Source organism: Ammospiza nelsoni, chromosome 2 (genome assembly GCF_027579445.1).
Source record: "Ammospiza nelsoni isolate bAmmNel1 chromosome 2, bAmmNel1.pri, whole genome shotgun sequence".
In the NCBI taxonomy this organism is placed as follows: domain Eukaryota; kingdom Metazoa; phylum Chordata; class Aves; order Passeriformes; family Passerellidae; genus Ammospiza; species Ammospiza nelsoni.
The window spans coordinates 4890747-5032994 of record NC_080634.1 but is presented as its reverse complement, the minus strand read 5'-3'; the positions used below and the strand labels follow the sequence as shown (position 1 = coordinate 5032994).

Below are 142248 nucleotides of genomic sequence, written 5' to 3'. Positions count from 1 at the left end.
AGGTGCTGCCAGCATTTGTGTTTGGGAAGCAAAATTAAAGGAAACATAATACAAAAAGTAGAGTACTTATATCAAGCACTTACAGAACAGGACATTTCTGGAGAGTTTTTATCACTGCACTCTCTTGACCATATTGTGCTAAGGCTGTGGGGGTTTATGCTTGATTTCTTTGAAAAACTTAAAACTTGACCATATTCCCACTCCAGCCTCAATTTAAGAAAATACACAAGCCTCTGGCTTTGATAGGATTTAGCTGTGTTTACAGCTCAGCATATTGGCTCCTGCTGTCCTGAGGATGACTGCTTAAAAAACAGCACCAATTTTTATAAAATGTTACTCATGAGAAGGGTGAGAAAATTGTAGGAAAACTGCTGAGTATTGGGGGGATTGCTGTTTCTGAGGTATGTGTTTTAGCACAGGACATAGTGGAACAGGCAGCCTGCAGCCTGCTGGCAGCACCCTCTGTGGGATGCCTGCCTCTGCCATGAGTAAGGTGCTGAAAAATGCCCGGCTGCCACTCCTGCAGAAGGTGCAGCACCTTCCCTGTGCTGCCATGTCCCAGGCCCCTCTCCACTGTCACCTCCACCCCCAGCAGCCACACACAAACACCGTGTGCCCCCTGAACAAGGTGTGTCTGACCTCAGACAGGTCTCTGCACTCACCAGGCTTGGCAGGACGGTCACTCTGAGCCTCCAGGTGGTCTCCATTGGGGGGGCTCTTCGTGCCTTCCCCAGACACCACTGACATTGTTAGCCCATCATCCTTCTCCTCCTCTGTGAAAACCAACCAGAGATTTGAAGGAAGAGGCTCCCACAGCCCCAGCAGGGCTGCTGTGAGGCCAGACCCCAGCACGTGTTTGTGTCCCCTCCTGAGGTGATGCTGGCTCTGCTCCCAGAGTGGGCAGATGCTGAGAACAGAGGGTGGTCACTGCCAGCCTGCCAGGGACCAGCCTGGCCAGGCTGCCAGGATCACAGCTTGAGGTGATCTGCACGGGCAGAGTGCTCCCAGGGACAGGGGACTGCCATCAGAAACCATTCTGGGATCACACCTGAATGAGGGTCCATTTTATTGACCATAGGAGAGGTTTTGCTGGGGGCTTTTCTTCTGGCCAGGAGCACAGGGTGAGGGCAATAAAGGGAAAGTGAGGTTTAATTCAAGACCCTGCTAGCCATAGAGGCTGGCTATCAGCAGCAGACTTCTGCTCCAGCAGGTCAAGGGAGGACAGGCTGGATGGAGGACAAGCAGCCACCCAGCTGAGACCAGGTTACTCTAAGGCCACGGCACAAACACAGTCCTCTCCAAAACTCATAACAGGAGGGTCACAGCATTCCCCACTCACCTGAAGGCACTGGGATGAACTTGTGTCTCCTCTTCCTCATGCAGCAACATATGGCTGCAGGCAAAGCCACCAGCAGGATAAGCGCACCCGCTGCACAGCCTGCCAGGATGTAAATGAACCCTGGGTAGCGCAGCAGGTCTGCAGGAAGGACACAGCAGTGTTAGCTACCACGGTGGACAAACTCCTTTCTCCCTGTGGGAGAAACCCCACAGCCAGATTAGAGCTTGTTGGCATCACTGTTGCTTTAGTTTGGATCAGGGCAGCTGGCACTGTGAGCTGTGGCACTTAGTGATTTATGTAACATCGTCTAATTATGGCATGGAATGTTTCTTTAAGAGGAGAGGCCTGTGTGCAATCACTTCTGCCTGCTCTGATCACTGACATCTAAGGTAATCTGTAGGTTTAAATCAAATTTAACAGAGAAGGTGGTGGTTTAAAAGATACTACATTTCAACAAGGGAGGGAGACCCAAGGAAGCACCTCCTTGTGGCCACAGCTCTCTTCACAGAGAGCTGCAGGCACAACTACCCAAGGATTTTTCTCAGGAAGGCAGTGAGAAGTAAAGAGAGAAGAGGAGAAAACAATTCTTATTTCTATTCACTGTTCCTGCTATTGCACACTTGGAATGTGTTATGGAGATTGTTTACCCAACGTGATTTGGTTAATTGGACACCGGTGAAAGTTGTTTTGAGTGATTAGCCAATCACTCAAAGCTGTGTCCTGTACTGTTTTTTGGTAATATAGTATAGTATTCTTTAGTACTCTTTAGCATAGTTAAAATATAGTATTAATGTAATATAATATAGTTTTAATAAAGCAATTTTCAGCCTTCTGAATCACGGAGTCAGAGCGCATTATTCCCTGGCTGGGGCATTGCCTGCTTCCACTACACCTCCTGCTGAAGGAAAAGCTGCAGAGCCTACCCTCAGAGCTGGCATCAGAGAATCTGATGAGGACAGTCATGTAATGCCTGCACCAACCCCAGAGCAAGTCTCATCAGAGCCTGCACTGCCTCAGGCACCGAGACTGTGGCCACTCGAGCCAGAGCTGTGGGGAAAAACCCTTCTCTGGCTCTGCTCTGCTCGGGGAAGGATTCCACCCTGTTCCCCTGCCCAGCCTGAGAGCAGGACACACAGCAGGAGCAAGGGCTGCAGATGGCTGAGCAGAAGGGCAGCACAAGTCACTGGTGATGATTTCCCAGCTCAGCAGCCCTTGCTCAGGGTTGCTGTGATGGGGCAGACCTGCACGTTTGCTGCTGCTGAGCAGGCAGCTGCTGCAGGGCACAGAGACCCATCCAGGCTTGCTCCTTCACTGAGATCATCCTCCTACTTGGGGCAGCCTCTAGGAAAACTCTTCTTGCCATATGCAAAAAAAACCCACACATAAATTCCTTAAAATTCCTTAAGTAAGCCAGTGCCATCCCTTTCTGAACAATTCAACTGCTTTTCAGCAGCACACATGCCTGCACAGCACAGCAGCAACCAACAGGCTCATTTGGAGCTTATTTCAAGCCCTCAAAAGCACTAATTGCTCCATATCTCCAGAGACTAAGAAGAATTTTAAATGTTCCAGGATATACTACATGCCGTCATACTCCACCTACTCACTGGGACAGTAAAAACAACTGCACACAGGTGCTCGTGGTATTTTCAGAGTGCTTGTTCCAGTCTTTTTAAGAACAGTTAGAAAGTTCCAAAAAATCCATATTCAAAATTAAAAACTTTCAGCAACTCAGAAATAATTTCCCTAATTATTTTAGTTGATGAATGCTTAGAGAATATTGTGAAAAATATAAATATAAGTTGGAAATTTTTTCCCTGAATCTTTTTCCTAAAAATTTGCCACTTGTTATTAAGGTCTTTTTGAATAAAATATTGTGTTAAAAATAAGCAATAAACAAGTAATTAATCAATAAAAGTCCTTTATATATGTTGACTTCTTAATTTCTGAACCCTGTGTGTTGAGAGCCCTGTGTTGCCTGCTAAGTTTACAGCATTTCTGCCAAATTGTTTTTTGGTTATTCAAAATTAATTTCATCAGCCCAAATGGATGTTTTTACATATATTATATACCTAAACCAAATTCAGCCCTTTCCCTGGAGCAAATAATAACACACAAAAATAATTCATTAACTTTCAATTAAATTAAATGAACCTATTTCCCTCTTCAATTCATTTTACTGATATCCAGAATTGCTTTAACTCCCTTTTTCCAAATGTGGTTGCATTTGATGACTGCAAAGTGGAATCACCGCCACTTACTTTCTTTCAGATCCTTCCAACTACGTGGAGCTGGAGTGTCCCAGACAATTTCTAAAATGCTACAGTATAGGTTCTCTAGTGGCAAAAGTGATGAAATTAATCACAGCAAAATCTTCAAAAACCTTATAGTTATGTTATGCCATGCCTGCAGCTTTGATAACCATCTTTTCTGCCAGAGAGCAGAAGAATCTTCACTACTGGAGGTGCAAATTAAATGATAGAGAATCTGGATCCTTGGGTGTCTCATTAAACTCTGGCCTGGCTCAAGCAGAATACTCCGCATTTATGAATAGCTTGCAAATGGATAAAGTCTCAGCCTTCTCACAGACTTACATGTCTGAGCAAGGATATGGAGGGGAAAAAACCCCTACATTCCATAAGTAAATGGCATGTGTCTTTATCCATTTCTGAGGGATGGGGCTGATGGAGAGACATTTGTATAGATCAGAAAATCTTTTGCGCTTCTGGCCTAAATAAGAGGAAAAGAGATGAGGCAAAACACCTCAACTGAGTCCAGAAGCAACAGGGCTGAACCAGTCGAAGGGTTTTTATGGAATGCACTCGAAGGCATCTGGGTCATGGATGCATGTCAGAGTAGGAAGCAGCCTGTGTTTCTAAAGCAGCATAGAGGATTGGTGCACAGGAGGTGCAAATCTCCATCACCAAAAAGTAGGAAAAGAGACAGATGGAGATCCATCCTTGCTGCAGAGGTGGGTAAAAGAACCTCCTCAACAAACTCATCCCATCTGTGGTTGTAGGCTGTGTCAGTCCAAAGCACAGGAGGGAGAAGGAAATTAAGGGGTCACTTTCTAAAGGCAGGATTTGGTAACTCTGGAAGGGCAATGCCAGAGGACAGAAGAATTTGATATTTTGAGGACACCAACAACCTCTCAGTTGGCTGCTGCAAGAGACCAAAAGGAAGATTTTCCGGGGATGCCATTACTCACCGTAGCTGCAAGACAGCGAAATGGGCCTGGTCCTTGTGACACTGTTCCCCTTCAAAATCTCACACACAAACTCCCCAGGCTCAGTTTTGCCCAGGTGAACCTTCTTCCCAGCATCCTTAATGCAAGCCCCCTCGGCTTTCAGGTGGGTGCCATTGAGGAGCCACCTGAAGACCAGGATCTCGTTGCTGGCCACGTTGCAGGACAGCTCTGCAGTTCCGTCAGGGAAGCACTGGATACCAATGGTCGGCTCTGCTCACACACAGCATGGGGCACGGGGAGCAGGGAGGAAAGAGAGACGTGAGGAGAGGATCCAGGAGTGAACATTAGCTGAACAGAAGCTTCCCTTCCCAGCAATCCCACTAACACCACATTTACTATGTGAAGGGAGTGCAGAAACAAGTAACCCATCTCTTGAGTGCCTGCATTCTACCCAAAAATGCTTTACAGTGCCTACCCCAACTCTGCTAGCAACTCTTGATCCCTGTTTTGGGGATGCCACCAAAATCTGGCATATTGTCATTTTCCTAACTGACATTAAAAGAAAAAATAAATAAAAGCCCCTGGTCCAAGAAGATGGTGGAAACATCCACAGCACGTGCCAGCCAGAGCCCTCCTCAGTAATCAGCAGATAATCATAGCTTTGGAGGACACTCAGCCCTCCCCTCCACCTGAGGTTTGTACTTTTGCTGTCACTCTGCCCCTTCTTCCATTTTAGAGAGAAACTGGTGCAAATCATGGCCAACATGGACACGAGCACAAGATACCTGCAGTTAGATACAATACCCAGACTAGGACATTTTAAAATAAATAAATTAATCATCGCTCTTACTACATTTCCCTGAATTTCTCTCTTTCAGTCTACTAAAAGGAGGAAACCCATTTCCTATACTTGCCACTTTGCACATACAAACTAGATAGAGAACTGGTATGGTTTTAGGACAGCAGGAGTAACACTGAGAACATGTATCCATGGAAATAAGCTCAGAAATCACTTTCTTGTGCTAGGACATCAGTTAAAATTCTCTGCCTCCAGGAACATGTTGGCAGTGAAAGTTTTTCCCTGCCTTAGGGGTGGCAGCAGAACAGAAGGAGGAGGCAAATGTTCCCAAAGTAAATCCACTGAAATGGAGGTTAAACCCAGGTTGCTTCTGCAGTATTTGACTACTTCCAGTCTAAGCCCCTGTTCCTCACACCAAGGAGTCACATCTTTGACCTAGTGTGCACAGCAGTTCCGCCTGTTTGCACCCAAAAGGTGTAAGGGCTCATTTGTCTTCACTGAGACCAGTTTGCTCAGACATTTTCATTACAGTTTCGTGCGCTTCCATTTATCTTGGAAGCCTGTGCAAGTGAAAGCCCTGCAAAAGGAACAGCAGCGATGAGGAGCAGAGCAAGGCTCTCTGTCTGCCTGGAGCATTGCTCAGCAGCAGGACAAACCCTCCTAAGCCTTCTCCATATTAACCCAAGCAATGAGCTGGATCCTGTACAGAAGTGACTTTGTGTCTGTCTTTGCTGCCTGCAGGTGGATGAGCAAAAGGGAGCAGGAATTCTGAGGATACAGGGGACAAGAGGGAGACTGCCACAGCTCCCACGGGCACCCATAGCTCCTGCAAGCTCAAACAGTTTCTTTGGAAAAATTTCAAGGCATCAGGCTTCCAACAAGTTCAAAAGCTTTTTGTTGCTAAGAAGGCCACTTACCAAACACTTCCAGTGTAAAATTTCTGGCGGTGTTCTGAAAAACAAATCCGTATTTTCCTTCGTCATCTTTCTCCACACTCCTCAGCACCAGGGAGCCATTCTCTAAGTTCAGCCATCTGCTGGCAGAAGTGCCACACTTGGCCAACAAGGTATCATTTAGGACAGTTGTAGAGCATTTCTTGTCCTCCTTGCTCATGCTGGAGAAGTTCTGCAGGCTTTGGATTTCCAAAGAAAATATTGCTGAGTCGCCACTGAGCACGCCAGTCCAGATGGCAGAGCCTAAAAGGAGAGCAAGCTTGCCATGTCCATCCATCCCCTCCTGGCTGCCCCCCAGGAAGAAAAATGCCCAGGTGAGACATAAGAGGGACAGACCCAACCCTAGGGACACTGGATCACCAGTGATTGAAAATCTGAGGAGTGGGATGCCTTCTATAAGGTCCAACTTCCCCCACCTCAACAGCACAGGAATGGTGTGAACACCATGCACAACAGGGAAACAAAAGGCTGAACAGCTGGTCTTTTATCTCCCTGAATTTAAGATGACCATCTACCAGCCCCCATCAGAGATGAGAGACTAAGCAAAGAAAGGTCCTCAGGGCATCAGTGCCATGGACCTTGCACAGAGGGTAGCAGAAACAACAGCTGCAGGTGCCCAGCTGCTTTCACCCAAAGAGTAAGGTCAGAGTTTTAACTCGAACAGTCTTGCACATTATTAAGTTGTTGTGTGTAAATCAGAGGTGGGTAAATGGCAGGAGCTTGGGGACTAATCCAAGGTCACACTGAGTGCTGGGACCTGGACCATGTCGCTCTCCAGCCAGCAGTCTGCATACAAGGACCTTACATTCCCCACTGAAAATTTCTCCAGACCCAGGACACTCAAAAAGTACAATATTGTTAGTTATTGTTACTTTACTCAAAAAATAATCTATCTTACTTTGGTCTGACTTCCCTTTTCATGCATTAGCAGCTATTTGATGTCACCCCAAACCTGGTAGCGTCCCTAAAAGATCTTGGAGCAAAATTAGGGTGTCAGCTCATCTAGGCAAACCTGTGCCAACCCCAACAAAGAAAAATCCTACCTACCTTGAGTAACAGTTATTATCACCAGCAAGCAGAGCAGAGTCAAAGGAGAGCTGAAATCCATCTCAAAGAGCTCCTGGCATCATACGCTGAGGAGACGATCTGGCTACAGAGCTCGGTGAATTTAGTGCTCAGGAAATGATGTCAGAAGCAAGAGTGGGAAAAAAAAAAAAAAAAAAAAGAAAAGAAACTCCATAGTGGACAGATTGAATGATGTTTCAAAATAGACCTGCAAGGTTTTGGGTGACTGAACTCGGGCTGAGCCAATGCAAGCCACAATGTGCTCTGCAAAGTCCTGCAGCTCAAAGGTAGCTGAGAGTGTGAGAGTAAGGCTGAGAGGTGAGGGGACACAAAAATATCTCCTGGTCAGCTCACCCCATTCAGGAAGATGCTAATGGAGCAGGCAAAGGAAGAACACCTATTTCTTTTGTCCTTTACTAGTTTATCAAAGTACAGCATCCCCACCCAGGGAGAAGAAAGTCCAGTGAGATAAAGCACTGCACATGAAAACCAGCTGATTTTCTGCAATACTAAAAATTATCACTCCTTGACACCTCACCAGCAGGAAGGAGGTGTGGGACAAGGCTCTCCCTCTGCTCCCAAAGGCTGTGTTGCCAAAGTCAACTTTGCCAGGCTCTTTTAGTGACTGAGTGGTAGCTGCCATGCAGGAAAGGCTCCATACAGCCACCCCAGGCAGAGTAAAGCTTATGGGAAACTAAATTGCATTGCAAAACTAAACTGAATGTAGCCCAGAAGCCACCCCAGCTCTGCTTGGAGTGCAAATCTCAGAGATGAGACTGAAAAGCCAATCCTGAAGAAACTCTGAGCCAGTTATCTGGAGAGACGGGTAGGGCCAGACACTTGGCACTTTTTGAATGGCTTAAAGTGCACTGGGCATTGCACCGAGTGCCATGATGGGTTGCACAAACAACATGGGGACAGCAGGAACTGTCTTACTCACTGGAGGAAGTACACTGGTATAGCATTAGAGCCAACATCTGGATGCTTTCAGATGCTTAGCAGATGTGCTGAGGAATAATTACAAGAGCTGGGTTCAGGATGCAGCTGGGAACGTTGTATTTTTGTTTCTCTGGACACAGATATAGACACAGCCCCCTAAGGAAGCTCCATGCAGTGGGTTCACATGTACACACACATTTCTGAGAATTGGGTAAAACCCTTGCATTGTGGTCTGCACTATTTCTCAAACAATCTGGCTATGCTTGAAAAATTCCACCTTTTAGCCACTGGTTTGGCCACTCTGACTTCTTCATCAATGATAGCTGCACCTCCTGCTCCCAGTGTCCCAGACTTACAAATTTGGTTCAAGGCTATCACAGCAATAGCCTGTCTTTATCATATGTGCATAGGACAGGCCTAAATTGATCTATGATGAGACAGAAATAGACTTCTCTGAAAAAGCAGTGAAGCGAGTCTTCAGACAGTCACAGCAGCGCCAGAGGAAGGGAGAGAGAAAAAAGTATTTACAGTAAGAAACACTTTCATTTCCTTCTGTGCTGCTGAAATAACATGAAGAAAATCTCTCTCAAATACCACTGCAAGACTGGGGCTAACCATCTGCCTCGGATGTGCACATTCATCTTCATTTCACCTTCATGCTTGAAGGGCAGGCTGGTGGAGCTGGGGGTTGCAGTGCTGTGGTGGAGACACGAGACAGAACAGACAGCACACACAGGGTCACTCCCGAACAGCGCCCCAAAATCTCAGAATCTCAGCAAAACAAGGTGCAAAAGGGGACTAATCCAGCAAAAGTTCACCTTTTCTTCCAGCCAATGAGAGCAGAGCCCGTTTGCAGTAAAATCCAATAAAAATATTGCCCTTCTGGTGCAGCTCTGTTGTCACAGAAGTGACTCTGCACGGCTGTGACATTGCGGTGTCCTGCATTCCGTCTCCCTCTCGGTGACTCCAGGGCAAATGAGCACATTTATGAGTTCAATATTCCTCACTGCAAGTGCCCCATACATCACACAGTATATGAAGTCCCATTAGGCTTCTTCTGTCCCTCACATCCTCACTAGCTACAAAAAACCCCAAAAGGAATCACAGCCGGGATAAAGATGACAGCACACACACAATCTGTGTTGCCATCAATCAGCAACCTCTTCAAGGAGCAACACTCTCAAATTTCACTCATAATGAAACTGTTAGATGAGATCTGGCAATAATTTCTAGCATTGGCTAATGAGTGATCTTGCAGCACCCTTGGCAAGGCAGAGAACTCAGTTCCCCTTTTTATGAAAAGACACAGAGTTTTGTGTGATTACTGCAGACAAAAAACACCTTGTAAGGCTTAACAGAAATCACAAGTAGAAAAAGGGGGGGAGGGAAGGTGGACCAAATAAAAAAACCCAAGAATTTGTAGTTAGAAGGTGAAGTAAAACCTTTTTTACTTGGTGAGCTGCAAGCCCCTTCACACTGAAGGCTTCATGAAAGGGGAATGGAGATTCATTCCATAGATGGCATACGGCCTTGATGGGAAAACCTGAGCTAGCAAATAAAGCAGGAAATAACCTGTGAAATACTATGGAGAAATCTGCCCATATCAACTCTGCACAGGCTGGTAAGCATAGGCAGCACACCTATTTTTACTGTCATTAATGTATGTCAGTGCTCACTGGGGAAACACGCAAGCCCAGATTCACTCAGAGGTACCCAGCAGAGCTAAATGCAGAAGCTCAACACATGCAAACAGAAAACAGGCCTGCAGCTCCAGCCATGCACAGCTGCAGTTGCCCTTCTGTCCATCCATCCATCCATCCAAGGCAGGAATGGGGCACACACCTGAGAAAAGCTGTGTGGGCCAGCAGGACCCCAGAGACTGATAAATATTCTTATGAACTCTTCCTTTGGTACATTAAACTAGTCAGAGAGCTGTGCTTAACCTCAAGATCTTTTTTGATCATAGCAATAGAAATAGCAAGCAAAAACAAAAGCAAATGCTAATGTCAGAGCCTCAAGTACAGATGATATCTCCATGTCAGGGACTTTTAAACCCACAAATTAAGAAAAGGGATGTTGCAGAAACGTGCTGAGATCAGAAAGGCTCCAGACCTAACTATAGACAAGGCGCATGTGGTTTCTCCATCCTGTGGTACCTCTGGGGAAGGCACAGCCCAGCACTTGCAAGAGTCAGGGTCAATAGGAATGCACTCTCTTCTTCAGAGCACCCATGGATATTTTCATCCTTCTCTTGCTAAGATATGGAAGCAATGTCCAACATCCTACTAACACCTACAGCTCCCCTGAAATGGCTCTCCCAGCCTGCCCCACCATGACAAGTGAAAAAGAAGAGCCTGTATATGGAAAAACTGCTGGAAATGACACAATTTATATTTAGCTGTGTGCAGGGTGAAATGCTTTGTGTTTGCATGAAAAGAAAAGAAAGAAAAAAACCCAAATCAAATGGTTGATAATTGCAGAGCTATTCAGACACATGGGTTCAATCCTGTCACTACATGAGCAACACTCAACTGCAGGAGCACGTTCCTCTTCCTCCTTGCTTTGTCTTGCCTCACTCAGACTTCGCTAAACCCCAGCTTGGAAGATGAACTTGGGAAATTTCACTAACGTTGGTACTTTCAAACCAATAACATCAGCATTGTTTACCAAGGCAAAGAGATTTCAGAGGTCAAAATTCTCTGCAGGATTCACTGAACAGTCTGAGCATTACATCTGCTCTGGTTATGAGAAGGTTAATGCCAAGCTTATTTAAAAAAAAAATCTTCAAATACAGTGCAGAATGGGGACAAAAGCCACCAGAACAGCTTTACAACCACAAGACTGCAGGTGGTTGTGACAGGGATTCCCTGTCACACTCTGGCACGTGAATAACCTAAAGTGACAGTCAGAAGACTTGAAAAAGCAGCAAAAACACACTTGGTGCTTTTTCCTGAAGCTTTGCTACCACACACAACAAACTGCAGCCACTGATACCTGCAGCAAATTAAACCATTCAAGAGCTTTAAAAAGTTTCCTTTAAGCAGCAGAGAATATTCTTTGATTACAAAAAAACAACCAAAACCCTCGGGTCATTTAACTTTGTATTACTTACTAGAAGTGCTCAGAAAATGCAGACATTTGGGATAATGGCTGTCTTGACAGCAGACTGAAATTTGTTGTAAAGGCACCAGAACAGCACTGAAAAAAAAAATTTAGGAGAGCCACAAACTCAAAGAGGCTGGAAAATAGTGTTTTATAGGATCAAAGCTGGAAACACAGCTTCAGCATGCCAAGTAGGACTTAAAAGGCAGATTGCAAAGTCCTTGGTCATGACACTCTTTAACAAGGTAGCCTGGCTGGGGCCAAAACAGCAAATACTTGAGGACTTTTATGACTAGATTAAATTTTTGCATACCCTGCTATTGTGAAATGAGTAAGATTTTCTGAAAGTGCAGGCATGGAGGCAGTTACCCAATGAAATGAATGTCTGACCATGGTCTGAGAGCAAGCCCTGGACCCACAGATCCAGCTAACACACTCATCCCTGGTTCTTTCCTCTAGAACCCTTCTGCATAGATATTTCTTTTTATCTCCTTAGAGATAAGGAGATCTGTGTGTATTTATCAAACATTTGGATCTCAGGGTCTCTCCAGTAATACAGGTCATAAAAAAAAGGCAACAAACTGGAACGTTTTTGCAGCCAAGATTGTGTTCATAATATGAATATTCCAGCCGCAGAACACTTGTGCTTGGCCAGTCTCAATTTATTTGGCCTTTACACCTCATGTGCTTTAAAGCAAAAGGAATCCAGGTACAGCATCTGGCCATTTATGTTTCTGCACAAATCTTTGTTGTCTCTAATGCTTCAATTAATTCTTTCTTTTTCTAATGATTGAGAATGGAACAGAGAACACAACTTTTCTCTATTCCTAAGTTGTAGGCTTAGACATAGCTTGGAGAGGTTTTGTTCAGTCATGTGGTACCTCCCTGCCCTCTCCTGACAAAAAACAAATCTCCCAAATACCCTCCCTTTTCTTTACAGAATTGTAATTTGGCTGGGGAGACTTGATAGCTTTTAGCTGTCAAAGCAACTGGCATTACATGTGTATTCCAATTTTCCCTGTTTGCACTTGCCATTAGCACATCATCCCCACACTGTATTAATACAAAGTTATTAGTTAACTCTCCTCTAAATCTGCCTAGGATTTTCAGAAATTAAGTTGACAATCCTGCAAACCCTTGAGGAAATCCAGTCCATATATACTGTTTTCATTCACAGATGTAGACAAAATTAAACTGGATAGACTATTATGCTGGGCACAAATCAATTACTGCAAAATATTTTGCATTAGTCAGTATCATGTTTATAGCTGTTGAAGTATCAGGAACTAGAGTCCTGGACAAATTTATAAACTGATCTTCCATCTGAGCTTAATTTAGATTTTTTTTTTTTTAATCAGCAAGACAGGAGTATTACAGGGAGACTCACAATGGAGAAAATCTTCAATTATTTGTCTTATACCTTCTCTTGCTTCCAGAGATAACAGGTTCTATTTTAAGGAGGGAGATTTGCCTCCCTGCATTTTGAGCTGTACTGGATTAGCTGACCATAAAGACCCACATGACACCTCTGAGTTCCTGGGGTATTTCTTTCCCCCTTCAGTCACATAACCATCATGTTTTGGCACATTACCCACAATATGAACACACAAATTCCTTGTGGCAAGCACTGCAACTGTGCCCAAAATTGTGTCACAAATACCTTCCCACCAAGTCTGCTGGTGCTGATTCCAACAGCAGAAAAAGAATGATTATCAGACTGTGGATATATCTGTGCCATCATGCCCTGGGTACAAAGGTAGCTTTACCTTCTATTCATACAACATTTACTTTACCCTTAATTGTTGATCCTTCCTGGGGGGTTGTTAATATCACATAAACTGTGCTGGAATCTATCAAACATGCCTTAAATTTCATCTCCAATTTTTTAATCTGTAATTGGCTCACCGAAGCCCCCCAAGGTGATTGCTTTTCTATCTCCTTCCACTGCCAGGGCTTGGGGGTCTGCTCTGATCATTGTTCTTTGCTTTCATTCGGGTCCCGATTGATTTGATTTTCGCTTTGTTGCTCTCATCATTCCTGCCTCAGGATCACAGGACATTCTCTTTCCAGTGTCTTGGTTTTATTGCAGTAATCCTTTGGACTTCTCCAATTTAAATTTCCATTTCCCTTATTTCCATTATTACCCTTTTGTCCCATGAAATTCCTGCCTTGCAGAGCAGCTGCTAACAAGCCAGCCTTCTCTTCCTGCTGTTTTCTCTTGTGCCTTATCTTAAACATCCCTTACATTACACACAAATGTTGCAAGAATTAATGTCTCCTCCATGAGCTTCCCATGCCAGCCCAGAAAACACTGGTGAAAATGATTAACATCTGGGATCTACAAATAAGGAGACAAGCAAAGACCCATCCTGCAGGGCTTCTGGGTTCATTCCACCACCGAGTGAATGCCTTGTCAGCATTATTTTCTCTTTGTCTCATTAACCATTTCTTAAATCCTCTTCAGCAAAATCTTAAGGCATCTGATCCTGCCTTGGTCTGGTAATAGGAACTGTCTGGCTCTGCCCACACAGGCCTACCATCCAGCAGACAGTTCTTTATTTTCCTGCATAATCAACACTTTCTCTTTATGGGGTAAACAGTTTCCAGTAACCATCAAACATCTGAACAAAAAGGGTCACATGCAGTAAAAATTCCCCCAATCACTTCCTGAGCCTTTCACTGCAGACTCCTTCCTGGAGCCTGGGCATTTGCTGCTGCCAAACCACCAAACCTGCCAGACCAAACGGCACCATGGCTTCTGCCCCCACTGCTGCAGAACGAATGGGGGCTGGCACAGCTGCTGAAGGGAAAGCAGAAGGTGCAGAAAGAGGAACAGAAGGAGTGATAGAGCAAATAGGAAACAAAGGAAACAGAGACACATCTGCAGCAGCTGTCTGAGCTTGTATGCATAGCAGTGACTAAGGAGATGCCTTGGTTTTGTTCTCCTTCTTGACCTTACCTTGTAAGACTGGCTTGTATAATGGTCAGTACATCCATCAGGTCACCAATTACTCCAAACATGCCAAAAATCAGCCTGAGCTGGGAAATGGTTTTCAATATTAGCATTAAACACATTATGCAGTCACAGATAAAACTGCCCACTGATGGCCCCTTTTGGTCTCTGCTCCCAAATGCAGCCACAGCCAGACAGGTATCTCAACAAATCCAGAGCCCTTTTTCTTGACAGGCCATGGGTACCCCCAATTTTGCTACAATTACTCAAGATTTCTAATAATGAAGTACCTCTCACTAAGCCTTGTCTCCTTTCCAAACTGAATTAATTATATAGAATTACAGAAATTCAACTTGTCACCCCCTCACCTCTTTCTGGTTGGGTCCCAGCACACTCCCTGTGACAGAAGTAGATAAACCCACGTGTCCCACAGATCAGACACACTCCATGATATACCACAGCCAAACAGTGGATGAGGGGGCTCCATCTGGGTTAAAAATTCTGCTGCAAAATGGATTTGAGATGTTTGTCAGCTGAGGAAGAAAGGGACACAAGAACAGAACTACAAAGTGTTTACTTCATTATCATGAGACCCCTCCTTCATCAGAAGGGATTTTTAAGGAATTTATATACAACTAGAAAAGAAAGACTAAGCATGGTCATCTGACAGCATAGACACATTTTGCCCTGTTCCCTCATGCTCAGGACCTTCACAGCATTTTCAGACACACAGTTGTGCACTGCCTTTGGCACCCTGTGGTTAACACAGGCACAGCTCTAGACCTTCCCCTGGGACTGCCCAGCACAAGTTGTTCTTTATTAATCCCTCTCTTTAGAGCAACCTGCCAACATTCCACCTCATGGCTCTCACTGCCTCAAAATTCAGCAAGGATATTGTGGTCAGTTTTGAAAACCAAAAGTTAAGAAATCTCAAAATAACACAGCCACCCTTCAAATCCTCAAATCCTGCAGGGCTGCAGCAACTGAATTCTGCAGGAGAACAGCCATCAAACACCAGCAAGGACAGTCTGTGACCTGTACCTGCAGTTTTAAAGCATTTTCACCCAAACATCATTACAACTCATCCTGCAAAACATTCCATAAGAATCTAACTTGTTTTCCTCGGGTCCTCATGGATCAGTCTGGTGTTGGCAGGAAAATAATCAGTGTGGGGACTCACACCATGGTAGGGAATGGCTACAGGATGCTCCATAAGTAATTATGGAAATCTGAGCTGAGTAACATCCTCCATGAGGAAGTATGTTGTTTAAAACAGAAAGCAAACAAAAATGTCTGTTCACAGCTGAAGCCAAGTTTCTACAGCTACTAGATTTGTCTATTTACTGAAAACTCAGAAAAAGTGTAAATTGAAAGCTCAGCCTTTGCCACGTCTCTCAAGCAGAACATCTGAATTTCACTTGGCTTTACCCACTACCTCCATCAATTCCTAGAACTATAAAACCCAGCAGGAAAGGAGCCCAAGAGGACACATCTGCTCCCTGGACAGCCCAGCTCACACCTGATGCTCTGGTGCTGCAGTGCTCAGCAGTATCCCATGCAGGAATCACTTCTGCCCACACCTCACACAGCCAGCCCAGGGCCAGCTCCCTCTGCTCCCTGCAGATCACATCCTGCTGTTGAAAGGGGAGGCTCTGTCATTTACCTCTGTAGAGCATCTGTCAGTGTCATATTCCTGCATCCTGCCTGCTCTGAGATGGTCTAGAACAGCCTCAGAACTCTTCCCATGTCCCTCGTGGCACCAAAAGCATGAAGCATTTGTCCAAGCCATTTCTGCATTTTCTTTTTTTCCCAGATAACCTGAAAGAAATGTTTCAGCTTTGTCTCTGTTAGATTCAAGAACGTGGATTCACCAATAAGTTCTGTAATTCCTTTAAATGTTTATGCTCCTGAGGGAAGAAAAACATATCTGCTCATTATTGGGATACATTCCACAGAGAGTGACCACATGCAGGATTATTCCTTTTATCTCTTGTTAATTGGAAATGTTCTTCCTTTACTATATTTATTTGAAATACTAGCCTGAAACCAATACAGAGAGATTCACTGAGAGTGCTTTAATACCTTACCTTGTAATAAAATAGCTTTTTTCATTTTAACAGCATTTCTTCCATCTCACATGCTTACACAGATTTTCCTCACCACAACAAGATGTGCAGGAGGGATGGACAAGAGTAAGCAGTAAGCTTAATTAATTAATATTCTATTTATAATTTAATTAAACATATATTTGTTTTCTGAAATCTACTACTACTACCTTAGAAGCAGTGCCACACAGGTTTACAAATGATCAGCTGGGAGCCTGCACACAGCCAGGGCTTGCTGTTGAGAAGGCAGCAGATAACAAATGAGATCCCTGAACAGTTCCCCCACCACGAGAAGGTCCATTTCCTTGTCAGGCTGAGGAAGCATTTTAGTTCTATTTGATTTAGAAAGAGAGAATCCTACTGGGAGGTCACAAGTCATAGCAAGAGTGTGTTTTGAATCAGTGTCCATCAGATATATTAATGCCTAGGGACACATCTAGAATATTGTCTTTGACACTGCAAGAAACTAAACCAGTCATTTTTAACAGCTTCCCTACAAAACTGGATCCTGACATTTGCAACAGCTGCTATGTCAGAAGCAGAAACAAACACTGTCCTTTTGTCACAAGTTGAATTTGGCATGTCTGAGTTATACAATTACTGTAGTCTGAATGAAAATAACTCCCATACAAATGATAATTGCTTGCTTCTAAAAATCTAACTGCTTCTGGGCCAAGATTATTTTGTTCTGACTAGCAAAGACTCTGCCCACATTGAAACCACCTGCCATAAGATATTTGAGTCCTTTAGCTATTTCAAAATAAGATAGGACACATTTCAAACAGCTTTCTATTGGCCTGTTGTGCCTTCTCATCCAAAGTAAATGGAAAAAAAATTCCTTGGTTCCCATCTCCAGGAACCAGAGTAAAGGGCACAAATACCAAGTCACCCCACACAGCAGCATCATCAGAACCCCTTTTCTGCTTCATGTTCTTGTACTGCTCTGGCTTGAGTCAGAGATGGCAAATTCAAGCCACTGAAGCACAAAACATGAGATTTCCTTTGATATCCAGGGCTACAGGAGGGCAGCCAGAGTGCCTGGCTGGGTACTGACAGCAGTGCAAGGAGGAAACTCAGTGCCATCCTCTACTCCAGCTGCAAAATGATGGAACCAGAGGGGAAGACAAGGAGCCATTGGGGACAGAGGCAAGCACTGACTTCTGCGGCTCTCCAGCAGCCTGAACCCACAAACAGAGGGACGGGGGGGTGTTGAGACAGGGAAGCAGGAAGGCAGAACAAGGCATAACACTCAAACTTCTGTGCTAGGTAAAAGACAGTAACATCTCACAGGCCAGGATGTTCAGAATAGGGAGGAGAGTCCTAATCAGTATTTTGTAGGTCCCAATATCTTCACATTATTCCACTGTGGGTCAGACTTTATGAAGGCTAAGGCAGCTTTCAGTAAGCCTTGCTGGCCTGGGTTGACCTCAATATCTATGTTAACACATATTTTTAAAAATTTCTAGCTGGCAAAGTCAAGCACTGTATAAAGACATAAAAACTACAACAAGATGTGATGTGAAAATTTAAAATTAGCACCCAACAACTAAACAAGGAAGCTCAGTAAGAGCTCAGCACATTTAGGAGCTTAAATGGCTGGGTTTAAAAGTCTTAACTGCAACATCTTGTTTTCAGTCTTGTAACAAAAGTGTAAATGCTAATTGCAAGGATAACAAACCTTAAATCAAGAATATAACATGCAGGAGTCTCATTTAAATTATCCTATATGCTCAAAATGAACTGACATGAACTTTTGCCAGGGGAGGTTCACATTAAATATTAAAAAAGAAAAAATTACACTGGAGGGGTGGACAGCATTGGAATAAGCTGCCCAGGGAGGTGATGGAGTTGCCATCTCTGGAAGTCTTAGAGGCATCTAGATGTGGCACTTGGGAATATGGTTTAGGAGTGATTGTGGTTGGTGCTGGGTTGAGAGTTGGACTGGATTATCTCAAAGGTCTCTTCCAACCTCGATGATATTTTGGAGAACAGAGGCAGCAGCTGCCATCTTTAACATATAATCTCTACATCATAACACAAACAAGTGTCTGATCCACACAGCCCAACACAGAAAGACAAGGACTTTAGAGTGAGAATTTCCACCCACCACACACACACACGTGGAGGTCTATTTGGAAGAGACAAAGCTGTGGGAGCTGCTGCACACGTGGCCATGTGCCATCCCCATCCTCCTTCCCAAGCACACGGAGCCCCCATTAGGGAAGAGAGGGATGTGCTGGCCAAGCTCGGTGTTCCTGGGCATCCAGCACTGTGAGCACATAGTTCTTGGTGACAGCTGATCCAAAAATGCTGCTCCAAGGTCAAGGTCTCCATGCTCTCCCATCCATCATGGACACAGCACTGTGAGTTGAAAACACAGCACAAGGAAAACAGTCACTAACCAACAGTTCAACACAATTAGAGGCATCAGGCTGAAACTCTGGTGATGATGGAGGGCTGAGAACATCACCTGGGAGCTGGGATTTAAAAGTGAGGACTGGGATTCACTTCCAAATCCAGCTACTGAAGTGTATGGTCTCTAAGTAAGCACTAAAGCCTGGCTTGTCCATGTATTATGCACAGAAAGCTTTATACCAGTCTTCCTCCTTAGCAGTCTCATAAAGCTGAAATGAGAAATTTCTTTTAACTCCTGCCAAGATTTTTTTATGAAATAAAGTCACAAAAGGCATAAACTGATTTTAAAAAGTATTACTGACAGCTAATAAACCAGCTATTTCTATTCCCTGCAAACACTAAGACACAACTCTCAACTCATACTCAATTAATAGTCTAATAAGCCAACTCTGTCAAATTATATTTGTTTTATTATTATTATCTTGCTAGAGTTTATTACAGTGCTCCTTCAAACATTAAATCTTTAAGAGGAAGCTGTAAGCTTAATTAATTAATATTCTATTTTTAATTGCTTGCCTTTTTCATATTCCAAATATACTGACGTAATTCCATTAGCCGAAGCCTTTTATTTCCCAGTGGAATTCATTTCAAGCAGAAGCTGCTTAACAACAGCAAGTGCAGCATGCTTAAACACTTTAGGAACATCATTTCAAGCCAGCACTAAAATGTTGTTCTGGTCCTGCAGCTAATAAACCCACAAGCATAAACCTCTAAGAACACATCCATGCCAAACTAGGTATTCCAAACCAGATTAGCACAAAAACATGCTGCTAACTAGGGAATTACTAGGAATTACATAAATTTTCTTGCCTTCAAAAATGACAAGTGCACACAAAGCAGCCTGTAATGAATATTTAATATTTTAATAATTAATATAAAATATGAATAATTATTAAATGATTTTTAAATAGGTAACACTTCAAAAGTGACCTTTCTTTGCAATTACGTATACATTTCTTCATGGGCTTGTTCATCAGGTAACCTTCAAATCCCATCAACTTAGATCCAAGTATTCTTGCATGCTAATTATTTCCTTACTATCATCTGAGCCAAGAATTTTTAGATAGAATAGCTGTTTCATTTTAAAAGAAACCCCACACCTGTAGTTTCATCAATTGCCAGCAGTGTCTGCTATGAACTTGTGGGTGAGTTTCCCTTTGTTCCATGCCACAAGCGTGGCACTGGAGATTCACATTGTCAGGCAATTTTTCAGAGGCAAAAGAAACCCAAAGGCATAGCTGCAGGTCAGACAAGGAAGATTAATTGCTAGAGACAGACTTGCATGTCTGGACTAGCAACTGCTCCTCTGGCCCTCAGCAAAAATCCTCAAACACTGCCAAAGCTCCTGTTTGTGTCTGCTCTTCATCATCAAAAATGGAGATGTCTCAGAAAAAACCCTACATTACAGCTCCCTGCAGCATCAGGGCTTCCCCCAAGGAAACAAAATTCATGTAAAAAAGTGTAACCTCACACAGAAACCCAAAGCTTTCTCCTCAGCTTCCAGTTTTGCCTCTGGATGTGACAAGCCATGCGAAGCCACAGCAGACAGTGCAAAGCACTCCCTTGCCAAGGGAGAAATATGTGAAGGAGCCAAAATCCTGCAAGTCTCTGGAGAAGCCCATGGTTCCAACACCTCTCTGCAGTCACCTCAGGAAGTAAATTTATTTCTGGAGTTCACAGAATCGGATTTCCCAGCCTGACAGGCAGCCCGAAACAGAAGTTTCCCTTTGCACTACATGCACTGCACCAAGGCTGCAACTTGAGCAGCAAATTGTGGATTGAACCCGTGTTTGCTGCTTTTCTTTGCATAAACCACTCCCTTCAACAAGGACCAAGGCAAACTGCACACAGGGCAGGGCTGACACTCAGGATGAGCACCAAAACCAGGCAGAACTCCTGAGGAGGAGAACAGGCTGTCTCCCTGCTTGCCAAGCAATGCCTTGACCCCCAATTCAGCAAGTTCATGGTCAGAGAAAAGCACATTTCCAAAAGTTTTCAAATGAAACAAATGTCAGCTGCCTCACAGTGACTATCCAAAAAAACCTGCTTGCTGTTGCTCACAGACTTGCAGAAGTGAGACACAAATCACAAAGGCAACCACCTGAAAGATTTCAGCCTGACTAAAAATATGTGTTGCCATCCAACCAACAAGCCAAGCACTTCTCACATGCTGACTTTACCAGAGCCTCCACAGCTTTCATTGCTACCTCCATGGGATGTGTTTGACCACAGCTTTGTGGGTCTCTTTATTGCCTGATTTCTGCAAACATGGAGACTGCTGTGAAAACCACAGCACTTGGAAAACAAACCACCTATGATTACATATTCATAAGAAAAGTGAGGGAAAAAACCACAAACCAGCTCCTTTCAACTAAAAAGCAACTAAATTAAATATTAAAACAGCAAGAAACAAGCACAAAAAGCCAGCAAATAGAAGAAGTCTAAACCATGTGCAGAGATCTAAATGAGCAGGGCAGCTTAATGAAACCAGATAAAAGCTGGATGCCTGTCAGTGCCTTTGGCAGCAAATGCCATTCAGCTTCCCAAGATCTCTGAAGGAGAGCAGCTACACCAATAATTAACACATTGTGCTGTAACAGGGATGGACAGAGTGCAGCCTCAGAGGCACCTTCCCAGTACCAATCCTTGCACAACAATCTGCACAAAGGCCCATGGAATGACATCCACAAGGAGTGCAGAGGCACCAACCCATTCACCCTCCTGCAGATCTGCTGGCCATGGCACAGCTCCTCTGCCTGCCTGCCACACGAAACTGCGGTGTTCCTCAAGTGGGTAACAAGGCAGAGCATTTATTGGGCAGCCAGTAAGTGGCTGAGCCTTTGCACAGTCCAAATCTGTGGTAGCCACATTTTCTGGAAAATTCCCTTGGCCCAGGATTTTGCTCCTGGGAAACTAAGAAGCCTCAGAGAAAAGTGAAAACAATAATTCTTTTCTCATTTGCTTCTCCCGTGTTTCGCTGCTTTGGAATGTGTTTGGACATTGTTTCCCAACAGCTGATTGTTCATTGGTTTCAGGTGAATTGTTTTGACTTATTGGCCAATCAGTGCCAAGCTGTGTCTGGACTCTGGAAAGAGTCAGCAGTTTTCATTATTATCTTTTTAACATTCTGTACATATCCTTTCTGTATTCTTTAGTATAGTTTAGTATAATATAATATAATATAATATAATATAATATAATACATATAACTGTATATAATAATTGTTTTATTATTATATAATATATTATCTATATAATACATATAATTATATAATATTATAATAATATAATTATATTATTATATTATATAAATATATTATATGTAAATTATATAATTATAAATATATAATATATAAATATCTTATTATATTATATAATATAAATATATCATATAATTATATTATATATAATTATATATATTATATATATTATTACATTATTATATTACATTAAAGAATGCTATACTAAACTATAGCATTCTTAAAAAAGAATATATATAAATAATATAATGGATATAAATAACATAATAAATTACCCCTCTGAGACCATGGAGTCAGATTCATCATTCCTTCCTGCCACAGGGCACCCCACAAATACAACACAAACCACCAGCAAGACCTGCTGAGCAGTGCTAGTTGGGGTTTTGGCCACAGATTTACACCAGGTTCAAAGTGGAAAGATGCTGCTTTGCAGCACCAGTCTTGCTAAAACCATTGTGCCCTTCATTATTCTCCTGCTCTGAAGAGCTGCGTGCCTGTACCTGTGCAGGTGTGCCTGTACCTGTGCAGGTGTTTGCAGGCAGCCATGCCTGAGCTTTTTGTTTTAAGCTTTGTCTTGCTGTTGGATCCTCAGACAGGCATTGTAATCAGAGAAAGCTCAGGAGGAAATCAGCTGAATAACTCCAGCCTCCCCTGGCCGGCCTGCTGAGCAAAACCTTCCCAGAGCAGCATCCTCATAATCACTGTTAATCATTTCTTCTCAGCACCCACGGAGCTCTGGAGCCCAGATAATTTGCCTGAGCCATTACTTTGGGCAGAGAAGGCTGGTGCAGGCATTTTCAGGTGCACAGATGCACCTGGAGCTTGTCAGCCCATGGGCTCCCAGAGAAATGGAGCTGCAGGGGAACTCGAGGCCCCTCCCTTTTCACTTTGCATAATGTGATTACCCTGATGAGGCTGGGAAAATAAATATTTGAACAAATAACTGTGCTAATATAGCTCAGTCCCTAGATCAGCTATAACTTAAAATGAAGTCATTCTACAACACACTGCCTGAGGAAAAAAGTGGGGAAAGACTGACCCCTTCAGTACAAGAATGTCTCATTCCCCAGATATCACACAGCTTTCTTAGCACACTCCAGGAGGTTTATGTAATTTTAAAAATGAACAAAGCAGAGTTGAAGTGATTAAAAACAAGTTTCAAGTTCCCTCTGGTGAAAAACAAGTCAAATACAGATAACAAGCACGTCATTCATGCTTCTCCTTCCAATTCTCCCACAATTGTACACAATATTTCCCTTCACCCATTCTGACTGGCTTCCCAATGCAGTTATCTGCCTGATGTCTTTTTATCCACAGGACTAAATCAGAACTGCTTTGTTACTTCCCCAAAAACTGCTGAAAAAATGCACGCACACTGGTCACTGCCTTCTGCCTAACTTCTGCTGCTCAGCATGATCTTTTTGAATGTTTTCTTCTAAATACCTAATCAATGCTCTGACACAGACTCTGCATCCCCAATGGAACTGATCTCTTAATTCATTTAGCACAAACAGAAAATAATGAGAGAACTGACTCACAAATCACCAAGCACAATATTGAAATATGTCTGGGTACTACAAATACACTGGCAGACAACAGCCAACTTCATCAATGCCACACTCAAGGGACAATTGCAGGCCATGATCTATGATGTTTGCCTTTCACTTGAGGGTGTTTCATCCACATTCCTTGAACAAGCCTTTTTTCCTCCCACAGGCAAGTGTCAGTGAAGTGAGGGAGACCACATTATACTTCAAACAGTCTGAAATGCCTCAGTGAAAAACAAGAGTGACAACCACAGTGTTTCACTGCAAAACTTACACATTTTAAGGGCACTCTACCCTTTATATGCAGAGTTCTCCCTCTAGACCTCTAAGATTACATTTTGAGCTTAATTAAAACTAAGAAATCAGTAGGTAGTATTGTTTGCAGATATGGAAAGCTCAAGAAAGAAGTTGACTAGAATATCACATTCAGATATTTACAAGGAAAACACTATTAAAAACAAATGTGCAAAACTGTGATGTAAATGACAATACAAGTTACAACATAAGAGAGCCCTGCTGCTGCAATCACAGGAACAAAAAGCTGGGGGCACAACCTTTGGGAAAAGCAGTCAGGGCACAGGTAAGCTGGACTTAAAAGGGTCTCACAAAGGAAGCATCACTCAGTAACTCGCCTTTCTTATGGGCAGGCCTTCACCTTCAGGAGAATCTTCAGTGTGACTCAGTATGACAGCCCTTTCTATGCCTAACTGTGCTTTCAGTGAAGAATTTTCTTCTAATATCCAATCTGAGCCTCCCCTGGGGCAACTTGGGCCCATTTAACCAGCCAACTACTTAAACCTTGTCTGTTTTCTAAAGATGCAACAAAACTGAGCACCTATTGAAAAACAGCACAGTATTCCTGGTTGCTTCTCTGGGGTTCCTCCAGCTCTCAGCCCTTGGCTGCTTTTGTAAGGGCTGCTTTTACCAAAAAGCCAGGTAACAGGAAATTGGGCAATTACTGTAATTAGGCAAATTAGGCAAAAACTGACAAACTGACAAGCTTTTCTGGGGATACAAACACAGCCTCCACTGACAAGATGCACCAATGTGCTGGCCAGCTGTCCCAGCAGTCTTGGGAGCTGGCTCTGATAAATTCACACCGGTGTGTTCACTTGTTCTTTGTTCTCTTTAATATTTTTTTCCAGTTACTCAAAGCTGGGAATGCCTGTGCTGCCCCTGGTTGATTCTCCTCCCTTAGATGTTACACTCCTTTATGTCTACAAGGGATTTTTTCCTTGAATTTTCCTTAGGGGGCCTTAAAAATCCCACAATGACAGCTACTGTCTGTTTGGGTGAGGGAAGATTCCCTCTCAGATTCCTTACATTAACCCTCACACATGCCACCTACAGACTGCTGGTACACAATGTGTACCTAAGAAAACCCCCAGCGATAAATCTTCTCAAGTTCATGGCACTTGCCAAAGTGGTGAACCTGGTGCACAAACATAACTTTGATTTTGCATTTCATATGTAATTGGCCAAACACAGAGATCAATTTCTTCATAAAGGGAGCTCACCTCATCATTTGTAAACAAAACAGGGCATTAAAAACAGCAGGTCCAGCATGTGCGCACATTTCCATTATTTTTTATTTGGAAAATCTGCAATTTTTCCAGTCTGGGCAAGCTTGAATCAAACCTAGCAAGAAGTTTGTGGCACCGCTTTGCTGCCCTCACCACACGTCTGTAATCACTTTGATGGCCATTTCAGTCTGTCCTAGGAGTCCTTGGGTGTCCTGACAGAAAGCTCTTCTTTCTGCACCCATTTTTAAGGCTGCTAGTAGATTCACCTCAATGTAAGAAGCTTAAAGCAGCAATTCTTAATCAAACAAAATATGAATACCTTAAGATGGAATTCTCCTGCAGTACCGGCACCTGCTGTGTTGTGAAAAATGTGCATCTCCAACATCATAAACCACTGGGAGAGGGGGAAGATTTAATACTTCACATCCAAACCAAGGGCTGCCATTATCTGCTTGGAAAGCACTTCACTTAACTTTCTGCAGTGTTAACAAGCAATCTTCTCCAGGCTACAAAAACTCCTTGTTTTGATGGGGCTGAAATGCTTGGAATAGAGTTTCCTGTCAAATGGGCTTGAAGAAGAGTAAGGCAGCAAACTGCTCTCCTTGTTTATTTCTCTTTTAGCAGCTCCTCAGAGTGTTGGTGATCTCTGCATATAAGTGATTGATGTATCACCAAAAGTTTTTTCAGTGCAGGTGAAAATGGTAGATCAATACCTAAATTTAAGAAACAATCTTCAGTGGGCAGCCACAATTCTTCAAATGGCTTTATTAAACTTACTCCTTTCTATTTAGATGGCAGTTTTGCTCAGCGTAAATTAATTTCTAAAAAAGTGTGTGTAAATTCATTTCTAAAATGAATTTCTATAAAAGCTGCTGGGTAGGTACAGCGTTCCTTTCAGCACTGCAAAGCCAAGAGAAATGCAAAGGCCAAGACTAGCTGGAGCTTGCTGCAAAATGGAAGAACAGTTCAGTACCTCTCCTTACTCTGTCATTCCCACCAGGGTTTTTTCACTGCTTTTCTCCAATTGAGAAAGTTTGGTCATTTCAATTATTTAAGCATCGTGGACTTTTTAGAGACAAAATACTTTTAACAATAAAAGCATGGGGACTTTTAAAACTGATATATTGGTCTTGTCAAAACAAAACCAAAAATAAAGGAAAGGTGATTGTTAAATCACTAGCCAGCTGAAGTTCAAAGTCATCAAAGGCTGAAATTGCTCTGATGTTGTAAAAAAATGGAGCCAAGGCTTGATATGGTAGTGTTTATGAACTATTACAGATATTCTGAAATGCAAGATGTTTTTTATACCTTCTGTCTACATTCAGGCAGTTTTATTTTAATAGTGATGTAGTAAATGCTGGCTTGTCATTTATATCAACCTGCAGTTACTTTGTTTCTTTCCCTTTTCCTTGAAATACAGTCACATTGACCATTTTCTACATTTCATTGCTTTACACATTTTCAAGACAGACAAATCTTTTTCTGAAGATTTCTCCCAAATTACCAACTTATAATTGTTGAACTGTCTGCAGTATGGAGACAATATGGCATAAAAAGAGTTCTCAGATTTCAAAAAAATCTGTAATAGCTCAGAAACTGCTGAAATAATACACAGAATGCTGATTGGAAGAAACCTTTGGAATCCACCTCCTGCTCAAAGCAGGACTGTCACCAGCACCAGATCAGATTAGGCAGGGCCATGTCACAGTCATATTTTCTGGAAAATCCCTTTGCCCAGGATTTGCTCCTGGGAAGCTAAGAGGCCTCAGAGAAAAAGGAAAACAAATTCTTATCTCATTTGCTTCTCCTGTGTTTTGCTGCTTTGGAATGTGTTTGGAGATTGTTTACCAACAGGTGGTTGTTTCATTGGTTTCATGTGAATTGCTTTGACTCTTTGGCCAATCAGTGCCAAGCTGTGTCAGGACTCTGGAAAGAGTCAGGAGTTTTCTTTATTATCGTTTTAGCCTTCTGTAAGTATCCTTTCTGTATTCTTTAGTATAGTTTAGTATAGCATTCTTTAACATAATATAGTATCAAAAAATAATAAATTAGCCTTCTGAGAACATGGAGTCAGAGTCATCATTCCTTCCTGCCACAGGGCTCCCTGCAAATACAACAGAGCCACACTCCAAAATCCTCCAGTGATGGAGTTCCAGCAACCAGCCAGCTTCCCCTTTTTGTCCTTCTGCATACATTCATGCTTAGCCTGTGAGCACAGTGATCTCCAACCCTGCACACTTCTAAGCAAATGTGCTGCATGGCACAAGCACGAGGAGGATACAGCAATGTGCCTGTCAGCTGTAGTGTTTTGTAAATTGATGGGGTTGTGTTTTCCCTTTCATTCTGCTTCAGTATTCCCATCTTATTTTGTTGACGACTGTTTCTCCATCTGTACACAGCCACGGAGCCTAATGAGCCTGTATCAGTCATCACTTCTCCAACAGAAAAGGTCTTTAATGCAAATTGGTATTTTAACTTTAACAAACAAAGCCTCAGCAGGACAGCACTGAACCCTGTTCATGTCTCACTGCAGTTCCCATACAATTCGGGCACACTGTGACTAAGGTTGCTGACTAATTCCCATTGTTTCTGCCCTGCTAACAATAGCTTGAAGTGAAAAAGGAATCTGGAGGCTTTTACAGTATTTTTCTCTTCGTTACCAGGAAAGATTTTCACATTCCTGAAAAAACACTCCTTTCTTTGCCATCCTGTGGGTCCTTAACTCATGGCCAGCCTGTTTTGTACCACTGCTAAGCACAAACTAGGCACTTGGATGTTTTAGCTCCTAGAAAGGCTGGGTAATTTTCTGTATTGTAAGCTGCGAGCAAAACCATCACCCATAAATGCAGTGTATTCATCAGTTGGGATACCAGGGCCAAGGTGAAAAACAACTTGGTTTTTTTACAGCTTCAGGAAATCCAACTGCTGTCTCATGCCTGTGGCCACAGGGTGGCTTCCTCTGTCTGCAAACCTGCTCACAGTGCTCTGGTAAGGTGGCAGGGAAACCCAAGTGTTACTGTGCCTAAGCAAATCCTTTCCCATGTCACCTCCTGTGTAGGGAGAACTTCTCCAGCATCAGCGTGGGAGGAACTCAAGAAAACACACCCAAGCTCTCACATCTTCCCCCACATTTCATGGAAACATGCAGAGTCAAATTATTTCTTCCCTCCAGGTATGTGTTATCTGGAGAAATTAAGAGCCGGCAGCACAGTGTAAAAACATGTGTACATTTCATTCCACTGGGGAAGCTACACATAAAGGCAAATAATTCCAGAACAGTGACTTTCCATTTCTTGTCCCATCTTGCACAGCACAGTGCCCTCACAAGGAACTCCTGTGTGTCCTGTTTTCCAACACTGATTAAGTGCTATACCCCCCCAGATCAGCTGCTTTCCTGTCTGCCCTGAAGCTAAGCCTGGCAGTGAGATGTCACAGCTCCTGCTTGCTCCGTGCTGTAAGCCCAGCTGGAAATGAAGCACCACAGAACCTCTTGTTCCACCTCCCTCTCTCCATTTCAGCCTGGTGGAGTGGGGAGCAGAATCAGAAGTAAAACTTTTAGGTTGAGATAAGAACAGTTTCATGACTGAAAACTAAGTAAAATGTAATTATAATGGTAAATAATAATATAAAGGGAACGGGGAAACAAACAAACAAACAAAACAAAAGAGTGAGCACAACGCAATTGTTCACCATCCCCTTCCTGAACCCAGATTGGTCCCACTCCCAAGTAACCCCCAGTTTATACACTGGGCATGAGTTCTGTGGTGTGGAATATCCCTCCAGCCACTTCCAGTCACGCATCCCAGCTGTGCTCCCTCCCAGTTTTCTTTCATGTAGCTGGCAGAGCATCACACACACACATATTATCATATTATCTAATCACATATTTTCATTATTGTCTTTTCAGTATTCTGTAAGTATCCTTTCTGTATTCTTTAGTTAGTTAGTACAGTATTCTTTAATATAATATAGTATCATAAAATAATAAATTAGCCTTCTGAGAACATGGAGTCAGATTCATCATTCCTTCCTGACATGGGGATTGTGGCAAATGCAATCAGTGTGGAGCTCTGCACTGGGATGAGTCCCATGACCTCCACACCTCACTCCAGCCATGGCAGGAATACAGGGCTGAGTGGTCAGAACAGAAATTGAGTAGCCAAGGTAAAGAGCATCCATTGTAGGACCCAGATGCAAAAATAGGCTATGACAACAATAAAGCCAAAGCCCTGGGAACAGTATGATGTGTTTGCAAAGCCTCAGTGGAGGTCCAGATTGAGTACCCTCCATGCCTTGTCTTAGTAAAGCTGTGGGCATTGCCTACAGGAACCTCACACACACAGATCTCCCTGTTTTGGTTTTCACATTCAAGCACTAACTCAATACACCCAAGGCTATGCTTCTGCTAGTGCTAACAGGCTAACAGATGAAATCCCTGCAGGAGTGTCCCCTCTGTTGGTGCAGTTTGTGCCCTCCTTTCATGGAGACATGACTGTGATACTGGGAAAAGGAGGAAGTTCTCTCTTCCTCCTGACTATCTTGTTCTATAGAAGTTACCTGCTTCCTGCACAGCCAATCTGAGCATAGCAGCAGTGTGCCAGTGGCAGCCTGAACTAGGAATTTTTGCAGGGTCAGAAGGGAACTCTTCCTTCTACCCTGCCTCTCTGCTGAGATGCTCCCCAGGGCAGCGGTTGCTGGGCATTTGTCAGGTGCTGGTATCACCTCTGAAATGCTGATGGATTTGCTCTCCAAAGTTTCTGTTTGCTAACAGCTTTCAGAGCAAAACCCTCCTGTTTGTGGTGAGCTGCCCAGGGGAAAATATCTGTGTGTGGACAGGGTTCTGACTGCAGCTCTGGAGAAGGGGCTGCCCATCTGGTGCACCTTGCAGCATGGAAATAGCTTGGAGAGGCAAAATCCTGAGAGCTGCAGGGCTGCAGAAAGCAACCTCCCTTTATATATCAGCTTGGAGCTGCTGGAAACAATCCATCTGCACAGGTGGCCCACTTCAGCATTCAGCAAATATTTGAAGTAGGGACTCAGATTAAGGTGGTTTTTTTAATTATTTTTGCTAAAACTTCCATTTTGCTTGTCTGTTTATGTTTTCCTTCATGATTCTGCAGCTCACAATTGCAGCCTTTCTCTTTTGCTTGCTCACTTTCCTTCTGTCCAGCTTTGCCACGGAGAATAAAAGATTTCAAAACTGGTGACTTGGCAATCCCTGGCATCTGAGGTACAAAACTGTCCTGTTCACCTGAGCTGTCTCCTTGGTTCTGACACTATCCAATCCCTTATTCCCACAGTCAAATAGCTGGTGGTGGATGGAGGGGTCTGGGCACCCATCAGTTTGCAGTGTTTTGCCCACCAGTCCAGTAAGTCAGCTCCATCTGGAGCTTGAGTGGTTCTGCAGCATCTTTGAAGTGATGAAAACATGTAACTCTAAAACTACTAATGTCTTAAAAGCTTTAAAAATATTCCCATGAGTGATCTCAGCTTTAGCTGTGGTACACACCACTCCCTGCTCCTAGATTTATCCCCCCAGCATCTCTTTCCTGCTATCTTTGATTCTTACATTTTAAAATAAAATGGGATCTTTCTTACCATTATATTTTCCCTGTTCTTCTGCTTTTTTTTTCCTGCAGCAGCTGCTAATGCCAGCCCTCTTGATTCTAACTGCTGTTGCTTACAGTTTGGCTGGTTTTGGCCTCAAAATAGTAAATACTGACAGAAAAATTCTTGTCTTGGGTGTTGATGGCATTTGCAAGGGCAGCCTGCCCAGCAGTTGCATTCATGGTGGCTGTTGGAGCTCAGCAGGGATGCCAGGCTGGGAAGTGACAGAATCCAGCAAGAGCAGACAAGACATCAAATTGGGGGGGTTTTTTGGGCTTTTCTGCCTCAAGACTGAGAGTCTTGGAGGAGAAAGAAGAGATAGCAAATACAAAAATCAGGTTTTGGTGTCTAAGAAGTAAACTTCTACTTAAAATACTTTTAGGAGAGTAATAAGACTTTTGGCTGTCATTATTGAAGAAGTAAGTGTGACTGGGTTTTGCTCTTTTCTGACACCTGTATCTATGATTACTGTCAACCAATTCTGAGCCCAGCACATCTGGGGCATGTTCTGACATGCTTCAGTAGTACACAAGATGTCCATAAATGTTTGTTGCTCAGTTGACTCCATTCTTTTAAGTAACCACTCTGTTTGTTCCCAATATTCAGCAGGGGCAGTAGATTTTAAGACCTCTTAAATATTCAACTAAGATTGCTTTTGTTTGCTCCTGCAGGAAGGGTTCCTGGTTGCTGAACCTGATGGAACTGCACAGATGGACCAAGGAGAAGAGCAAGAATACAAAGCCTTGGAGGAGACACACGTGGGTGAGGAACAAGTGATGTAAGTTTACAAACACACAGCAAGCAAAATGCTCTCTGGGCTGCCTCAGTGCTATTTGAGCTGCTCTGTTTTATGCAGGTCACATGGAGATTTTGCTCTTTCCCCCTCAGGGAAGGCAGCCTGCTTGCTTTGTCAGCTTGCAGGTAAGGGTGTGCAGGAAAAGGGAATATCAGGAATGTGGGAAGGTTTTTTGGGGATAGGGAGACACGTGTAGCACTGCCCTTGGCTCTGCTGTTCATGGTACCTTCAAGGACAGAAAGAACCTAGAGATGTTATGAGGATCAGTGTCTTTTTCTGTTATTTCTAGAGATGAGTGATTTTTATCCCAGTAAAAACCAGCTAAAAATTGTACCTGTTTCCTGTACCAGCTGCCTGTGTTTTCCCTCACAGTAAGGTCACAGCCTGGGATGATTGCTTCCAGTAGAATCCACATCTCCCACATGCCAGTACATGGTATTTTTGGGGTTTCTAGGATGAAGGAGGAATTGAGAATTTGATTCTATGTTTTTAGAAAGTTAATTTATTATTTTATGTACTTATATTAAAGAAATGTTATACTAAAACTATATTAAAGATTATAGAAAGGATACTTACAGAAGGCTTAACAAGATACTAATTAAAAACTCGTGACCTCTTCCAGAGTCCTGACACAGCTGGATTGTGATTGGTCAATAAGTTAAATCAATTCACATGTTGGATAAACAATTTCTAAACAACATTCCAAAGCAGCAAACACAGGAGAAGCAATCAGATAATTATTGTTTTCATTTTTCTCTGAGGCTTCTCAGCTTCCTGGGAGAAGAAATCTTGGCGAAGGAATTGTTCCAGAAAATATGATTATGACACCGGTAGTCTTGGTTTTAGATGATGTTTGCATCTATTTATTTCAAACCCCCACAATGCTGTGCTGGGTGCCTCTGTGTGCATATTGTGGATCCAGCTGATGCTGTTCTGGGGCCATGTCTGTGGAACAGTGTGTTTGCTGGGTTGTTTCATTGTTAAATGGACAATTCCACAAATCATGCTACTGTCTGACAGCTTAGTCCTAAGCAGCAGTTAACTAAACTAAAATCCTAATAGGTGTTTCTCTCAGAGTTTTGTTTAGGTGTTTTTGTGGCTGGCACTTTATGAATGTTTTTGTAAGTCTTTAAAAAGTATTTAGGATGACTTTTTCAATTCTAATCTTTAAATTGTCTGATGAACTGAAAATGAACAGGAAAATGATGAACAGAAGAATGATGGCACTTCAAAAATAAGCTGTGTCAAACTGATTTTCTATTAAATGTTCAACATTTTCTCTTGGATAAAACTTTTGAATTCAAATACCATGGTTTTGCATTGTTAATGACTACAAAGAGGTAATTACGATTTCTTGACTGACTCCGAGCATTTCTGTGATGTTTCTGTGAGTGGTTTTGACAGTTTTAATAATTACTTTCTAAGGAACATGAAGGATGCAGGATTCTGAGAAAGCAGAAGGATCTGGCCTCTGAAGTGATCTTCTTCACTTTGAGGAGGAGAATACTACTACTGGAAGTGTGTCCTCAACAGGAATTCTAGCTCAGGCAACCGCTTGGTACGGGGGAGGAGGAGGGAACTGGCAGTAATAACAAAGATGTTAATATCTCTAGCATGGAAGAACTCCCTGTAATGAGTGTGGCAGTATAGACTGAAATGCCTGTTCCACCCACGAAGACAAACAAGGGAAGAAATCACAGTGTGCTTCAGGCAAGAGAGTGAAGCCATCAAATCTGTTGTGCTGCAGAATTTTTATTTTCAGCACCACACACAGGCCTGGTACAAACAGCGATCTTTCACACAGGGGTGAGCTCCCAAACAGGGGAGATCATTCCTCAGCATGAGGAGCACAGGATCCCTAGGAAGCAAGGAGGCTGTGACCAGAATATGACTGGAATATCAGTCTGAGTAATGTGGATACATCCATGCCTCCCTTAGCCACCAACTGCTGCCACAAAGGGCACAACTTCTTGCTCCACTGGCAGCAGATCTAGTTTAAGTCATTTGGTCTCTACTCCCACCTTCTCCCTGAGAGCCTGAATAATGCAGTTGTGCTGAGTAAGCGTTCACATGGCTGTGCTCTTAAGACCCATGAGATGATCCATGCTTTTCAAATGACAGACTTCTCAGAGTTCATTCCAAACTCATTTAGTCCAATCTAGACCACAGGCTCATCAGGAGCAGGGTATGTACCACTGAGAGGTTTGGAGTCAGAGAAAAGACTGGCCAAAAAAAAAAGAAATAAATAATGTGGCCAGTATTGCTGTTAGTTCCCAAAAAGTACATATTTTAAGAGGTTTGTTGCTTTTCTTCCTCTTTTTTTTTATATTTCCAAGAAGGGCTAGACCTGAAAAATCCGGTCACATTGTCGTTGTTTCTGCTTTCCCAGACCCATCAGGAAGTCCACTGCCACCAGAAGATGGAAACTACAATTCATTTTGGTGCTGTCCTTGCTGCACAAGCTGTTACCAAACCATTTATTTATTCTGAATGGTAATTCTGCCCCCATGAAGCAGCTGAAAAGATGTCTCTTGCCTCAGAGCTGGAGTTGCAGCCAATTGTGTACATTTGTGGAAGGGACAAAGCAAGGCCAGGGGGGTGACACAGAGTAAAAGGTGCCAGGGGCACAGAAGCCAAGCAGTATTAACCCAGGTGAACTCTTCTGCTATAAAATTGTTTCTGTTTAATTTTCAAATGAGCCCACAGCATCCAATTCAGCTTCATTGCATGTTTAATTCAGGTTCCCTTAGCTGGGAGCCAGGCAGAGTGGGAGAGCTATGAACAGCTGAGGACATTTTCTGTGCCACACTTTTCATGTTCTCTCTTAGTCATTCATTGAGGTACAGGAAGAACAGGCAGAGGGCCATTTTGGGATCAGCCTCTTTCTAGAGATGATGGCAAACAAAACTCTGTGAGGACTTGCCTGACTGCATGACTTCTCAGAGAGATGGCTGTCATGTTCTAAAAATGCCAGGTTGCCACCTAACTGGTTGTGGCCAGGACCACATGTTGGCTTTGGTGCACCTTGTGCCCCCATGGACAGCCTGGCAATGAGAGTGACTGAATGTGGGCTGTGGCAAATAATTTTACTCCAGAATATACCATACATAGAGAATATAGTACACTGATACTTCATGCAGAGCAGATGGGCAGGGACAGCACCCAGGTTCACTCCCTGGAGTTGTATTGCACAGGGTGAAACAACAAGAGTCCTGATCAGCTGAGTGAGGTGATCAATGCTCATGCAGCATTTTTGTGTTGCCACTCGATGTCTGAAGCACCCCAACGTGTTACCTTTCCCTTTGCTTGAATTTAGTGCTCATCTGCAGGCAGCTGTTTTCCTTTTCCAGACTCTCCTAGCTGCTTCACAAACACCAGTGTTTTCTCTCACTCCCCTAAACTGTTCTTTCTGTATTTTGACCATGACTTTTTTTTGTTTTCCCATTAATCTGAATGAGTTTAATCACGAAATCAAGTGTAATTGAGATGCTCAAACAGGAAATCAGTTAAGCTTAGCTGCAAGGGCAGCTTTTCAATTGATTTTCTTGCAAGTAAGGTTGAGCTTTTCACAGAAGTGTGTGGATCTCAGATGTTCCCACCAATACTTGGGATGCTATCCACACTCTGCCTTTCAAAGATCTGTGAAGCAGTACAAACTAGGCTTCTGCTCTTCAAAAACATTTTGAAATGTGTTCTCTGCATGCTGCACATGCTTCAGTGTTGAACTTGCAGACTTATAACTCTCTTGAAATCCTCTAAAGCCCCTTGTTGTTGGGAGCTCTGTAACTCCAGGCTCATTGATATGATGAGGGAAGTTGGGACACAGGAATGTTTCCCCTACAATGCAGCATCTTCTCTTAATTAAGAAGTGTCTCTCATCAGGATGACAGTCTGTCCATGGAGACCTCTTGATTACAGAGTTCTGCTACAGCAACTTTCCTTTTACAGCTATTCACAAGAACCAGCCTGGGTTGCATTTTACTGAAACTGGGGAGAGAGATTTTTCATGCAGGCACATTACTGGCCTGAACAGAAGGCAGCCTCAGATCTCTCTTCTGAGGAGCGAAGACAAAAAATTTTATATAGATAAATATGTATTTCTATTTAAAGAGGAAAAAGAAAGGAAGAAAAAAAACCCAAACACACACAGACTGGTCCTTAAGAAGGACACAGCAGTGGGCAGTGTATCTTTACACCTTTTACACACTTTACATATCTCTTACACACTTCACACAAGGTAAACCTTTTAACTTTTTGTGCTGCTGCTTTACCTGATCTCCACCCTACTGGATGTTAAAACTCCTTGCCAAAACTTAAATTCCAAGGTGAGCAGGCCTGAGGCCTGTAGAAACACACATTCTGGTTTTGCCAGGAAGCAAAGAACTTTCAAAGACTAAATTAATTAATGATTTAGAAAGCTCTTGACTGTGAAATGCAACCAGTTGGAGCCCTGCCTCTCACTGCCCTGGAGTACCTATTCAGAGACAAGTGCACTGAGTGATTTGTTGCTCCAAGAGAAGATCTGATAACTGGGACATGAAAATCACTCCCACCTGCTCTGGAGAGGCTGATGGAAACAACATGACATGTAAGCAGAAAGGATTTCTGTCACATAGCAAGGACTAAATGAAAACACTACACCTACTGTAATAGGTTGTCCTGTGCCATTTGAGGCAATTTTTTCAGACTCCTTTCTCTAATTCAGAAATGGCCCTGAATCACAAATACAGCCATGTGCTTATGGATATGTGTACAAGTTGCAACCAGGAATTGCAGTGGGAGCTGCAGGGCACCTCTCCTTGGCTGGCACAGACACTTTCCCATCCAAGGTGATTTCCTGCAGAGCTCTGAGCTGGGTGAAGCTCTGAAGCTCTGTTGTCAGGTCTTCCTCACCCTCATCAGTCTTTAATGTATGGACACCTTTCCTGCTCCATGTTGGCTTGGAGACTTCTGCAGAGGGGGAGCATTGAGGGATGGACAGAGGAGTGATAAAGAAGCCCAAAGAAACACTGAGCACTTTCACAGGTGGTAAAATAGAGGATGAGTGACAATTTTCAGAGCCAAGGGATGGTCTGCCTTGCAGAGGGAAATACAGGGCAGAGCTGGGAGCTGCTGCTCCTGCACCTGACTGCTGATAACGCCTATCAGACACGATCTAAACGTGTAAATGCTGTTTAGGTTACACCTACAAACGATGTGAGTCTTAATCCATTATTTACAACACTGAGACAGGATCCAAATGAAGTTGATTGTTTGTGACACAAAAATAATCAGTCCAGAGTATTGCAGATCTTAGGACAAAGAGACCACAAGAATATATTTGTACTAAAAAGATAAAAGTTTTCTGAATAAAAGTTTTACATCTCCAAGAGCAGGGGAGAATTTATCCTTTCTCTGAAGGAGTGTGGCTCCATAGAGTACCTGCATGGATTTTTTATATAAAAATACTGGGCAGAATGGTTTTTTGTATGTTATCCTGTGAATGGTATGAGATTTATAGAGGGTCTACTGCTCCACTGGAAAATATTTGGTTTATTGCCCAGTAATCAAAAAAATGGATTGAAAACTACTCATATAAACTGCTCATATCTTAGAAAAAATTGGGCAAATTATTTGCCTGCAGGATAATAAAAAGGCAGATTGGTGGGAGCTTTTCCTGCTTTTATTCTCCATGGTGACAACTCAAAGGCAACGACTCGATGCTGTATGAATGGCAAATGTATAATGCCTGGTAATTGGGGATGTGGATGTCTCCCAAAAAGCTATAAAAGTGTTACATTTTCATTATAGAGTATTGTTACGTCCTTCTCCCCCTCGTATTGAAGAAGTTCATTACAGGGGAGGACAATCTAAGTAAAATGACAGCAGCAAAGAAAGCCACTCACTCCCTGTGTAATGGCTGTGGTAGGCAGCAACAGAGGCAGGGAAAAAGCCCAGGCATTTGTAAACAGCAAGAGAATTGTACCCCTGGGCCAGGGCTCAAGCTTCCCTGGACTGAATTTTGCTTTTAGGCCAAGCCTGTCAACTTCTAGTTCACACTTCTAACTCACCTGCAAGTAACAGCACCCTGGAACTCCATTTGCTTTCTGAGTCATTAAATGCTGCTCCTTTTTGCCACTGCTCTCACCAAGGACAATGAAACCTGAATGCATTTGCTCCTGCTCTTTGCACTCCACACCTCTGACTGCAGCTGCCCTGGGGATGGAAACAATACGGACCTGTTTTGAAATTATGTTCAGCTTTCGTTTTTAAAATGTTTCCAGTAACACCACTGCTTAGGCTTGAGAGAATATCTGGAGGACTTGGGGTTTTGTTGTGGGCATTCTGTAATTTTTGTTTTTATAGGGGGTAAAAGTGCCTTTTTACAAATTGCCACTCATTCTACATCCAAACATCTCCATTGGAATCCCTAGGCACCACACTGAAGGCTGACTGGAAAGAGCCAAAGGAAAGCAGAGGGGTCAGAGAGGCACTACAAGCGTGACAAAAAATGACAGGCAAAAGGGAGAGGAGGTGATGGCCTGCCCTGGCAAGGCCCCAGCGCAGGCAGGGGTGAACGTCAGAAAGAATTATAAAGGTCACAAGAGAATTCATGTGGGAATCACAGCAGGTTCCTTCCTTTGGTATTAGCTAACTTTATTCTTTAGATTTCTGCTCTTTCTAATGCTGGTAAATCCAGCTGGCATTTCTGAGATCACATCAAAATGATTGCTGTTTCTTCAGATTATGCAGTAGATACATTCTGTGATCTTCCAGGAAATGAGAAAGGGACTTTATGAGCCCCAGGTGACATGAGGGTGGTTTCAGCATCACAGCTGTCGTAGAAAGCATGTACAGCCAGCACAACCTGATGCAGATGCTACACCACAGAGGTTTCTGGAATTATAGAGGCAAATCTGCAGCACCTGGTAGATGCCAAAGGCATCTTTGCTCCTGGATTCTACTTTGCTCCAGTAAAAAATGGGCTAAAGCCCCTTTAGCTTTTATTGCCACGTGCCAAACCCAGTAACTGGTGACCAAGAACAGATCCTCATGCACATCTTGTGAAAGCTACCTGGAGAAACAGCTCCGTGCAGTTTCTCAACTATCTCCACACCATTAAAGCTATTTTCAGAATAGCCCAGGCATGACAAACACTGTAGTGCTGCATTTATGTACCTGGAACAGTTTGTGGCAAGGTTCAACTGCTGCAGTATTTTGTGATTGCTCCTTCTCAGGGATTTCTCCCAGCAGCTGTCCTTTATCTCTGAGGGATGCAGCAGCTCTGGGGAGCACTGCTGATGGCCACCCCTGACCCAGCTCCAGTAACAAAGGTGGGGATGTCACAGCTCCAGTCCCCTGTACCATGTGCCAGCACAAAGACCTGAGCAATTCTGGCTGCCTCTTTCAGCTCATAAATGTTAAGGGTTTCTCAAAAATTTAAAGTATTCAGAGCGCTAATTTTGTTAATTTTCCATTTCAGTGGTAATGGAGTGTTCTGAGGATCTTCACACTGAAGCCACCCATTGGAACTTTTACAATGTACTTTGAAGGAATAATGGGATTGATGAAAAGTCATTACCATTGATATTTATTTGCCCATTCCATTATATAAAAACCTTTTTTTCCTCCAGTAGCAAAGATTACCTTTTTTGACAGTACAGCCAAATCTACTGCTAAAGCTTGATCCTGCTTTTGCTCTAGGGGCTCTTTTAAATTTTTACAGGATTCTTTCTCAGTATCTGTTTTCTTAGCAAATCACTGTTGTGATGCTGTCATTTGAAGACCACAAAACTCTCCATGTCCTTGACATAACCCAGACATCCATATCCAGTAAGAAAAGGATTTTAATTTTATGCCAGCAATAAAAATTCATCACTGGAAAACTTATAACTTAAGACCCCATATTAACCAGGCTCATTATTTCCCAGCACCAGCATTCTGCGGGTGTTCTGAAAGATGGCATAGACACAAACCATTACTCCTCTCCTGAAAAATGAGATGTCTGTCTGTCTCTGGCCCCCTGCTCCCCTGCTGCAGGAGTCACAGGTCATTAGGGTTGTGTAGCTGTGCAGTCACCCCTCACTTCTTGATTTGGTCCATTTGCTGCTGCAGACACATTTCTAATGGGAAAAATAAAGGTGGCCTGAGGACAGACATGATCAGTAACTGAAAATTCCTGCAGATTTGTACAGAGAGATAGGGAATTCAAAATTGTAGAGCAAGGTTGCTGCTGCTCAGATCTGACTTCAGGAAATTAAGACCTCCTTTTTTTTTCTTCAGCTGAATCTTTTATCATCTGGTTCAAACTCACAGAATCACTAGTCATAAAATCTTCAGTACTTTTCCAGGTACTTCGATTCAAGAGATGCTTTCAAATTCTCACAAACAGTTGTTTGTACAATTAAAACAGTTTTCTTAAAAGAATTGGCTTGCAACTACTATTGGCTTGCAACTATTTATAAGCTAGATACACAAATGGCAACTTCTTACACACAGTGTACAGATGCCCTAAAGTACCAGCACTGAACAAACAAAACTGACTCAAACAAATGAAGATTTGTATTTTTAATACACACAGCTCATTCCTGAGGGCTTGATCAAATAAACTACAGTGACTGAGATAAGGGACAGAACATAACTGAAATGAAGAGATTGTAATGGTCAGGCTTTCAGTATGAGCTTAAAATATAGAGGTATTCAGAGACTGTAAAACCACTGGTTTGACCCCTTTTTGGGATAGTCAGATGCATTTTAAAATTTCTGTCAACTGTTTCCTGGGTCTGATGGAAACGATAGCAGGGCTAAGCTGCCTTGAAATTCATGGCACAGGAGTTGCCAAGATTAAAACTTTAAATCTTTAAATCTTGGAAGGCTACCTCTGCACAAACAATTCTGCAATTCCACAACTGTATGTTCCTGCTGGCTATTCCCTCTCTGGCCAGGAAGACCCAGGACAGAGATTTCCAAAACTACAGCCATCACTAGAGGAGTGTGAGAGAAGAACATCATCCTTTCATCAACTCACCTTCTCACATGAAAACTGGCATCAAATCAATGGAGATTATTTCTGTGGAGAAACATCAAATCTATGGAGATTATTCTTCCTCTCCCCTGACAATTCCTGGTGGATAAACTATCTGGCAAAGGAGTAACACAGAAATTAATCTATCATTTTTATGGAGAACTGCAGTGATGTTAATATACCTTGCGTTCCAAACAGTAGTGCCAGTATGAGCATCTGAGGCCAGACAGCTTCCCAAGTTCCCAGAGGAGCAACAAAGATGTCATTTCAGAGGGTGATAAAAAAAAATGTCCATAACACAATAGGGCATTATGTTGTTTCTAGGTGTAATAGGGATCAAGATACTGGACCTTAAAATGTTCTCATCATCTTCCCTCACATGGTGATTTTAGCAGCTAAATAAATGACTGTATAATACTCTATGAAAACCAGAATGTCAGGCTTCCACATGGTGTGAAGCACTCACTTCTAAATAAAGCTATTCCTGAGACAACAGCCACTAAAACCACCTCCCAACCAAAGTGAATGGAATGGTTTTAAGTGAAAAGGGTGACTTTCAAAGCTTGTAGCAATCCACAGTGCTTGTTCTTTTCCCACTGCTGTTACTGCTCTCTTCAGTAGTAGCTTCTTCTGGGAAACTATTCCCAGAAAGGAGTGATACCAGTGGCACAGGATGAAGGTCTGCAGCTGCCCTCTCACTGAGACTGTCCCCTTTTTGCTTCCTTGGAACAAAAAGGCCACTCACTAGAGTGGCAGAAGTGTCTGGTGGTGCTGGAAGCAGAGCACTAGGAAGGCCAGAGCACTGCTTTTAAAACAGTGGAGCAGGTGCTCCTGCTTGAAGCTCTACAGGCTCACAGCTGAGCTGCAAGGAAATGCAACAGCATCAAAACAAAACACAGTTGGGGGGGGCAGGGGGGAAACAAATCATGCTCTCATCACAATAAAAGCTACTTTGACCCACTTTCAGAACAATACATCAATCTCACCTGCAACTCCCATTACACAACGAACAGAACTAAATATATTGAACAAACCAGCTCATAATTGTCTCTTTCCCCATTCAGCCCTTATCAAGGTAACATCTCATCAGTCATTTTCTTACAGTGTCTGAAGGGATGTGGATTTTCTTTCGGGATTTAGGGCCTGATCAGCTGGAGGCAGTCTGCAGTTGTAAGAACAAGGCCTCCTCCCAGCACAGGGGTGATACAGAAAAGGCTTTAGGTATGGAGACAATTTTGATCCAAAAAGAGAACCGAGGAGACAGAGAGAGCAAGAGGCCTCCCTCTGCACATGGGACAGGGCAAGAGGCACAAAGGCAGCCTCACTTGTAGTTCAGGGCTGCAGGGAGGGCTGCAGAGGCAGTAGGGACATGGCTGCCATCCAGAGCAGAATGGAGGGCACTGGAAAACAGGGCACCAAAGAGAGCCCCAGCCTCATTTTCCTGGCAGACTCCCAGAGCCTCTGAGAGCAAGTGCTGTCCATGGGAGTCTGTCTCTTACAAAAGCCTCAGCTCCCCTGGATGGAACAAAAAGTTGAAACAGTCCATGGCTGATGGCTGCAAAGGTTCACAGAGGCATGTCTTGCTTGTTGCTCTGCATCTTCTCCCCTGCAGTCACCTCATGATATCCAGCCCATCAACATGACAGGTCCACAACAACTTCAAACCACAAGGGACATCCTTGTTGGGAAATCATTCTGAGAGGAAAGAGAGAAGATTCAATGTCAACAGGAAATCTCCCATTGGTACAGACAAAGGGACAGACAAAGCTTTGACAGAGACAAAACTAAACAGCAATAGCTTTGCCCACTCACAATCCAGTCCTCTCTCCCACAGCCAAGTTATTCTAATGATAAGGTTTCCCTCGTGGTGCAGATTTCCCCAGCTGGGTTAGATGGGGAAGATCCCCTTCCCCAGCAACTATGACCTTATCAGTCCTCACCAGCTTAGGCTGTGGCAGGATGTTTTGCACTTGCTGGTATCCTGGGTGAGGAATGCCTTTGGCATGAATGGCCCCCATGGGAGTCTGTGATCTCACCCATTTCAGAAAGATGCCCTTACATCATCCCCTGCTAGCAGCCCTGTTCCAGTCCAGAAAAACAAGAGCCTTTCAACCCTTCTTCAACAAGAATCAAAGCCAAAGCAAAGCCCTGTAATTTCTGTAAGGCCTGGGTAACTTCCCTACCCCATTCCTCCTGAACTCTAGATAAACTCCCTCCGCCTTGGATTACCACGCCACAGATGCCAAAGACATCCCCTACCTCCCCAGTCCCAGGCACATCTGGCTTTCCCCTCCATCATGGGCTCCTGTGCAGGAGCTATTACCCTTTCTGGCTGCCTATCCCCCCAATTCCTTCCCCCCTTCCCACAGCGAGTGACACCCAGATGTCACAGACATCTTTTATGAAAAATCCTTTCCTTAGGATTTTTCCTCCTGAGAATCCGGAGGCCTCAGGAACAAAATGTAAACAATGGTTAACTGCTGCTGTGGAATGCAATAGGTGCATCTGTGATTGGCCCATGTTGGTTGTTTCTAATTAATGGATAATCACAGTCAGCTGGCTCGGACAGAGAGTGCGAGACACAAGCCTTTGTTATCATTCCTTCTTATTCTGTTCTTAGCTGGCCTTCTTATTAAATCCTTTCTTCTATTCTTTTAGTATAGTTTTAATGTAATATATATCATAAAATAATAAATCAAGCCTTCTGAACCATGGAGTCAAATCCTCGTCTCTTCCCTCAACCTGAGACCCCTGTGAACACCGTCATACCCAGACTCCAGGTGTCACCCTCCTGGAAAACCCCCTTCCCCATCAGCTCTGGTTGGTAACCCCTGCCTGGTGGCTCTCCACTCAGCCTATTTGGACCAGGACCACCAGACATGGCCTCACTGTTTTCTTGGGGTCCTTTTTCCTCTTCTTGTCAGAGGCATTGAGGTAGGCCTGTTCCCTGGCCCTGTAGGAAGGGCCTCGGCTCAGCTCCCTCTCGCTGTAGGGAGGCAGGCTGTCCTCCTCCTCCTCGTCCTGCTCGGGGGACGACGACTGCGGCGGCGGCGGCTGCGACTTCTCGCCTTTGTAGGTGGAGGGCGGCGACCAGGCGTAGTAGGTGCTGCCTCCCCTCTGGCTGGGCTGCGAGCTCAGCTTCGAGGGGGTGGCACAGTGGTCACCGCTCTCGTCGTAGCTCCGCGATTTCCTGTCCAGGACGCTGCTGAGGTAGGAGTGATCGTATTTCTGGCTCCCTCCGGGCGTGCGGCTCACCAGCCGGGGAAGGTGCTTCTCCTCGTGGGCGCGCCGGCGGGGCGGGCTGTAGGACCAGCCCCGCTCCGAGTCCGTCAGCGGCTCGCGGCTGGCCCTGCAGCGCTTGCTGTAGTATTCCTCCAGGGAGCTGTCCTGGCGGGGCAGGGCCCCGCCGCGCCCGCCGTGCGACTCGGAGCGCTCGAAGCGCCGCAGCTCCTGGCTGTCCGCCCGCCGCGGCCGCTGCTGCTGCTGCCCGTAGGACTCGGCAAAGGCCGCCAGCTCATCCATGGACACGGCCGGCACGCCCACCGAGAAGCTCTTACGGGACAGCATCTCCGACTTGGATCTCTGCTGGCTGGAACAGGGAGGAGGTAGAGTTAGATCCAGCTGCACTCTTCCCCACCCCGGCTGCCTGCACAGACAAGGGAGGGAAACACGCCCTCCTGGGGGCATGTATCATCTGAGCTGTTTTCATCGTCTTCCATAGGAAGAGAATCTATCACATCCTTGAAACCTCAGGTTCTCTCTGCTGAGTGTAAAGGCAGCTTAGTGCACATAGCTCAGGTTCTTTGTGTCTAATGTTACCTGAGGTTATCCCCAGGGTGCATCTGCCCTGTCCTCCAACATGCAGGGCTGGACCTGCTTCTCCTTCATCCCAGAGCTTGTAGGTGTATATCCTGCTGAAAAAACCCAAGAGCCCAGCCATAGAAGCTCACAGCAGGGCAGTTTTGAAGCAGGTTTAAAGACAGTGAGCTGGTACAATAACCCAGTACCGAAGGAAGAAAATCCCTGCCATTGCTTTTGGAATACTGGGCTGCTTGAGGGAAGGTTGGGCTGTCTCTCTTTAGGCACCAGAGTGCAAGTCCTTCAGCCTGGAGCACTAGTCTAGCTGCACCAAAGCAGGAGGGTGTGACTCCTATATAATAAAGCACACCAGCATTGGGAAGTGCTGCATGCATCAGGTACAAAGCTCAAGAGAGAGATTTGCACTTTCCCACCATGGGAAGAGTGGCTTAGTTCCCTATTGATCTCACTTTTACATCCCACTGGGACTGGGGTTTGTACCTGTCTTCACCCAGCTAGGGAATCTTCAGCAGGCTCATTGTTCCTTAATGGATATGGCTTTGCAATACTCAGAAGGGGCAGAAATAAGAATAAATATCTACTTCAGGAAGAAAGAAGTATTATGACTCTTAATATCAGCAGGAATAGATGATTTTTACAGATCTTCTTGCCAGTGCACAAGTGCAGCTCTTGTTACATGTCAAGAGTTGCAATCAGCTTCATTCTGACCTCATCTAATAATCTGTCCAGATTTCCTATTTCTCCCTAGTCCCTCTCTCCCACTAAGCAGAGCAAAGGCAGCAGGAAACAGGGGAGAGCTACCAGTCCATCTGTCCCTTCTGCTTTCTTCAGCCCTTTGCCAGACAGAGCTGTCCCCTGCCGCGGTGTCCCTCACCTGTGCCAGTAGCTGTCCCGCTCGTCCCTGTAGTCAGACACAGCCTGGGAGCGGGAGGTGCTGCCCACCATTCCCGCCCAGTACTCGGCGTCGCCGTCCGCGTCCCCCGCGGGGGGCAGGGGCTTCCTGCGCGCCTGCCGGTAGGGCTGGCGGAAATTCAGGTCCTCCTCGTGCAGGGAGCTCAGCTCAGACACGGTGTTGTTATCTGCAGGGGAGAAACGAGATGGGCATGGCCTGATGGCAGCCAGGCGGGGATTCTGAGGGTATCACAAACAGCGGGAGATGCCTGCGTTCCACATAACTGACCTCACCCTCTGGGAAAAGCTTTCCACCTGTGAGCTCTCTGTCCTTGCAAGGTGGTCACCGAGCTTGGTGGGACACCACTACAGCACAGAAGTTGTGCCCCCTCCCCTTTTCCTGGCTGCCTCTGGATTTGGCCTGACTTGCCCAGCTGAAACAAAAGCAACCCCCTCAAAAAAAGATTAAGGAAAAAGTAAAAGTCTGTCTGAATCACTGTCAGTCTCTACCCCATCAAGCACACTGACATCTGTAGGCCTGACATACCAATCTGCAGAGGTCTTTTTATAGTAAATCTTGTGGGTGGAGAAGACAGTGTGCTCAGCAATGACTGTTTTAGAAGTATATATAATTTGTTCGTTATGCCTAATCTGTACAGAGCTTTGATGTAGTGTCATTCCTTAAAGCCCTTCCCTTCAATGATTTTCAGGATCCCACACGTCTGTTTCAAGTGAGCCTCTAGCAGTGCCTAACATGGGTTAGCTCTGTGTGCTGCCCACAGGAACTGAGCCCCCAGCCTGCGCTGTCCTCGGCACACAGCAGCCACAGGACAAGGAGCAGCAGCACTGCAAGCCCTTCCCACACTCCTTGCTCCATTCTGCACCTCTGCCTCCTAATGTGGAAAGATCCTCCCTTGGGTTTGTATTCTGACACACATTAAGTGCAGCCTCGGCCTTTATTTAAGGAAATAAAGCTTACCAGAGGCTATGGGAAGTTCCACAGAGAAGCTCAGTTCTCAGTTTGCACCATGTCCCTATTCACCACCCTGCACCTTCTGCAGGGCAACAGCCACTCCAAACGAACGTCCTGCTTCCTTCAAGCCACACTGTGGTCACTGAGCCCCCAAAAGACACTTTCAATAAAATCATCCCTCTTCTATTTTGCTATGCTGGGAATATACAGACACCACACTCACAAGAAATTGTGAAAACAATATCCCAGCTATTATCACACCACAGGCTGTAGAAGGTATGAGTAGGATTTGGCTTTTCAGATGCTGACGATCCCAAAGTTTAATTATACAAGTGGACAATTTTAATGAGCTTTTCAGTATCCCTCATTTTGCTGTAAGAATGATTAGGTAAGCACCAGACTTTTAAAATCAGAACATACCTGTAGATACCTACAACGTAGACTTTATCTGTCTCAACTAGCTTATCCTGGATATCATATCCTAGGGGCTGACTCTGAGACAAACCAAGTAAACTTTTAACTATGAATTTTCCAGTCTTCCTTAGGTCAGTGGGGAAAAAAAAATCAAACCATGCTTGTTTCTCACATCGTTCTCGCATCCTCCTAGCCGGGTCAAACTGAGCCAATTCCTTCTCCACATAGTACAGCACCTTCATGGAGTCCCTGTCCTTGTCAGCCTGGATCCTGTACCCTTTGCGCACTGCTAGGGAGACAAAAAGAAAACATTAGAGGAAAACCCATGTAAGAACAAGGAGCCCTTCCCACAACACTGCTAATTCTATAGCTGAGCTCACGTCTGCAGGCAGGTAGGCTGCGTCAAAACACACTGAGTCAGCCGCTGCTTCACAAGAAATTCGTCTACAGTGTGGGTTGTGAAGTTGTAAGAACTTGCATCATTTTAGAAGTTTGCAGGAACAGCAAAAACAGTTTGGAAATGCCCAGTTTGTACAACCCAGTGCATCCAGTGATGGACACTGAGCATGGTGGGACATCCTCACAGCACCTCACCCTCCCTCCTTTGAGACAGGCTCGCTCTGGAGTTGGTCTGCTTTGCCCAGCTAAAACAAAAGCAACCCCCTCATTGCCACAGAGTGATTCCAACTTTCAACTCCCACAGATGATGGCAGAGAGAAAAGCAGAACTCTTTTCTCCTTCCTCAGCACTACTGAAAGGATTCGTCATGGTATGGGAGAAGCAGTCTCAGAAGATCAGGCTTCCTCTACGCTCTGAGTCTGCAGGAGAAGCAGGTGGCTGAGCATTTGGGAGCTGTCACTGTGCAAGACCACTCCACCCTCCCACCCCCAAGAATTCTCCTCACACAGGTTGAAGAGCATGTGGCAGAAGCTCCAGTGAATATAGAAGGAAACACCAAGTCCCACAAAGCACACCACAGTGCTTTGAGATTTATACTGACTCCAGGGATGAGGCCAGCCAGGTCACTGGTAGCTGTGAAACTGTCTGCTCTGGGATTTTTTACAAGCTTTACTTTACAGAAAGGTATATATCTTAGACATGCATGAAATGCTTAACTTCTGGGAAGTCTGGACAGCTTTTTGACTTGTCCATATACCTGTGTGTAAAAAAGAAGACCCTGTACACCTGGAGCCAAAGCAGATTTAACTCTGGCAGGTTAGCTCCATGCACACCTTACCTACTAATAATAGCTACAAACAGCCTGACTACCTTAAGGCAGGTCTATGATCAGCAAGCAGAGAACTCCACCTTTCCACTCTTTCTTTGAAGAAAATAAGGGTTTTACAGCAGATTATTTAAGAAAGGTGTCAGCGTGGAGCTATTTCAGGATCGACAGAAATTCAGGTCTAGGTACAAGAGAGGACTGCAACCCTCAAATTCAGCCTTATTAGAGAACCATCTTAAGGACAATTCACTGAACACTACAAAATGGAACCTGCCTGCCTTGCATGGGGTTAACAAGTTCCCTTGTAGGAATACTGCAGTGTTGCATGAATGCTCCTGCTGGGGAACAACTTAAACACTTGCACAGTGGTTCTGAGCCAACCTGTTCCTTCTGTTTTATCCCTCACCACTGCAACACATCGAGCTATTACCATATGGGTTGGGTAGTACGTCGCATAGTATGTGCTGTGTGGGCTGAGCAAGGACTTGGCAGAGGTATTCTTAGGCACCTCCTGCCCTAAACTGCTGTGCATGTGTCTCTGTGCACTAGGAAATAACCATGCTGTGCTTCAGGAATGGCTGTGCCATGGGCAGACTTCAGAAGCAAAGTGCTTCACTGTGGGTTTGACTGTGTAAGATAAGTGATTACATCTTGAGATATTACCTTGTGTGTCTGCACTTGGGAATGGTATAGGATGTAAAAATATAGTAGAGGTCTATCAGGGTCCTTCTTTTAATGTGCCTCCAGACAGCTGAGCTGACAACAGTGTGTGCTTTATTATCCCAGTGAGTGAGTGAGTGAGTGCACAGTGCTGGAAATGCAGACAGTGGTTTACAAAACACAAGGAATCCTGCCTCTGCCTCTGCCTCCCAAAGTGGAAGCACAGCAGGCCTCCTCAAGTGAGGCTGCACTGGCTGGCCTCAGAAGTGACAGCTCTGGCTGTACTGCATGAGCAGCAAGGGCAGTTCTCCACCTCACCATCATGGCTGGTACCTCACTTCTGTCTGGTACTGTGCCAGCAAAGGCCTCTCTCTATTCCTTCTTCTAATGTGTGGGCTAGGAGCTCAGCTAAGCTGCCACCTCATTTATACACAGCCAGCAAACCACTCTGACCTGCTCATAACCTCTGGGGAACTTGAACAGGCAGCTCCCCGACTCTGTCTCCCCAGAGCCACTGCTCACACTGAGGCTGTGCCAAACACTATTTGGGCAACCTCTACAGCTCCTGGAACTGATGGAGAATTAGCCAGGCTTCATGCTAGCTTCATACTAAGCTTGCTACTACAGCTGTGTATCAAAAAGTAAATTTCTTGGTTAATTCTGCAAGAATCTAGAAATCAATTTTGGATTTAAATCTGCAAAGATGACTGTGAACAGCTCATAAAAAGTATTTTCCACTACAGAGGAAGCAGTTTTGTCTCTATGTTTGTTTATCAAATATTTCTCATAATGATACTAAATGTACAACTTATTAAATCTCTTCATTATTCCTTCAGCTGAGAACCAAAGATATTATTGTTTCTTCCTCACACTCGTCATCTGTAAATTGCCACAATCCTTTAATCAGGTCTGAAGCATTTTAAGCTCATTTTAATTATAAAGAAATAAAGATGCAGAGATGTTGACCACATGTCCAGAACCACTTGCTGAAGTGAAAGGGAAAGGAACATTCTTCCCATATTTTCTCCTCTTGAACAGTTAATAAATTTCTAATGTTTAATTTGTATTTAAGTGGACACTATTTTTATTCTTCTGTGGGTGGAACCAACTCAGCCAAAACTCTAAGCTGTCTCCCTCCCCAGAAAGGGCAGCACTACTATTTTTTTTCAGACAAGTATGTTTAGGAAGTAAATGATGTCTCATCCTTATACCCTTTTCATGTTAAAGATCTAGGACCAAAAGCTTCCCTGTGTGCAGAGTTTAAAGGATCTATGCAAGAGCCTTTAGGTAACCACTGCACTTAAAACAGTGCATAAATTTTAACTTATGTGGTGTCAACACTTCTAAATGAGAGAGCTAAATATTTTGGGAGTTTTTTTTTCTTCATTCAGCCCTAAGTTTAGAATAGAGTTCCTAGGCTTAATCTGAGCTTTGCCACATGGCATTTATGTAACGCCAGAAAATTTTCTAAATATCCTCAGGCCTGAGTTTTCCCATTAGATCCCCTCAGAGGGGTCATTTATAAGCATGGAATCTATCTAGGGCAAAATGTAAGCCAGAATTACACAATCTTCCAATCTCTGTCCCCCAGCACTTCTGATCCCATTTTTTAAATGGACTTGACAGAAAGGTGGAAGTCCCAAAGATACACAGCTTCAGACCAGACCTACACCAGCTGTGTGGAGGACACAGAGGGTTTTTATTCTCCTTCTGAGAAAGGCTTTTATTATAAACTCAACCATTACCTGTTTTGTTTAGCTTGCTGCCTGGCCAACAAGCAAATAAGTAGCTTGGAAAAGCCACACAATGTTTTCTCTTCTATAACCTGTCATTAGGGGATATTCTGGCATTGTGGAGAACCTTAAAAGAACAGAGTACAGGCTATAACTCTCCTTTAGCTTCATAGCTCAAGCACCTTGAACAACAGATCCATGATCCAGACTAAGGGTTTGTCCACATTATTGCAAAAAACATTAACTAATTTTTTTAAAAGCTTAAGAATCTCTGTTGTCTTGCTAGAAAGGTTAAAGCTCTGTGATATATATACTACTTCCTGTCAAGTGCTGAGGTGAGGGATTGAGTCCAGACACCTGATTTGGCTGCATCATCTATTAAATGCATCCTTCTGTGTAAGGATCATAGGATCCTAAGAACCATTCCATTTGGCTACCAAACATATCCACTGTTTTTTATTCTGAACTTGTGCTCTGCTAGCAGAGACAAGACTGGGAGCTGTGATCTGACTCTTAAAAATCCCTGGAGTTCCCACAACCAACACCACACTCTATATGCAATGACATTTTTCACAGGAGAAAAAAATTGAAGCACTGGGGTGTCATTCATCATTTTCTGACAAAGGTTTTTGAATTGGATACCTTCTGCGTTGGATCAGTGATTGATTTATTTCCTATTTCAAAATAGGAAATTTCTCCATTCCAGAGCTCTGTTTTGATTTCAGTGACCAAAAAAAAAGTATGATTGTAGAAAGAAAATACTTTTTGTAATTCCAGAAAGATTAATATACTGACTGGGGCAGCAGAAGCATGCATAGGGTTGCTCCAGAAGCTTAATTAATTATGCTACCAAATCTTGTCTTTTCAGATGTGTTTTATCAACACACTGTCGTGAGTTAATTTAACAACTGATAGTTAGTGTGGTGCTTTGAAATCAGCCATGTAGCTTGGTCAGTGATGACTCTGCATTGGTGAGAGTCGTTTCTGCTGCAGAATGTTTGAATTTAGACAGCCACTCTGATCCTGAAATGCATGTGGTTAAATAGCTGCCCTCTTTTCTCCTTGATGGCAGCTTCCTTTGCGGCAGCAGAAATGACCCTCCCCGAGACAAGAGGCATCACACTGAGATTCTAGGTCTGCTACTGCTCCACAACTCCTTTCTAGTCAGAAGCCTTTCATCATTCACATTTCACAAATGCAAAGGCTGAACAAAAAAAGTGACCTACTGACTTCTGTAAAGTAGAGGACAGAGTCCAGCCCCAAAAGATCTTGGGCAGAAATACCAAGGGAATGGGTTACTTTGCCCAAAATGCCACAGGGACAGTAAAACATGCTGCAGCAAAAACTGCTGCCAGAGTCCAAGCAGTGCCCTACAGAGGGTTGGAAGGACAGTTTACAAAGAGAAAGCAGCTTGCAAGGCATTAGCTCTAAGAGGAAAATGACTCCTGCCTCTGCTCTCCTGAAATCACCTTCATCCTTTTGTCCCCTGCAAGCGAACATTTGCAGCAGTAATGAGAGGGGTCCTGTACACGAACTTGGCTTCCCATTCCCTGCTGACCTAATTAAGCACCCACAAACTGACTCTGTGTTGATGGCCCTAGAAAAGTTAGGCCATGTGCCCTAATGCAAACGTCATTGTCAGAGACAGGATTAAAATGCAGTTTCCCTGTGTTTCTTCTCTTCACACCACTCGACCAGTGACAACCGTTCCTCCCCTTCCCAGCCCGGCTCCCAGTAAGAGGACTGAATGTTGTGCCTGGCACTGCAAATTACCATTTTGGCTTCCTGCACTGGCCTCACTTGGGGCTAAGGGAGGGGGGTGTGACTTGTCCATCAGCACAGCAGGAGATGGGACACCAGCTACAGGAACACTGGGGATGTAGTATGGACCTGGCATGGCAGAGACTGCAGGAGGGTACCCAGCTTTTGCTGCTTTGCCTGCTACATACACTGAAAAAGAAAAAGAACAAGAATCAGCATCACGCACCAGCCCCTCCAGACCCACTGGACACATGGACAAAACCTGCACCACCAACCCCACAGGAGACAATCAGACAAACGAATTAAAAGGACCACCCTGAATTTCTCTAAGCCTCAAAGGGTACTGAGGGGAGTCTAAAATATGTGCTGCATATAATAATAGTGCATATAGTAATAATGGCACTGAGAGATGCCCAGCATTACCGCTGCCATGATTTAGTGGCAGTTCAGCTTTAAAAATAACTGATGACTCAAGCAGCAGGATGAGGCTCAGGGAATCCGACAGATCTGACTGAGCCTGACCAGGAACCATGCTGGGTTGCAAGGATTTTGCACTGTTGTGGAGGACAGCTGATTTGCATTGCCAGGAAGAAACCTCCCAGGATGCTCTTAGCTCTGACCCACAACATTCACTGACACAACAACAACAACTTTGGAATGGGAGCACGACACTTTGGAAAAGCAGGCACAGCTGCCAAGGCAGGGAGGGCTTGGGGAATTACATTTGTAATTAACTTTGAGCATTCAACCATTGAGTAATAGGTCAGATGCTTCACTCCCTAAGAACCAGTTCTTTAGCCAAGCAAAGTGCTCAGGGCAAAGGAAACAGTATTAGCAGATTCTCCTCCTGTTCTGCCAGGGAGCAGAAGTAGCAGGGCAGATTTGCAGCAGGGTCACTCACGTGCCCGGGGACAGCAGCAGGACTCAGGACAGCAGGGGCAGCGGACGTAACAGCAGCAGCTGTGTGGGCAGCACTGGCACCAGCAGATCCCCACCAGGAGGAAGAACAGGAACGCCCCCAGGATCACCAGGCCCACAAAGACCCACTCTGGAAAACAAGGGGAGAAAGGGAGATAGTTACAGGACTGCACGTTGCTGTGGAAGAGAACATCAGCAACATCCTCCCAGCGGAGAGCATGGGGACAAAACACACAGGTGAATAACAGAAATGGACCGGCTCTCTGTGGGTCTAGGACTGGGTCTACTCCTCCTCTTGTGTCAGAGCAGAAATGGCACATAACAGTGAGAAATGAGCTACCAAAATGTGGTCCCTTCCAGCAGCACAGAGGCAGGAGCCCTGGCTCCCCGGCCAGAAACCCTTCGCCCCACAGCAGACCTGCGCCAATGCCGCAGGACGTGCTCCATTAGCACTTGGCCCTCATCAAAGACTCATTCTTCTTGGCCATGTTCATGCCCTGCTTATGTGTTTGTTCCCTAGCCACATTCTGGTTTTAATGGGACAAACCATGGTGAAAAGCAGGCTATAAATAGCCCAGCAAACGAGCCAGGCCTGCCCCTTCGCAGCGAGGCCTACGCGCGCAATTATTCTTTTGAATGCGCCGAGCGAGCATCCTATTCAGGCGCCACCGCCAGCCAGGAAACCTAACAACCACTTTTTTCTTCCCCCATTGAAGCCTCAGATGATGTGTGCCAGGCCCCAAAAGGGAGCAGCTGAAAAACCCTACAAGTGAAAGCACGCAAGAGCTGGCCCACAAAAACCAGGATGGGGCTTAAAGGGGAAAGGGAGGGAGAAAACGTTTCTCAGACTTTGCTGCTGGAAAATGTGGTGGGAGCAGGGCTCAGCTTGTGCCAGGGCAGCACCTACTGCCACACAGGAGTTCCACAGACTAAGGGAATGATCAGTGAACACATCTGGATCAAGAAATTACAAGACTCCAAACATACAGGAGGCCTGGAGTTGGTTTTAAGTCAGAGAAATGCACCAACCTATCTCAAAGCAAGAGACAAGAGATAGCAAGAGATTCTCCCCATTGCTGGTGGGGAAAAGACTTCAGGTGTACCCAGGTGGTTATTCAGCCACCTAGGAAACATGGCACAAAGCAAATAAAGACATGGTGGGGCTGCAGAGGGAAAGGATGTATCCCCACTTCAGTTTAAAAAAAGCAGCAGACCATTATTTCCAAGCAGAAGTCCAGCATTCACTAGAGTCTCCTGGTATGGTATTATTTGAGATAAAGAAGTATTGACACAAGGATTGCAATGTGCATGAAGAATCACACTGGAAAAACAGTGCACCCCTCACCTGTGTTGCTAAGCTAAAAAGTCAAGTAAAAATGTTTCACTTTGACCATTCAAAATAGAATTTTTCCTAGTTCTTAATACAATACAAAAAGAAGTGTCATTTTTGATCCATTCACAGCATTCTGTTTGAACAAAAGTATGATTCTTTACTTTGTTGAAGTTTTCCTTAACTCTTTTACAAACAATTCCCTTTTTTAAAAAATGCCATTTTAAATCTAGAATTTTAAATTTCCTTTGAAAAATGTCAGTCAAAGATCTGGCATCTACAAATCAACACTTCAGAAGTGTGAAGTGAAATTTTTTTAGTCCTTTAGTTCTTTTTTGGCTGACACACATGAATTTCATTTAAATTTGCATTTAATTTTGGTTCCTGTGGAATAATATGTTGGGGTTGAACTTATTATATGCTGACAAAAATTCAGCTAACAAGTAAGGAAAGGGCAGAAGGGAAGCATTCATGAATGGGAAAGCAAGAGCTGAGAGATTACTGACCCAGCCCCTCAAGTTCTGCTTCTAGCAGCTGTTTTGCTTAATATTTTCATAAATTACCTTGACATAGAAAATAAGAATGTGCTAAAATATCATGATAGTAAGCAGTAGGGATGCACTAAAGGCTGGGACATGTTATACAAAGGGCCAGTTGTCCTTGGGTCTAAAATAGGAAATATGAAAAGCAGTATTATCCTGAATTTCAAAGTATGCAGTGTCACAGGTTCAAAGATAAGTACAATTTCTGTTCTGAACAGGACTTCACTGGTTGAGAAAAACTGAACAAGACAAATGATCCAGTATACATAGCTTACTGTCACCACTCATGCAATACAGCCACAAAAAAATGGCAAATGTAATCCTAGGCCACATAAGGGAAGAATTTCCAGCAGTATTAAGAAAATATCTGTGCCATCACACAATGCCTCCTCTGCACTTAACTTCATCTGGAGTTACTGATGTTATACAGCTCTGGTCATCTTTGCAGCAGAAAAGATGAATTTAGGCCAAAGCCAATGGAGAGCTGGGATTTTTTTGAGGGATGAAGGGACTCTGGAGCCTGCCTGGCAGCAGGGGAGCTGAAGCCTGCTGAGTTACTCTATTAAACAGAAGGCTGAGGGAAGATGTAGCTCCTGCCTGTAAATATGGTAGGAGGATAAATGCAGCAGGAAAAGCAGGTATTATAGTTAAAGATCTTACATAAATGGACAGAAATAGATGAGCAGTGATGTAGAGAGAAGCTAAAAGAAGCCCATCAAAGAAAGTGGGCCAATGGGAAAGAGAAAGGCCAAACCTTAGGCCACTCCTAAGCTTGCTGATCTTACAGAAAGATGAAATTACATGGTGCTGGGGAGAGAATGCAAGATAGTGAGCCAGACTATCCTTTCCAGTCCTGTACTTCCTAATCTATGCCAATCTAAGCAACATCTTAGTGGCTTTTTCTTTGTTCTGCTCTCATCTTGTTTTCTGCAACCACCATGGACACAGAGAAAGAGGTGAAATGATCCTGCTTGACACAAGTGGCCAGCTACAGCTATCCAGTGAAACTCAGATGTCAGATCTCCAGAGCTATTAGTGAACAGTTCACAACCACTCCATAAAGGACAAAAGCCTGGTAGAGGAAAAAACAGACAGCAAGTCCATTAGAAGTGTATCTGTGGTCTCCCTGAAAGCATCCTAGGAGTACAAAAGGGGGTCAGATTAGTGTGTACATTGCACATTGCAGGATACTCACTCAGCATATAAAGTGGATGTTTGAAATCAGTGTCCCAGCCACAGGGACCTGTGAGTCAGGATTTTACTTCACAGGAAGTTAGACCATTTCCTTTTCTGATGAGGTTAAGAAAACAGCAAAAAGAGCCTGCTGGCTCTTCCTTTAAAACAAAATAAAACTGGGATTCAACCAGTTCCCACTACAACTGTATAATGCTGAGATTAAAATGACTACCAAGCCGACATGCTCTGTGTCCCCCTATCTGGAAACTACTGGTTTGTGCTCACAGAAGTATCTGCTTTTCTTTATTCAGGCAACACTAACAGCTGAAATGTGGTTTGCTGCTGCATCTTACAGTTTCTTGTTGTCTACTCATGCAGTGAGGGTACCAGAAAGATATCTGGCCTACACACCATATTTTTATACCCATTCAATAAAATTCTAAATAATGGGGGGGAAAAGTGTTAGGCAATAGAGAACCAACTGTTATCTATCTGTGCTGAAAAGACCAATCCCTCTCCTGCCATGCAGGAATTCTAGGGAGCTTTGGTTTACACTGGAGGTGGGTGAGTGTCTGCCTTCTCTCTATTTGCATCTCTGGGACAGGCTCTAAAACAGCTTCACACATTTATGTGGAGTTGCATTTTTGCACAAACGCGTGAAAGAAATGCTCCTCGGGCACCACCAGGGAATGATCAGATGACTCGAGGGCTAAATATTCTCACAGCTTTTCCCTTTCAAGAACAATCTGTTGCACAGCCTCTGTCTCCTGTGGAAGCAGTGCCAGAACTGGTGGCTCCAGTTTTGGCTAGCAAGGGAGCTCTCACGTCGGGCCCAGCCACCTGGTGCCACCAAGAACATGGCCTGGCCGTGCAGCACGAGAGGGGCTGTGCCACTGATGGGGTGCTAGCCAATGCTCCATTCCCAGCACCTGCTGTGCTACCATCTGTGCTGATGCTGGAGCAGAGCACAGGCCAGCTCAGGGGAGCTGAGTGACTGCACAGCTGACACACAGAGCCAGCAGGGCTGAAGGGTCTCCCAGGCTGAAGCACACTTTCCTCTGTGCTAGCAGGGGGAGAGCAGAGAGCTTGAGAGGAAACATCCCCAGAACAGCTCTGGCATTTCTGCTCTCGCAGTGATGCATGCTGGCATGACATCACCCATCTCTGTATGTGGCTCCCAGCATCAGCTCTCTGGGATCCAAACCCAGCACTTTCCCAGTAACTGAAAGGCTTTTCTCTTTAAATCCCCAGGTAAAACACACACACAAGTGAAACATACACCACATAAAGATGCTGCAGAAGGATAAACAGACAAGATGACAGAGGAATGGATGATTAAGGGTGAAATGACTGAATACCTGGCATAATCTCCACAGCAAAACTGGGCAAGAGATCAGCAAGCAGCCCTGTCCTGCCTAGAAAAGACAGAAGGAGGAGAAGAAGGAGAGAGGTTACTGCAAGAAAAACACACTCCCCAGCCCCTGCCTTAGCCTCCAGCTCCCTTCCTCATCAGCCCACTTGCACTCTGTGTTATGTGAATTCCTATCAACCACAGATGTCATCCTGCTCGATGCCTCTGCACTTCTGCCATTTCTGTGTCCTTGCATTTTATCAGCAGAGCTGGGGGGAAAGAATCTGGAACAGAGCTTCTCCAATCTAGGCACAAAATGACAAGAAAAAGGAGTCCCTTTAGCATGGTTACACATGGTAACATCTTCCTGGAGTTATGCTCTACACATGCAAAAGCTCCTGAAAATGCACAACAGTCCTTAAACAAAAGGACACAGTTTATTTTTGAAACATACTGATGTAGTTTCTACAGATATGAAACATCTTTAACTTAACCCAAGGCTATTGATAAATCAGCCACGTGCTTCCAAAACCCATGGATGCTGCTCTCCATGTGGGGCTCTGTGAGTGCACTGACAACTCCAGGAAAGGAGCCTTGGAGGAATGCTGTGCATATCTGCTAATTATTTGGAGATGCACGAGAATTATTTGGTGAGACTGTGTGACAAAGCCAACACTCAAGGGAAACAAACCAGCCAGGGAAGGATTCGTGTAGAAATTTTGGGATCACTTTGCAAAAGAAAAAGGAAACAAACAAAAAACAAAAAAAAAAAAAAAAACAAAAAAAAAAACAAAAACAAAAAAAAAAGGCAAGTCAACTTCAAATTTATAATTTACAACCAAATACAAACAAACAAACTCCAAGCACAAAGGCAGCTTGGTGCCTGTTTGTTTTGGCACAGAATGCCTGAGATATTTCCAGTACACAGCAAACATCCTGCACAGTGCTCAGCTGTAATTTACTCACACCTGTGCATTGGCAGAACAGCCCAAAGTGCAGCTGTGCTGTGAACTCTCCCATAGAGCCCCAGGATCATGCTGGGATTTTAAAAGACATGCATACGGTAGGAGAGCTCCACTCCGAAGAGACACACATTGTGTGCATTACAAAGGAGCAGCTAAGGGTAAGCCAATGCAAAAGTGGTATAAAGCTACCTTTAACCTCCCCACATGCCCTTCAGGTCCTGCACTAGCAGCACTCAGACACAGTGATGATGAACTGGATCCCAAGCTCCTCGGCCTCTAGTCTGTCCTTGAAGGATTTTACAATCAAATTCCCACCAGCCGCTTTTTCTCAGTGCTTCAGCAGGGGCTCTGCAGAGATCAAAAATCCACAAGGAAGCCTGCTGGAGCCATAATGAGTGTACCATGACTACAGGCAGTGCTTTGCAACTCATCAGAGCTCACTAGTACTCACAGGAACGCCCGTCCTGATGAAGTGGTCCAGAATCCTTAGCAAAAGGTAGCATGGTGATGCTTCACATAACTGCTCCCCATCTACCACTTTGAGGGAGGACTCCTGTCACCAGTCTGCTGCAACATTCTCATCTACATTTACGGAGAGTTTCATGACATTCTTTGCAGTCCATTTCCTGGAAGGATCAATTGTCCAAGCCACTCACAACTAACTTGTTATGTTCCACGTGCATATTAATTATATTCCTTACTTTGATAAATCAATATGCAATTCTTTTGCAGGCCTTTTGTGCATATGTGAACACCACCCACATGAACCACATGCATGCAGAATATGGGCAGACATGAGCATGTAGCTCACCTCCCATGTGTTATTACCTCTGCACAAGCTCACATGCAGCCCTGGTGTGAGAGCAGATGCCACTGGACTGGATGCTGGAGCTACACAGCTAATTTAGGGTGTCTATTTGCAGTAAAAAAGGCAAGGAAGTGACACCTTTAAACAGCAGAAACTCCTTCCCAAATGGTCATTAATAAATGGGCGCCTGCTTTATTTGGAACCTACCTGGAGAGCCTCGAACCCTGCTAGTGCTGGGTACCTACTATGTCCAAAAGGAATCACATCATCAACAGGGAAAAAGCATCCTTTAATACAACAGTACCTGAGAACTCGGTTAACAAACAAACACAACCAAAGCAGCTCCTCTGTGCTACCCACGAGCAGCCAGTCTTCCTGCTTGTGCAGCCTCACTTGGCTTGTCAGAGTATGTGCCTGGGGAATTTGCATCCCTGCCTTGCCAAGGGGACTCACACAGCCCTGGGGGCCCCAGAGCCCCCAGCAGGGATGCACAAAGCCTGGGAGGAGCCGAGGCAGCAGCAAATCCCACCACAGCTCAGCCTGAACTCTGCCTGCCTCGCCCGGCCCAGCTGAGCACAATGCTCACCCCTGGACTGCCTGCCCCAGCAGCTTCCACAGCTCAGCCCCCTCCCTGCCCCAGGCTGGACAAATCCCCTGATTAACCCTTCCCCACACCATTCCTTCAGGGAAGCCAGCAGGCTGAGGCTGCCTGTGGTTGCCCAAGCAACGGGAGGCTCCCTCCACTGTCCCCATTGAAGGCGGCTTCCCTCCCTCTGCTGCTGCTGCTGCCAGCAACAAGTGGAGCAAAAATCCCTCTGTCCTGCCAACCAATGGACACAGGGACAGCACTGCCACTGGCTCTCACCTCCTGCCCTCTGCAAGCCTGGCCCACCACACAGGCACAGCCCAGAGCCTGTGGTGGCCACAGAGGGGATGCCAGGGCAGCATCCTGGTGGGTCACACACTGCCCAAAACAGAGAGCAGGGCATCCTTTTGGATCCACAGCTGTAAGAGGAGGCAGGAGGCAGTCAGAGCATCCACCCATCTCTCCATGCCTAGGATGCTCCTTCCATGGGCTTTAAGCTCGCCTCCTTCTCTCGTTTCTTTCAAGGAAGTTTTTAAGTGGATGCTAGGGGTAGGTAGCAATTGGTGGGGAAGAAACAATTCAGTAAAACATGCTGCCAAGAGACCATCTGGCCACACCACCTCTACACAAAGCCCTGCCCACCTCAGAAAGGGCTGCAGGCACTCCAAGCCATGGCTGGGCACCACTGCTGGGTCACAGATCTGTGCCCCCACCCAACACAAGCTTTGTGTCCTCTGTGCAAGCTCCCACCACCGAGGGGACAGAGGGAACAGACAGTGGCCCCGTTTTCCAGGGTTGTCCCGGGTGACTGTGTCAGAGCTAGGAGCTTGTCCTCATTCTGCAAGGATCTGGGACACGTAGCATCTCTATTCCCACCGTGCTGCTGAAGGGTTTTACCTGCCCACAGTGGCCTCTCAGCAGGCACCTCACACGCCCCAGGCCCCTGCCAGCCTTGAAATGCAACGGAGCTTGCAAGCACCCCATCTGCACTGGCAGAGCACAGGAGGAGGGATGGGAGAGGAAAAGCTGAGGGGATGCAGAGCAGCTCCAAGAGGTGCAGACACACAGCAGAGGCCAGCGAGGACAGGAGTTAATACACAGCAGGCAGGCAGGCAGGCGACAGAGCAGTGAGCAAATAGCAGCGGAGCAGGGAAGACCTGGAGTCAAGCACACAATTAGCAGAGAGTCTGCAGAGAAGAGACACAAAAATAATTAGGGTAAGTGGTGCTGCTGAAAAGAAATGATGGCATGAATAAAGTAGGCGCAGGTGCAGTCAGAAACATGGCAATTGGGTAAATATGGGAACATGGCAAATACTGGCAGTTGCATAAATGTGATAAATATTGGGTAACTATGGCAGGAACTGCTGAACTGTTTTCCTGTTTGAAGGCTGCTTCCACAGCCCAACCTGCTGCAGCGTGATCACAGGACACAGCAACTACAGAGGGAATTATTTCCTTCTCAGTGGTGGAAGACTTTGCCAAGCCATGTCACAGCAAGAGGCCCCTGGCAAGGGACACTAGCCTGAGGAGAGGCTGGAAAGCACAGGAGAGGAAGTGTGGCCCTTGTAAATCAGACACTTTTCCAAGGCAGCTGCTGTGAGATTTACTGGGGGAGCACGGCTCTGCAAAGCGTCCCTCTGTGCTCCCTCTGCTTGGAGTAAACTTTATCCTTTCTTCCCATCCTTCCCTTCAATTGGAGGGAGAAACAGCAGCAGCCCCTTTTGGAGATCAAAGTTTTAGCAGGCAACAAAGACCTCCAAGGAGGCTGTTGCCATGGCTGCCTTGGTAACCGCGGTCTTTTAATCACACCGGTCTGCTTTGTGAGCAGCAGCGTGTGGCTGTCGCTGGCAAATAAGGAGGAAAACAGGGGTAAAAAACCTTGGCAACAAGTAGCACTTCTAATGGGTGTGAAATAAATAATCAGGAGTAGGCTGGGCTAGGATGAGGGGAACTGGAAGCTGGTTACAAAGGAGGCAGCACAGTGGTCTGGGGCAGTGCATCCACACTTTTCCAGGTTTTTTAAGAGGAAGTTTGCAATCACTTCCTTCCCCTGCTGGCACCACCCACCTCTGGTCACAGCTCAGGGCTGGTGAGCCCTCTCCATGGAGCTGCTCACAGACATTTTCCCAGCTGAGATGTGGGCCAACACATCCCCAACACAAGGCCACCAGCACAGCTCTGCCAGCTCCTGTGACCGAGCACTGGCTCGGATGCTACTGGCAGCTCTTCAGCAAATCACAGCAAAATCCTAAAACCAACATCATGTAAGGGAAAATTCTGCCAAGAACTTTTCAATCTCCGAAATCATGTCAAATTTCATTATACAGTCTCTCCTGGCATAGAAGAGACTCCAAACCTGGCTATATTTATACCAGCTATTGAGTCACTTTGCTGAGTAAGAACTGCCTTATTAGCATTGCACACCATACACACGTGTCCCAGTGGAGATTTATCCTCACTGAAAGTCAACACATGTCTCTATTAGCACATTAATTACTGTACAATATGCTGTGTGGATATGTATCTACATTCTTTACTTTACATTCTTTACTACTATTACTATGGGTGTGAGACTTTTTAAATTTTGGGTTTAGCCTACATGGATACTGGCTGGTTATATAAACAGCAGAAGATGTCAGCTTACCAATATTATTTGCCAGCTGTCTCCAGAAATTAACACAAACCTCAAGTGCTAATTGGTGTTATTTAAAGCATAACAATGGGAGAAGCTTCAGCTTCTTACTTGGGGAATTTCAGGTCTGTCAGACTGACCTTGGTGCTTGGGAAGGTTATGGAATAAAACACGGCACATACAGGATAACCAGAGGATCAGAAGGATCCAGCAAGGGTTTAGGAAAGGCAAGTCCTCCTTGACCAAGCTGATCTCCTTTTATGACCAAGTGACCCACCCAGAGGATGAGAGAAAGACTCTAGATGTGTCTTCCTGGACTTAATAAAGCCTTTGGGAGTGTCTCCCACAGCATTTTCCAGCCACAGGCTGGGGAAGAGTGGCTGGAAAACTGCAATGAAAGAGGACTTGGAGTGCTGGTCAACAGCAGCTGAACATCAGCCAGAGTATGCCCAGGTGGGCAAGGAGGCCAGTGGCGTCCTGGTTTGGATCAGGAACAGTGTGGCCAGCAGGAGCAGGGCAGTGATTGTCCTCTGCTCAGCACTGGTGAGGCCTCTCAAGTCTGGTGTTTATGTCTGGGCCCCTCACTCTGAGAAAGGCATTGAGGGGCTGGAGTGAGTCCAGAGAAGGGAACGGAGCTGGAGAAGGGTCTGGAGCACAAACCTGATGAGGAGTGGCTGAGGATGTTTAACCTGGAAAGAAAAGGAGGCTCAGGGGGGACCTTACCACTCTCTAAAACTGCCTGAAAGGAGGGTGTGGAAAGATGGGTCAAACTCCACTCCCAGGGAAGAAGTGACAAAATGAGAAGAAATGGCCTCAAGCTGTGCCAGGACAGCTTCAGGTTGGACATCAGAAGAATTTTGTCACTGAAAGGGTGGTTAAGCACTGGAATGGGCTGCCCAGGGAAGTGGTGGAGTCATCATCCCTGGAAGTGTTCAAGAAACAACAGGATGTGGCACTTAGTGCTACGGTTTAGTTGAGGTGGTAGTCATCAATCAAAGGTTGAACTCGGTGACACTGAAGGTCTTCTCTGACCATAATGATTCTATGATTCACCATAAAATAATATTTCACTGATACACAGTATATGTAAAATTAGCTGCTGAATTGGATGGAAAAGAAAGCTGGCAATATCTGTCTAGCAAAGTGCACAGATCACTAAGCAAAGCATCAAACCAACAAGTGGAATTAGTGGAGTACTTTTTGGCCTCTTCCAGAACTCCCAGGGAATGGAGTCACTGTTTTGTGAAGCATGTCTAAGCTATGTAAAATCTCAGAATGCAAACATCACCGAGCTTGCACAGACCTATGAGTTCCAGGGTGCCCAGCTGTGCTGAGCTGTACGTTCAGGCACTGCTCTTTAGCTCTTCCAGCTTGGGAAGGGAGCAGTGTAGCAGCTTCCACAGGTCCCTGCACCTGGTTAGTGAATTCTGGCTCTTGGGAAGGCTTATTGGGCTGTATGCAAGGCCATGCAATGAAGCTGGACTGCCTCCTGATGTGAGCTGGTGACACGAAGCCAGGATGACACTGCCACTGCCCCATGGCTCTGGTTTGAAGGTTACTCCAGGCACGCTGCATCCCTGCACTGGTACACGCGCAGCTCCCTTCAGAAAGGCTGCAATGAATTATTTCACTGAAGCCCATTGACATTCTCATATAAAAAAGCAATACACAGGGGCTACAAATAACAATATGATTAATAGCACTGTCTGTGTTTCAAGAAGCAGGACATCAGCTGCCAGCTACTACAACAGAAATGTAGACTTTGTTCAATTTAGGATTGAGCATTTTAGATTCAATCACATTAAAAAGTTTAAAAATTAAAATGTATAAAGTTTCAAAGGGATTCATTAACACAGCTGTAATGTCAGCAAAGGTTCTCCTTTTCTAATAAAACACATGAGTGCAGGGAGATTCACTTGATTCCTGCTGTGGAATTGCTAAGTTCTGGACTAGTCTGTAGCAGAAGCAGAGTTCATACAGCTTCCAGCACACTACATCCTGTTTGGAGATTCCAAATGCCATCAAAATGCACATATATCAGAGAATCAGAGAGTCTTGTAGGTTGGAAAAGACCTCTGAGATCTTTGAGCCCAACCTGTGCTCAAACACCACCAGACCATGGAACTGAGTGCCACATCCAGTCTTTCCTTAACCACCTCAGAGACAGTGACTTCAACACCTCCCTGGGCAGCCCATTCCCATGTTTAACCGACCTTTATGTGACAAAATTCCTTCTGATGTCCAACCTGAAACCCCTCCCAATACAGCTTGAGGATGAACCCCCTCCTTGCTATAACCTCCTTTCAGACAGTTGCAAAGAATAATAAGGTCTCAAGTACATTTTTAAAATATAATAAATATGTACTTTTTATTTAAATTCCCTCCTTACTCTAGAGGAGGTTCACCACCAGAAGCAGTGTTTCTGAGACAGAGATTGCCACTCCTTTTCCCTCACCTGCATTGATTCCCTTAGAGAGGGTTAAGGTCCCTGATACTGAATGGTCTTTTCAGCAAAGTACATAATAAACACATGCCTAACATCAGGTATGCTTTACAAATCCTATCAGCTTTGCTGAGCACAAATGGATATAAATAAATGCTTGTATGCTTTTCTGAAATAAGTGTGACATGAGGACAGCACATGGGATTCTCTGATGCCGACCAGCAGCTCTGAGTGTCAACATGACACATCCAGGTAACAAAACCCAACTTGCAATCCCATCATGACCCAGGCTCCCTGGCTACTCAAGAGGCCACTGAAGGTCTCTGTGATCGCTTTCCTAGGAAAAAAGGAAATGCTGTAATTTGCCCAGGTTTTAGATTTTGCTCTAAGTCATGATAAAGTGCCTTTTGATCAATTTTTCATGGTATGATTCACTGTATAATAGCAGGCCCCTGCACTTCTAGCTAAACAAACTTCCATTAATTTACTGATGCTATTAGTATGATATCTACCATTTTTGCTTCTCAGTCCTTTCATGGTTTCAACATGGTATTAAACTGCCCTTTTATCCTGCCATTAATATGAAACCACTTGAAGGGATATTTTCCTATTTCCTTTTCCATTCTGATTTTTCTGTCACCCCAAGGATAACATGAGTGGATAGAACCTCTGCTCTATTCAAAATTCTAATTTATGCTGAAATCATGCAGCAACCCCAAAATAAGCAATGTAAATTGTATCTGAGAGACCACTGTCAGCAGGGAGCAAACAGCAATGTGCTCTGGGAATCATGGCATCTCTCACACACTATCCCTCTGCTGCTCCAAACTCTCTAACAGGGAATCTGGGTTCCACCCAAAGGGCAGCAGAACAGCAAACAAAACCCTTTTATCACATGTCCTCTAGGACTGTAAAATTGCTGCAACCTACATCTGTATTCAGTGTCTCCCTCCAAGCAATGGGAACAAAAAATATCCCAGAATATGCAGAATATTAAGGAAGAGTATTTTCATCACTGGCTGCTTCATCTTTTAGCCATCAATAGGGAGAGATAAAGGAAAACAAAGAAAAAAGTAACAGCAAAGGCAGAAGGAAAAGAAAAGGGTGGGAAGGGGAAGAGGGGGAAGGAGGAAAACAGGCAGGTAATCCTGGATTGCACCAAAAGCTGGAATGTTGCCTCTACCCAGGAAAAGCAATATACAGAAGCTGCCTAACAGCATGAGGCAGAAGGAAGCCCACGACAAGTCTGCTCTCATGCTGCTGCCAAACTTGGCAGAGAGCTGCATGGAGTGCAAGGTCAGCCCCAGAGGTGGAAAAGGAAAGCACATGTGGTCAAGGGTGATGCAGCCTAAGCCACATGTGTCCCCCAACATAACCACAATGAACTGGGGGCAGAGACATCAAGCCAGCTCCAAAGGAAGGGATTTCTGTGTTTTCTCCCCACAGCCCTCTGCACACACTGAAAAACCAATTTTTCCTGTTACCATGGTACTGTTTCACCACTGGTGTCTGAGCACAGTTGTAGATATACAAGAGGAAGACACCAAATCCCAGACAGGAAGGTGAAAAAGGGACAAAAACTCAGCAGCTCATCACTGCAGAGACACAGGACCTCAGGAGAGGATTTTAACAGCTACCACTGCCACCTGGCAGAGATAACCTCACCTGAACTCACACAGGCTGGTCCTGGGCCTGTCGCTAAGTGGCAGATGATACACAGATGTCACACTGTGGATTTACACAGGCATGTGACACTGTTCTCTGGAGTGACCAGATTGACCTTCCACTCCAACTGTCCATTGTTTGGCTGACATTAAAGGAGTGAGAAGAGGCAATGGCACTGTGACAGCCACTCACCTATTCAGTCTGGTTTACCTGGTGATGATAACTACAGCTCCAAATATAAACACCAATTAAACTCTGACCTTTGGTAGGAGATCAAGGGAATGCTTGGCATGTTCTACTGTACACCTCCACAGATCACCTACACACTATCAACCCCAGCTTTTTAATATTTCCATCACAGGATGCAAAATCTGTACACAGAAGAGCCATGGTGAGGTCTTAAGGTAAGTTGGGAAAAACTCAGCTTGCTCTCCTGAGGCATCTAGAGTTGAAGTACTACAGCTGGCTCCAGGCATGTCAACAAAAGTCCCTGAAATGCCCATTGCACTCTGCTTTTCTCCTCTAGCTGGAATGGCTGCTTTTCTGGCCTTTACAGTGAGCTGTATCATGGAAGCCACCACTGAAAGCAAACCCTGCAAACAGGGAAGAAACTGATCCTGCTCAGCACCCTGCTCAAGGCAATTTAACAGAAGCAGAGCCAAGCACACACACCACAGAGAGGGCAGGTCCTGTTAGTGGCAGCACCAGGTCAGACCAGGTTAGGATGACTGTGAAACTGCACCTCTAACTGGACAAGTGTTATCAGGCACACAAAAAATCTCCCAAACGGACATGTTCAATACAGTGCTTCTTGACAGCCTCAGAGGTCAGAGGAGTGGGATGAGGACTGCAAAAATCACAGGATCTGATGTCTTATGGGTGTCTGCTGATAAAAGACTCCATCTCAAGTGTTCATTTTGCTGCAAGTTATTTGTTTTATCCCTTAAAAACAAGGGTTCTGCCTTTCCATAGCCCCGCACTCTCTGCAGTCATTGACGCCTGTGTAACGTGTGAGCAGTGTGGGTGTAAACATTACTATTCTGGTTTGGTAGCATTTGCCACCCACTTTGCCTAGGTGTGAATGACTGCACAAGGTGCAAGGCAATGGTGACAGCACTGCAGGGACTGTTTTACATAGCTCTTACACCCATAGTAATACAGTGCATGGGGATGGAGAGACAGCAAGAGAGCAGGAGGAAAGATGCATCAGGTATCTGCTGGAAAAGCAGCCCGACAAGAGGCCTCACCAAGCACAAGCAGCTCCACTGATTCTTCATTCTTGCCCTCCACATCATCTGGTGTGATAATAAGGCAGTAATAGAGGCCACTGTCTCCCCACATCAACTTCCCAATTTGCAGGTCTGCATCTGGAAGGCAAAAAAGAAAAGTCAGGTTTTCCCTCCAACACTTACAGGAAGAATGCACTGGATCCATCTCTGTGCCCCAAATCCATTTCATTTCCTTTCTAAGAAGAAGGTTTAACCTCATCCAGAATATCACAGTATTCAGGAAAAAACAACAGGTCAGGACTTCTGGCTGTAGGTGTGAAAACAGACAATGCTGCAGAGGCAGCTCACCCTGCAAGTGCCAAGAGCACAAGGGGTCACTAAAGTCTCTCTGTCCTTCCTGTCACCTAGGGCATGGGTCCCAACACTATTCCTGTCACGAAAGAAGGGCTTAGACAGTGTCTCCTTACAGCACCTCAGTCATTTGTGAACAGGTTACACAGAGACAAAGGAAAACACTCCCTCTTGCGAGGCTGATCACATTCCCTCCACACCAACGAGTCTCCACTTGTGGCTAGGTGGTCTCCCCGGTCAATCAGACACTTTGTACTTTGGAGGGACAAGGTCTCTCACACAGCCTTCCAGACAAAAATGTTTAAGGACCCTACCATCCCTCATCTCCACCCAACCTGACTTCACCCCACAGAATCTCTTCATTCCACTCTGCCCAAGGCTGTGTGAGTTCAGGTTCATGACAGGGTAAGTCTGTGGCTGAGCAAACATGAGGTGTAGGATAAGCTTGGTATTTCAGAACTAAGAAAACAGCAGTGGCATTTGCAAGGAAGAAAAACCTATCCTGCAGAGACTGAATTTGTATCTCTTGCTGCCCCCCCTTTGCTAAGGAAAATCTATATACACAGCAATATGCAGAAGTCAGGAATAAAAAGCTTCCACTTCATGGAAGGGGAAAAAGGATACTGTTTTTGAAGACCTACAGTTAATTTAAGGGAAGTGCCAAAGGAAATTATCTTTGGATCTAGGACTGGTTGGCTGAATCCTAAATGCCTGACATCCCGACATCTCTTCCCACAGCCTTTTCTGAGGGAGTCAAGTGAACAATTTCTGCCAGACTCCAGTGTCCCAAAGTGCTGAGAGTCCATTCCAGCCCCCACCAAGCATCCCTGGGGTAGAGTTACCATGGACAATGCTGACATCTCTTTCCTTGTAGAAGTCTCCTATGGTGATGGCAGATCCCTGCTTGGAGGCCACGACACGGACTGTCCTCCTGCTGTCCACACAGTCCAGGTAGGGATCCCAGTCCAGGTTCCTCTTGCTCATTGTTTGCAAACCAGAAGTCACCATTCCTAGAGCTTCTCCCATCCTGTCCTGGCAGTAGGATTTGTACCTCCACTGTACCACGGCTGGCTGGGTGGAAGAAGTAGAGAAATGGCAGCGAAGCAGAGCAGGCTGGAATAACATGGCCACCTTCTTCTTCTCAGGCACAGTGACCTGCAACCCTTCCACCTCAGCTAGAAGACAAAAACATGAGTATCATATGCCTTGGCACTGCTTCAAGAGGGAGCTACTGCATTTTATCCCAGCACTATTCTCCACACATACAGAAAATTGTCCATCTGTTTCAGGTGCTAGGGAGCAACACTCCCCAACGTATGTAAGCACGGATGCTGGCAGCAGAAATAAGTTTGCTTTTTCATAGCTTACAGTCACAAAGGAAAACACAGCATGATGGGGCTGAAGGCTCAAATGTAGCATCCTTAAGCTATGGAAGCCCTAACACAATGGTGTGATGATTCACAGCTTCTGGGGCAAGTTCAAACATAAGGAAGAGGTATTTTAGGGATGGCCATGCTCCACTTGTACAGCAGGTCAGCCAAGGGGCCAGATCCTGAATCCATGACAATCCCACTGCACAATAAGTCACCTCCCTCCCCATTTCAGTGGCACCACACCTCCTCTTTACACGTCAGGCAACAAACAGTGCCTGGACCAGCACATTCTGCACTGGTGCCCAGCTAGTGCTGCCTGCTCTGCCAAACTCCAAAGATGCACAAAGGAGCGGATCCAAATCACACAGCTCTTCCCAGGGCTGGCAAGAACCACTGAGACAAACTGCTCCATGTGGGACGTGTGGAGAAAAAGGGCCCAAACCCTCAAGTTTTCCCAGGGAGGAGAGGGATCTCAACATGTAATGTTTATCTAGCAGCTGACAAGGGAGCTGCAGCCTGGACCTGATGCATCAAGGCCCCAGAGAAGATGCAGGGGACTGCTGTTACACCCTTGTGTAGCTGAGGGAGAGTCAGTGAGCAATGTCAGCCTTCTAGAGAGTGAGGCACTCCATCCACCCACAGGGATATGGCCAAAACTCCCCCATGAGCCCTTCGTTGCTTCCCTCCTTGTGCTGCAGGCAGTGATGTCTGGGAGTACTCACACAACACCAGAAAAAGGGAATCAGGTTCAGTATGGAAAATGCTACCACACCCCTCACCCAGAGCAGGTGGAAAAGAAGGAATACACAGGGAAACAGGGAAAAATAAGAAAAACAAGGAAACATTCAAGACAACAAAGCAGAAGAGAAAGTCCACACAACATCTGCAGAAGGGACTGGTGGACCTGAGAGAGCTTAGTGAGGAATGAAAAGACTGAGGACAAAGAAAGACTTCCTGATATCAAGAAGCAGTATAAGAGAAGGGAAAATGCAAGAAAGAAGAAAAAAGAGTAAAGATAAAGCATCAGAGCAAATATAAGAAGCAGAATGATGAGCAAGATGACAATCAGGAAGCTCATATTCAGTTGGAAGAAGCTGGAGAAGGTGCCTCAGCCCAGGTCAAAATAAGTACAAAGGGCTGCAGTCAGGTTGCAGGAGATTCAGAAATGATGTAGAGAAGAGAGGAAATGGAGTCAGCAAAAATAACCCACCCACTCCAGAAAGCAGAGATGAAAAGGAGATGGAAATTGGCAAAAGAAAGTGAAATGACAGGAGATATCTTTAGAATGGGGAGGGGGGGGAAGGCACAGACTAAAGCACTGGAGCTTGGAGCAGACAGAGAGCAATAAATGCATCAACTGTATAACAGCAGGCATGAAGAGACAAGGTCAAGCTGGAGACAGCTGCAGACCTGAAAAGCAAGAGTGAGCAGAGACTGCATGATCAGGATTCAGAACCAAAGGGAAGTGAAGAGGCTGATAAACCAGTGAATATTAAATTCAACAAGTTATCACTGTCTGCAGTGATACACTGTCTGCAGTGAACTGCAGAGCACAATGAAGTCTATAAATCCCAGCTGGAAATGGAAAACACAGCGTGGACAGAACCCAGGGGAAAGCTAATTGCAGAGAGGCAAGGTGGTCATTGCTACCAACAGAGTTACTAATCTAGACAGGGTTTGACCTTTGGGACTTCTATGTGAAGGCTTGAGGAGCACAGGGATGCTCTGGCACTGCACAGAAATGCTGTGCTATGCACATAATGAATGCAGGACACCATGCACATTGTGCTTGTGCCATGTGGAAGTTGCACAGCAGGTTATCAGTTTTGCCAGAAGTGCCTGGACCCAAATCCAAACACTGATGTGGCTGCTCTCCAGAGTACCACCAAGCACAGCTGAGGTCTCCCACAGGACAGGCAGAGAATGAGGCAGCTCCTGCACTTTCCTGAGACACAGGCAGAGAGATTATTCAGGAAGGGGCAGCTGGGACATTTCTGCCAGGCTTCCTTTACCCAGGGACCATGTGGCACCAAGGGAACGCCAGCAGTTGCTTCTCAAGGTGAACCAAGTGGTGATGCCTAATCCTCTCCAGAGATTCATACATTCTGGGCTCCATGTGAGTGCAAGAAACATGAAGAACACCTTGAAAGCCCAATGGGTCCATGTCAGGCCAGTGTCTGGCAGCTCCAGGACCCTCAGAGTGTGAGGCCACAGCCAGGATGTGGCATGAGCTGATCAAGTGACTCATCACGTTACCTCAGCTTCAGGGATAAAACAGCGACACACTGAATATTTAAATCTTTCCCTTGTGAACCAAGCACACTGCTTGGAAAACACAGTGCTCTCAGCTGGCCATGCACCACAGCCCTCCTTCCCTGTTAATGAGATTAATGAGTTTGGCAAGCCAGGGACTGCTTTAATAAATGATTAGCTGAGCTTTAGCAAATTCTCATCTGACTAACTTTCCCCACCCTACCCCCATGTGAATGTCTATATCAAAAAAGAAAAGCAACTTTTGGGAAAATACAGGAATTCTTTTTCTACCAAAAAGCATTTTGGAGATGCGCATAAAATTATCTGGCACGTTCTACATCCTATCCCAAGCTCTTTATTAACTTCTTAAGTATTATTTTCAGATTCCTTCCAGGAATAGCATTTAAGAGCAACAGAGTGCCTCAGATTGGGAGAGTGGAGCAGAGGAAACTTTAGATCTATTTAAGTCAAATTATATATAATTATATATGGCTGAATTGGGAAATTATGCACCTGTTATTTCCACTGCCAAAAAAGAATTACTGGAATTGATTCATGCAGTATGTCACTGTAAGAGTGTCCACCAAAAAGGCCACCAGGATGTCTGACTGCCTGAAGACAAGATGGTGGATTAACTGATCAGTTATGTCCAGGCATGGGAATTATAGGACTTCCTCACCTCCAAGAAGAAACTGCTGACCTCAAAATGCAGTGTAGCCAAGACAAGAAAAGCCTCAGATGTATCAGAGGGAAGAATTCAGAATTGTTAACAGAGCAGAGAATAAAAAAACTCAAATATGTGAAAAATTATGAGAAGCTTAGTGACAGCACCATGGTAGCTCTGTCTAGTTTAATACAACTAGGACTAAAAAGAAACTGAATTGTGTTGTGCTATGTTTTGACTGATGCAGACAGAGCAAAATTAGCCTTTACTTCAAAGTCATGACGGAAATGCAATTCCTGCACTCTAGAGAAGGAACCTGTTCATTGTGAATTTCACAATGTTTCAAGTTCAACAAGAATAAAATCCAGCTCCTGGGAATCTCATGACTACATGACTGTTCTCTTTCCTCTCTTCTTGCTCTCCTAAACCCAAAGAAAAAGGTCTGAAAATATTAATCAATTGCAATTTATAAACACAGTTATCCTTTCTCTTAGAAAATAAAAAGAATCCATGATTTTGTGTGTCTGTACAAATATATATACACACACAGACTCCCGGAGAAAGAGCTTAAAAATAATCACACTTCCGAAATATAATTGTATGGGGTTTGTCTGTTTCAATTGGCAATGTGCATTTGTCTCCTTGCTCTGATTCCTTTCCTGAACTATCCTCAGATTATGCATTCAAACTATGCAATCAACACTCCACACAAGCTACCACTAATACATTTCACTGGTGATTAAAGAAAATTCCAGGAAGCGATTACAGAGGGGATATTTGTAAGGGCGGGTTTGAGCCTGGTGAGCCTGATCTTCCTAAGCCCCTTCCCCGAGCAAGAGAGAAAGCAATTGAGAGGTGATAACTGAGGCTTTTGCTTTGCCATTGACCTCCAGAGAAGCCTATGCCTCCCTGAGATGAAATGAGCCCCAGGAAGATTTAACTTCACTACACAGCCCCTAGGAACAGCATCACAGAATGGTTTGGGTTGCAGGAGACCTTAAATATCATGTGGTTAGAATAAAATTGATCTGAAGCACCAAACCCTGGAAGTAATGGCAAAGCCCAGTGCTGTAGTTCAATGGAACATGTCTCAGGCTGCATCCTTCTGGAGCACACAAGACTGGAGTCCAAGAGAAGGAAGGCAGCACACATTATTCTTCAGGTCACATGAGTCTCCCTATATGTTCATCATATCATATCATGCATCTCATCTCTTTCTTTGCAATTATTTGGCTCATGCTACTGCTTGTCTGAGGTAGTACAGCTGATTCTACGAAACTACAAAAATTTCAAATTTTCACGTTCCTTTATTGATAGGAGTGGCAGCTGTGCACACAGCAGAATGGAAATCACTGGGTCCTGAACCAGGCACCTCAGGAAAGCTACTCCTAGACTTCACCTCAGGGCTTTGGCAGAAAAGCATCCATTGCCTGGTAAGAGACAGTGCCCTTAGGGTAGCTTATACCCCTTCCCAAATAACATTAACTGTTGGGCAAAAGTATCGTCGGTTTTGGCACCTTGGATACTCTGCATCATTTTAAAGTGTTGTCTCCCCCACTGCTGAATACTGGCATACCATTTATACTTTCATATGTGGATCAAGCTTGAATCAGGAAGGGCAAGATCTGGGCTTTGAGACCAGAAAGTCAGAAATTATAAAGAGATGTGTAAACAGATGAATGGACAGTGGGATCACTGAGATTGTATTGTACAGGTTCTCGCCTACTCATGTTGGACTAAGTCCAATTCATGCAATTTATCAGCAAAAGCCATCACCATCAGACTGTGTCCAGTGCTTATGGGAAATTAATTGGATGTCTTGGTCTGGTTCCTATCAGACTTGTATTCTTAGCAAAGTGACCACTAATTGTCAGCTTTTTTTGGAAGCAAGAAACCAATGCCTGAACAAGTCAGCTGCAGCTGAGGTGAAAGCATGGCTCTGTTTTCAACAGCTCCACAGCAAACCAAGAATTTCAGCTCTCCAGCTACTTAACCTGGAAAGGGGAAAACCCAAAGCAGCTGCAGAAGAGCGTGGCCTGCACAGGCAGCACTCACAGCACAGAGCTTTAACACAAAAGCACTCCATGCAGGACAGCCCAGGCTGTGCAGAATGACTGCAGCAGGCACTGGACTATTCCTTGCTTTTCCCCATTCTCTGTGGTGCTCTCCCCAGGCACTCCCAGCTCCTCACTTCACTCTCTTCATCAGCTTCCCTGTGCTCCTTACACTCCCTTTCCACAGCCCCTTTCAAACACTCACGAAAGTCACCCTGGACGCTTTCAGGTGAATTATCTCTGCCCACCAGATCAAACCCACCCTGTCTTACTGCTGTCTGAAACCTGTTACAGTTGTCAGATGCCTCCTGATCTAGACTTGGTTCAGCATCCCGGAAGTCATTCCCAGAATTATCACTCATCAGAAGCCTGAGAGCAAAGCAAAAGAAATGTGAAGAATCCCTCCAAGCCTTGTAACACCAAGCCATAATATCCTGGGGATGGCGTTGGGATTTCCACTGCTGCCAGTCTCACTCAAGGTGACCTCACAGGAATATAAAGTAAGAAAAACATGAGATTTCTTCCCAGTTATGCTACACTTGCTATGCTCTGTGAAGCTAGGCAAGGGAAGTCAGATGAACACTTTAAATCAGGACCAGTAAAAGAGTCCAACCATTTCCCTGCCTTCCCAAGAAGTGTGGTCAGCTGGCCAGAAACAGCAAAGACACAACTGTGCTCCAGCATGCCCCCTCTGCCTGCCCTCCTGAACTGTGGCTGGGAAAGAACAAGTACAGCAACAGTATACAGGGACTGAGTGCTGAATTACTGGTGGAAAAGCACTTATCAGAGAGAAAAGATCTCATTTTAACATGGACAGTCTTCTAATTGTAATTTTTCCAAACTTGGTCCAAGTTGTGAGGCAGGAAAAATTTGATCTGCTTGTTCTGTACTAAAACTGAAGTTCAGTAGCCAGCACAGCACTATGCTCTTGTTTCAAATGCATTAGAAATTACAGCATTAATAAGAAAATGGTAAACACAAGGGGAGGATTCATTCCAGAATCAAGCTGCACTTGGTAATTTACAAGAACAGGCTTTACACAGGGACTGAGGATACTTGGCAAATTGCGTCTTCTTTTTATAGAATGAGAGCACAGTTCCACACATATCTTAACCCGTGTGACCTCACAGGAAGGAATAAAGAACGACCTGCTCTTCATCCATTTGCTGTTGTTATTAAAACACTCGCTTCAGGCACGTGGGAGAGCAGGACAGGAGGGGGAGAAGCCAAACCAAATCCATTGTGCCTCACACAGGATTTTCTGAAATTGCCCTAAGAACTCACAATGCGCAAAACCAAACAAAAGATAAACGCAAGAGCCAAAAATTAAAGACAAACAAAGGACAGAGAGGAATTGCTGCTGGGAGGAAAGGGACTGAAAGTGCTGATTAGAAATTTCTCAGCCCACCTCGAGGAGGGAGGAGGGGAGGGAAGGGAACGAGAGCCTTCTCTTTCGTGCTCCCTTTTGTCTCCCTGCTTCTTCCCCATCCTGCACTCTGTCCCTCCACCTCCCAACCCCCACTCCTGTTCCCCAGAGTGGAGTGTACCACGCTGGCTGCATTAGGGCTCCTTACCTCGGTGCAGACCTTTCATTCCTTTGCACAGCCACTGGGGAGAGGAAAATCTCGAATCCATGTTTGCTAGCTAGCCCCCTCCTCCTTTTCTGTGCACACACACGCACACACTCACACACCTTTGCTTATTTGCCTTCTGCCGGCTGTGCAAAAGGACAGCAGCACCTGATTTATGGCTGGGCAGCAGCGGCAGGAGGCTGGAGGGGAGCAGGGAGCACGGAGTGCCTCCATCCCTCAGCACACAGCTATGGATAACCTGTTGCCTGCCGGAAGCCTGTGCCTGCCAGCTCTCCACAGCACCAGCTGCACGCAGCCCTGTCTCCAAACCACAGGGCTGGAGGAAACTGGAAGGTCTTCCCACTGCAGCGGTACCTCTCTCTCTCCCCCTCTCTGCATTGACCCTGCATGCTCCAAACACTGCTCGCTGCCAGGAATCGTGAACTGCCCTCAGTGGAAGGAGAAAAGTGTCAACAGCCCGGTCTTTTAGCTTGATAAAAAAAGTCCTGATTAGCCTGACATGTGCAGATAAAGAAGCTCTTTAGAAAGAGGGAGGAATGTAATGTCATGGGTGCTTGGATGCTATTTATCAGCACACCACTGTGGCTAGTTGGAAAGGAGGGGCACTGTGGGTGTGCTGCCACTCCGGACCAACTCACTGAAGCGGGATACATTTGGAAGCAGCCAAATGGCAGGGAAGGACGAAGGGAGAGAAGGGAGGGAGAATGAGCTGGAAGCTGCTGAAGCCCCAGATGAGGCCGTGAAACCCTGGAAGGGAGCAGTAGGCAGGCACCGGTGTTGAGGATGACTCAGAGTGAAAATGCAAGGAAAGGGGTGGGTGGCTGGTGGGAGAGAGGTGTTATGACTAAAAGCCGAATTTACTGCTTGTGAATCCTAAATCTGAATAGGAAGAGGGAAAAGGCGGAGGTCTTTTTTGTGGGATACATAGGTGACAGTGGGAAATATATGCCACTTAACCCAAGTGTGGCTGTTTTTCTTCTTTCAGTCGGCCTGGCTAAGTCATCCTACTGCAGCTTTTCCTATATCCTGCTGCTCCTGCCTGTGCCTGGCTGCTGCACCGGCTCACCGGAGGCAGATCTTGCTCCTGACCTGACACGGCTTTCTCTCTCTCCCCGGCTGCCCCGCCGCTCTCACCCTGCCGTAATCCCTTCCCTCTTCTCGCTGCCCAGCTCTCAGACCCAGCCCCTTTTCAGCTCGCCCCCCCTGCCCTCTCCCCATCACTGAGCCCTCTCTGCTCGCCTCTCCGGCTCCCTCCCCCTGCCCTGGGGGGTACTTGCCCGACCTTTATGGGAGGCGAGCGGCGGGCTGGGCTGGGGGGCAACCGGGCTGACAAAGGCCTGGGTGAAGCTGCACCGTCACGGGGAAGGCCCCCCTGGAATTCTGCCCCTCTGGAAGCAGAGGCAGAGCAGCCCCCTCCTCTCACACCTCTGTTGGACGGCGTGTGCGGTCAGGACACGGGGTGAAGGAGAAGTTCCTGCAATTGTTCCCAGCCGGGGGTTCGTCGCCATCCCTCTCGCCAAGGACACTCCGACATCCCCGGGCCGGCCGCCCCTAACCCCGGGACGGGCGCGCTCCCTCCGAGCGCCGCCGGGCCGCTAAGGGAAGGGAAGCGCCGAGGGCCGCCCGGAGCTGCCCCGAGCCCCGGCAGGCACCGGCTGCCCCCCGTTCCCAACCCTCTCCGCCAAGTCCCCGCAAACTGCACCGCGGGACGCCCCCGAGCAGCTCCCGGCCTCACGCCGGCTCCCTCAGGAGCATCTCCCCAACGCTCCCCACAGTTTTCCCCCTCAGGAAAGCCGCGGAGCCCGGCGGGCTGAGCACGGCGCAGGGACGTCGGGGCCAGCCGCGCCTCTGCCCGCGGCCCTACCTGCGATCCACAGGAGGACGATCCATCCCAGGACGTGCCCATCCATGTTCCCAGTGGTCCTGGCGGCGGCAGGAGAGGCGCGGGGGCGGCCCCGCTCGGGCAGCGCCTCCCCGCAGAGCCGGCGGGGCTGGCGGGGCGGGCGCGCCGTGCGGCTCCGCTCCGCTCCGCTCGGCTCCGCTCCTCCCCCGGGCCGGCTCCCCGGGGCCGCCCCCGCCGCTGTCCGGGCTCAGAGGGGAGGGGGACGCGGCTGCCCGAAACTGCCTCTCTTCCCGCCCTCCCTCCCTCCCTCCGGCAAAGGCGCCTTTCGGTTGCCTGGTGCCGCTCCTCAGCCTACGGGCACGTCCCTCTGCAAGTCCTGCAGCCCTCCGGCATCCCCGCTGCTCTTACAACTTCTCCAGTGAGCGCTGGAAAATGTCCCCCCGCCCATCATCTGTCCTCCCCAAATTAGCCAAGTGTATACCTGGGGAAATGAGCGTAGACGGTTCCTGTTCTAAATTTCCCTGGGGTTTCCGTTTCCAGCATGGGCACGGCAGCTAATTATCGTAATTTTAGATAAAGGAGTATCATTATAGATGAGGAGGTGTTCTGTCTGTTAACAATGGGCAGGCAAGTTGCGGGGTGTTAAGTTTTCCTGGTAACATGATACTGAAAGATTATGAGAATTTTTTGTTTGGTTTTGGTTTGTTGTGGGGGTTTTTGTGAGAAAGGGGTCACAAACAGCCTTAAATTACATTTTAGAATATGGATGTTGCTTAGAAATTAAATGGTCCTGGCCGCAGCAAACCCACGTGGATACACATTAACTGTACTTAAAACTTTTAAAGTTTCTGTGAAAACTTAATAAGTCAGTGGAATTATTCATGGGCCTAAATAGCTGGCTAAAATAGCATCACGCTTTCTTTTGTGGCTCAGCACCGGCGAGAAACACAGAGTGCAAAATGGCACTCCCCATTCACAGCGGCCAGCACGGCTTCCCTTTGAGTGTTGTTCACCCTCAGGCACTTTTCTTACGGGGTTTGGCTGGTGTTTGAACCAAAGCTGGGATGCTGAAGGCATCAGTGATCCGCATGAGAGATGGGACTAGTCTCCAACTTCATCTCACCTGGAATCTGCCAATAAAACAGAAACTATTCTGACATTTCTAAAGCAAAGCGCTCGGTGTGTCCTGCTGCTGAAGGCTCAAGGACGCCTGCAGTAAATCTGCACAAGCTGTTTACATTCTAGCAGGTGTTCTCCGGTTGCTTGTAGATTTCTCATCATTTCGCCTTTCAGACTGAACTTCTCTGCAGGCAAAATAAGCTCTTCTTTAAAAGTGCAAATAAAAAAAAGATCAATAATTTCTGAAGGAAAACCAAACTAGCATGTTTGCTGTGATAAAAAAAACGTGTTGAAACATCTTTGGTTGTTTTCAGACCGGAGTAGTCCCTCTGTTAGTACAGTTAAAATGGAATTGAACAAGGAGACAATCCTTAGGCAGTTGCTCTGGTTTTAAGTGTTTTATTTGGAGCTATTCAATGCTATTTAAAAATATTTTTCACATGGAAGTTTATTTTTATTCAGCATTGCTTAAAAAAAAATACACACCCACCCCAGTCAGTGTCCTAATGTTCCTCTGACCTAATATATTACGAATTTAACTGTTTTGCAGTACTAGCTAAAAGTTACTATTAAGAAGTTCCTGTTACACTAAATAATGTATATATGTGCAGCAGTGCTGTTCTCCTTCAGCACACTGATCTGACACTCCACTGCCTTCCTGCATACTTGCAGGTGGAAGACAAAGTACAAACTCTCAATACGGGCACAAATTCAGCCTCCAGCAACGTGTGGCTGCAGAAAATTCTGATGGAACTTTGCATCACCACTGTTACCTATCTAGAGGATATAATCCATGAAAGTTTGTATGGGTTGAAATAAGACGCCTAAAAGCTAAACGCAAAGCTATTTTTCTCTCATTCCCCCAACTGTTTTTCCTGATAACCCTCCAAAATTTTAAGTGAAATCCCGGTTCCTTGCCTTTTTGTAACTTAGCTGGCCAGGATTCTGATCCAGAGTTTCCTGAGACAATGCTGATGTTGATATTATCTCATCTGTTTAACACTGGGAGTAGTACAATCCCTTATGCGTCACTATTGTTAGCTACCAGTGGGGTTTTTTGTTAGTTGTTATTTTTTAATCTACTCCAGCTTTTGCTAATAAATTTGGCATGCATCACTTCAGCTAAACTTTTGACTCACGACAAAGGAAGGAAAGATTTTCAATAGAAGGAAGCACCATTGTTTCACATGTAACGTTGGATTTATATCTGCTTTGAAATTCTCATAAACTTACTGTATGGTCCTTTCTCACTTAATTTTAGCTGTCATTTGTATACATCCACCTAAGATGGATGCCCAGGCCCTGAATTGATGTTCCAGATCTCTGTAGACCTTTGATCTCCTGATTGCAACATCCGAGCTGGCTTAATAGTTAATGTTGGGATGTTGCCTTTCCTTTTAGCCCAAGACAGAAAGCTGCATGACTGCAGTTAGCCCCACTTCAGCTTCACACGGTGGGGAAATTCCTGTGCAATTAGCCAGATGGCTCCAAGCCACAGCCCAGCAGGGATTCTGTCCTTTAAAAAACAACACACTGGACTTAAACCTTCATCTCCCTCAGTCACTAGATAACTTTATGAGCAAATTCCCGCTGTTTGCCCTGCGTAATTTAGTCCCAGGCAGAATCGGAAGAATACCACACTGCAACCCTGTTTGATTTCGCTGCTGATATCCGCGACTCCACTGAGGGAGTTCTCTAAGCCGTGGGATCATGAACAAATTCAGCCGAACAATGGGGAAACAAACAAACTAATTTTTACTCATGCTGTAGCAGCTGCTGGCTCTTTTCTCTCCGTGCCAAGTACTTAATTCCTCCCTCCCTCCTCTCATCTTCCAGTACCAATCTTTTGTGGTCGCTTCCTCTGCTGATAAGCACAGTCAGCTTTTTAAGTTACCACCACCACGTGGAGCGATTTACACCAGCACCTCAGTCAGCAAGACCCATCTCGGCAGCATCCCTGCATGAAGATTTTCATGCCGTTCAGCCCCCTGGATTTCCCTGGCAGAAATTTCCATAGAAACAGTGATTCCAACAGCTTTTCTGGGATGCCATGCTAGACTCAGCCATTAGACACTGCTCTCTTGATTTAGTACTGGGATCAGCACGTCGCAGAACTGACTGGGTGACACACCATCAGTTCATAGCGTTTAGTGACTCTCTTCAGATAGCTACCAAGTAAAACTTTTCCTCGTTTGCTGCACTGGAATCTCCTATTAATCCTTGATAGCTTCACAGCAAGACACTGTGGAAATATATTCACTCTCTGTGTTGGTTTTTATCCAAGCTGCCTGGTTGCATTTGATAGCACAATAATACAGAGCTTTTACATCCCATTAACATCAGGAGTGAGTGATATGTATATATAAACTGCTACTGTTTCTTAATCATGATGTTTGTACCAAGAAATGCTTCGAATATTTAATGGAGAAATTCGGCTTTCTCACTACAATGAACCTTCAAGTCTGTAATATAAATTCAGCATTAAGAAGAGCCCAAGAGAACAGCATTCTCCTATAGTATTTACTCCTCTGGATTAATTTCCTATGCTACTCCTGACTCATTTTTAGACAGCATGCCTTTGCTACACTTACTGACTGAACCTGAAATTTTCATTTAAAACACCAATGGCATGTCAGCAATAATGTTTTGTGAAGTTATCTCACAGGTAAATGATCACAAGTGAATCATCCCAGCTTGCCATCTTCTGTGTGTCATTACGGGCAAAAATACACAATGGGACAAACTTTGCTTGCATATCTACAGATAACCTAGGAGGTAACAAGCTGCTAAATCCTCTGCGGTTTTGGCTGTAGAGGAACTGTGGGCAGCACAAATACCTCCAAGGACTTGGAGTTCACAGCCTGGACTTTTGTGATTGCCCACTTCAGCTCTCCCAATAAAATAAGCCACATCACTTCGCCACACTACATCGATTAGTTTGAACTACAACCTGTATGTTACAAAAACGAATCACAGATTACTTTGGGTAGGAAGGGACCTCACCCTGCCCCTAATTTAATCTAACTTCACTTTCTAGTACTGCCAAGTCAGAGGGCAAGGCATCCTTAAGGCACTTCTGAAGAGGTAATGGCAGGCTGTGATCAAAGCACCCTTAACATCCTCTCTGGAAGTTCAACAGACTGTTAGTTTGTTTTATTCCTGAGCTAACACCAGAATTGGAGAGCGCATCCCAGGCCCGGTTGCTAAAAGCATGAAAGCAAAAGTATTACAGCATCATCATCCCTGGTCAATATTTGTTTATCCATCCAGGGATGATGCTGTTACTCCTTTTGATGTAGCATCACTTAAAAAGCTCCTCTTTGGTCAACATCCCACTCTATCACCTACCTTATTAAGTATTCCTTCAATCTTTGTATTTTTTGCAAGTAACTGTGATGACTACGTTTTGTTGAGAGCTACCAACAAGTATTTAGTAGTATGCAGCCAAGAAACAACCTAAGAAAGATCTTAATAAAAAGTGTGATTACAATTCCTCATTTAAAATTACATTTTGAGACACCTTAAGCTAATGCTTTAACCAGGGACTGGATGGTCTTTGTATCATAAATCTGTATCCCTAATTCAGTGTTGTGTGGTCGAGTCACATGCTTCACATGTCTGAATGCATTACCTTTAGTAATCACACTTAATATCTTTTTGATGCAATTACAAACCAATGTGACAGAATGTATTTGCTGCTAACCCATGTTGATTGGCATTAATTACATTACTTTTCCTTAATTCATTATTGAAGCAAATCCTGTATCAGTGATTCTATTCTTTTGCCTGGGATCTCTGTCAGTCTAACAGGTCTGTAATTACTCAGGTCATCCTACTTAGAGCCAGATCCAAAACAAGACTTTGGAAAATTTTTGGTACCTAACATTTAGAACTTAAATCTAAAAAAAAAAACCTAATTCAGCAGCAGATTGAGACTGAAAGCACACATGTCCTGTCAAAGTTGCCTAAAGGCTTACAGTTTTCCTTCTCTGCACACCCAGATAGTCCTGAGCACAGAGATGTCTAACAAGCACCTAAGGCAAGGCTTTCACACATGTGGCGTGTCACAGCCAGGTCCTTCATTCCTACCTAAAAACCTGGTCTGATCTGATGCTAAGGATTTCCCAGACTTTGTCCAGGGTGCTTGGGACGATGTGGTGGTTTCACTGGAGCCCTGGCATGAACAGTGTCTGAAACTGATGGCACAGAGGGGCTGCAGCTGTAGCACACCTGGGCTGCTGGCTGCCATGCACCAGCTTTAGTGCTCCTGGTCAGCAGGGTTACAGCACTTGCCCAGCACGTCCTGTGCATTCACAATTCCATGACTGCTGCACTGGAACCCCAACACAAATGCTACCATTTCTGGAGAGAAGACAGAGGCATTATCAGCTGTCATTTGAGTTTCCTGAGAAACCTGGAAGAAAGGTGCTGATACCATCCATGAGGCCTGGTCCAGGACATTCTCAACAGGTCCAACACTCAGCAAAGCCCTGCATGGGAACAGGACAAGGGGAGTTGTTGTAGAAAGGCCTCCTGACTCCTAGGTGTACCAAATTACATCCTTGGTCACATAGGTGAGGTGTCAGGCACCCTGCACTCTTGCAGTCGTGGCGCTGTTCAAAAAGAAACTCGGGATTCACTCAGTCAAAAGGTCAAAAAAGAAAGCTGACTGGTTAAATCATTCACCTGGGGAAGGGAGGCCTGCAGGCTCTCATCCCTGAGATGTTTATGTATGCATGTGAAACAATAATAATTACTGGTCTATACTTTGTATCACTCTCCAGAGAATCTGTATGTTTTTTAATTTCCATAACCAGGCTGGGAAAGAAATCAGCCGTGAGATTATCTGACAAAAGCTTGTCTCCAAAGCACACAAAGGACTGCAGAGGGACAATGGCACTTCAATGGTTGGCAGCCCAACTAACAGCCTGCCCTGGCTCGTCCCACACCCACCACAAAAGCTCATCAATGTCCCATTTTCACAAGTCCAGAGAAGCATGGGGACACAATGGCAGATGAGAACCCTCAGATAGGAACTCAGAATAAAGGAAAACCATTCCAGGCTGTCCCAGGAAAGTATCAGCTCCAGGATAGACTCCAGGATACAGACTGGAGCCTGTCATGATGAGCCAACACCACAGCAACTTTAGCACTGAGGGGACTGTATCCTACAGATTTAGGACTCATTAGGGGATGCAAGGGAAGAGTGTCGCTCGAGGACACGAAATAAAACAATGCAGACACTGGACTCTCCAAGGTAAAAAAGAGGCAAAGTTTAATTCTGACTCCAACGTTTATAGATTTCCAAAAGTGACAGTGGATTGCAGGGTGACAGTGCCACCTCTCCAATGACACTGGACAAACCAACAGTCCATCAAATTTCTCCTCCTCCATAAAAATGCAAAACAATACGTTATTTACAGAAAGCGTCTGAGAAAGTTTGTTACAAGAATGTAAACATTAGAAGGCTTAAAAACTTAAAAGAACTTAAAAAACAGGGTGCCAGAAGAGCATCTCAGGATTGCATAGCACTCCTCATGGAATGCTTAGGGAAAGAATCAAAGGCAAAGAAAGGGAGAGATCTAGGTGATTTAGGAAGGAATAGGTAAGATAAATAGATGGATAAGGGGATAGAAAGAACCAGTTGGTGTGAGGGAGTGACCAGGTTTACTGTCCCCTAGAGCAGACCAGCAGCCCTCATGTCAGCGGTGCCAGGAGGGAAGGGACAGTGACAGTGTTAGTTACAATCCAGCTGGACTTCTCTGTGGGAAGGTGGTGTGCCCTGAGAGCCAGGGAGGGGGAGAGATGGCCCATCCCTACTGGGAAAACCACAGCAGGAGCTGGGTTAGGCTGGGAATGCATACTTGACCTCCCTTCACTTGGATCTGGGAGTGTGGAGTTGCATCAGCCTCGCCTCTCCTGGGCTGATGGATCTGGCCTGATTCCTCCAACATAAACACCAAATATTTCCCTTTGTGAGGGAGTGCTGTAGCCCCAGAGCAGCAGGTAAGTGGGGAACAGCAGATGCAGTCACTGCCATGCTTTGTAGAATAACTTTGCTCATTCTTTCTGACAAAAAAAAAAAAAAAACAAAAAAACCAAAAAAACCTTCAAAGAAACATTATAGCCTTGAATCCTGAATTTATGAGAATACATTACTGGCAGAAAAGTTCCAGATAGTTTTTCTGTCCATATAGTACCAGGGTACATAGTCCCTATTTTGAGATGCTGGCAAACTCCATGCATTGATGGAAAAGCAAAGGCTGGCAGAGGAGTTCTCTGGACCATTTATACTGGTTTTGTAAATTCTGGAGCTGGGTTTCCAAAGCCAGGTACAGAGGATTTTAAGTGTTGGCATATCAATTAACTAAATTAAGTGCTTAAATGAAACAACAACAAAAAAAAAAAAAAAAAACCCAAGTAATATATAAATACTGGCACAAGACTTCTTGTTGTCTGCTGGAAGGGCTCCAGTGGTACAAATGTTATTTTCAAATCAGTGTAAATGGTCCAGAAAAGTCATTTGCCTGCTAAGTTAAACAGCAGGAAAATAAAGATTTAAAACATGAGCTCTTCAGAGGCACTGGGCTCTCCTCAGGGCCCAGGGGAAGAATATTGATGGTGTGATGCTCTGAAGATGTTCTGTTCCCTGTTTTCTTAATCTGACACCCACCCCACAGAGGAAAACCCTTTTTCTCTCTAATGCTTATGAATTTTATTTTCCAACCACACCTCTAGCCCTAGGAGAGCTATCACTAGAGCCTTGTGTTTTTCAAACAGTTGATGCACACATTATCTGAATTTCTTTAGAAGGAAGGGCTGCTGAAGGGTGGGTCCCAAAGCTGCACATGAGAGAAAAGAATATGATGTGAAGAAAAATAAAACACAAGTGCACAGATGCACTCCTAGCAACGACTCTTACAGTAATATAACAGTAAACACTTGCCTTTCTGCCTGAAAGAACTAGGCTCTGTGCAGATGTTTATATTTACAAGATACAAGTCATTTCTTGCAGTCTTTCCTCAGAGACTTAGCGTTAATGTATCTGGCACTAGACTGGAATATAAATTATTTTCCACAGCAGTAAAAGTGACTTTAGAAATGCTTACCTTGAGGTTACATCATGATTTTCTACATTTTTAGCAATGTGATTGACTCCACCTGTATGTTTAACTGCAGATTTCCTAAGTGGAACACAAACCAAACTGTTTCACAAGATTTGAGCACGACAGAACCGCCTCCAGAATGAGCCAGCATTTTTTAACCCTCAGAGAAACCAGTCACCAGGGAGATGCAAGAGCAATCTGGTCTGAGCTTACCTGACAACAGTTCCAGCATTGACATACATAATCAGCTAAGTCAAAGGTTTAAGCCTGAACCTCCTTGGGAGCTGAGCAGATTTACCCAAAGATGAAAAAAAATGGCTAGATTGAGGAAAAGAGGCAGATTTTCCCAGTGATTTGGAAATGCATGGATGTGTTTCATCGCTGTTTTTATCCTCATGTCTAAGTTTATACCAAATTCAAGAAGATTCTGGGATGGAGAATTGCCAAGACTCTTCCAAGTCAGTGCTGCACCATTTATTTTCATGGAGACTGGATGGCTCCACTGAAGATGGCTGCATGAGAAACAGATGGATACTGAAGGAGATTCCCCTAAAGGCAGGGGAACAGCAAGGAATGTGGGAGACATCATATGCCCTGGCCAAGGAAAATCAGGCCAGAAGTTAATCAGGGCCTATGCCAATATTGCCACTTCAGTAACCCTGTCTCATGTCAAATGTAGGGTCCTCTGGTCCAAGCAACCAGATTTCTGCAAACTGATTAAACTTTGTTTTAAAGCCAATTGTGATGATTGACCTGCTGTGATTATTGCCCTGCTAGCTTCTCTTTATTTATTTATTTTTTTTTTTTTACTATGGCCAGTGAAGATCATTTGATGTTTGAGAGATCAATAGAAAGCTTAAGGCAGGAACCAACTCTTGTGCCACTTATCAAGGTGATGCAGATCAGATTATTTCCAGCTTTTATTTTACCTGAACTGTGGTTCCCTATGCAATTTCAGTGAAGGAAGTGTCAGTTATGTCAATGAGACAGATGAAGGGAAAAAACCCCAACAACCACAAAAAGCAAGCCAAAACCACAAAAAGAGAGTCTGAACAGCAGCCTCAGTTTTGTCTAACATGAGCTTCCAAATAATTTTTAATAAATTAGTTTGCTTTTCCAAGTGCACACATGCCCACTCACCTCCTCCACTTTCCTGCCATATATCTCAAAAGAAAACCCAGGGCTGTCACCTGCTCCCATGGGATATTTATTATCCTTCAGCACCAAAGAACATTTAAAAAAATAACTTAAGGAAAGCAGCCATGCCACACTCTCATCAGGACCTGCTGTGAGGTTCTTGTCCACAAAATCATCTATGTTGTCCACAAAATTCCTCTACGTGGTGTGCAACAGGCCAATAATTACACACTTGAGAGAGACTTTGATTATTTACTTATTCTGGAGCTGCACAAGCCTGGGTGCCTGGTGGTATTTCACAAATCAGGCAGAGCCCACTGGGCTTTCCATGCCATTACTTACACACAAAAGTGTTGTGTTAGTAGCCTCCCAAGTATGATTGGTAATAATTACCATAAAATTACATAGTTCCACCAGACTCCTATGCATGTTCAGGGGAAGGATCTTCACCTACACAGGGATCTTTTTGACCTGGAGGTGTGATTTTTAATATTGTAATGAAGGTAGTTCACCTATACCCAGGTATGTTTAAGAGGCACCTGGATCTGACCCTGGATGATGTGGTTTTGTGATTTAGGGGTTACAGTGATAGTGCTGAGTTAGACTGGTTCATCTTAAGGGTCTCTCCCAACCCTGATTTTAGGATTACACAGGATGCAGGGGCTTTAAACCTTTTGCCAAGTTGGCAATATATGCATCAACACCTTGATTTACTTCATCCATAGAGCTTGTTTGCTACAGAACATCCTTGACTAAGGCATGCTAACCACTTACCTGGTTCTACTGACATACAGCATCTCGTTTTATTTTATGAAAGACAGGAAACCTAGGTGGATATTAGAAAGGAATTCCCTTCTCTGAGGATGGTGAGGCACGGGAACAGGTTGCCCAGGGAAGTTGCCCATCCCTGGGAAGCGCTCAAGGCCACGTTGGACGGAGCTCTGAGCAACCTGCTCTGGTGGAAGGCATCCCTGGAACTATATAATCTCTAAGGGCCACTCCAACCCCTTCACATTCCATGGTTCTGTTCACATTGCATGGTTCTGTTTGCATTCCATGGTTCCTTGGGGCTTGTTGGCCGCTACCGGTCCCACTGATAATTCTTCTTTATTGCTGATAAGGAGCAGGCTATGAAAAATGCTAATCACTTGTTTTTAAAATTTTAAAAGTTTAATAGTAATAAAATGGTTATAAAAATAGCAATATAATTAGAGTAATAAAGAATTTGGACAATTTGAATTAGAAACAATAGAAACAAAGAGTTATGGACATCCGGGTACCTTTTTCTGGGCAGCATAAGCCCGAAAAAGGGTACACGTTAACAGAGGATTAACCCTTAAAAACAACAGCCTGTTGCATATTCATACACCTCATACATGATACATAAATTCCATTCAAACACAGGATTCTGTCTGGTGTCAATTTCTTCCTCATAATCCTAATGGCGTTGTCCTGCCTGAGCGAGGCAGGAACAAGTTAGTTTCTCCTGATAATGGGGCAAAAAACTCTCTTCTTCTGAAAGATTTGGGTGTCCTGTGACTGCTATCTCGCTGTGAGTCCTTTCTTTAGAAAAAAAAAAGTATCCTACCTAGCGCAGTTTCTATTTTAACATTTTGTTATCACCTAAAACTACATTTAACACGCTACTTAAGAGACTTAATACACCATCACTTTCTAACGCAACACATATAATATTCATTTTAACATTTGCGAAAAGCCAAATCATAAAATACGCATTTTTTCACACTGGTGAGGAGCAGGCGAAGCTCAAGCAGGCCCGGCGGGGCTGGAAGGGGCCGCCATGGCCGCCCCGCCCCGGGCACCGCGCCGGCGCCGCCCCGCCCGCCCTCATGAGGGGCCGCGACGCTGCCGCGTCCGGGCAGCGCTCTTCGGCGAGGCCATGGCGAGGCGCGGTGGTCACCGCTCCGCCTTCCTGTGGTTCGTGCACGACCAGCTGCCCGGGCTGGAGCGCCGCGGGCTGTCCGTGGCCTGTGTGGGGGACGCCGTTCCCTACTGCTCCCAGGCATGGGAGGTGAGGGTGGGATGCCGGCAGGGCCTTTCCCGGAGGGTGGGCTCGGCGCCATTTCACGTGGCTGTGCCGCCCTCCCCTCAGGGAACTCCGGTTCGTGTGCCGTGGGTGGGGTGGTGGCGGCGGCATCCCCGGCTGGCAAGAATGGTTCCAGGAGGTCTCTTCGTTGTGGCTTGCCCTCACTCGGAGGTTCTTCGCCTTGTTGTGTGTTTCTAATCAAGGCTTACGGCGTTTTTAGGAAAAAAGCGCCTGGGAGTGTTTTAGTTGTCTTGGCGGCCATCAATAATGTCCTTTGGAAGGGCAGGAGTGATTTCTTGCACACGGAGTTGGTTGGTTTGTGGGACTGCTACTTTGGAAGTGCAGGAGTGACTTCTTACACACGAAGTTGGTTGGTTTGTGGGACTACTAGAAGGAAGCAGAGAAAAAGGTAGAAACCTTTGTGTAACAGCTAATTTTTCTTCAAGTCCCTGACAGAGGAAGAGAAAACGATGTATGCAGAGAAGGCTCGTACATGGAATAGCAAGAAACGCTCTCAGAAGACAGTGAAGGAGGTAAATACTGGCAATGGATGGCCCTCAGTTAGGAGTAGAGGGTATTGGGCTCTGTGTGCTCAGTTCCATAGCATGCTGTGCAAGTTCCACCTGCTCGCCACATCCTCCAGCCTCTGGAGGGTATGGCTGCATTAGCAGTACTTATCATTATACGGATTATGCAGGTAATGGTTTTGGCTTGAATTGAAGGTGGAAATACTTGATACCTCTTTAAACCATCACAGCTTGTTCCTTGGGGCTCTTTTACCAAGTAAAATGTAGTTCTCTAACACACTAGCTTTATTTTTAACAGTATTCTGCAGTGCTTGACTTAATTAATTTCTTTTTTCTAGTTTATGCTGAAATTGGCATTACTTCTTGTCATAGGTTCATGTTGCTTTTGCTTTTTGGGTGTCATTGGTTCAGGTAATTCTTGTCTGATGGCCTGAAAGCACATCTTAGAGGCAACTGATTTGTTGCTCTGGAGGGGTTGTGTCAACCAGGTCAATGAAGTGTTGTGGCCTATGCACAAATAGAATAATTATACCCTGCCATTATCTTTAGGTTGGTTGGATGTGGGAGAGAGTAGTAACAGTGTTGTGGAGAACAATACAGAAGTAGGCAGTTGGTTGAGTGTGTATGGTTGTGTCTGAAATGGTGCTAAACAGATAATTTCTGCTATTTACTGCCTTGAATAGGTGTTTGTCCCTTTTGTTTGCTTCTGTCTCTTTTCCTCTCCCAGCACTTCTCTGAAGCAGAGTTACTTAAGAGTTTGAATTATGTGAGGTGTCAGCTTATTTTATTTAATTTCAGTGTTTGTTGGTAGTGTAAAAAACGGTGTGTCCAAGGAAAGAAAGTCACATTTACTGTCTGAGCAAATGGATAATACTGCGTTTACTTCTTAGTGCTCTATTACAAAGTAATGACTGTGAACTATGAATTAATGGTGAGGATAAATTCCAGGATTTACATGGTGATAGAGGGCATGACAGGATGAGTGTAGTTTGCTGTAACTAGTAAAAATGGATTAGTTAAATTAGTCTAGACTAGAAGGGAGGTGTTAGGCAATGTTTTCTGGTTTTGAGGGCCTGCATGTCTGGGAAAAAGCTGTTTAAAATGTGATCATCCTTGTGTCGTGTAGCAGGCTGAGTGTGTGAAGAACTCAGAACTCCATTTTTATGTCAGAGAGAACTAAGTGAAATGGCAGGTAACTCACACATGGAGGCTTCTCTGTTTCCTTCCGCAAGTTGTAGCATTTTAGAAGATTGTAATCAGGGAGAGATATGAATAATTGCTTTACCAGAGTAAATAACACCATCCTTACTGTATCAGTGGAAATAGGCAAATATGGATATATGAGATCATGTGCTCTTGTTTTATTAATCCCAGCCCTGTACATAGACAACCATGGTCACTTTGTGTAGTGAAAGTCCACCTCCATGTTCCTCTTTTGAGGTGGCCAAAGATGGGAATAATTCATTATTTTGTTCTATATAGTTCAAACTGATAATTAACTTTGGCTGAGATGGTCATCTGCAATCAGTGTACCTGGGTGTGGATGTTATTCCCAATCTGGGTTTGAGTGATCAGATCTGTAAGGCTGCCAGGTTTTTTTTCCCTTCCTATTAAAAGAGTATTGTTCGTGAATGGATTTTCAGAGCAATCCAATGACTTCCTTAAGGCTTTATCAGCTTTTCATGAACCTGTTTCCTAGTCAAAGACAACTCACACATGTGCCTGGTGCTTTTTTCATAAAACTTAGGGAGAAAAGTTATAGATTCCAGTTTGAAGAGTTCCTTGCCTGTGGCAAGAGGTTGAATTTAAGAAAATACTTCTTTTTTTCTTTGTATTACATTTTGTAAGTTTAGCTGTAGTTCTTCAAAGCAGTAATGGGTTGACAGAGGTACTGAAGAGAAATCTTGCTTTCCTGGCCTGTAAGGATAAAGGCACTTTAATATGTTAAACTTTTCCACCTAACCACAGCTATTAGTGGATATTGCATTTTCCTCTGATATAAGGAGCTGAAGGACTTTATTTGGAGCAAGAAGACTTTTGTTGTTGTGTTTGTTTTTTTTTTTTTTTAACTTTCTCATCTTTTCCAGACTCGTAGTGTGCCTGATCCAGTTCCTGCTCCTCTGACCACAAAGATGCCCTGTGTTACTCCTTTGCCAGATGCCTCTGCTCTCTGTTGGAAGAATGATCAGGGTATGGTGATTTTAGAGCAGTTGATCATGGTAGATGATAGCTTGCCCTTTGAGGGTATTCTCAGTGGTACCTGTACAAAGACTGTTTACATTTTGCTAAAAGCCATCTGTGTCAGTTATTTTACACTACTGGGCTACTGCTGTAAAAGGTAGAAGGACATAAAAGAAAATACTGTTCCCCCCTCCAACCTCCAAGAGTTGTATCCTCTGTTTTTTAGCTCAATGAGAGTATAGCCACTAACAGTTTCTTAACAGTTACTTCAAGGCTTTAAAGAAAAAGATGTTTTTTCAAGTCCTATATTTATGATTTGACAAGGTTAATCCAAGTTCAGCATAAAAGAATACTTGTATTGATTTCAAAGGGTTAAGAATTGCTAGACATCAATGTTCAAAATTGGTATGAGAGAGGTATTAAATAAAACAGGGGCCCGGCCTCATTGGGAAAATAAAAGAGATAATATGCACTTTATAACATCCTGACATGCTTCCTTATTGAAAGAACTCTCAAAAACTAAACCTTTCTAACCTGTGCCTGGCTTCAGATGGTTGTAGTGAACACATTTGTCATCTTCTACCCAATGAATATTACGTTATCCTGAAAAATGATAAAAGGTAGTGCTTACAAGGTAAGTCAAGAAGCCAGTTCATATAAGCTGTGTCTGCTGTGTGGTTAAGTCTCAGCTCCAGCTTTTTACCTCAGTCTCTTGAACTGTTTTCATGTTGTCATGGTTATGGGGGAGCAAGAAACAGTAGCTCCATAAAAAGTGAAATGCTTATTAGTGCCCTCTGTGCCAGGGGTCATGCTCTCCTATCATTGTGATGCAGATTTGATTGGGCTGATCATGCTGGCTGCCTTGAGTTGGCACAATTCATCTTTTAGCTGAATGAAAAGCATTATGATAAAGGATAATTGAGATACATTTCATGATGCTGCTCTTAATATTTCCCAGTTGAAGTTCTGTATGGTTCCCTGGAGCTGTATCCATTTTTTCATAAGGTAGGAGAGGTGTTTTTCCTATGATCCCTGGGCTTGTACAGTTTAAAACCCACATAAGAGGGAGCATGACCATTCAGGCTTAGGGCAGCTGGTGTTAAATGTCCTAAAGTCTGGCATATAAAATTATTTATGTGTGAGTTACACATCTCTAGTAGAGCAAGTGGGGCTTTTTTGATTAGGGGCAGTAGAGTAAGGTTTAAATAGCTGTGTTAAACTTCACTGACAACACTGTGACAATCATGAAGAGAAGGATTAAGGTGTATTGTAAAATATTTGTCATAGTTGGATACTTTTTAATTAGTAAATGATAAATCTGTTCCTTAACATTTGTGTTGGGTATTCTTGCCACTTTCTTTGGGAGCTCATTTGGTGGAGAAACAATCCTTTTAATTAGCAGACTTCTCATCTTCTTGCCCCACAGGATTACTACCAGCTCGTTTAAGTGGTGTAAGCTGCCAAATTTAGCTTGTGAGGCTGTTTTGCAGCTACTGATTTGGTTTTTCCCTAACCTTATTTTATGAAAGAGCAAAGAGATCTATCCTTAAAAAGAATTATGGTTCCTGTTGGATTGCGGGCCTCTTAACATCATGTGGGTTTAGTTGCTTGTACTTGTTGGGTTTTTTGCCCCATCTCTACACACAGCAGGATCTCTGGAAGGTGTCCAGTGTGCCTGAGTTCTGCATGAGTGTTGTTATCTTGGACACAGAGGAAGAGCTGTGTGTTTTGCATGGTTGTTACTCTTCACTCAGTCATAGGAGAAATTTCACCAAAGCTTTCCCTGGGTGAGGGGAGACCAGCGTGGCTTCTGTAACCTCTGAAGATGGGTTTGTTCTTTTTCTTCCAGATATGGTTGCAGACATCTTCTACTTCCTGGACATTTACAGCTACGGGAGGCTGCCCCCCCACTGCGAGCAGCGCTTCCTTCCCTGTGAGATTGGGTGTGTCAGGTACTCCCTGCAGGATGGCATCCTGGCTGATTTCCACCACTTCATAGATCCAGGTGACTTCCAGCAAAGTCAGAAGTACTGGGGTGAGAGGGAGGCTTTCTGGGCTCACTGCTGCCCAGCTTACACTTCTGGTATTCAGACAAGTTTATTTCTTTGATTGTAAATGGTCAGACTTCTTCAAGTACCAGAGCAGTGCTGTGCTTGTTTCTGAAGAGAATTACTGTCAGAACTTCATGTAACTCCCAAGAGGGTAGGCTAAACCCAGGAGGATCTGCATGTATTTGTGCTTTATATTTCATGTCAATGAATGTTTTTTAGTTGGACCTAAACCCACTCTACAATGCACTTTGTTTTTTAAAATGCATGGAACTGAAAATAAGTTTTCCAAAAACAGTTGTGGCACGTTCACAAGGCCACAAGGGAAGATGAAGCTGTTCCTTTCTGTATGTGAAGCTGTGGTGTATAGTGGGGAGTTAAGGATCTGTCCTTGGTGGTGCTGGATGCTGATTGTGCTTTCTCCTCTTGTTTGCAGAAGTACCACCACGTGGTTTTCGGTACCACTGCCAGGCTGCTAGTGAGTATTAATGGAGAAAAAGGATGGTGTGCAAAGGTGTGCAGTTTTAGTCTCAGCTTATCTGACCTCTGTCCAAATGTTTTGTAAGTCTTGATAGTCCTTGTGTGTATCTTCAGCATGAAGTGCTGATTATCATCAGGGTAACTCAAAGGTACTACTTTATATTTAAAATTTCTGTTTAGCAGCCTGGCATATATTAGGAAAATTAAAATATCTGCACCATTGTTGTGTCTGGCTTGGCCTGCCTGTTTCCTTTGTGACTCTCAGTAATGTTTATAGACTCCAGTTTGTTTCTATTAGGACACTTCCTCTCCTTGTGTACAGAGGGAACAACTTGGCCTGTGTACATCTAATACTTGGATAATGGCCTTTTAGAAGTGGCAGGAGTGTGAGTGTTTGCTCACAGCCCAGAGCTGCTGACAGAAGGAAGATTTTGGTAGCTTAAACACAGACCCTGTCTGTGGAGAGGAGTGTGTGTGTGTGTGTTTGTGTGCATATATATATATATACAGAAAGATAAAAAGGAAGAGGGAACTGTATCTCTTTAGGAAACTGGACTTCTCACAATTTTGTGGTTTTTTTGTTGTTGTTTGTTTTTCCCTGTCTCCCTTGCCCCTCCATAGGTGATGAAACCCACAAGATCCCCATATCTGGATTTCACCATCCTCGTGCTTGTTACGCAGTTGTCCTGCGGGAACTCGTTGAGTTTGCCCAGCCAGCCAGGGGTGCTCGGCCTCGCTTCTTCTGCAGGGTATGGCCAAGGGCAAAGCTCTCAATCTCCCCTTCTGCTTTCACTCCTGCTGCATGGCTAAGGAGAGAGTTTACTCTAAAACCTAATCAGTGTGCATGTAAGTGAGCAAAGACACTTTTCCCAGTGTCCCAGTTCCATGCAGGAAGAAATGGCCTCTGGAAGCCAACCTTTTTATAAAGCAGAGACCTAATTTTCTGCCTTTTTATTTTCAGCCTGCACTTCCAGCTCTAATCTACTGATGAACAGGGTCTTTTGTTCTCTGACATTGTTATGACTTTGGTTAGGGGCTCCTAAGATTTGACTTAAATTGGATGTGCTCAATAATAGTCAGAAATCCTGCTTTTTTGAAAGGATATTTTTACGTTTTTGTGACTCCTTTCCCCATGAGAATTACATGTGTCTTAAATTTTTGCTCAAGTTTCATTTTTCCAGGCAACAGAACAAAATGTTAGGATTCAGGGATGTTTAAGTTTCATAACAGGTCTATTATGCTTCAGTTCAATTCAAATCTAGTCTTAATCCTTAAAAAGTAGGGAGGAACAACATACTGGGTTCCATCCATAAATACAGGGCTTTGAAGAAGTATGCATGAAAGTTGGATCTTCTTCAAGATAGTCATCAGGGAGATTGCATTCAGTGCCACAAACAATTTTGGTTTGGAGGTGGCTTTTCCAGACCTGGATAGAAGTCATGGAAGTGTCAGAATTCTGTACTGTACTCCTTTGAGGTGACAGAAATTATTTTTCCTGCAGTCTAATGACAGATTCCGAATTAACTGGTGTCTTGGTCGAATGGCCAGCATAACAGGTAGGGAATGGATCATTTTTGTCCGTCCTTTTCCCCTCCTACCCCCAGAAATAAGGGCTGTGTAGTCATGGACATCTGTATTTGTTCGAAAAGCATGTCTCAAAGTTTTCATAAAACCTGGTTCTGATAGCTAGAACTCCTTTGCATGCTCTTTCCTCTTCCTTTCTCCCACCACTTTCCAGGAAGCCAGGTTTTATTAAATCCACTGGTGGACTATCTTTGAGCTTTGATGCTGTGATTAGAGGCTGGGCCGTGAACAGGGACTGAGGGAGAAATGAGCTGAGCAGGATATCCAGTGACTCCTGTTCTCCTGGCCTGGATTTTCACTTCACTGTAGGCATTGAGAGCCGCTGGGAGCTTTTTGCAGTAGAAGACCTGATAATGAAACTGTACCAGAAGAAATACCAAAAGGAGCCATCCAACGTCTGGGTGTATAGAAAACTGGATGTGTGCCTGTGGGATTTCTCCAGTAATACCAGGTGTGTTGGGTGGTTCTTGGTGTAGATGTGCCTGCTTTCAGATTCTTCTGTGTTGGTACAAAAAGTGATATTTGCTTGCAGTGCTGCAGGAGAATATTGGGTGATTATGCAGTTAGTTTAGAAATAGACTCTAGTGCTTCCTCTGCTACTAATTTAAGAAAAGAACCGGTAATATGATCTTAAATTTCAGTAGATTTTAAAAAAACTATGTAAATTATTCTTGGAAGTTTGCTTGGAATATGGATTTTAAGATCCATTTGGGTTATGGTTGTCTTTTTATAGTTGGGCAGTTTTGTATTCCCATGAGTGTCTTCACCCTAGAGGGGAACCTTAAGGAGGAAGGAAGAATGTACTTTAAAAGACATGTTTGGAGAGGAAGGTGAGGGTGTTTATGCTAGGAGGAACTATTTCACATTAATGGGAAGCTTGAAATGGTTCAAATAGTTTAAATTCCATTTGTGTCTTAGGGGTCTCTTTTCTCCCTGCCCCCATCTCAGCATGAAGCAGATTTCCTGATAAGCAGAGCTTTAAGCTCTGCATAAACTACTTAGGGCAAAGCTATTGAAATTTTGTCAACTTCTGTGAAATTTTAAAGGTACTGCAACAAAAAGATGCCATTTTTAATATTTGTTCCTGTTCATCTGGCCAGACCAACTGTTGTTATTGATTAACAATGTAGGTGCTTCTGAAATAAGCCTGAGCTTCATTTCATGTAGGTGCAAGTGGCATGAGGAGAATGATATAATCTGCTGTGCTCTGGCATCCTGTAAGAAAATGGGGTGAGTATTGCTTGAGGAGTTGACTCCAGAATGATGGCTTTTATTTTGTTAGCATTGCAGTGCTGAGAAAAGTGTTAATTACATTAGAATTCATTGTTTGACTTCAGAGGTATTCTCATTATGCTCTGGCATATCTCTACCTTGGAAACTTCTATACTGCCTGACTTATAGTGTAGATACACAAGGTTTTGTAACCTTTTTTGGGGGAGAAAAGAAAAGTAAATAGTTTGGAAATGAGGAAATGCCATTTATGATCTCTCTTGGTAGCAGTGGTAGCACTTAGAGAGGCAATAATAAATAGTTTTCATTCAAAAAATTCATCATGGAGTGCTATGCCCTGGAAAAAAAAAAAGTTGCTTTTCACACTTCTAAGTGCTGCATTTGATAATGTGGGGAAGCGGTTTGTTTTTATTTTATGTGTAGTTGTACCACACACTGGTGGTCTTGGAAGAATGCAGGGATGCTGGCAGAAAGTCCTTCTGCCCTCTGCTATCTGTTCTGTGCATCTCAGGCTTTGGCTGCTTGTGTTTGCCAGCTGAAGAACATAAAATGCTGTGCTTCCACACATGAGCATTCAAACCCTTAGCCAGACCTTTCTTGTTTTCCTTTTTTTCTTGGTCAAGTTACTGCATCAGTAAATCCTTTGCTGGTGTGTATGGAGTCCCACTAACAGCAGCTCACCTCCCTCTGCAAGACTCTGATTGTGATCAAGGCACAAATACCAGGATTGTAAAACTGGATGCTGGACATAACCAGGTCAGATTTTTTCAATTGATACCCTGATTTATTTCCAGTTGCCAATTTCACATGAGGTGTTTTGTCTTTGGATGCTGTCCTTTGTGACATATGTTGGGCAGCCTGATGAACTTGCAGGGTTTTGACCATGATCCATAGCTTTGATGGATAGTGCTGTATATTTCATGTTAGCAGATACATGTACCTTATTTTGAATATTTATATTTTCATACAGAAAATGAAAGCTGAGAGTCCTGGATGCAACAAACCTTTGGGCTCTCCAAGACAGGATCAAGAGTTTGTTCCTTCTAATTGTGAGTTTGAAGCTTCCACATTTTTTTAGTGGAAACTTAATGCAGTTGTTACTTTGTCAAATTTGTGGGCTTAGATGTTGCCTGAAAGTGGTGCACAGCTCACGCACTGGAGATTCAAGCAGGAAGAGCTGGCCTTTTCTTACTGGACTGAATCTTAGGGTCAAAAACATCTCTTAATTTTGAGTTTTTCTTAGAAATGTTGCTCTCTGATTTATGCTCTTGTGTTACCTGAAGCCATTCCCATGCCCAAGTACTTTGAGGCAGGGTCATGTTTAAAATATTCTCCATGTTCATAAATCATTGTATGTACTGACTGAGCTGGTCCTTGTTCCAAGTGTTCTGTCACAACTCAGTTAAAAGACTTCTCTTTTAAGGTTTATATTTGCAGAAAGGATGTTTTTACTAGAAGGCCTCTGAGCTCAGTTAATTTGGGTATTTCATGGCTAACCTTCAGAGGAGCAGGTCTGCAAAATAAATAAGAATTGAGAGTTTGCAGCTTGATATCTTATGCATAAGATCCATGCTGAGTTCAGCTCTGTTCCACATGGAAATCATGATCTTATGGTCTTGGTGTTTGTGGAGGACACAACCTGCCTGACATTTTGTATCAGAGCTGTTGAATAGGTTCATCTCCACGGCATGAAATGCAATTCCATTACTTTATGCAAGCTTTAAAGGCTGATTTGATGTGCAAACTGTATTTAATTTATTAGGTGATTCTCCATGTGGTGTGAAGACCTCCCCTTGTGGAACAAGTGTTGTACAAGGAAGAGGAGTTATTCGATTGCTGAGAAGTGCATCTGATCTATCCAAGTCTTTCAGTAATTGAAAATCTTTCACATCCAGGACAGCTGTAAATTACAGTTTTCTTTATTTCCCTAAGATAACTAGTAGTTTCTCCAGACTGCAGTTTTTCATCTTCTGTGCAAACCTTGACAGTTGAAGTTCTTGTTAGAATGATGAAGCTATTGAGTGGATTTAAAGAATCTTGTTCATTATGTACAGGAAGACTTACTTTGAAGGGACCTAACAGTCACATCTTTAAAACTGCATGCTGTACTAGTTATATTTCTTAATGAATAGAGTGCAAATTCAAGATTGATTAATCAATATAATTGAATTAAAAGAATTCTTTAGTGACCAGTGTGTAAACAACTTAACTTTTTGCTTTATTTCTTTTTTTAATAGCCTTCCCATCTCCTGCATGTGGAAGATGGACTGTGTGTAGCAGTCCTGCTTCAAAAACTGATGCAGGGGAGAAAGTATTGAAGGTGTGAGGGGCTGCCCTAGGGGAATTAATTAAAAGTCAGTAGTCCCAAAAGTTTGCTGTAGTATATCAGTTATAGCCATGAAAAATTTGAGTGGTCTTTCAAGGCAAAAATACAGATTTTATGTAAAATGTCTTGAAAGAAATACTGTGTCAAATTTATCTATCTGTTCATGTTCTTAGAGGCACAGGCTGTATTATGTACATCAGGGACAAGTACTGCATAGATTTTGTTTTTTGCTTGCATCAGTTTTCTTTTTAAGAAATGCATGTCCCTCAAACTTTAGAGACTGAAGAGAAGTGTAGGTGTTATGGGGTTGGTTTGTTTTTGGTTTTCTGATAGTTTTTTTTGGAAAGAGTATCAGATTCAGACTGATATATTTCACAAGAGTTTTGTCAGGCTGGGTAGATACCAGTCATCATTATTTGGGGGCACATAAGAAGTGCCTTGACATTTTCTAGGGAAGTTAGGTGTTCCTTTTTATGGAGGTAGTGCTGGGACTACTCCCCAGAAAGTTGTCTGTCTGAGCCTTGTGCTTAGTCCATGTGTCTCCTAAGCAAGTGATTCTGAGAAATAAGAGCTTATTTTGTTAAGTTGTTCCTAGATTTTGTAGCAACAGATGTCCAGTTTTGAAATACTATTTCCATAGCAACTAACTATGTGAAGATTTCATTCCTTGGTAGGTACTGAAACTCAAGATGAGGTGGTTCATTCCCTTGAATAAGGAAAAAACCCAACAAAACAAATGCAAGCACAACCCAAAATGCAGCCAAAATAAGAGGTTTATTTGAGCATGCTGATCAGTGTGTCAGAAAAGGCCAAGTGCTGGTTTAGTTGGAAACCTGTTAGAGTTGCTGTAAGGCCAGTTGAACCCTTTCTTCCAGTGTTCTAGGATCACTGAAGCATTTTTATTCTTATCCAGCTGTTCACCTCTATCACTGAATTTCCTCAATTGATTCTGTGTTTCCTTCCTTGGAGGCTGCTGTCCTACCTGCTGATTTTCACCAAATAAGGGCCATTGAAGCTGTAAGGCTGAAATTTACCAATGAAGCACCTGGGAATGTGTTAAGTGACTGACAGTGTCTATCGAGTAGTGCTAAAGGCTTTTCTGCATTTGTATAGACTTGTCCAACTTCTTTAACTGCTGCATTGGTATTTCATAATGTACGGAACTATTGTTTTTGAAGTATTTTCAGAGTTCACTGTTGCAATAAAAGTTTGTTTCAGTTCTTATGTAGGAGAGAATTTATTAAAAATTGTTGTTAAAACACTCAGTATGAAGTACATAAACCTAAGAACATTTTTTACTAAGCTTAATGTCTTACATATCAAGAGTGAGGTAAAGAATGTGAGCAGAAGTGGGAAAATGCCATTAGGATTCTATGGCATATCTGTACCTTAGCACCTGTAAATTAAAATAGCACATAAGATGTAGAAGATCTAATTATATGCTGTAGGCAGTGGGTTGTTAACTAGGGCAGTGACTGTCTTAGTGTAATAACCAACAGCTCTAGAGGGGGTTTTTTGTAGTGAAAATTGAAATACCTGTGCCATTAGAATGAGTACACTAAGTTCAAGTAGCCCATTTCATAGTGTTACTCTGCATTTATTGAGGGGGAGCCCTAACAGCTGCTGTAGGATGATAGAAAATTCTTTCATTTTGGAGCTCTGCTTCCTTGACTGTTCTGCATTTTGCAGCTCTTGATTTCTGGAAGAAAAAATTCTGAAAAATGAGTTTAATGAAGTAATGCTTCTCTCCTTTAAGTAAAGATGAGGGTTTGCAGCCTTAGCCCACATTCTAAGTGCAAGGAGTAGTTCTGGTAAGGCACAAACTGTGTCAAAATCAGGCCAAAATTCTCACCACTTGAATGATAGAATTCTCAAGGGGGCACAAAACCAGGACAGGGCAGAATGGCTCTTGAGCAGAGTTTGAGTGGTGCAGCCTGGGAGCTCTAAACATGCACCTTCCACAGGATAAAACCTAATGGTGACAGCACTCTGCATGTGGTGTTTGGTGGCACATCTGGTGGACTGGCTAAAGAGCTGGTTTTGTAGCTAATAGATTCTATCAGACCTTTCTGCCCTCCTGTTAGAGCAGCTGACTCTCTGCTGTGACAGGAATGAGTAAAAAGTCATCCTGGTTTAGCACACACATGGCAGAATTATTAGGTATTTTTGCTCATTATAATAGCAGTAGACAAGTGGTTAATTGCACTTTGCTGCTCTGAAGGTTTTGGCCAGAATAGTTGTCTGAGGATCATGGAAACAATGACTGCAGTGACAGCTCTGCTGATGTGGTCTGCATCAGTACATTGACCTGTCATGTTCTTTTACATTCTGTTCAGAGGATGTTAACATGGAGTAAGCAGCAGTTGCTGCTGCTTCTGTTACTTATGCATTGCTGGCTTGTCCACCTTCTCCTTCCAGTAAACTGCAGGAACCAGGGATGTGGCAGAAGTTCCAGCATTCTCTCAGAAGCACACATACATACTGTAGATACAACAAAACCAGGTTTTGACATCTTTAACTTGAATTTTGCTTTGGAAGGCTGATCTTACCATTAAATCTCAAGGTGAATGTGGCTTTAGCCTTGTCCTTCATGGCCAGCTGCCCATTCCCACTCAGCTGCACCACAGCAATCCTTTTTTTTGCCCTCCATGTGCTTCACCAGATGCAGCTTTGGGTGTGCTTTGGCTTTCCTGTCCCCATACCTGCACACACACAGCACTCTGTGTTTCTCCCAGGCACTTGTCTCCTGTGTGTTCCTTTTCAGGGGTGAGTTCTGTCAGGAGGTCTGTGGTCAGCCCCTGCTTGCTTTGCTGTTTGTCTTGGAGGAGGTGATACTTGAAAAATCACCAGGCTCACCTGGACCTCTTTCCAGCACTGTGTGCCACAGGAGTCTTCCAGGCAGATCTCTGAACAAGGCCAAGGGCTGCTCTCCTGACCTCCAGGGCTGTGATGCTGCTTTTTGCTGTTTTCCTCCCTCTTTGGAGGTTGGTGGTTACTGAAGCTAAATTTGCCCCCTGGCCTTCACATCCCTGAGCAGTTATTTCTTGTCCATAAGGATGAGATCCAGCAGGGACCACCTTGGCTCCTTGGTCACTTCTGAGTGTCAGGCTCCTCACAGGTGTCTGAAGAAGTCCTTGAGAGCTCCCCTCTGGCAGGGCTGTCTGCAGCAGACATCCCCTGTTGGCCTGTCCTCTGTGTCCAACACAAGAGCTTCAGCTGGCTCATTGTCTGTTCCCAGGTGGAGCTCTGCATTCCAGCTGCTCTCTCACCTGCCAAGGGTGAGAGAAGAAGCTGGCAGTGTGTGATATGTGGGAAGGGATGTCATACCACCTCCTGATGTCTGCCAGTTCTGGGGTCTGCATTATAACTCTGATGTTATCAGAGAGTGTGTGCCGTGTAAGATAAGTCTTTATTGCATCCTTGGCAATGTGTCACTCATCCAGATCCTAAAAGATAGAAACAAGGCAGCAGTTTGGTGGGGATTTTCTGTGTGGAGGATCTGTCAGGTGTCAGGCTGGGCTGGAGGAAGCAGTGCTGTGATCCTGGGTAACAGCAACAGCTGATATTGGTTCCACGGGGTGTGTCCTGTGCCAGCTGCCTGGAGTGAGGTCCATGCTGAGTCATTCCCCATTAGCAAACTTGCTGCCATTTCAGGGATTCTGGCCCTTGAGCTGTTACAGTCAAGTGGTGATGTGCTGAAGGTCAGAATCTTCTGAATAAGTACTTGTCTGGGGTGAATGAAAATGTCTATTCTAGGAAACCCTGTTTCAGTTTTTTTGTAAAATAGTTGTATTTTTCTTTCTTGATAAGTTTAAAAGAAAACCTGCATAATTGTCATAGAGGGGCTGTGCTTTTGGACCTGTTAGTTGAATTAAAAATTCTAACCCTTTCTGCTAGCAAGGATTTCAGACTTTGCCCAAAAGTGAAGTCACTCAAGCGTATGTGTGAAACTGAGTTTATTTTCTGGCTGATAGATAGAAGTAGCTGCAGCTGACTGCAAAGACTTTAACAACATCATTCCTTTTGGCAGAGTAAATGTACTGTGGTGGAGCAGGAGAAAAACAAGTTTGTTATCTAGTTTCTGCCCTCCTGATGACTTCTGCAGGATTATCATCTCTCACTGTCACCCCAGAATGGCCAGCCAATCAATTTTATTGCAGTGATTTAGTAAAATGAAGAAATTGGCAAACACTTCTATTAATCTAACCCTGAATTATCTCTATTCCCTCACTTTTCTATGGTTCTGTCTTAGAGGTTCCCATTAAACTTCTCTGCCACTTTCAGATAATTCCTTCAATCCCTAGTGAACAGGTGAAGTGCAGCAGAAGTTACAAATTCCCTTCTGTTGGGCTGCAATAATTTTAGTAGAGCTCTAACACATCCAGAATTAATCTTGGAGGTTTGATCATTGTATTGTGAACTTGATCAGGCAGAACATTGCCTCGGTGTCTTTCCTGGAACAGTTGGTACAAATAAACAGAAAAGGAGTGCAGTTGCTCTAGCAACAGGGATGCTGGGATAATTAACTCCTGTCTTCCTGACAAGTTGTGAATTGTGCACTGTACTGAATCTGGAAGTGGGCTGTGGCAGCACCAGCTTTTGTGTGTTTGTAATACTGGAAACACTTCCCAAGACCCTGAGAAGAGTGGGGAAGGCAGTGAGAGCAGATCTTGGTGGTTGTGTGGGAAATGGGGAGGGGTGGAATCCCTGGTGCCAGCTCTGTGTGCATTAAGGCTGGCAGTTCATTGGGGACAGTGTCTCCCAAACACAAGAGCAGTCCAGGAATGCAGGGAGATTGATTGGGAAGACTCTCTTGTCTTCACAGGGATCTTGTGGCTGCATCCTGGTGCATTGTAAAGCAGGAAGAAGCAGGTGTGGGCTACAAGGGAAGAATCCCTAAACGCTGGCCAGGGCTGTAGGGGTGTTGTTGGGAAAGCAGATCTGTTCTCAGGAAGGGTTCACGGATGAGAGCAGCAGCACTGGGAGTTGCAGACCCATGCAGTCCCTCCAGCCAGGTGTGCTGCATCCCAGGATGCTGGGGAAGCTGACTGACACCTTTTCCAGGCTGTTCTCTCACCTTTGAAAGTCACAGAGAGCACAGGAAATGCACAGCAATGGGAGGCAAATGCTGCACCCATCTGTCAAAAGGATGATCCAGGAAAGCCTGGGCTGCTCAGTTCCACTGCACTCCTTGGAAAAATCATGTAGCAAGCCTTCTTGGGATGTGTTTGGGTACATGAAGGAGAAGTGGGGGACTGGAAAGAGTCAGCATGGATTTGCCAATGCTAAATCATGCCTGACAAGCCCATTTGCTTTCTGTGATAAGTTTGTGAATAGAGTTGAACATAACTAAACAGTAGTTTACTGATTGCTATGTAAAGAATAAAGTAGAAATTTACTTTTCTACCTGGTTATACATTTTCTCCCTCCTTCCTGTCTTCTGAGGGAAGTGGTTATTGAAGTTCAGTATAGATACATTAAATCTTTGGAATTAGTTAAGTATCACTAGCTTAATATATCTTCCCTTCAAACTCATTATTGCTGGTTTAATTCTGCATAAGGTTGTGGCTATACTAGAGGTAGCTCTTGGAGTTATTCCTTTTTCAAAAGACATACAAGACAGGCAGGACATTAATTCAGTCACAGGAAAACCCTGGAATAAGGCATGAGTTTGAATATGTGTGTTTGTGTATTTCTGGCTGACAGAGTAGAACGAATTGGTTGAGGAAAAATGCATAAAGCATTCTAATAAATGCACTACTTCCAAGGTATTTTAAAAAAGGTAAAAAATGATGCAGCACTGAATTATCTCAGCCATAGCTCCACGTGCTTAGTTGATTTCTCAGTGCAGAAGTGAGCTTAGCATTGCAGAACTTGAAGCAGTTCTGTTTTAAATGTTGTCAAGTTGGATTCTTGCTTTTCCTCTGCTAGCTGTTATGGAATCTGCTTGCAGAGAATTAAATACATGGGTTTGGGAGTAATTTGGTAAACTCCTCTGTATTCTGTGGCTGGTTTCTTTAGACAACTTAGTGCAGTTGCTTACTGCTAATCTGTATTTTCTTCATGCCTAAAATGACCACTGTGCAAGTGTTACTGAAGACTTCTGAAGCTGATAAACAGCAATTAAACTTCACCTATCCCAAAAGTGAAGTGTGGGACAGGTAGCAGAGTGTTACAATGGTTTAGTGGCCACTGCCAGTTTCTGGCTATATTCTGGCATTATTCTGCTGATAATTTTCAAGTCCTTTCTCTGGACTTTCCAGCTGGGATCTTTGAGAATCCACACTGTTATCCCTCACTGTTATTCCTGGTGGAGGAAGCAGGTTGTGCTGACTAATGTCTGTAACATTTGTAAAAGAAATAGCTTTTGTTTCACAGGAGAAATGTGTTACAGTGGTAATTAGATAATTCACACTAGCCTTGCTTGTTACAGTGAGACTGGAATACATACCAGCTCTGAGCTATGCACCAAATTTATCTGCCTTCAGCTTCTCTGTGAAATGTTCTTTTTTAGCCATCCATTTTTGCAAAGTTTTCTCATGCATCATGAGAAAAGGTACTCAGAATATCTTGCATTTCAGATTATCCATTGCCAGAGAGATTTGGATTTGTGTGTTCTTTGTAAAGAACTCCTGTGGTTGGTCTTTGCAGTTGTTATTACTACAAATGAGTAATTGTATTTTAAGTATTATGTAAAACAAAGGTAGTCAGAAAGCAAGCCAGAATTACAGTTCTGGTAGGGTGGTTTTCATAGTTTGAAATCTAGAAAATACTGGTCCTGAGTGGGAGGATGGCTGGTCCTTCTTTGAAGTTAAATTTTAGATTTTTATTACAGTAACTGTTTGGGGGTAAAGGGTATGTGGGAGGCATTGCTGAACCTCCCAAAGTTGGAGATGCAGTAAGGAGTTTTGAAAGGAGAAATATTTTACTGCAAAAGTATCTTAAAAAACCCCCGACTTTTAATTGGCTTTAATAGCCGTTGATAGTCCTTGGGGATGGACAGTCCATTCTCTTCCAAAGATACCAGTGGTAGGATTTCCCTCCACATTTGCACATAAAATGCAGTGCTTCTGATTAAATTGTTACAGTTTTGAACAAAAAGTTATTTTTCCTTTTTCCTTCCACTCCCTCCCCCTTTTTGTTTTAATTAAGGATGTTCTTGCCATGTACATGCTCTCACATTGTCATTTTTTCAGAAGCAGCAGGAGCAGTGGACTATTTCTGACTTGCCCATGCAACAATCAGCAGGAAAAAGTAATGTAATGAAAATTAGGAGCTCTGGGAGCTAGAACTCAGAAATTCAGGAGTCAGATAGTAAATGGGCTACTAGAGTGTTTCTAGTTCTTAGCAGCTGCCCATCTAAGTTCTTACCTTATCTGTGACATTATTATGTATTAGTAGTCCCAAATAGGGGACTCACTGTTGGTTTTTTTAATATTTATTTATATGTGTATAATACATACAAAATACACATTTAACAAAATGTCTTTAAAATCATCTTGCTTCAACCTCCATAAAAACAGTTCCTGTGTTGAACAGTGGTGAAAGCTGTGACATTTGCGTGACTCAGTAAACAAGACCACCTTTCCTTGATGAAATGCAGTTGGTGACCTTCAAACCTTTTGTGGATCTGGGGATACATGAGCAGCTCTGTTCCTCTGTTCTCCAAATAGACCTGATAGTTTCTTTTTTCAGAAAGTTGGAAGGCTGGAAGACTGGTTATTTTTGGGTGACTAGGTGCAGCAGTGCTCCATGTGCATCTTTCTGCTGTGAGAGTGTGTGTTATTGCTCACTGTACATCAGTTCTTATTTCCAGGGAAGCAAGAATGTTCTCTCCCAAAACTTGAAGGCAGAGCCTTTGGCTTTCATTTTATAATTCAACTTGTTGCAGTAAGAAAGAGGGATTGATTTCTTTTATACAGTGATGTCTGTGCCTCAGCAGATCCTGGAGATGGCAGTGGTTTCTTCATTCATTCTCCTCATTCTCCACATACTCCCCTTCGTTCTCATGCCTTGGTGGCATCTGCCTGGAGGGTTCATTTCTGTCTTCTTGTACCCTAAAATATTGTTTGGGAGTAGAGATTTTAAAACCAGCCAGAAACCTTGCTGAAGAGATTTTGTGTTAGAATACTTTTAAACTGCTCTAAGCTGATCTAGAACTGCACCCAGCTGAAGTCCACAACTTCAGTCTTGCTGGTGATGCAAGAGGTGCAGGAGCTACTTGTTTATTTTTCATAGCATGTGTGCTAATTCACGTCCAGGGTTTGAATTTGTGCTAATTCACATCCAGGGTTTGAATTTGTGCTAATTCACATCCAAGGTTTGAATTTGTGCTAATTCACATCCAGGGTTTGAATGTGTGCTAATTCACATCCAAGGTTTGGATAATTTGGTTCTGCCCAGAGACACAAAGGTGTCTGGGATTCCTGGGCATCTCCCATGAGGAGGGATGGGAGCCACTGGGGTGGACACTGAAAGGAGAAGGCAGTGCATGCTTTCCCAGATTTTTCTTCCCAGTTTTCCACTCCATCTGTTGGTGCTGGAGGGAGAAGGAGAACCCTTGATCTGTTCCATTCAGGGCTGCAGGGAGAGGTACTCACGTCATCTCGTAGTCAGTGTCCTTGCTTTCCCGGCAGCAGCAGCAGTAGGCAATGATCCCAATCACCACAATGGCAGCCACAACTCCCCCAATGATGCCAGCATACAGAGCTATGTTCATGGATGCTGTGTGGGAAGGGAGGAGTTAGCAGGGGCAGTGATGTCAGAGGGGATCAGCACAATCACTGCACTTCAAACCCCCCCACCAAACAAATGTGGAAGCCACATCTGTTTGACTACAGCAACTGGAAACAATTCTGTACTGGGTAGTACAGGAGCAGTTAGCTACTGACAGGGAGGAGCCCCTGGATCTGAACACCTGCTCTTCTTTGTCTCAGACATTTTAAATTCAGTGCTGACTCTGCACAGCTTTCATCACTTTTTGAACTAATCCAGTGCATTGGTGAGTGCTCTACTAGCATGTAAACCACTGGAGAGGGTCTCTCTTAAAGGTGTTCAGAAACCAGATGGTAACATTCCTCTCCTTTAATGCTTTGGCTCTGAGCTGAGATGTTCTCTCTGGTACTTCTCTTCCCCAAGGCAGCCCCATCTCTTACGTGGCACAACGCTGACTGTCATGTTGCAAAACTCCGTTCCCACTATGTTGGTTGAAGTGCAGATGTAAAAGCCAGAGGTGTCTGCTGAGATGTTCTTCAGAGTTATTTGTTGCCCTGTTGTGAAACACAAATCAGGCCAAAAAAGCTAAGAATAAAAGCAGGGGAGGAAGTGGCAACAGTGGCGCTCCAGTTCCAGCCCAGGGTGGCTGGACTGATGAGAGGTTATTAAAGCTGATGGATTGCTCTGTCTTGCTCAGGAGCTGCCATGCTCATCCCTAGGTTTTAGAGTGATTTGTGGGAGGATAAACAGAGTGTGCTGTTTTGATTACAGGGAACATGGTATTTGAACATTCCTTTTAGAAAGAAAACTGTAGGTGGAGGGTAGAGAAGTGTCTGTGCTTAGAGAAAGCTTTTTTTTTTTTTTTGCTGTTGTTTTGGCATTGGATTTTGAGAAATGTCAGATGCCCAAGTCAGGACCTGGCTCTGAGAACTGGCCATCTTGATAAATTAACTTGTTCAACAAGAGAAAGCTCTTCGGTCCTGCATCTCTTAGGATTTCAGATATGAGTTATTTAGCAGTGGGGGGAAATGTTTTCTAGTCTGGGAGAAGCCACATAGGCTGTGTAGATAAACAAGAAGAGCTCTAGTGACAGGATTGCAGTGATGCTGATGCTTTCTGTCCAGCCTCACACGGCTCAGAACCACGGGCTGAAGCTCAGCTCTGTCTGCTCAGGCAGTCAGTTTGTTTGTTACATCTCCAGCTGATATGGGATGTGTAGTCCATGCTTTTGGTTTGTGGGAGAGGTCCAGATCCCTGCTCTGAAAGCAAAAGATCGAATACTTCTTAATGACTTTCCTGTTTCCCTGGGATCTCACTTTTTTACATTTAGGATTTGCTGGCACCTAGTGCCAGATAGTAGAAGAGCATGCAAACTGAGAAATGACAGGTCATATGCTTGCTTGATTGATTTTTTATTTTTATATTTTTTTTTAGTCTCTACATACTCCTTGTGTTTACTTGTCGCCCTCCTGGTGGTGGTTTTTTTTTTTTTTTGTTTGTTTGTTTTTTGTGTGGGTTTTTTTTTGTTTTTTTTTTTGCTGGCTTTGTTGGGTTTTTTTTTTGGGGGGGGTATGCGTGATGTTTGTAGCTCTTAAAGTCTCAGTCTAGAAGTGGAATTTAAATGCTCCTAATAAATCAAAAGTGATTGAGTGAAATGGGGGAAATGTGGGTCAGGTGCTGTGAGCTCTGAAGTTTCTCCTGAGGGGGTTCTGCAGGCTTTGCAGCAGTGGGGCTTGTTTAGCACAGAAGCCATTGCTTGTGGTGACAGCAGGGCAGCCAGCCAGCCTGGGGCACCTGGGGACAGTCACACAGGGCTTGGCCACGGGTGCTCCGATGAGAGCACAAATGAGGTGGGAATGGGCCAGCAGAGATTGCTGTTCCAGGGAAGAACAGGGCGGCAGCAGAAGCTGCTGCTGTGACAATCTGCTGTGCCCAGGGCTGTGTGTGATGCGCTGGCACCACTTAGTGGCCACTGAAATGAATGAAGTTCCTGCCCCTGCTGATACATATTTCATGCAAGAATGAGCTCCGAGTGTGGATATCCTGTGGAGTCTCATCATCTTTAGTGTACTTCCCTTAAACCAGGAAGGGTAGGTACAAACACTTAGTCTTCCTGAAGCTGGACAGGCCACAAAAAGCAAAGTTGTTTAATGAAATAAATCTGAGTCCTCTGTCACTGTTACACTTGAAAGAGTATTAAACCCTCCTTCCTGTATAAATAGTTCTGTCAAAGTTCTGTTGTGGAAAGTCAGCTCCTTTTTCCTTCCAGAATCTGACTTTTAAAATGAAAGCAAATACAGTGTTAGGGCCTGTGTGTCAGTCCTAAAGAACCAGAAGCCTTTTTCATGCTCAAAGTGCAATGGTGTAACTTTCTCATACCCCCTTCCTCTAAGTGAGGGGTCGTCTCTGGAAGAAAGCTTCCAGAGCCAGCTTGTGTTTCCTTCAATTTATAAAGAGATCTGCTCACGGTCAAGTAAGCTGGGATGTAAAGACACTTAGAAAACTCAGTGTTGTTCCTCATGTTATGCCTTACTCCCAGCAACTGAGAAATAATTATTTCTGACTGCTTCCAGAGCCATCCATCTTTCTCCCTAGGGGAGAGATGAAGTTAAAGCCTTTCTGACCATTCTTATTTCAGGTGAGAGTCCTTTCTGCTAAGTTACTCCTGAGCATGTCTTGTATCAAAAGGACAGCTTTTCAAACTCCTGTTCAGAGAACATCCTAGAATAAGCCTGAAGAGTGTTTTTGTATTTGCATTTTAGAATCTTCCCAGCCCTCATCTGCAGAGACCTCAATGCTTTGATGTGTTTCAGTTTCTCATACCTTCTGTGTATGCTAGCGGACGGGGCTCATTTTGCACACTGAAGCTTTTCCAGGTGTATTTGGGTGCTGGGGAGCCCTCCTGAGAAGCACAGGTCAGGTTGATTGTCTGTCCATATTCTGGTGTCCCCAGAATCTTGCATTCAGGCTTGGATGGTGCAACTGAAGGAAGGAAAAAGGAATTGTATTAATCAGAAGCAGTTTCTTGTTTCAGCCCATTTGCATCTCTGGTTTTTATTCTTGCAAGAAGAGGCTGGTCTTGCACCTGCCACCTTCTTCTTAAAGGAACTTGAAGTGAATTTGGATCTAATTTGTTCCTCCCTTTTTGGGAGAAACAAGGAAAGCCAAAAAGGAATTGCAAGATGCTTTTTGGGATCTGCCTGATAGTGTTAGGTGACCCATCCTTTGGTAAGTGGAGTATGACAGGCCATAGGGGGAATGAGGGAAGCCCTGTAATGATGCTTGGGTTATGAGGAGGGCGAGCTGTACACACAGCCAGTGTGTACAGTGTCTGAGGGAGCTGCCTGCTCTACGCATCCCAGCGTCCTTCCACAGGGAGTAGGAAAAGACCAAAGGTGGAATTGGCTATGATATTTTTTGCTATTAGAAGATCTGTTTAAGCCGATGTGGACGTCAGAGGAAGGGCAGGTGTGTGTGTCAGGGGTGTGGCACTCCGGTGTCACCGCACCCAGGACGAAGAGGTCCACGAGCGCGGCCTGGCGCGGCGGGTCGTGCCGGAGGCGGACGCTGCAGACGTAGGTGCCGTTGTCCTCCATGGTCACGGCGCCCATGGTGACGCTGATGTCCCCGCCGTCCACGTCGCCGTTGAACTGGAGGCGGTGGTCGTAGCCCTCCCCGTACTGCACCAGCCCGTCGAAGTAGCGCGTCACGGCGTCAACCTGGCGCGTGGGCGGGGCACAGCGTCAGTCCCTGCTTCTGCTGTGTCATCTGCCATCTAACTTGGTCCATCAGCCCACTCCTAAGGAGCAGCTTGGAAAAGAGAACCTTAAACTGCAGCAGTTTGGGAAAAAACCAAGAAAAACCTAGAAATTCATCTCTGTTTCCATCTGGAATCCCTTTCTCACACCTTATCTGATTTCTTTTGCTGCGGCTTATTCACCTTTCCTCACCATGAGGAGAGGACAGCCCAAGACTTGGCTGAGACCTGTGTCAGTCAGATTGCCCTATGGGTGCACGAACTGCCAGCAAGGATCTCCAGAGAAGAAACCTCTGGCAGTTCTTGCAAGGAGATCTCCAAAAGCTGCTCCCCCTCTCACTAATTCCCAAGCATCAAGAAGAACTTTAAAAGTTTCTTAATTTTCCAATACTTCAAATGGATGTAGGAGACCTCAAGAATCTCTCCATGTACTGTTATCATCAACTTAACACTTTTTATATAGTATCAAAGATATGGGTACAACATATACATTTTATATATATATATATATATATATATATATATTTAGAAATTGTGTGTTTCACATATTTTAATAGATGTAAATCCCACAGTACATACAGTGATGTATCCTCAGTAAACAGCTGTAAGACCAATAGGGGTGGGAGCTTTCCTGGTGTTGTGCGATAGATTTGGGATAAATTGCATCTAGTCTGAGCATTTCTGTTTGCACAGTTCTGGGATTAAAAAAAAATCTGGAAGAAGTCTTTTTCTTCCAGCATCCATTCCCACTAAGATTCCCTCTCCTGCCCCTTCTTGGTTGCCCTCTCATCTGTTTCCTTATGCAGCTCAGTTTACCTTGCTATCGATTTTCTTCCAGACAACCAGGTCTCCTCTGTCAACAGCTGAGTTTGTTCTAAAATTACAGCGCAGGGTAGCATTTCTTCCTCTTGCCACTTGGATTTGCCTCTCAGGTGCTTCCACAGTGAGGGCATGAGCAGACACGAGAACTAGGAAGAGAATAAATGCTGCACTCAGCAAAAATAACAATATCTGGATTCCATGGTAGTGTCTTTGGCCTCCTTAGATGCCACAATAACCCCTAATTCCCTGTCATCCAGGACATTGCCCACTGAGCAAGATGTGATGTGTGCTGCAGCTGATTGGCTCTGGGAAGCTGCTGCACACGATGGCTTAGAGCTAAACTCTGCTCTCTGTTCCTTGCTTCCCTCTTCTTCACCTGTTCCTGTATTGCCATGGAGTTTAGAAAGATGCTGTACTTTTTTCTCTGAGCCCTCCTTCAGCGTGACTGACACCCTTTGACAGCTCAGAATGTACAGAGGGAGACAGATAAACAGATACTACAAGTGCATCAGCAGTCTTAAGGATTCAGGCTAAACTAACAAACTGATATTGTCAAATTTCAAGGATCAGGAAAACTGTCAAATAACTTGCCTCGATCCAAATCCATAGAAAAGTGACATTTTGTGCTAGGGAATCAAAACCTGTTCATGTTTTTCATCCCTGAAAATAGAAAAACCTAGAGAAGCAAAGAGTGGTTGAAAGAAACAAGGGAAGAAAAGCTCTTAGTTTTGTCTAAAAATGAGTAAGGTAGTAGTCACCTTTGTTCAAAAACTCGAGCTCCTGCCTCTGGAGCACAGGAATAGCTGAGAGCTGAATAAAACAGAAATCCCTCTGTGCCCTGGGGAAGCACGCAGGGCACAGGGCAGGTGGTTTTTTACACTGAATTCCCTCTGACTTGCACTTAATTCATCATGTCTGATCATTGCCTGGTGGGCAGGTCTTTGTTATTCTCAGAACTGAGCTGGACATTTATGTCTGCCCTGCCATAGGTGACCTTCATGCCTGCAGGAGTCCATGGTTAAAAACACCTGCTTTCTCCTCACAGTTTGTGTGGGTTCTGTGTTTGGGTTTGCTGCTTTGAGGTTTTGGTTTTGTTTCTTTTTTAATGGCACTGTCATTTGTGGAAGATATTTGGGAAAACTGTAAATGGCAAGGAAGGAAGTGCTGCTCAGAGGTGCTCCCATGGCAAAGAGGAATGTGGTGCAGTAAGGAGCAAAGAGGAGGAAGGCTTCCACCCATGCTGGGGATGCTGCATGTGGTGACGAAGGTTTGCTTCTGAAAGCTGAATCACTGTTCCCTGGAGAAGATTGATCTGAAAAGTTGCCACCTAGCAAACTTTGGGTCCTTATTCTGCCATATCTTTGTCCAGGTTAGATCTATAAGGAAGTGTAATGTATAAGGGAGAGAGCAAAGCATTTCTAGATTGCGCCCTGCTTGCAAACTGGTTGTGAATAGCCACTTTGTTAGACAGGAAGAGCACACAGCCCCCTGCTCTGGGTCAGTAAGTGAATGCTGTTGGCAAGCTGAGCACTGCCACATCCTTGACTAGCAGTGAACAAGAGTCCTTAGAAAATAACAGTGTGGGGACCCAGAAGGTTGTGTGGTCACTGCACTAAGAACCTGGGGTGACAGTTCAGGTAATTACACAGGTGCCATGGGCACAGGGATTTGCTTTTAGCCTAAATTCCATCTTTGCTGCATACTCCCAACAGCTGAGTCGTTCTGTATGCTCCCACAGAACAATGAACAGCTCAATGACTGAAATGTTGGGCTCTCACAGCTCAGAGCAAGGTGGTTTTCACCTCTTCCTCTGTGATGTGGCAGGAGTGGCTTCTGTTCTCTTGGGGATTATTTCATTTACAATGCTGATAGTCATGAGAAGGAAAGCGGGGCAAAGTATTGCTAGCATGCTTTTATTGCAGCCACTCCCAGATCTTTCCCTGCCCTGTAGCACCCAGGGCAAGGCCCATGTTTGCACAGCCCCTGGGCTCTTTCTGACTGCTGTTTTCATGTGCCCTCCCTATGAGAGACACCTGGGAAAGCTTTCTCCTTGCTTGTTGTGACTGGATAGAGATGCTTTCCTGCATTTAAGTGAAAAGCACCACTGTCTGTACTAGGAAATGGAGCAAAACCCATTTCCTGATCTTTTTGTCACTCAGAAACTGGTTCCACTGGGCTGGGGTTCACTGACAGGTCATAAACGCAGCCCTGAGGCAAAGAAACCACCCAAACCTCAGACTTCTTTTCCTTCTTCCAATTGGATGAGTCAAATCCTACAATAAATGAGATCTTTCTTTTATTCCAGACCTGTTTGGTGCAGAGTTGGGGAGCAGCTGAACCCAACACTGCATGTGAGGCACAGCCTGTAACACATTTATTCATCTGTTGCTGTCACTCTCGTGTCCCACTGCTTCTGGTGCTCTTCATTTGTCACCCACGTCTCTCTCTACATCCCAGAAGGAGCTTCCCTCTCTCAGGGAAGCAACAGTTTCATCCTGGGATGTCACTGACTCAGTGACATCCTTCCCATTTCTCACCACATTTCACTTCACAGTCAGTACATTTAAGAGTTGTGGTTTATTCTTCAAAGGTTGGGGATTTTTGTCTGAGCAGAAACAGAATCTATTCAAAATATGGCTGAAGGCAAGGGAAGTAAATTTTGAAAGAACTCCAAAAAAGGAGAGGACAAATAGCTTACATACTACTAGAGAGACAATGTCACCTAGATTTAAGCCTTGGAGTTACTTTTTTGCGTGTTATCACTTTGTGTGTTTATAGCATTTTAAAAAATGTGAGAGACATTTTGTATGTTTATAACTTGTTAAAAAATACGAATGGTTTTCTCCCCCTCTGCTTAGAGATTTGTACTTGTACAAAGGAAGAAGAAAACGAAAGTGACATTTCTGCTTTCACATTCCTTACTGAATAGTTGTTAACAGACTGAAGGGCAATTAATACAATTACAGGAATATTTTGTTTGCTGAAATAAATTGAGATTCTGATCAAGCAAAAAAAGGAGCATAATTTGCATAGCATGAAAGGTGAGAATGTTGAAAGAGTGAATATCAGTGGCTTTGCAGTAGTTACATAATGATCATCAAACCATGACCCAAGTGACATTTGTTGCATGTGGAGCCCATCCACTTTTTCTGATTACTTTAAACTTTGTGAATTTCCTTTTTGTGGGTCTTACTGTTGAAGTGAGGTTTTCAGGATTTTTAGTTCAAAAACCCCAAGCAATTCCCATGTGCGTAGCTTGGTCTGAAGCTTGGAATGAGGTTGTAGGAACATTGATATAAGAATATGAGACAGATAAAAGTCAGTGGAGCTGAGACTTCCAGAGGAGGAGATTCCTTCTTCAGAGATAAATATTGTATTAACAGAAACCAAGAAAATTGTTTATGAAAAATACTTTCAGTTTCATGAAGAACAGCATTTTTTCCTATTCCTAACAGTTTTGGGAGATGTGTGTGGATGTTCAGCACAGAGATGGTACACACACTTGTCTGGCCATAAGCACAAAAGAACCTTCACTAAACAAAAGAGAGACATACAAAGTGCACTGGAGTCCTTGTACTTTGTAGTGCTGGTTCCTGCCACCCAACCCTTGAGGACATAACCAAATTAGTACTCACTTGCACTGAAAATGAGGAGCCCAAGTCCTTTCGTCGCCGTCCCCCTCATCCCTCCTTTGTTTCACCTCAAGGTGCTCTTCCTTGTAATCTCCAGGAGGCTGGGTAGGTGATTGGCTTTCCCTGAAGGGCTGCTTTGCAGTGGCATTGCAGGTTCACTTCCTCAGTCTCTTAAAAGTGCTTCTGCCCCAGCCTGCCCCTCCCTCCTGGCCACAATGACAAGCCACATCACCAGTAGGCTTTGACATCACCTGCTGCTCTCTATAAACTTGGGAGCTCCTTGGCCACTTGTGAACTTTCTCCCACAGTTAAACGGCCTTTCCCCGTTTCTCCCAACACGCAGGTGCATGGAGCAAGGGAAGGGTGTGGTGGGGCTGGAGTGTGCAGTGCAGCTGAAATCATGCATGTGATGGCAGGCACCTAGGGGAGGATAAACCTCATTTTTCTTAAGGAACAGAGTTGAAAAGGTATTAAAGTGTTTCACAATGCAGGCAGCAGCCCACATCCAGGCTTTAAGGACCTGAGGGCCTAACTCCATTTACTCTAAGTACTCATACAAATACATACTCTATGGCAGTTGGATGACTAATGGGTTATGTAAATATAAGTTATGTAAATATAACCTCAGCCAGGTTCTTACTCTCTGATGCTCACTGTTCCACTGCCCAGTGTGTGGCTTGCACAACAGGCACAGGTACCAAAGGTGTTGCTCCCTGTCTGTGCAGAAGGCTGCACAGATCACCCAGCCCATGCCTTGCAGCACTCTGGTGATGGGTCTGTCGAGGCATGGGCACTGAACAGCCAGCACTGCTCTCATGCTCTGGAAGGGCACTTGGGAGTCACAAATAACCACTGCTATCATTGACTGAAGAGTAAAAGGGGGACTCATGGCAGCTGGGGCAAATATCTGACATTATGTTTAACTGACGGCAGTGTGTCTTCTAAACATTTCACTGCCACTAGGCAGTGAGGGATGTGTCCATGTGGGATAATCATCTATGCTCTGTTTCTAGCCATTTGAGGGACAAAGTGACTTCTAGGGTGTGAGTGACCATTTCAGGCATCTAGATGGGACATCATGTTCTTAGATATCATTTTGAGATGAAATTAGTTGAATAATGCAGTATATTATCGATGAACTTTGTTGAGGATTATGAAGGAGGCTTCCTCAAAACACCGCATAGCTGTGTTTAGTGTAGTAAAGCACATCTGTATCTTGCTGTTGTGCTGACCTCAGGCTTGTGTGGCAAATCTGCCAGAAGCCATGCTGAAGATTTGCCTTTTGGTCTATAGTTGTTCAAAATACCTCTCTGTCTGTGTCATTATTAAAGATACTGAGCAGTACTGGTCCCAGTGCAGGATCATGAGGGACACGACTTGTTCACAATCCCTGTTGGGATGCTGAGCCATTGACTGTATTTGGATCCCATCCAGCCACTTCTTTATCCATCAAATAGTCCATCAATCAAATCCACCTCTCTCCAAATGAGAGGTAAGGATGTTGTGTGGGACCATGCCAAAGTCAATACAGAAGTCCAGGTAGCTGACAGGTAGCTTACTTTCCCTTAGGTTGGAGTGGTTTCAGCCTGCACTGCATTTCCCAAGGATATCAGAGGTCGTACCTGCATTTCAGTTTGTGCCTGCTGGGATCCCCCTTGCCTGGAGGCTCTCTGCAGGCAGAGGTCCAGCCTCACTGCCTCTGGACTCTTTTTCTGCAACTGAGAAACCATCCAGCCCACAGCAGGGAAGGAGTTAAGTGCTTACCAGCTGCTGTCTGTGAGGCACTGAATTCCTTCCCATGCAATCCAGCAGCCAGTGTCAGGACAGCTATATTTAGAAGGCTGATAAAGGTTTGGTGCCAACAGTTGTCCTGCCCCTCGATGAAGAAGCAGTAGAGAGAGTGAGAGGGGGGCAGCTGGTTGCTTTCCCCCCCAGTAGCTCTCCTTGCTGTCTTCAGTGGCCTCCTCTGCCGTGCTGCCAGCAGGGACCCGCAGTGGAGCCATCAGGCACAGGGTAAGTTCCCTTTCCTTGCTCACCCTTCTCCCTGCTCGCTGCCTGTGGGTGACCACGCGGCCGCCATCCCCCGGCCTGAGCCCGGCTGCCGCTGCCTCTTGTGGCACTGAGGCACTGAGGCAAGGGTCCCTCTGCCTGGGCCAGGGCAGGTGTTGCCTGCTGTGTTTCAGTGTTCCTCACTGAGCTGTCGTGCCCTTGCTCTCCCACACCCAGGGTGAGAACAGCAGCCTCCACACAAAGGATTACAAGGACAAAGTCCCCAAGCCTTCAAGCTCCTTTGGCTTTAAGCTTTAGGGGCGTTTCATTTTGGGGACACGAGGTCTCATGTTTCTTGCCCCTGACCCTGTTTCCAGCCCAGCTCTGGCTGTGTACAGCTCCTTCCAGCCACCTCGTGCGGTCGGTCAGGCGAGTATAGAGTTTCTGCCCTGCCACCCCTTCCTTCCTGGCCTTCCAGCACCCTTACTCACAGGCAAAGAGCATTGGTGCTCGCTGGGCAGCAGCCAGGGAGCTGCATGAGGCCCTGGGAATGGCAGGTGCCCTGGAAAAGGAGCCAGCACAGCCCTTGTGGAAAGGGCTCCTCACAGGAGCAGTGTGGGAGCTCTTCTGCTGTACCCCTGCCACTTGTGCCCCAGAGCCAGGGACTGGCCTTCTGTGCAGCCCTGTGTAATGGCTGTCCCTGCTCCCTGCAGCGGGTCCGCAGCAGCCGCCATGGCCAGCGGCAGAGACTCGGACAGCGAGGAGCCGCCGGTGCCCCAGGAGGAAGAGGAGGAGGAGGAGGCGGGCCCGGACGTGAAGGCCGTGCAGGCCCATTACCTGCGCAGCCCCTCGCCCAGCCGGTGAGTCCCCAGGCACCAACACGGCTCCTGGCAGCACGTGGGAGTGCTGCCCTTCCCTGCTTCCCTTCCTCCTCTCCTCCACCCTGGCGCCTGGGCCAAGCTGAGCCCGGGGATTCCCTGCCCTCCCCGAGGTGGGGTCAGTGTGCCACTCACACAGGGCCCGCAGAGACAGGACTCCTGCACTAATGAATCCACCCTGCTGGGAGACTGCAGCAGGGATAAACTGCAGGAAGGAGTACTATGGGCTGCTGGTGTCTCTCTTCCCTGTCTCACCCTCTCATACTCCTATGCTGAAACTTCTGATCCAATTTCAACTCTTCACAAATTCAGCTTCATCTTTATGTCCATTATAAGGATTTGTGGATTTATTGAATGTTGATATTAGGCTTTGCCAGCCCTAGAAAGACCAAAGATCTTGGGATTTGGGTTTGATTCAGAACCAGCTTTAGCTACAGGCTTCAGGCACTGAACAGGAGGCTGTCACAGCACAAGCAGAAATTGAGTTACCTCAAGCAAAACAAGCATGATTAGATGTGTTTTCTCCTAACACAAGGAAAAATACACCCCTCTGTTCTCTTTTCCTAAAGCAAAATGCTCTGCAGGGCTTTCTGTAACCTTTGAGATGCTTTAGCTGAAAGCAAGAAGTAGGGATAGAGTTTAAAAGGAACCTTCCCCAGTGTCCCTTGACAAGTAGGAGGTTATGAAATGTTTCCTGCTAACTGTGGGACACTGCAGAAAAATTGAGTACTTATTTCATTTAACCACATGAAATCAAAATTGTTTAGGAAGATCACTGAGTTCACATAAAGTAAAATTATGTATTGAGCTCTCTCCTACTGCTCATCAGTCACTCAAAATGAACAGAAACATCTCTCCAAATTATTCCTTTCCTTTTCCTTTTTCCTTTTTCTCCCTTTTTTTCATGCTGTCAGTGGCAAAACACAGTGATGAAAATGGCAAGACCATTCCCAGCCAGAAGGGGGTCCTTGAAAGATCCAGGCTTGGGCAGATTCTGTGTTTCACAGAGGCTCAGGGCAGCTACAGGTAAAACATGTTGAGCTTGTGGTGGCAGATTATTGCCAACTGCTACCTTTTTATTGAGCTTGGGGGCAGCCTTTACAGCAGAAGGAATCGAAGGCAGGGCATAGCTGCAAATTTGTGTCAGCTCCTGTAAATGAGACTGAGACTCCCCTTGCTCATCTCGTAAACTGCTTTGAAGAACTAGAAGAGGATTACTTGCAGTCACGGTTGACAAGTGCTGGAACTCAGCTAAATGACCTGGATGAGCCTGTTAAGTGGTTTCCGATGGCTGTGCCCTCTGTTTTGATTCTGGAGCCTGAAAGCAGTTCAGCTCTCCAGACACTGCTGCACCCTGACTGCATATTAATCACCCTCCCTCTCCTGCTTTAATTAAACAAAAACAAACAGTCTGCAGGCCTTGCATTGCCAGAGAGCTTCTGTGATGGCAGCACACTTGTCCTGGTGATTTGTACCATCTATTTGGAAGGCAGTGTAGAGGGTGTAGATCAGGGAAAAAGCCCTGTAAAATATTTTGTTAAGATGGCCTAACTGAATCTTCTTGGACTGTATAGGTGGATCCAGAGAGAAATGTATTTGTTTTTAAGGTTGTGGCCTTTTTTGCTTAACAAAAACTTGCTACACTATGTCAAATAACACTTCAAAGGTGTTTGTGGGTGTCGTAGTGGTTTCTGACCCACAGTGACACAACACTGAGTGAGTGGAGAGACTGATCACAGGTTCATGCTCTGAAGTGCCCAAGGTACAAAGTACTGAGGGAGAGATTCATAGGCTTCAATCTCAGTGCTTGCACTGAAGCTTGTGGTAGCTCAAAGGATGCTTGCAGGCAATTAACTAGCAGAAAGAAAACCCAACAGTTTTCTAGCACAATCTGTTTTGAATTACTCAATAAATTCTAGTTAGAGCCATGTTTATATCTGTCTGTCTAAGTGGGAGTTATTTGTGAGACTTTTTCTTGTGATCCATCCCCTCCCAGTCTCAAACCAGACACTGATGTTCTCTGCCCATAAACTCCTCCACCAGGCAATCTGATCACACTCCCAGCCCCCTGCAGCTTCTCCTCATGGGACCTGTCTGCATCCTGCAAACACTGGATACCGAGACATCTTTGAAGCCTGTAGTGCCATGCTAGAGATTGGGGTGGGAATGAGATGTGGGAGAAGAGCTGGGACTTCCCTTCTACAATCAAAGAATCCTCCCTGCTCTAGTTCCTTGTTATTCCACTCTGGAATGGGTGAAGAGGGCTGAAGTCCTGGGGATGGGATCCCAGTGGATCCCAGCATTTGCCTAACAGGCAGTGTGGTTGGTTGGCAGGTATTCAGTGATATCAGACACTGACACAGAGAGCATCTTCATGGAGCCAATCCATCTGTCATCTGCTGTGGCTGCCAAACAAATCATCAGTGAAGGTAAGAGACTATGCAAGTTACAGAGACCTGAAGTTGCACTTGCTTTGCCTTTCTCATCTACAGATCCTAAATGATAAAAAAGCCCTTATGAGAAAACTCCATCTGAAGTAGAGAAAGAAAGATCAACTTACAGAAAGGTTTGGTGACCTCCTTTGAAGCTGTGCAATGAATCTGTGGCAGAATTGTGTACTGCAGGGGTAAAAGTTTGAGTGCTGGTTGCTTGCTGCAACAAGCTAAATCAGACTAGAATGGAATAGAATAAAATAAAATGGAGTATTTCAGTTTGAAGGACATAGGTGATGATCTAAGTCCAACTATCAGGGCTGACCAAAAGTTAAATCATGTTATTAAAGCACTGTCCAACATCTCTTAAACACTGTCAAGGATGGGGCATTAACCACCTCCCTAGGAAGCCTGTTCCAGTGTTTGACCACGCTCTCAGAGAAAAAGTGGTTCTCTATGTCCAGTCTGAATCTCCCCATCTCAGCTTTGAACCATTCCCACATGTTTGACCACTGGATACAAGGGAGAAGAGCCCAACAGCTCCCTCTCCACTTCCCCACTCTGGGCCTGGAATAAGGGTGCCCTTAACTCCCAGGCCTTGGGCCAGTGTGGGGCTGAGTGCAAGGTGCCCTTCTCATTGCTGATTGCCCTGAGGCAGCTCCTAGGAACACGTACCTGCCCACACTGCAGACAGAGCAGGGTGGTATTTCTGGGGAAGAAAAGCCACAAGGCTTGTCCAGGCACAAGTAATGATAGCTCATCCATTTGCATTGTTTTTGTGTGCTTTTGGTTACAATGTCAGTTTATTCCAGAGCTGAAGACAAAGGATGTCAGGGTGGACTCGGTGTGTCCCAGGATGCTGGAGTCTGCGCAGCAGCTGATGGTGGAAGACCTGTACAACCGAGTTAAGGAGAAGATTGATGACACCAGCTTGTTTAACACGCCGTGTGTGATGGACTTGCAGAGGGCACTCATGAAGGACAGGCTGGAGACCCCCAGGGATGCTGTGGATGAAGTCTGGCCTAATGTCTTCATAGCAGAAAAGTGAGTGTCAGCTTCTGTCATCAAGCTGCACGAGATTCCCAGTAAAGGGTCAGATGGAACCATTGAAGGCATAACATGTATTACATGCATCTAATACCTTTCATCCCTAGAGAGCCCTAAAGTGTTTTTCAGACTGTGCTCACAGAAATCTCTATGCACTGGAAAGTAAATACTTCTGGAATAGAATCAGCAGCTTTCCTATTCTGTTTAGATGCCTCAACAGTTTAAGAGAGGAAAAGACAAATTAGCCCAAATTCCACTGTTCTGACTGGAATTTGGCCCTAAAATTGGAACTAAAGTCTTTGGTATGTAGAAGGGAGTTTAAAAGGTAATGCCAAAGCAAATGTCAAGTAAACATTATTAGGTATCCTGTGCCGTGGTTCAGCTATATGTGTAAGTGAGCAGACAGAATTAGAAGGGGATATAGAGTAAAGCATCAATTATGGAGTGGTAAAAATTGATAAATAAGTACATGGTCTGATCCTAGGATGGCAGTATGAGTTTCAAACCAAGCTGGAGTGGAAACAGAGCATGTGGCTCTACAGGCTTCTTGTTTTCTTCTCAGAGTGAGTATTGGAAAGGGATACCTGTAGAACTCTCAAAGGACATTAAGACCTGAGTGGTGCCTCATGCTGAATGAGTTGCATGGACTGGGAGTTATGTAGACTTTGTAGCATGCAGCTCTTTTCCCACCTAAAATAGGGGCACTGATATCTAACACGTTTTTCCCTTTTTTGCAGAAGCGTTGCAGTGAACAAAAGCCGTTTGAAGAGACTGGGGATCACCCATGTCCTGAATGCAGCTCATGGCACAGGTGTCTACACAGGAGCAAGTTTCTACAATGGTCTCAATATCCAGTACCTGGGCATTGAAGTGGATGATTTTCCAGATGCAGATATCTCCAAACACTTCCGCCCAGCTGCAGAGTTCCTTGACGAAGCCCTGCTGACTTACAGAGGTAAGAGGAGGTTGAAGTGGTTCCAGGTTGCTTGGGAATTAACAGGAGGAAACCTTACTCTGATAAACAGCTGATATGCCACACTTGTAATGGGGTAGAAGGCAGAGCCTTTGCCCTCTGCATGACAGCGAGCACCTCCTGCCTGTTTCTGCCCAGTCTCATTCAGAACAGGAGGGAGCAAACTGGAAAGGGGAGGCAGCCCAGCAGCCCCATGGCTTCAGGTTCAAAGTAGGCTGCAAGTCAGCTCCTGCAGCTGATTTGAAAGAACCTGACTGTAGCAAAGAGTAGAATCCCTGCTCTAATATTTTTTTTTTAAATATTGATAGTCTATAATACTATATAAATAGAGAGATAGGTATATTCCTGTACCATGCACTTTCCAGTTTTGCCATGATGCCATAAACCAGGCTGATTTACCAGAACAACCCAAGTGGGTGAGTTGAACCTCTGGGTGTCTACACCCAGGCTGCTGTCAGATTTGCTGGACTTCAATTCCATGGCAACTGTTACTCTGTGGACCTCCAGTGCACTCTAGTCATTTTATTGCACATTCAGTGGACAGTTAGAAATATCTTTTTGCAGTTCAGTATTGAAAGAAGCACCGGGGTCTGTGATATCACTGATATTCCTCATATAAATTGTCAATTAATCTCATTTCTGTGGAGAGGCAACAGAAAGCACTAGTGACAGTAAGAAAAGTGTAAAGTTTTGTTTGTATGCAAGGAATGTTGAGCCAGTTTTCATAGCTGAACAACACAAGGAGGATGCACCAAGGCAGATGAACCTTGGAAGAAATGAAAGGAAGGAGATCTCCCCCTCTTGGTGAGCTGTTAGATTGGTTTAGCTGGCTGGTAAAACACTTGGAAGGCAACCAAGACTTTTGATGCTAAGGTATTAAAGAGATTTCAGGATTGGAGGAAGAGGTTCATTAGGTAAACCTCTTGTGGTAACATATCAGCAGTTAGAAAGATGATGCTTAAATTGGCTTCATTAAGTTTCAGTGCAAACAGATTGATTGAACTGGAGTCTATCACACATTTAGAAGCAGTAATTTCAGTTGTTTGCAAGCTAGCAAAGCCTCATTTACACTCTCTCCGTATTTACAAGCTTTCCTTTAGCTGTAATTTGCCATACAAGTAACTTAAACCCCAAACAATTTGTCTGTGCCAAAGTTTGGTTTTCTGTAAGACGTAGTAAATGCTGTAAAATAAAGCAGATCCTCAGTTTTGATTCTTGCTTATACCATTACTGGTGGAGGACAGTGGGTCCCACTAGTTTAAAGCATCTGGATCAGTTTGTCAAATTCAGCTCTTTTCTGATAGTTGCTTGGTTCTGTTCTTGTAAGATATAACAGGACTTTGGCCTCCAGCCAGTCTTCAATGTAATTGTTTGAGGGTACCTTGCGAAACTGATCTAGATCCTGGCAAAAATACTATTAAATTAATATAAAATTGTTATTTAAGTCCTATAATGTCCCTTATAGGAAAAATAAGTTACTTGCTTATCCTCCCAGTACCTTCCTGGAGGCTAATGCTAATATCTCACTTTTTACATATTGAGAAAAAAGCATGGAGAGCTTAAATGTCTGACCCTATGTCAGCTAGCAAGTCAAGATTATCTCACTTGCCTTTCTAATACCTATTATAAGCTTTTTGACTATTTGAGTAAGTGAAGTGTGTAGGTGAAAATACAAATACTATTTAAATTGTTTGGAAATGTGCTTGCCCACAGTTTTTGAGACTAATGTGCTTTTTTTTGTATGTATCTAGATTTTTATTAAGGTAAAGCTAGTGAATATTTAGTGTTGGTTTCAGTCTCTGAAACATATAATCAGTGTAGTTTTTAACACTATGCAGAGAATGCTTTTGTGCTACATACCAGAGCATCCTGTCTGCTATTGGAAATAGCTGATGCCTTTCATGTTCACTGTCTGTAGGCAGAATCCTTGTCAGCAGTGAGATGGGGATGAGCCGCTCAGCTGTGCTGGTGGCTGCCTACCTGATGATCTACCACCACATGACTGTTCTGGAGGCTCTGATGACCCTGAGGAAGAAGCGTGCCATCTACCCCAACGACGGCTTCCTGAAGCAGCTGCGGGAGCTCAACGAGCAGCTCTTGGAGGAGAGAGAGCTGGAGCGTTCTGGAGATGAGGACGTGACTCCAAGCCAAAGTCCTCTTCCCTGTGCAGGGACTTCTTCACGGCTCTCTGGAGCTGGGGACTCAGGGAGCATCAAGGGAGCCAAAGCCCACTCCATCACAGTAGAAGAAGAGGACACCAGCAGCATTCTGGGTAGTTTTATGAGCTCTTCGTCAGTGGAAAAAACTAGCTGGGTTTCCAAACACTCCACCCTGATCACTGAGGAGGAAGAGGAACAATTGTATGAGGAATGGAGGAAGAAACAAGGCCTGTCTGTAAAGGAAGCAGGAGTTCACCATGAAAGAAGAACATCTCCAAAGCATCTGGATCAGGAAGAGGAACAATCTGATGAAGATGTGGAACGGAGGATTCACGATTGGCAGCGCAGAAATGAGAAATACCAGATGGCAGGTACAGCCAGGGAGGAGGATGGTGAATGCAGCATGGGAGGAAGACCTTACCCATCAGGTGAATTCAGTGATGTTGAGAGTGTGAGCAGTTTTGAGATCCGAACCCTAAAGAAGCAGCTGGAAGCCAGTAGCTTTAGCAGGATGAGGAGGAGCCGCACAGACTCTGTGTCTTCTGAGAGCACCTGGGACATGTGGAATCAGAGGCTTCTGGAGATTGAGAAAGAAGCTGCTCAGAGGTATCATTCTAGGAATAAGACCTGTGGGGAAAGACAATCCCCAGAAATGGGAAGAAAGGAGAGGGATGTGGATGAGGAGAGTGTGCTTTCAGACTCCTCCTGTAGCTCCTTCTACAATTTCTGCCAAAAGAACAAGGACAAGTTGACTCCTCTAGAAAGGTGGAAGGTCAAGAGGATCCAGTTTGGCTTTCACAAGAAGGATTTAGAACCATCATCTGCACCATCTCCAGCAGAGGATGGCAGCCAGGCAGGTCAGGAGGAAACAGAAGGGAAGAGTTTGTCAGATATTGATCTGACTGCTTACCAGGCTTGGAAAATGAAGCGGCAGAAGAAGGTGGGCAGTGAAAGCAGCAAGGAGGAATTTGTGGAATTTGCCAAAACTGAGGATTCTGCTTCAGCTAAAAAGAGACAGAGGCGTGTAGAGCTCCTTGAACGTTCAAAGAAAATTTTAGAAGAAAGCCAGTCCATGTGCAGCTGGGAGACAGAGAGTACAATGAGTGGGAGTATTCCCCTGTCAGCTTTCTGGTCTTCAGCGCCTTCTGCAAGTGGTGCTGACGATGCAGCTTCTGCCCTGAGCATGCAGACAAATCATTCATCTTTGTCACAGGCCAGGAGTTGTACTGGAGCAACAGAGATGCCAAATATACCCCTTCCCAATCTCCCAGTTGGCCCAGGTGACACAATATCCATGGCAAGCATTCAGAAGTGGATCGCTAACGTGGTCAGTGAAACCATTGCTCAAAAGCAGAATGAGATCCTGATGCTGTCCCGTCCATCGTCCGCCATGGCCTCCCTGTCAGGAGACCTTGGCAGGCGAGCAGATGACGACAAAGTTTCTCTTCTCAGTGCTCAGAGTGGCTCATCCCTGGCTGCCTCTCAGCTCCACCAGCAGGACCTGCGCAGGGCTGAGTCTCAGTCTGTGCTGTCCTGCAACACCTCCGTGAGCGCAAGGACAGAAGGGACTGCTTCAAACATGAAGATGACCCAGACAAGCAAACCACTGTACAGCCTCTTTGCTGATGATGTTGACCTAAAGAAACTCAGGAGGAAGGAGAAAGAGATGCAAATGGAAATGAGAGAAAAAATGTCAGACTATCAAATTGAAAAGGTGATCAGAGACAATAAACGCAGCACTTTATTTAAAAAAAAGGTGACCAAAGCAGAGGAAGATGAAACAGAAGATGACAGAGAGAGTACAACAAACAGCCACAGGCGTCCCTTGCAAGCAGATTTTGACAGAACTGATGCAGTCTTTGATCTGTCCAGTCAACCTGCAGCCTCAGGTGCACCAAAGTCAGAGGTAGATACTGATATTACCAAGTGGCTCAATGGCCTGAAAGCAGAAAGAGAACCACCGTCATATTATGATCAGACTGAGAAAGCTAGAGAGAAATATAGATCATCCAGAGTTAGACAGATGGATTCTGAGACATCTAGTTACAGATTCTGCAGATCCCAAAGAAAAGAGCTAGATAGCTGTTCTTCCTACGAGTCAACAGGAGATTCACTGAGAACCATGTCAAGATTTTCCTCTGCTTCTGCAAAAGAGGACAAAAAGATGTACAAGTTCACGAGGTCCAGGGTCAGTGAGACAAGTTCCAGAGGAAGCAGCCCAGATCTGCATGTTTTCAGCCAGTCACCTGAACCACCCTTTGACTCTGAATCCCCTGAACCATCTACACAGAGCCGAGTTAGAGCTCATCACGTGGAGGCATGTGAAGAGGAGGCCAGGTCAGACGTGTCAGAGTGTGGAGCAAAGAGAAAGTTCACCCAAAGCTTTTCAAAGTCTGAAGAAGATGGAAAGAAGGAGGCAAAAGTGGAGCAAAGTGAAGAAAGGTTTGCATCTAGGCAGGTCTCTCAGTACAGGCGAAGCGCACGTAAAGAAGAGGAAGAAGAGATGGATGATGATGCCATTATTGCTGCTTGGAGAAGCCGACTAGAGGAAACTACAGCAAAGCTCCAGCGGAGAAGGGAAGAGTGACCAAGATCAGACTCCAGGAACACAAGCAGAGCCACAGAGTCCCTGAATCACTCACTCATCATTATATTTTTGATAATCCTTTGTGGTTTGTAGGGCATTTCCTGCAGATAGTTCTCTTCTTAATCAAAAGCGATGAAGGGAAGAGGTCAAGTTCTGCAAGTGTTTGTGGTTTGTCAGAAAGAAGATGCTGGTATTAAATGATCAATGTAGGTAGGAACACAATGTTAGAAGCCATTAGGAGCCAGACAATGTTTCAGCAGCAAAAGCAGGTAACGGTGACACCTCAAGTCAAAAGACCAATCACATCCCATTTTGGTTATTTCAATTTCCTAGTGTCATTAAAGACTGGACATGTTTTTTCTAGGATCTTTTTGATCATAAATGGAAGAAGCCAACAGCCTTTTCTAGGAACTTAGAGAATGCTTTTCTCTTAATCAGTTTTACTTTATACGACTGAGAAGATATTACCAGGTAGGCTCCATTTTCTGCACTAGCCTTACGAATGTCTAGAGAAGTAAGACAGTTCAGGTTTATATGTGTTCTGTTTTACTTTACTAAATAGCAGAAGCAAAGTGGAATACTTGAAAAAAGAAGATGTGTCCTGTTTAGAAGTTAAGTGCAGTAATGAATGTATTCATTGTTTTCCATTAGATAGAGTCATCTATGCTCCAGTATGGTTGGTTCCTCCCAATAACTTCAGGTCAACAAAGGAAAAACACAGTAATATGAGCAGCCATCCAAAAATCTTTTTTTTATGTAGTTAAAGAGATAGAGTTAGGATTAGTGTTAGTGTAGGCTGGGTTTCTGAGTATTGACTTCACTTTGGTTTATATGCAGCTCAGCTAAATTGGTGCTTTTGTGTTTATAGTCAGTTTAATTTTCAACATGATTGCCTTGAAAGAAAAGAGCAATACACAAACTGACCTCATAATAAAATTGTTTAATTACACCATAGGTGTAAGGTACCGTGCACCTAAGGAGAAATTGTGTGTCTGTGAAGGTGGCACCTGGAAACTTGTTTTTAGGAGGCGCAGGTAGGTTCAAATGGCATCTTACAGTTAAAGTGTTCTTATATCCTGAGCTACACAGGAAGAAGCCCAGCCTCCATGGTAACTGAGTACTCCAGGTTAAGAGCCTCAGGTCTTTCCATGCCCTGCAGAGCCTTGTGAGCTTGTGTGACACAACCCACCAGCTTGCCACAGCATCACTTGTGTGTCTTTCCACACCACAGCACCCAACCCTCACCAGTCAACATCCTCCACCTCTCTCTTGTAAGCACATAGGCCGGTTTCTACTGACTTTGGCTCAGGAATTGTCAGTTCTCTCTTCTGTACAGACTGTATTTTGAACCAACAAAGCCCTCTGGCAGAGCTGAATCTAAAACAACAATGGAGGGATGATGCAGTAGCGCTGTCTCACAGGAAGTTTGTCTTTTTCTTGTAATCTCTTCTCCCTCCCACTGTGATGCTTAGAGCTCACCATTACCATTGTGCTAGTACCTCTCCCTATTTTAATTGTGTAATACAGACAGCAAGCTCCACAGGGCAAGGGCCTGCTCTTTGTCCCTGTCTGTATGGCGCTGCGCGCATCAGCAATGCTATCTAAATAATGGTTACTGATAACAAAATGCAGCTGGCAATTTTCCTAAACTTAGAATCATTTCTCTCAACTATAACTCACTGATCAGACATTATCCCTGCTTCTCTGAAGATAAAGATGATTCTTTCTGACAGCCAGGACTGGGGTAAATGATAGCTACTTATTGTCAGGTGAATGGAGTCTCACAATCAGGTGATTAACCAGTAACAAAGCTAGAAAAAATATGAGAAATCACTTACTTGTGTGGGTTGTTTTGGGGTTTTGTGGTTTTGTTTTTTTTTTTAGTAAACTCAGATTACATTTCTGAAATACATAAGGAACATGGTTGTGCTAATGTTTCAGGCATGCAGAGATGCTCTATGGTTTATAATGCTCTTCTACTATAAAATAATATATTATACAATGCATCCCTTCTTTCTGTATATTTCTGTGAGTTGCTATTTTTAAAGTAGTGAAATTCCAGGCCTTGAGCCACATTCTGAGAATTTATATTGAATTTCAGCAGTGTGTGTTAGGATAGGCATTTTGCTCTTTCCTTCATCCCTGGTAAAGTTGCTCTGCAGAAAACAGCTCTGCATAGACATATTTGGAGCTTGCTTTAATTTCATCCTAGAAAAGGTCTTAAGTTTTGATGGATCAAAGTGGAAGTGTGCAGTACCTTCTGGCACTGAATTTACTTTTTTATCAAAGGCTGATTCCCTCTGAAAAATCCCTCCTGCTTCCTGTGCCTGGATGTTCCCAGCAGACAAGCCTGTCCTCTGCAGTACTGCAGGGGGCATCTCGCGCTGTAAAAGACGAGCAGTAGATGATGTAGTAATTGGTTTCATTTTGCACTGTACAGCACAGCCTTTGTTTGGGCAGCATTTTGATTTAAACACTAATCTAGGTCTGCTACCCAAATAAATTATTCAAGACCAAGGGGCAGAATATGGTTCTGTAACAAGTCTGAGCCAGACCATCCTGATAGCGAGTTTTGACCCTTGTGAGAAAGGGTTAAGTGGGTTCTGCTGACTCATTGAGGTAGGTGGCTTATTAGTTCACTTGTGTAAAAGGGAGATAAAAATGGTTTGCTGGGGAGAGGCCATCTAAGATGCTGGCTGAGCAGCCATGAGGGAGAAGCCTTAGAAATAGCTGAACTTTATTTTCTTATTGCTTATATCCTTGTTAATAAAGCCAAACCCCCAAAGCAATAAGGGGGTGGGGATCATTTTGGACTCCATGCAGTATATGGCCAGTGCTTGAAAGCAAGATGGGAAAGGCTCCAGCTCACAGGTATAAATTACATGAAACAGTGACATAAAGACCTTGCATGGTGAAAATATTAAAGCATTCAGTCATAAGACCAATAACCAGGAGAGACAGAAATGGAGGGGTTGAAGGCAGGCTAGAAAGTCAGGTTTTAAGATGAGAATTTAGAAGGAGATAAGGAATTGCTGAAAGGGGAGAGGTCTGCACAGATTGTTTCAGGTGACCAGAGCTGCAGAGTGAATGGTTTTTCAGCAATGACACCAGTCTGACAGTAGATTAAAAGAGTAAATAAGTACCCAAATTTATCTAGGAAGGATTTTTCAGCAAAGATGTGCTGGGACTGATATTTTTTCCCTCTCAGTTTGCTGCCATAGGGAGGAGGGGTTTTTTGGCATTGTATAGTGGAAGGTGAAAGTGAAAGGAGCATCCATAGGGTCAGTTAAGAATATAAACACAAGAACATAAGAAAGGCTCTGTGGGGTCAGACCAAAGGTCCATCTGGCTCAATATCCTGTCTCTGATAGAGAACAACAGTGAATACCTAGGGAAGAATATATACAGTGATAAAAGTGCTATTTCCCCAGCATGATCTTCCAGCTTCTAATCATTTGCAACTCAAGGCCTTCCTAAGCCAGGTGTGATATTTTTGTATTTAATAGCCCTTAATAGGTTTTCCTTCTATGTAAGTGCCTAGTAATTTCTGAGTTATAACCACTATAGCCTCGTACCCGCTAGCCTCTGTGACCCCTTGTAGCAAGAAGTCCCACAAGTTACTGCACACAAAATGCTCAGCCATCTTCTTTCTGCCTATTCTGATCCCTCTGCCCACTGGCCTTCAATGCCAATCTAGTGTCTGTTTAGTATCTACATGTCCCATGAGATTTTACCCCCCTTCAGTCATTCTGTCCCATCCTTAATTCTCTGTTTTTTCACCTGAATTACTTATTCCTCATATAGGAGCTGCCCCATGTCTCTTCATTGTCCTGGCTATTCTTCTCTGAACCCTTTCTAGTTCTGCTTTGTCATGTTTGAGATGAGGGACCAAATCCTCACATAGTATTCAGGGTGCAGGTGTAGCAAGGATTTATCTTATGGCATACTGACCTTTTTTTTCTCTTTTCTGTTCCTTCTCTATTGACTGCTAACAGTCTGTGTGTTCCTTTGGCTCTTCTTGAGCACCAGAGTGATGTTTTCATAGAACTGTTTATTTTATACACCAAATCTTGTTGGATGGCAATGGTCAGATGTGAAATCATCATTTTATGTGTTAAGTTTCCTTATTTGTAATGTTTTACATTTATTAGCCTTGAACTTCATCTGCCATCTTAGTTCTCAATCTCTGTCACATTAAATCCTTCTGCATTTTTCCACAGCTATCCTCCCATTTCTACTGCTCTGTTTCCTTAATGTCCTTTGAACAAGGTAGAAACTCAGAGGATGTGGGAAGCAAAGAAGTTAAGGAGGGATAGATGAGAGAGAAACCCATTTGATGTTGATCTGCTTGAAGTTAGAAATAAGAAAGTGATGAAAGTCAGAGAGCTAGGAGATAAATGTTCAAAAAGAGATCTGAAGACAATAGACAAATTGAGAAGGGAAGCTATAGTGGTCAGAGACAGGAAGATACAAATGTAAACCAAAGAGGCCAATGCAAAATATTAATTCGTTTAGATTTATCAATGTCTGGGAAAAGGCTAGGAGGCAACATCTCTGGGAAGTAAGGAGAAATAAAGAAGTTACAAGTGTGTGAGAAATGTGAAGGGGACTGGGAGAAATGGAAAGAGTGAGAGACATTAGTGGGACACCGATGATAAAATGACATTGGTGCTGGACTGGGAATTCAGTGTAGTACAAGCAAGTTTGAAAGAAGTGGAAATGTGCCAGAAATATGTTATTCCTACTGTAAGAGCTGCATTTTGCGTTGTAATACTGATAGCTGTGGGGCCATGGCCCATTTCCCCCATCCAGGAATTTCAGGACAATGTGATTTATTGCATGCAGCACTAGCTTAGACTGGATAATTTTAAAAGGAGTTTAGCACCATTTCCTTCCTTTACAGCTCCTTGAGAAATGCTTGCACATTAGCTGTGGTGGAGAGCTAGGTGAATTATGAGACAAAAAGTTTTATTTGGGGAGGTTATGTTGCATTGCCTGCCTTTCCTTAAAGGGTGTAGCTGGAATCCATTCAATATAGACATTATAATGTGAAAACACAATATCCATGACCTTCCTAAATGTATAGACAATCCAACAAAGGTACTGAAAGCATGTGATTAATATAGTCTAGGGCTTGGAAACAGATACTGCATACTCATGTAATCCTGCAAAATCTCTTTGAGAGCTACCTGCCTATTCTCTGAAATTTCACTTGTCATGTAGAAAAATGAAAGTGGGTCTGATCTCTGGCTGCTCTTCTAATTGTGAAGAAAACTTCCAGAATGGGAAGTATGTGTAACAAATAAACTGTTCTCTAGAGAGGTGAGAGCATAGGTCTAAATGGTGTGTGAATTGCCCCAGTCATTTCAGCAAGGTTCTAACTTATTTGCCCAGAAGTAATAATTTAAATGCCAATAATATTTGTCACCCTGTAGTTCATGTAATAAATTGAAAAAGGTTCAAAGTGCATGTATTTAGCTTGTTTATTGCCAATACCAGCATAATCTGCTTGAATGAGCACCCTGTCTTTGTGGTTGGTTTTGTTGTTTTCTGGTTTGTTTGGGTTTTTTTTTTTTTTTGCTTAGGCTGCCTTTTGTTCTTTGGTACATTTCAACATATTCAGGAGCAGATTTCATGTTGTTTCTAGCTATCCTCCTGTTACAACCACTCAGTAGCTTCTGAGCTTGGTGTTTTCATGTGACTGCTGTACCTCTGCCACAGGGTGCACACACACACAAAAACACACACAGATATAAAGACAAAACATTATTTGTGACTTATAAAAGCAGGCAACAATATGGATTCAGTTCTTCCCAGGACTATCCAAGTGCAGTGATGTGAAAACTGTCTTAGAGAGCTGGAGAAGGGACATCCTGTTTGTGCTTTGAACCTTCCCCTCTGGATTGCATTTCATTTTTATTTGCATGTATCTTTAAAACAGACAATTTTAGTCCTTACACAAGAGCATAACTGCTTCCACATCTGATTCATATCTGCAGGTAGACTGGTTTACTTTTAGTTAAGATCTGTGTGCCCAGGAAGACAGAAATGTGTGTAATAGAAAACTAGCTTCATTGTTAACTGTGAAGAGAACACTGTCTCTACATAATCAATCAATCAATCAATCAATCAATCACTTATTTCTTACCAGTGCACCCTTCATGCCAACATGCCTGAATGCTTTATGGTCATTAAATTGAATCAAAGAACACACCACAGAATGGACAAGGCCAGATCAATAAATCTTAAAACCTGATTCAAACTTACCAAGGACTCTGCACAAGTAACCATGACAGGAAGGATGACTCCAGTCAGGAGGGCATGTGTGTGGGTATAAAACTGAAACAAGACTTAGGTGATACTAATTAGGGGACAGAAACATTTAAAGGAACTGTAATTTTTATAGCATCACCCAGCTGCCAACACTATCACCCTGCAGCTTCATGTCTGTATTTTCAGGTTTATGAGTGATATAAGAAAATAACAATGGCGGCAAGAACTTTTTATAACTTTACAGCTGTACGCTTCAGGGTACCTCTTGCCTAATTTTGAAGATGTGCCTATTTGTGATCTCTCCATTTGATTATTGCAGGGCACCATATGAAAGAAAGATGCAGTAAACACCAGCTGGCAGTAAGCACAGTATGGCTGCTCTGTCTTCATGGACCATCCCAGCAATTTGATCTTTGCAATGACTCCATGCTGAACTCAGATCCAGTCAGAAGTCATCCATTAGTTGGGCAGAACATTTCTCCCTCCTTGCTTGAGAGGAGAGCTTTATGAAACTGCAATACCTTTTATGAAGCTGCCAATTAATGGGGAACTTTGTACATTTTGCTCATAGAAATATCCCAGTAGCTGTCACAACCTATGGAGGTTCATTCCCAAAGCACATAAAATGACCACAGGCCTAACTACGTTCAAAACTAAAAGCAAACCCCAGTTCTTCAACTTAAACTTCCCTCCCTCAATAATGTCGAGGCATGTGCTCCTCAGTCTGTGAATTGGATCAAAAATATTGCCTAGAGGCAAAGGGTCAGAGGAGATTCCACTTATGAAAAACAGGAGGCCCTCAAAAGGGTGCAACCTCAGTTGCTGAACAGACACCACAAATAGGATGGATAAAAGCCCACATGAGACTGGTATGTGAGCAAGCAGAAGCTGACAGTTGCCCCTCAGGAATAGAGTATAAAGCTTTCAGTTCTGCAGGAGATGTGATCTGAAAGTCTGCTTCCTGGAAGCAATCGCACCTGAACTGTTGCATGGTGCTGCAGTTGCATAATTTAATAGTTGTCATGTTTCATTCCAAGGTGAGTGTTCTTGGTGGTAGTGTACATAAAAAATTTGTATGTCATTAGGGATAAAAGGGTCTATGCCAGACAAGGTCAGATATTATCCTCAGGAGTGGCAGAAGAGGTCCATATTAAAACAAAGAAGGTGTTTGATTTCCTTTTGAACGTGGGCAGATGATTCAGACCCACGTGCCCTTCATATGCTCTGTCTCTCCCCTTCCTATCTCCTTTCTTTTGAAACAGATTTAAGTCCATCTACTTTTATATTTTCAAACAAAACCCATAAAAGGGCCATAAATATCATGACTCGCTAAAATGAAAGCTGTTTTCTTCTTCTCCCAGGAGACTCCTGCCTGAGAGAGAGACAGAAAGAGTTCACCTCTTTGAAAATTTCCTCCTCTGTCGAAGTAAAGCTGGTATCTAAAAGCAGCCTTCAAGGCTTTGTTCTTATCATCTTGACCTGGCTTTGTACTGGCTTCTCTCTGTATTGCTTGTGGAAGTGTGAAGGACGGGGCTAGGGGAAGGAGTTTTGGCTATCACTGGCAGAGCAAGGGTCATGCTTGGAAAGGGATTTCATTGTGGTTTCAGAAAACATTATAAACTCAGTGCAGTGGCAGAAAGAATGAAGAAACTCATTCCCCTCATGGATCAGACCAGTGATCCACCCTTTGTGTCTCTGATGTTGGCCACAACCAGATTCACCTCAGAAGATATAAAGAAAGTTTAAGTGGGTAATTATGGAATAACCTGCCCTGAGTAAAATTTTCTCCCCTTCTGGCCCAAAGCCCTCCTTCATCTCTCCTCCTTGGTTAGAGTTCAACTCTATGCCCTGAAGCATGACGGCTTCTCTCCCCTCCAAACCGCTTTTCATCCTGGCCTGTCTCATGTAACTGCCTGTGACAGTGATGGGATGTATAGGTCTTGTCCACTGAGAGTCTGTGACAGATCATAGCCTTATTGGAAAGAGAGGCAGAGAGGCTGAAGAGAAGGCGAGGGAGGAGAGCATAAACTCAGATGAAATATCCATCAGGAAGATGGAAAGAAGAGTGAGTGCCCAGGAAGCTAATTGCTGCCTGCTGATCTGGGCTGTGGAGATAGCTTGCAAGTGAGCATTTTTGGTTTTCAGAAATTTCAGCCTGGAGCACACTAGGAAAGTCAACTCTTGCTTGAAACTACTGTTCATCAATATTTCCCCTTTTATATATATATATATATATTTATTTTTTTAAGCTGTAGAAGTATGACAGTAGTCCTGAGAAAACAATTCCATTATAATCTAAGGGAGCTTTTTCTTCCACTGAAGTTCACTACTTATTTCTGAAAAGTTATTGGCATAATTTGGGGCTCTTAGGCACTGAACATGGATGAGAATCAGGCTATTTTTCTACTGCCCGAAGACTATTTAGGATTCCAAAGTTAGATACTCCTGCCTAGGTCCTTATCCCTATCACACAGAGATGGCTGCTCATAATCCTGAGTAGAGCAAAGCCCAGCTTCTGTGGATTTGTTTGGCCATCGCATAGGGCATCAAAATTTGTGTGACGTAATGCCAGATGCTCCCAGGTAAGGATTAGAATTGTTCAGCACATGAAGGCTCTTGACTTTTTAGGTACTGTCAACAGTATCACAGGTGATAGCACTATAGCAGAAAAAGCATTAACAAAGTTCCAGGGATTGCTTACATGTACTTTCTAGATGGACACTTTCCAGTTGTATGCAGGTTCAATGACAGCTTTCGCTTATTTGTCCAGGAGCTCAACAATTCCTAGGGAGAGGGAAAGAAGAGCTAGCTTTTGGATCATATTCAAGTCTCAGTAATGATTATTTTCACTCCCACAGTATCCACTGTTTCCCATATCCCTTTGCCTCAAAAGTGTGGCAAAGGGATCTGGAGTTTTCCGAGTGATGGGTGTTGAAATCACACCCAGTCTCCTGGATACCACACTGAGGTGTTCAAAGCATCCTGCTGGTGTTGGCTGAGCACAGGAGATTGTTCATTAAGAAAAATGACTGTATCATTCATACTGGGCACAGCTGCAGTGAGCAGCTCAGTGGCAGTGTTCAAGGCTCTGTAATCTCCTGTTAGTTGCCACTTGCCATTAGATTTTTTTACTGGCCATAAAGGAGAATTGTAGGGGAAATGAGACGTGACGATAATTCCCTGTTCTTCCAGCTCCTTTATCAATTCAGTAACAGGACAAATAGCAGCAGAAGGTAATGTGTATTGTGGAATATTAACTGCCTTACTATGGGGTAAAGGAGCAGCTGTTTGCAACAGATTAGCAGTCAGAGATGCATCTGTAGGAGATAAACTCAGGGACAGAAAGGGTGAGGTCCCTATTTCCCATTTTCCCCACGACTGACCCTTCAATACATCCATGCCCAGTATATTAAGGGCACCCAAAAGTAAGATCAGGTAGATTATCTGTCCCTTAGACAAAATCAGCTTTGCCCTGACCAGAGGGTGGTTGGTGAGTTTCCCATTATTGACTGCTTGCAAAGCAGAGGCTGCCCTTTGTAAGTGTCCTTATGTACCGTGGATATCCGGATTCCTGTGTCAGTGAGGAATGTTGTGAGGATGGATCATTAATTTGGGACCGTTATCTTGGGACTGAGATCCTCAGCAGTGGGAGTAGCACCCACCTTAGTTTCCTAAATATCCAGTCTAGGTTTAGTGCTGGTAGGTTTGGATATATCCCTGAGCTTACAGCACTTGCATGCTCTATCCCTTTGAACCATATGGTGTCACCCCATCTCCAAACACAGATCCCAGAGGGTTGTGAGAAGGAAACGATGAAAACTTGTGCATTGGCACAAAAGGAAAGTTGGCATCTCAGAGACAGCTCTTTCCCTAAACATATTTTCCATAATCTTTTACACTCATTAGTAACTGATCACATTTCTCAATTTCTGCTTTTGTCTTTCACACGGAGGCAGGCTCGCTCTTTTCCATTTTCTCTAGCTGAGGACCTCCCTTGGTTTTTACCCTCTGGGTTGTACAGTGGTATATCTGCCAACCTACACTGAAGGACATATTGGAGAGTAATACCATTTAAGCTTGTCTTAATGGCCAGTTCTAAAGATTCCCACACCCCTCAGCTTCCATTAGACACACATCAGACATGTGCAGGCTCCCATATCCCAAAGGATGCAGTTCTGCTGGGAGGGGTTGTCAGGCTCCTGGGGCAAGGGGTGCTGGTCCTCCTAATTCAGCTAAAATCACTGTTTTCACCATTGCTGCATAAAGGCCCTTTAGTTCTTCCTGGTACCTGTCCTGCCTACCTGGCTCTGCTTCAGTCCAATGCTGCTGCTTCCAGCACACATCAGGCCTTTGCATGAGCTGGGTTGGCCACACCAGGAGCCTGAGTCACAGACAGGCCAATGTCTCAAGCAAACAAACAAAAACAAACAAAAGAGCTTGTTTTTATTATTATTTATCAGGAAATGTAGTGATAGGAAGTGAGGTAACCATTTTACACTGAAAAAGTGTAGATTAATATTAAATAGTGGGGTAGATTTATATTGAATATTGGGAAGAAATTCCTTACTGTGACGGTGGTGAGGACCTGGCACAGGTTGCCCAGGGAAGTTGTGTATGCCCCATATCTGGAAGTGTTCAACGCCAGGTTGGATGGGGCTCTGAGCAACCTGATCCTAGTGGAAGATGTCCCTGCCCATGGTGGGGTGGTTGGAACTGGATGATCTTTATGGTCGCATCCAACCCAAAACATTCTGTGGTTCTGTGACTGTTTTCTTCTAATCGACTTACACAGTGCCACAGCCTGGTAGGTACAGGGTGATAAGAATATTATTTCACTGAACTCACCTTATACATGTGTCCACAGCTTGGTCTGATGATGCTTACACACTGTAAATAATCCCTTATTTCTGTGGCAAATCTCTCTTGTGTCGACAATTAAGTACCCTTTAAAATTCCATTTTTTTGGCTATGTTTACAGCAACATGGCTATTGCAAATGTGTAGAAAATGTAAATAACTTAGCTAATATTTTTGCTAGCCACCTTTCTCCTTGCCTCTCCTTCAGTTATGAATGCCTTGGAAAAGAGATCATTCTTGCTTAGTGCCTGAAAATGCCTGAGCTTCTAGGGGGAGCTGCAGTAAATAAAAAAAAATTATGCTGGATTCTATTTTCACTGAAAGAAAAAAAGAAAGGCATGTTATAACCCTGATTTGGTGTGATTATACTGTAAATAGGCCATAAACAGTCAAAGGGAAAATAACCCACAATATTCACACCTTTGAGAGACTGTGAGGTGGTAATCGCTATTCTTCCCTGCTGTTCAAAATATTTTCCAAGTGTCCTCAAAACTGCATTGGCAGCAGAACGTGGCCCAATTCAAGGGCTTTAATGCTACTGCTAAGTAGAAATGATTTTTGTCCTCGAAATTTTCAGTGAAATAGTCTGTATTTTGCAAAAGAAAAAGCATAGCTATTCACTGCAAAAGCACTAAGAAAAAAGGCAGAGACCATCAGAAATCTTTCTGACAAGACAATTCCATGTTTTAAAAAAAATTTGTCCAATTAAGGAAAAAGTACTAATGTTGAATTTCAAAAATAAGCATGTTGTATATGAAGATGACAGAGAATTTCAGAGTTGCTTGCTGAAGTTAATAGGGAGCATAATGTCCACTTTATACACAGGGAAACAGGAACAGAGATTTACCTTCAGCTCATTTTTTCACTTTTTCCCAAGAACTGTGTCACTTTGCATGCCACACAGAACTAGCATTTTAAATGGATGGTGTAGCTTACCTTTAAGACCACAACCCTTCCTTACAAGCAGCATGGCTACCTCTGCCTGTCACAATGCCACAGAAGAGCTCTGCCAGAGAATCATTCCAAAACCTTGCAGGGAGATGCTGCGCTTTTCCTGCCCTTTGTGGTCAGAATCTTTTTCATCTTATATCCATGCCCATACTCAGCACTTTAAAATCTCTCACCTTTATGACCTGTTATTTCTCAGCATCTTTTTGGGCTGATAGACAGCTAAGGATATAGATATTTACTGTCACTATGTTAATATCCAGAGGTCTTAACTAGCACCAGGACCCTATTGCAGCACGTACAGCATGCAGCACAATTCTACATGTTCTTGCCCTAAAAGACTTGCAAGTTAAATAAATGAAACAGACACAGGCTGGGAGAAGGAGATTGCATCTGTAAGTGTGTTTGAGACCCAGAAACTGAGCCCAGTGTTGTACATGGATACTGCAGCAGCAGAAGCCTGCAGGAAATTTCAAAAGATAGGGCTAAATTCATCTTGCTAACAAACATTCTCCATCAGCAATCACTCACCTCTCTGTGGTGCAATTAAACACTCACTGGCCTCCAGAGAACAAGCACAACTTTCTAAACTGGTGATTAAGGTCTTTGTCTGTGAGGGGCAGACATATGTTTCAGGCCTTTTTCCAAGGAGTGTGTGATGTGAAAGAGTATAGCATTTATCAGGCTTTTCCCCTCACAAGTCATGGCTCCTGGCTGCCACCTTTCAAAGCAGCAGTGCTGTGCCTTTTTGGCCAAAGAATTTTAACCATTTCAAAAGGAAACAGTTAATTTGGGACTCTTTAACAGAATAATCAACAGCACAGGGAAAGAGCCTGATGCTTCCTTGGACCCAGAGTCAGGTTCTCTTGAGTTAAAATGCTGTATTCTGAGATGGCCTGAACACTGAGCTACTGAGTTAAATAAAGGCCCCTCTCTGCCTTTTGTCACCTGCTGCTTATGGGCTGTGTCTTGTCTCTGGATAAGGTTGGCATTAGAACTGAAGGTAACTTCAGGTCTGTGAGCACAGGCTGGGAAGAAATTCCTCATTGCAGTTTCATGTTTATCCATCGTAAGCCAGTGTAATTGCAGACTGTCCCTAAAATATGCTGCACTGAATTTTGCAGCAGTTCAATCATCTTTTGCATCTGGGTCACACTGATGGTACAGGTGGTTTCAAATATAAATACAGGCCATCACATGGATGGGACACACTCTCCTGGCAAAACTGGGAGCTTTACCTATGTTTTTCTGTTTGAGAAGTGATTCAGAAACAATCAGATTGGTTCTGGCTCTGTGTGGCAGATTGCACTTGAGCATGCAGCAGCATCCTAGCCAGCAGAAAGCTGGGCTAAATCACCCACTGGAAGCACAAGCCTGCTTTAGCATTTAACACTTCCTTAGCATGTAAGGAAGCACAAGCCTGCTTTAGCATTTAACACTTCCTTAGCATGTAACAGTGAAACTCAGCAAAACGTCAGCTTTTATTTTTGCGTTGTCCTAGGCTCAAAGGCTCCCAAGGCTCAAAAGATTGCAAATGCCTCTGGAGTA

General features: G+C 44.3%; 5 protein-coding genes across 15 annotated transcripts in view; 2 read left to right on the top strand and 3 right to left on the bottom strand.

The window, feature by feature from the left end:
• Nucleotides 1-7386, bottom strand: part of LOC132070061 (uncharacterized) — an 8855-nt gene extending 1469 nt beyond the window's left edge. Inside the window, exons 1-5 of the mRNA XM_059466636.1 lie at nucleotides 7326-7386; nucleotides 6243-6521; nucleotides 4548-4796; nucleotides 1340-1477; nucleotides 663-773 (exon numbers count right to left, since the gene is read on the bottom strand). Of these exons, the coding sequence (XP_059322619.1) occupies nucleotides 663-773; nucleotides 1340-1477; nucleotides 4548-4796; nucleotides 6243-6521; nucleotides 7326-7386 (838 nt within the window). The remainder of the gene's footprint in view (nucleotides 1-662; nucleotides 774-1339; nucleotides 1478-4547; nucleotides 4797-6242; nucleotides 6522-7325) is intronic.
• A 31758-nt stretch (nucleotides 7387-39144) lies between these two features.
• Nucleotides 39145-77966, bottom strand: ILDR2 (immunoglobulin like domain containing receptor 2). Of its 10 annotated transcripts, none has more exons than XM_059465802.1 (10): nucleotides 77869-77966; nucleotides 68911-69243; nucleotides 67736-67855; nucleotides 57395-57451; nucleotides 52972-53118; nucleotides 52083-52259; nucleotides 46864-46980; nucleotides 45288-45492; nucleotides 43484-44183; nucleotides 39145-42289 (listed from the first exon to the last, which is right to left on the bottom strand). In XM_059465802.1, exons 1-10 carry the CDS (start codon nucleotides 77912-77914, stop codon nucleotides 42254-42256), a joined length of 1938 nt encoding a protein of 645 aa, XP_059321785.1. In that variant the 5' UTR covers nucleotides 77915-77966; the 3' UTR covers nucleotides 39145-42253. The 10 variants fall into 10 exon arrangements, with proteins under 10 accessions (XP_059321785.1, XP_059321787.1, XP_059321789.1 ...); XM_059465804.1 differs by having other exon boundaries at nucleotides 46864-46977; XM_059465806.1 differs by lacking the exon at nucleotides 57395-57451.
• An 11133-nt stretch (nucleotides 77967-89099) lies between these two features.
• On the top strand, nucleotides 89100-100855 carry MAEL (maelstrom spermatogenic transposon silencer). Of its 2 annotated transcripts, none has more exons than XM_059466241.1 (12): nucleotides 89100-89241; nucleotides 89703-89789; nucleotides 91871-91973; nucleotides 93814-93969; nucleotides 94449-94490; nucleotides 95114-95241; nucleotides 95994-96048; nucleotides 96386-96527; nucleotides 97244-97306; nucleotides 97930-98062; nucleotides 98277-98355; nucleotides 99069-100855. In XM_059466241.1, exons 1-12 carry the CDS (start codon nucleotides 89110-89112, stop codon nucleotides 99182-99184), a joined length of 1236 nt encoding a protein of 411 aa, XP_059322224.1. In that variant the 5' UTR covers nucleotides 89100-89109; the 3' UTR covers nucleotides 99185-100855. The 2 variants fall into 2 exon arrangements, with proteins under 2 accessions (XP_059322224.1, XP_059322226.1); XM_059466243.1 differs by lacking the exon at nucleotides 89100-89241 and adding an exon at nucleotides 89357-89427.
• Nucleotides 100856-107150: 6295 nt separating this feature from the next.
• GPA33 (glycoprotein A33) lies at nucleotides 107151-116692 on the bottom strand. The gene is made up of 7 exons (XM_059466472.1): nucleotides 116562-116692; nucleotides 112921-113072; nucleotides 111856-112066; nucleotides 111171-111329; nucleotides 108788-108901; nucleotides 108233-108356; nucleotides 107151-107689 (listed from the first exon to the last, which is right to left on the bottom strand). The coding sequence occupies exons 1-7, from the start codon at nucleotides 116608-116610 to the stop codon at nucleotides 107599-107601; spliced, it is 900 nt and encodes a 299-aa protein (XP_059322455.1). The 5' UTR covers nucleotides 116611-116692; the 3' UTR covers nucleotides 107151-107598.
• A 1776-nt stretch (nucleotides 116693-118468) lies between these two features.
• STYXL2 (serine/threonine/tyrosine interacting like 2) lies at nucleotides 118469-134075 on the top strand. Its single transcript, XM_059466885.1, has 6 exons — nucleotides 118469-118571; nucleotides 119261-119407; nucleotides 121760-121854; nucleotides 122670-122901; nucleotides 123642-123859; nucleotides 125796-134075. The coding sequence occupies exons 2-6, from the start codon at nucleotides 119280-119282 to the stop codon at nucleotides 128621-128623; spliced, it is 3501 nt and encodes a 1166-aa protein (XP_059322868.1). The 5' UTR covers nucleotides 118469-118571; nucleotides 119261-119279; the 3' UTR covers nucleotides 128624-134075.
• Nucleotides 134076-142248: the final 8173 nt, after the last annotated feature.

Bases quoted from the DNA above. Each gene is read 5' to 3' on its own strand.
- ILDR2 (XM_059465801.1), bottom strand. From the start codon at position 77,914: ATGGATGGGCACGTCCTGGGATGGATCGTCCTCCTGTGGATCGCAG. The intron at 45,493-46,863 runs GTGAGAAACAAG...TCTCCCCTGCAG, and splicing joins TAGGAGGATGCGAGAACGAT to ATAACAACACCGTGTCTGAG. The intron at 44,184-45,287 runs GTGAGGGACACC...TCCCTGTTCCAG, and splicing joins CGGGACAGCTACTGGCACAG to CCAGCAGAGATCCAAGTCGG.
- MAEL (XM_059466241.1), top strand. From the start codon at position 89,110: ATGGCGAGGCGCGGTGGTCACCGCTCCGCCTTCCTGTGGTTCGTGCAC. The intron at 95,242-95,993 runs GTATGGCCAAGG...TTTTTCCTGCAG, and splicing joins GGCCTCGCTTCTTCTGCAGG to TCTAATGACAGATTCCGAAT. The intron at 98,063-98,276 runs GTCAGATTTTTT...ATTTTCATACAG, and splicing joins TGGATGCTGGACATAACCAG to AAAATGAAAGCTGAGAGTCC.
- GPA33 (XM_059466472.1), bottom strand. From the start codon at position 116,610: ATGAGGGGGACGGCGACGAAAGGACTTGGGCTCCTCATTTTCAGTGCA. The intron at 108,902-111,170 runs GTATGAGAAACT...GTTTCACAACAG, and splicing joins TCCGCTAGCATACACAGAAG to GGCAACAAATAACTCTGAAG. The intron at 107,690-108,232 runs GTGAGTACCTCT...ACAATATTTTAG, and splicing joins GACACTGACTACGAGATGAC to GGTACAAGAAGACAGAAATG.
- STYXL2 (XM_059466885.1), top strand. From the start codon at position 119,280: ATGGCCAGCGGCAGAGACTCGGACAGCGAGGAGCCGCCGGTGCCCCAG. The intron at 119,408-121,759 runs GTGAGTCCCCAG...GTTGGTTGGCAG, and splicing joins CGCAGCCCCTCGCCCAGCCG to GTATTCAGTGATATCAGACA. The intron at 121,855-122,669 runs GTAAGAGACTAT...AGTTTATTCCAG, and splicing joins CAAACAAATCATCAGTGAAG to AGCTGAAGACAAAGGATGTC.